At 40.2% G+C, this 143,094-nt stretch overlaps 6 protein-coding genes and 2 non-coding genes across 8 annotated transcripts in view; 5 read left to right on the forward strand and 3 right to left on the reverse strand.

Moving 5' to 3' along the window:
• The first annotated feature begins 18,655 nt into the window (after positions 1-18,655).
• Positions 18,656-25,842, forward strand: serpinb1 (serpin peptidase inhibitor, clade B (ovalbumin), member 1). Its single transcript, XM_053321859.1, has 7 exons — positions 18,656-18,843; positions 21,376-21,559; positions 22,983-23,120; positions 23,532-23,649; positions 23,741-23,883; positions 24,007-24,174; positions 25,149-25,842. The coding sequence occupies exons 2-7, from the start codon at positions 21,392-21,394 to the stop codon at positions 25,554-25,556; spliced, it is 1,143 nt and encodes a 380-aa protein (XP_053177834.1). The 5' UTR covers positions 18,656-18,843; positions 21,376-21,391; the 3' UTR covers positions 25,557-25,842.
• A 1,703-nt stretch (positions 25,843-27,545) lies between these two features.
• On the forward strand, positions 27,546-34,327 carry LOC128361407 (GDP-L-fucose synthase-like). Its single transcript, XM_053321860.1, has 10 exons — positions 27,546-27,586; positions 28,910-29,067; positions 29,160-29,274; positions 29,797-29,925; positions 30,026-30,099; positions 30,295-30,428; positions 31,267-31,398; positions 31,491-31,570; positions 31,726-31,825; positions 33,340-34,327. The coding sequence occupies exons 2-10, from the start codon at positions 28,910-28,912 to the stop codon at positions 33,393-33,395; spliced, it is 978 nt and encodes a 325-aa protein (XP_053177835.1). The 5' UTR covers positions 27,546-27,586; the 3' UTR covers positions 33,396-34,327.
• A 1,344-nt stretch (positions 34,328-35,671) lies between these two features.
• On the reverse strand, positions 35,672-42,037 carry bmb (brambleberry). Its single transcript, XM_053323049.1, has 12 exons — positions 41,750-42,037; positions 40,758-40,886; positions 40,435-40,620; positions 40,124-40,346; positions 39,548-39,664; positions 39,282-39,461; positions 38,222-38,428; positions 37,967-38,114; positions 37,012-37,073; positions 36,786-36,913; positions 36,570-36,691; positions 35,672-35,957 (listed from the first exon to the last, which is right to left on the reverse strand). Exons 1-12 carry the CDS (start codon positions 42,035-42,037, stop codon positions 35,828-35,830), a joined length of 1,920 nt encoding a protein of 639 aa, XP_053179024.1. The 3' UTR covers positions 35,672-35,827.
• A 2,480-nt stretch (positions 42,038-44,517) lies between these two features.
• Positions 44,518-52,981, forward strand: pycr3 (pyrroline-5-carboxylate reductase 3). The gene is made up of 7 exons (XM_053321861.1): positions 44,518-44,617; positions 47,618-47,711; positions 47,804-47,868; positions 49,647-49,826; positions 50,692-50,904; positions 52,182-52,274; positions 52,366-52,981. Exons 1-7 carry the CDS (start codon positions 44,588-44,590, stop codon positions 52,570-52,572), a joined length of 882 nt encoding a protein of 293 aa, XP_053177836.1. The 5' UTR covers positions 44,518-44,587; the 3' UTR covers positions 52,573-52,981.
• Positions 52,982-64,283: 11,302 nt separating this feature from the next.
• Positions 64,284-75,793, forward strand: LOC128362310 (uncharacterized). The gene is made up of 9 exons (XM_053323050.1): positions 64,284-65,686; positions 66,127-66,244; positions 66,911-66,982; positions 71,043-71,105; positions 71,574-71,661; positions 74,199-74,317; positions 74,432-74,638; positions 74,739-74,933; positions 75,680-75,793. Exons 1-9 carry the CDS (start codon positions 64,290-64,292, stop codon positions 75,716-75,718), a joined length of 2,298 nt encoding a protein of 765 aa, XP_053179025.1. The 5' UTR covers positions 64,284-64,289; the 3' UTR covers positions 75,719-75,793.
• Positions 75,794-88,021: 12,228 nt separating this feature from the next.
• On the reverse strand, positions 88,022-88,093 carry trnah-gug (transfer RNA histidin (anticodon GUG)). Its single transcript has one exon. It is a non-coding gene; the product is annotated as a tRNA-His (tRNA).
• A 1,120-nt stretch (positions 88,094-89,213) lies between these two features.
• Positions 89,214-89,285, forward strand: trnah-gug (transfer RNA histidin (anticodon GUG)). Its single transcript has one exon. It is a non-coding gene; the product is annotated as a tRNA-His (tRNA).
• Positions 89,286-106,586: 17,301 nt separating this feature from the next.
• The window catches only part of nos1apa (nitric oxide synthase 1 (neuronal) adaptor protein a), a 242,419-nt gene continuing 205,911 nt past the window's right edge, over positions 106,587-143,094 (reverse strand). The window contains exons 11-13 of the mRNA XM_053321855.1: positions 110,386-110,582; positions 109,202-109,326; positions 106,587-107,325 (exon numbers count right to left, since the gene is read on the reverse strand). Coding sequence (XP_053177830.1) covers positions 106,659-107,325; positions 109,202-109,326; positions 110,386-110,582 — 989 coding nt within the window. The 3' untranslated portion in view covers positions 106,587-106,658. The remainder of the gene's footprint in view (positions 107,326-109,201; positions 109,327-110,385; positions 110,583-143,094) is intronic.

Genomic DNA, 143,094 nt, shown 5'->3' on the forward strand with positions numbered 1-143,094 from the left:
GCTGTAGTTTCAGCGCGGTGTGTAAGCCTGCGATGCAGCCAGAGCTGTTCCTCAGCATCAGGGGCTTTCTCGGGGTTGGATTTCACCTCCACTGCTGTGCTATGGCTGAGGTGGCACCTGTCATTGCTACTTATGTTGACCCTTTTACATGTGGTGATTTATTTACGCTTGTTAGAATTTCAAATTCTATAATCATTTTTCTTTTAATTTCTTTAATTTCCTGCCAACTGGGAAGGAATGAGTTTAAGCTGTAAATGCACTAACTCATTAATTTATATTGTTAATTAAAAGGTTTAACAAAATAAAAAGAGAAAGGTAGTTGATATAAATAATCACAGTAATGACACAGTTTCACATTTATGCTAAAGACAATGAAATGTGACCAGAAAGAAAAGTCATAACATCTCTATGGGTTTGTGCAATAGTTGAACAGTTCCACATGGTATAATGGAGGTTTTCATGAGAGCATTTTAACATAGTATATCTGACAGGAATACTATGAATTAAAGGCCACATGTACCCTACAGATAAACTCGCTTAGTAATTACCCTCAATGTTTCTCATAATTTAATGAGATTTACAAAGTAGGTATTTTGTAACCTGGCTTCTTACAAAACTGATGCCTGTTTATGATTACTTCAACAAGTACACGTCACATCCAGCTCCTGTAAGTGCAATAAGTTCAGTCATTTTTATAAAGAAGTGCAATAGACAACTGCAGGTAGAGGTAAAAACTATATATATAGTATACTGTACTTAACTTGTGCTACTTAAGTACAGTTTTGAGCAGCCGATACTAGATTTGAGTATTTATGCTTTAGAAGACTTTATAGCAGTGATTATAGTTCTGTGCATTTTACTTCAATACATATCTGAGGACAGAAGTAAGGTCATTTTACAGCTAAACTCTCCAAATATTGTTTGGTAAAATTGGTCAAATGTTTGAATACCATTTAAAAATACATCTTTGTTTAAGCGTGATTAAAATGTATTTATAATCAATTTTCTCAACCTGTCAAGGAGCATATAATACATCCAAGTAATCTAAATACATAAAAATACCCACATTTTTCAGGCCTGTAGAATCAGAACTGGAGGACATTTATTTCTAAGAGGTTTTTTTTACATTTATGACCTACTTTTAAGGAGAACAGTTGTCCGACCTGACCACCACCCAGTCTGCTCTTTTAAATTTGGTGTTTTGAAGAGAGGGCCTTTCAAGAAGTCGTCTCTCATGCCTGTTTTGACGGTGTCGTCTGGTGCTAAGATATGGCTCGCAGCCCTGGAGAGCCCAGATGCTCCTGAAGGACTAGCTGACCCTTGGGTCACTCACTTTAAAAGGGCTTTATTTTGGGTGCACTGTCGTTACATGTCGAGGTCAAGGGACACGCTATCACCAGAAATGGAAAACTTCCATCAGTGAAAAACAGTTATGAGGCAGGAGCTGTCACAGGGCTTGTATCCAGGCAGAAAGACATTTAAGCTGAATAAATTACTTTCCATTGTGGCGGCTTTGTTTCCAGTTGTTGCTTTAACCACCTGTTACATAAGAGCATTGTGTACGGTATGTGGCTGTGTTTTACGTGAGCATGCGTGCTAGTAGCAAGTGTGTCACTGTCCTAGCAATGCTGTAGTTTGTGTAGGTTTACTTTACTTGGCAGCCCCCGTTAATCCCTCTCGATAAAACAGCAGAGGGGTTTCTATCTGTCTTCTCCATCATAATCCCTGTATGTAACCGATAGGAAGAACTGCATGTGCCCCATAACTCTTAAAGTAGCAATGAATCATGAAGACTCCAAGGCTTTTGTGCGTCCATGAGTGAATGTTCAGATGAGTAAAGAGCAAGAGGAAAAAAAGAGGGAGGGTTAAACCAGCCCCCACCACCCCTCTAAAATGCCAAATGTGAGAGCATGGCGATGATAGGAAACATCACTGTCGAAATTGGCTCTTGCAAACGTACCCACAGGCATTAAATATCCCCAAATCTATTAATAGGGGTGGTCTATGGGGGGTCAACACCATTAATTATGACAATAATGCTTTAGGGAGAAGACCCCATCAGGATGTTTTGGTTATTGTAGAATTATTTCTTCATGTTCAGGACTGTGGCCAAATTCTGTCTCAAAGTCTGTACATAGCTGTGGGTTTATTGTAACACGCTAATTGCGCAAGCTATAAGCCGGTGGACAATGGAGACTGTCGGAAAAAAGAGAGACACAATGAGAGACGGTAGCAACAGGTGACAACACAACACACCTCAGTGTCACTCCTCTTTACGTCCTCTTGAATGACTGGTAATAAAAAAGTATTATAAGAAGACTACTGAAGAGCAAATGTATAGATAGTAATTAGGGCTGGGTGGTATGGACAAAATAAAATCTTCCAAAAAACTAATTGTAGAGTTGACTATTGGTGATTTTTGACAAATAATCATCAGTAATGTTGCTATAATGACTAAGTGGGTAAAGGCAGATAATAGAACAGCTAGAAAATTACATAATTTTACTATAATTCAGCCTTTTAAACCAGGAAAAGACAACATATAACCCATAACCCTTACCCTAACCTAATATAGCACCAAATCACAACTAAAAGTTATATTATCTTAAGGTACTTTTCACATACAGCAGGTCTAAACCGTACTTTTAATTATGATATCCAAAAATTTAAGATCTACTCTCGTATATAGTCTCAATATCGATATAACATCAATATATGACACCTTTTCTTCATTATGTGTACAATAATGGTGGACTTGAACACTTTTTTCTCATTAGTAAAGTTAAGTTCTACAACCAAAATAGCTTAACTAATGCCAAAGTTTGTGAAATACTTAATTTTCTTAGATAACAAGAAGAAAATTGATATCAAATGCTTGGTTTCGGGACTTGTTGTGCCTAACTTAGCACAATGACTGTAAGCAAGGGGAAGCAGCTAGCCGAGCTCCATTAGAGCCGCTTTCAAACAACACCCAAGCTAGTTTGTTTAGACAGTGTATCTTGTGTATTCAACACATGTAGAAATAGAAAATGAGACACTGGTTTAACAAGCAGTTAGCTTACGCACTGGAGCTATTTCTTGATAAGCAACAGCTGTGCCCCGAGACAGATTAGCACTCTTTTGATCAAAACCCAATTGACTCTTGTTTGTGTTGGTGACTAGCTTTGTAGCTAACGAGGTACAAGATGTAAATAAGACAGTACTGTAATCATAGGAAGGGTTTTTATTTTTTTTATATTGGCATGAACTGAAAATTTCCATCTGTTTCGAGTCTTCAGCTAAGCTAGGCTAAACAAGTCTGGGAGCTACGGTGACGAACACACAAAGATTAAAAACGTCACTGTTCTCAGCTGGCTGGCTGTAAATTGGCAAATGAATGTGTTTCTATTTAAAAACATGTTGTTTGACGTAACAGGAAAGGTAACAAATTAGGATATGTTACTGTAATGTGTCGTAATTCATGTTTTTTTAATACAATGCAGAGTTAATGACGCCGACTTTGACATTATCAATGAGAAATATTCCACAAAAAAGTATTAAAAAGTATATCTAAAAGTATTAATTATGTATTTTTATCTGAAAGAGGAGGGGGTTTTCAATCTTTACTTGACGTGGCGATGAATAATGAGGCAAATAATAAAGTAAAGGTACATTTATTATCCCCTATCAACATTTTATTCGGCATATTCTGAGATGAAAATCCTGAAATAATATATTTTGGAGCTTTGTGTATCTGCTGCTAGGACAGACATTACAATCACTCTCAGCTAAGATAACGTTAAGTGGTTCGGGGAGACACAAAGTCTGCTGCATGTGTGTTCGCTTGTGTGGCGTGCACGTGTACGTGCATTCATGTATATGGTACATACGTACTCATGTATGAGTGTGTAAGTAATTCAAGGACTAGCTCTGCTGGGCTTTGTTTGTAACATGTGAGGAGGGTCCAGAAACAGCAACAGGGCAGATTAGGGGCCCTTTTTAAGTATCAGGAGAGGATAGGGGGGTCTAGTCCCAGACGGCCAGAGTGGGAGGGGCGGCCCCGAATGGACCATCTTCACCCTAGGGAGCCATCTCTCTTAGGGGCCTCTGATGTCCTGGTTTAGTAGTCGCGTGGAAAGAGCCATCAAAGCCTATAAACCATAGGAATGTGGGGGAGGTGTCTGAGTGAGTGTGTACGTAGAGCAGAATAGGCCGCAGTGTTATCATCTAAATACATTTTTCATTGGTGAAAACTTTTAAATATTGAAAACAAAATACAGTAAAATACAGTAAATAAATACAGAGACCAAGTCAGAAGAGTTTTCTTGGAGATTCAAGTGTTGATCTCTAAATTGCCTCTTCTAAAAGTCACACGTTTCAACTGCAAAGTGTCCCAAACAGAGAAAGAAAAAAGAAAAAAATAAAGAAAAATGATGAACATACTTCCAAATCCACACTCCTTCATTAGAGAGGATACTCAAGTGATCATATCCACTTTTCAAATTAATAGGTATCAAATGAAACATGTTGAGTGCCCGACACGATAATATCAAGTGATCAACAGGTTTATTTTTCTCCATCTAAACTCGGCATTCCCTCCTTTCCAGCCGTGCCAGCTCTCTGAAGCTCTCGTCACAGCCAGAGCCAAGTCATGATCAACTATCATCGCCATAGCTCTCTGGAGTGTGCACTGCAAATAGTTGGACTTGGGGTGTTGTCTTAGGAAGCGGCCAAATTGATACCGAACCCGGGAAACCCTTAAATTCTGCTATAATTGCCATTAAACAATATGAACACACAAATAAACACATGCATTTGAATACAGAAGCTCCATACCGGCTTCTGCACAATCATCACATTAAACTTTGTGAATTCTACTATTACACACACACACACACACACACACACACACACACATTGCACAATATACCCTTGCACACACTCATTTGTGTACCCCCCAAACAGATATATTCGGTGGTCACAGCCCCCTCCAATCCTTCACTTTGACAACAACTCAGCAACCTCTGCAGAAGAGTGTAACTGTAGAACTTCCACCCAATGTACTTTTCCATTTCGCCAAGAACAAAGCAGCAGAGTCCTTATTTTAGTCCGCGGGCAGATAGAGTTGCATTTCTGCTTTGCGCCAAAAACTATGTGTGAATGAGCATTGGACTCGGTAACCTATTATCAATTACATTCTACTCTCTGTTTTTATTTATTTTGTCGGGGGAAGGAGGGTATAAATATTGCACAATTTGTAGCGGGCCGGGATAAATTAGCATACAGCTACAACCCTGACAGTTTGATTTAGAGGTCTTTTTTTGGAGGATTTAATACAACACAATACCAAAAATAATGTTTCACTTTTTGCTTTTTGTCTTTAAATTATCATCATATTCTAAAAAGATGATTTTTTTTTTTTTTTTTCTAAAATATCATCTCAAAGTCCATTTAAAGATTAAACATGTAACGAGTGCCAAGTAACTTGACAAGTCGCACCTTGCACTGGACGCAACTCACACCGCCGGAAAAGGGGTGTTAGAATTCAAAACATGGTCGTGATGCTAGTATAAGATTGCATAGCATTTCTGAACAATAATACAAAATGTCAATGGAGACAGATTAAAAACTAATTAAATTAAAAGATAGTAGACATATGCACTAAGTGGTTGCACACATTGTCATACCTACTAGACTTCTTCTGCACATAATTGTCAGTAGAGGCAAAATTAGAGCATGAAGGACTCACCCTTGATAGTTGGGCACATTTGCAATCACCAAAATCTTCTTCTCCTTTCCTCCCATGTCTCTCATGGGTATGATGGAGCTCCTCTCTCCAGGTTTTCCCCTTCTTCCTTCGCTGTTTTGCTTTTTGGTTAAATTTTAGGTCCTGGTGCAGGGGGGGGTGCTCTCTTGCTCTCTTGCTCCCTTTCAACAGACCAGACAGCTACAGGACAGATCGATCCAGTGTGACTGACAGCAGATCAGGAGAGACAGCTCAATGGGAAGCTCTGGCTGTTTGTGAAACTCTGCAGTGGGAGCCACAGATGTCCAGGGATAAGCACCAGCCAGGAGGGGGGCGGGTGATAGTGAGAGAGAGCGAGGAGGGGGGGTGGGGGGTGGGGGGGTGTGTGTGAGTGTATAAGTGTGGTGGATGAGAGGACGGGTGGGGTGGAGGGGGTCGGGGGTGTGGAGGAGGGCCAGGGGGAGTCTGCTCTGGGACCCAGGGACCACAAGCAGGGACAGAGCGGAGGAAGCGTTCCAGGGAATGTGGCTTGTTATAAAGGAACGTGTGGAATGCCTGAGTGCCATGTGTCTCTGCAAGAGGAGGGATGATAGACTGAGAAAGGGCGACAGATACATTTGGAGTGGGGGGGGGGGGTAGAGGGGGGGGGGGGCAGGGGACTGAAACGAAGAGAGAGACTGGGGTTTTGAAGGTATTCGTATCTTGTTTCGTGTTTACTTTTTCGGCCATTGCTTAACAAGGATGGTCTCTTGAGACTGAATTCTCTGTGTAAAGAGAGTCTTTTAGTGTAATGGCTGTAAATGTCTATTTAGTCAATTAAAATAATACAAATAAAAATCCAAGTCACAACATTTATAGGGAAAGGGTGAGCAGAAAAAACTAAGTAAGGCATTAAAACACATAATTACACAATTTCCTAACTATAAACTGCACAATAAAACAATTCTCTGTGTCTATTTGAGTCCTTAAAATGTTAAAAACCTTCAATTTCATTTAAATCTTATTGTATGATGTATGATGAAAAGTTAGCAAACCTCATGGATCCTTGATTTATTTATTACTCCTCCCAAAAAAATAGGTAATAAAAAACATTTACTATTTTTAGTGAAGTTCATAAAATAAAACAAAGCATTATAAATAAGGGGAGTTGAAGGTTTTGGCATGCTGATATATGTATGTGAGTCCTTTGTGTTGGCCAGGGTAAGAAAAATAGCAGTAAATCAAAAAGATATATAGAGAGAGATGAATGAGCCGTGAGATTCCCGTGCCATGTGAAAGAACCCCGAGGGTCTTCTCAATTGGCTCACACTCAACACAACTATACTATATATGCTATACATGAGATAGATTAAGGGGCGTTTTCAAACCTATAGTTCATTTGCTGCTCTCCGAATCAGAAGATAAATTGGTAAACCTGGTGTAATTCCCCCGAGGTTCGGTTTCTTTGAGACAGAAAATCCAACATGAGGAAGGTCCTATCTGTCAATTATTAATAATGCTCTGTATTTCATTATGCCAGTCCGACTTTGACTCATTTTCTATATAGCTGCTAGCAATTGTTGATTTCACTCATGTGGATCAGTGAATTCAACATTCATTCATTTTGGGTCCAGTCAGACATTTTTTGGACGACTATTGAATGGATTTCAAATTTTGGTGGATGGATTGTTGTGACTTTGGTACACACATGTTCATGTTCTCCTCATAATGAACTATAATAACGTTTTATCCCTTAACATTTAATTTGCGCCACCAATGAGTCAAAATTAGAGCCCAACCAATATATTATCGACCAATACCAACCTATGACAGATACCTTCGTCGTATCTGTGAATATGTTGTCCAATATATATTTTTTAAAGTTATATATGCAGTATTTTATCTATATTTGACCATTTTTTCTTAATTTAAGTTTAATATATTATTGTTTTTTTGGTTTGCGCCATGTTTTTTTACATTCATATCTAATTCTGACTATCAACTTCCCTCAATAAATTGACTGTTGCCGAGAAATTATGCCATTTTATACAATAAAGTTTATTGTTAAACTGCAAAATATCATACCTTCATTACAAAATAATGTTTATTTATCTATATGTTCTGTAAATATATATCATTATCAGCCTATATATTGACATGGGAATTTATTTAACTCCTTAATATTGATAATGGCAAAATCAAAATTCCACTTTGTTCAACATTTTGATTCATGAAATATCTTCAAAACTAATAAAATTCCCATCAACCTCAGCTCTACTTTTTAAATTGATTAACAGAAAAGTAGCCAGTACATTTTGGATTGAGACTTCTCAAAACATACATTTCTCCTGCATCATGCATCAAACTCTCACCGGATTTTCTCATTATCGTCTGTCATATTTATCACCATCTCTTGTTGTTCTGCTGACCTTCCCATTACACAGCAGCAGTGTTTAGTCTTCCTCCCTCGTTCCTCTGTCGCCCTCCCGTCCCTCCACCTTCTCTCTATCTGTGCTAATTGGCAGCATTGGTGCCTGTTGCTGTAGGGTTTAACAGTGCTTTACATCAGCCCCAGAGTGTCGCCCCAGGCCAAATGTTTGTGTTCTACCTCGGCTATATTTAGCGTCTCCCCAATTAGATTATCTTGGGACAATAGTAGTGTTTGCCGCAGGAAATACGACAACACAAACTATTGTCACCCTGTGTGTGCCCTGTCTTTGTCACCTTGTATTCACAAGTCACAAATGAAATGTGACAAGTTAATACTTCAGTTCGCTCTATACACGACTCAATATTAATACGTTTTTGTTTGATCACGTGACAAGTCTGACAGCCAAGTGCAAGCAAGCAGGACACTCAAACCTGCCGTGCCCCCTGAACAGTCTCATAACTTCTTGTGAGATAAGATAAAATTGTTCCAGACACGAAACGAAATTGTTCAATGACTGCAACAGTTGGGAAATCTGTATCTGCAAATACTATGAACTCAATCAGACTAATAAAAAGAAAACAAGCGTGCAAATGTTCACATTGGAAAACAGCTGTCTAACCGAACCCTCACTACCAACATGTGCTTGTCCCCTAGTCTGTTTTAAACTGGGTCGTTCAAGAACCAGCATGTCTTTTACCACAAAGCCATAAAACACTTATTCATTTATAAATAGAGTAAAATACCCAAATAACATTGACAGGTGACATGGAAGTCTATGTTTTTAATGGAAATGTAAAAACAACCACGTGCCTCAAAGCGCTTATAGGGCTTTAACCAGGCGGGGAGTTCTGGTCCTCTGAAATAAGGCCAACGAGGAAGTAACTTAGAACTGCATTCTATCAAAAGGCCACCAGGGGGCAACCGTCTCTATACAAGTCAATGGAGAATTCACCAACTTCTCACTTGATTTCTAACCTCAGTAAACGTTTTCAAAATGTGTTTATGGTCTCAATCGCTAGTTTAAAGCCTTCTTCAATGCAGTATGATGTTCATTTGGGACATTTTGGCCCCCCTGATTTTATATTAGACGATAAAGCAGGGTATGCATTAGGGCGTGGCTATGTCCTGATTGAAAGGTTGATTGACCAATGTCCTCGAGATCCAGCCCTCGCAACCATAGCAACCTCCCCGCCTCATGCCCATATAAGTAGAATCCGTGTTTTTATTTTTCCCAGCATGCACCTGAAATTTTCAAGATGGTGCTGCCTAGATTCGAAACTATTGGCTTCCAAGCAGCAGTCCACAAACCAATGGGTGACGTCACGGATGTTACGTCCAATTCTTTTATACAGTCTATGGCCTTTTCATACCATTAACCATCCGACTGCACAACACCACAGCTCCTAGTACCTCCGACTCCCACTAAAAAAAATGACTGATGCTATCCTTACTATGTTAATCCCAGGAACATTTCCACACATGTATATAATCTCAGGAGTTTCTGCATATTGCACTTTTAATAAATTGCAGATTTATGTACATACTGTTCATATTCTGACTCATATTTAGTCTCTATAAGAATTCACATCCATAAATTCCCCATCAGTCATTAATGCATGTTTGTATACTGTGGGTCACATTAGGAAAAGTCTGGCTAAAAGAAATGTGTATAGGGTTTTTACAGCTCTTAAATGTAAAAAAGGGTCAAAATTGAGCCTGAATAGTATGTAAGGGTTAATGTATATAGTATTTAATTTTATTTATTTTATCACTTTCCTCCTTACGCTGCTGAATTTCTCCTAAGGGGATCAATAAAGATACATCTTATCTTAAATTTACATGTTAATGTGGCTGCAGTTAAATTAAGATTAAACCTAATTAGCAAATTTCAGCATCCTAAAATGCTAAACGGAGATGGTAAACATGATCTTTGCTGATTTTTGATGTTAACTTGCTTTTATTAGCATTTAGGTCACTGTGCCAAACATCACAGGGATGCTAGCATGTCTGTAGAGTAAATATATTTGGCCAAAGAACATTATAGATTACTTTTACTTATTCAAACACATCCAAAAACTATTTGTTGATTGTATTTCTCAAAAAATATATATATGTAAATATATGAAAAATACCTTTTCTTCTAGGGTAGAAGGTAAATTATTTAACCCTTCTGTTGTCCTCTAGTCAAGGAAGGAAAGGAGGGAGGAAGGGAGGAAGAAGGAAGGAAAGGAGGGAGGGAGAAAAGAATGAAGGGATGAAGAAGGAAGGAAAAGGAGGGAGGGAGAAAGGAAGGAAAGGAGGGAGGAAGGAAGGAAGGGAGGGAGGAAGGGAGGAAGAAGGAAGGAAAGGAGGGAGGGAGGGAGGAAGGAAGAAGGAAGGAAAGGAGGGAGGGAGGGAGAAAGGAAGGAAGGGAGGGAGAAGGAAGGAAACGAGGGAGGGAGAAAGGAATGAAGCGAGGGAGAAGGAAGGAAAGGAGGGAGGGAGAAAGAACAAAGGAAAGGAGGGAAGGAGAAAGGAAAAGAGGAAGGAAGGAAGGAAAGAAGGACAGAGACAGAGGAAAGAAGGAAGGGTGGAGGAAAGAAAGAGGGAAGGAAGGGTTCTATGGTAGAAGGTAAATTATTTATACAAAAAGTAAAAAACTAGTAATAAAACTACACAAAAAAGAGAAAAAAGACCACCATGAAAGTGAAAACTAATACAACCACCTGTGCAAAAAAGACTGCTACCTTACTAAATGTTCCCTTTTAGGATCATACGTAGATCACACAATCATCCAACACAGTTTCCCAGACAGGAGGTCATGAAACAGAAACAGTGACTGACCTGTGATGTACAGTGGGGGCAATTTTAAGAGCCGCGTTTACTGCCAGGTATTTTCAGCCGAATATGCTACATAAACTGTCTGGTATGGTTGCGGTCGAGTTTTAAAGATATATCATATCACAATTTCTGCGAGAGCGAGGCCCTATACTGACATCATCACATGAAGTGTAAATCTGACTGCACGCGAGCTGCAAAACAAAAGACGCACACACATTATAGAGGCTGATAGGTGACACACTGTACACTTGACACAGATTTTCAGGGGCCTCGTTTAATCTTACCTGGAATCTCAATCAGGAGGGGAGCAGATTCTTTGGTGATCCCTGAGAAGGTCACAGCTGCGTGGGCACACAATGAGGCCCGGCATGCCAGCTGAGCAGCCCATCGCGGTCGGCTGCAGAGGATACTTCCCTCAATGGACAGAATAGTGGGCACCGATGTTTGCCTTGACCTGAAAATTCATAGAGGATGGGGATGGTCGTCAGTACATTACAGTAGCATGCTGTCATGTCTAGAAATCTTTCGGCTTTTTTACTACCGCGCTACCAGGGATTTCAGTTTATGGCTGAACTTAACAAGCATTTTCACAGACTTTGCTAGAGTGACAGTTGCGATAAGATTGGCTGGGTGCAATAGTTGTTGGATGGTAACATATAACAGAAGTGCAGCATGTGTAACTCAAGGCTTTAAAGAGCTTTTTGAAACTATCCAAGGTGGAAGAGTTCAAGGGTCTGGGAATGAAGTTTCATACGGTGGCCGACGAGGGCAAACGCGCAGCAACGACCAAACGCATTTTTTTTTATGTGTTTGTGTGTCTTTGGTTCTGCATCATTTCTTTGTTTGCAGCATTTTTCCGTGCCAGCATTTGGTTGTTGCATGTGTTTTGTGTGCTTGTGTGTCTTTGGTTCTCCATCGTTTATGTATTTGCAGCGTTTGGCCGTTACTGTGCGTTTGCCCTTTCGGCCACCGTAGTTTCATGTTCAAATAAAGACAAAAAGTAGTTATATTTGGGGTTATTGTGAACAAGTTGAAAAACCAGGACAACACTGTCAAGCATTGTCAACAATTTCAGCATTCAACAACCATTGTATTATACGTCATAATAACCAGGCTTGCATAAATTTACTACTTTCTGCACAGCCATATTTTTCCCCAATATGTTTTGGCTTAATATGCACTGTGTTTTTCTTGGTAGCCAAAAAAAGTAAAAGAAAAAAAACAAGATATGAGGAGATGTGATTGATTGCCGAATTGTGCTGAATCACACCCGAGATGGACCATCTCTGAAATTGGGTCAAAGCCTCAAAGGTTGCAGTGGCGTGAGATGGGCTTCATCATCATACAGAGATGAGCTAGCTAACTTCTGGTTTAGCTCTTCACTAAGTTGAGTCAATAGTGCGGTTCTCCTAGATTTTCCAAATGGTATCAAACCGAACAGATCAAATTAGATTGTGAAAGGAGTCATTTTGCGATGGTTGTGACACTCAAAAAAATGTATCCCCTGTTTTATACTGCAGGAAATATACTTTTTGGGCCCCTTTCAGATTTTGTTTGGCCACAATGTCAAATTAGCTTCAAAGCCCAGCACTCTTCCTGGGCGCTTGGTAAACACTAAAAACTATAGAGGGTGCTACGTTTAAACGTCATTGTCACCTCAAGACAAGAGCATCATCAATTAAAGACACATCTTAAAGTAGGTAGCGCTGCTGTGATGGAGTTACAAATGCTTGTGGACTGACGTGCCGAGTGAAACAGTGTCAATCTGAGTCAAGCCAAGCCAGCAAGTGTATGGAAAACCATCCAAAACCATCCTAAATCCCCCATAGCATGTCGACCCCAGTTGCCCTTGGCAGAAATTACCATTTCAGGTACAAATTCTGCAGAGGCAGCATCAGATGTAATTCTGCAAAGAAGTGCATGTTATTAAAAACAAACTCTGATAAGCATGTGAGTGTTTAACGAGATGGGCCAAGATATGAGCTGGTACACAGTGTTCATGTTCTGTTGGGTCAGACTAGGCTGCATGAGTCACTAAGAACCTGTATCATAGACTAGCACCTTATTTAATTACATCTAAAGGGAGCATTTAGTCCAGACTCATGCTTTAAATTCAGGTCAGTATTATGAACGTGCAGCTCGAGGTGATATCCAATGATATGAACTATTCATCATCATACTGTGTGTTCAGCATGTAATTAGTCAGATATAGACTTTCTCCAATGCTGGCACAGCATTATAGTGAAGTGTGGCGACTGATCCACTGCATTTGTTTCAATTTGAACCTTGTGAGAAAACCCTGAATCGGTTCTCAGCTAGAAAAGGTCCATATTGGTTCAATGAGGCAGTATGGCGTGATGCAGCATTGGGGTGTTTTCAACAGTGTGTTTTCAACTTTACACCCAATAACCCGCCACGCATGAACATTCATATATTTTAAAATGCATTATAATGTAACAATGACTTGCATCCACACTAACTTTATCAGGCAATCCTCGTAGACCTGCACAGTAAAACACTTGAATAGGAAAAAAGGGCTAAATCTCTTCTTCTTTGTCCTCTTTTCAGTTGCCAAGCAACAAAATTGCACATCAGAGCCAACATCTGGCAGGACTAAGGTGTGGGACAGATGCAGCGTAGATGACTACATCATTATTCTATCGTGGCAATATTGTCTTAAAAATATCAACATTAATACAGGTAACTGACAACAGCTGTGTCTATATAGATATCTACCTTAAGTAGTCAGTAGAGTGTTTTGGAAAAGGTCCATTTTTGAGGAGAAAAGTGTAATTTAAGCCTAGAGGAAAAGATGCCCTTACAAATGTTGCTGGCTCTCTGTCAACTTGTTTTGGATTTCTTCTGCCCCCATGTGGCCAAAAGCATTATATTAATCCAATTTTAAAAGTGAGTGTAAGGCAGTGATCACTCAAACACTCTTCAACCTTCATCCACAAACTCAGGTCAAACTTACTGAGGATGACTCAGAGGTTGGGATCAAGTTTTTATTTGATGTCTCATAAACTGATGCTCAGTACAGGTAAGCTGTTAGACCACGGCTTTACATCAACATCCAGCAATGTGATGGAAAAAAACAGCTCATCACATTGCATCGGTTTACTTTCTAGCTCACATTTTTTTTCCACAACGCCGCCTTATTCAGACTAATGTTTTCCCTCTGTGGCCTCTTGTGTCATGACCGCCACAAACCAGCAGGCTTTAGGGGATACAGGCCTTTATTTGTGTTGTAATGCGGACTCCGGGAGAAAGAGATCGTTTAAGCTGTGGTCCCTGTAAGTTTATAACCGTTAAACAGTCAGTCTGGGGGCATTAGACTGTCCTCCATGTGTCTGCTGAAGGACAAAAGTAAAGTAAAGCTAATACGCTTTCATCTCACACTCGTAAATAAGTCAAAATAACAATGATGAGATTTATGAAAGGTCATGTAATCTGCCAGCAGGCCCGCCCTCTCCCTCCCTGTGTAGTTTAACATATTGTGGAGGGAAGTGTGCCACCGTCGAATTCTAGGTCAGCAAAAGGCACAGGTCTCTGATCCAAATGAAAACAAAAGGATCGCCACACCTATAAAATTCAAGATTGGAAGACTCAGGTTTTTAAAATATCCCGATGCCCTAAAAGGAGTAACAATAGGACAGCATGTATGACTTTGACTGGTGGCGCAACATAGAAGGACATTTAATACCCAAAGTTAAGTCTGACATCATGTAAAGGGACCCCTGAGTTACGTAGCCCTCCTGTTGTCCTCAGGGAAGGAAGGACAGTAGGGAGGGATGAGGAAGCAAGGAAGCAAGGAAGGAAGGAAGGAAGGAAGGAAGGAGGGAGGGAGGGACAGAGCAAGGAGGGACATGATTAAGGAGGAAGGAAGGAAGGAGGGAGGGAGGTAGGAAAAGAGGAAGGAAGTAAGGAGAGAAGGAAGGGAGGAAGGAAAGGAGGAAGCAAGGAAGGAAGGATGGAAGGAAATGAGGAAAGAAGTATGGAAGGAGGGCTAATTGAGGGAAATTGATGTTTGAAAGACGAGTTTTTAACCAATCAGGGAGAAACTAAGAAAAATATACTATGAAGTTGTATTATGGGAATGTGACTCTTGGTCCCAGAATATCAAAATTCAGCTCAAAATATAGTTTATTGATCACTGAGGGCAGAAAAAAACACTTTCAGAGAACAGCAGACGATGAGCAACTTGTCAATCTATTTCTATCATACTCATGGTGTGGTGAAAATTTGACGTCGTCTTTATAAATTGCTGTAGTTATTCTTGTACTGACGCAAATGTGTTTCCTCTTCAGGGACTGGCTGTTCTCTTCTAAATTAGGTCATTATGTGACATGTGCACTATCCACTATGAACTATAAACCACTTTATAGAGAGATAACTAATGGATGTAAGAGCATTTAATGGCTATAGCAGAATAAATATCAGCCTTATTGGGTTTGATGTGATGAAAATCTTATGGATTATAACTTTAAATGATCTTAAAGTTGATATTAAAACTGTGTCAAAGCAGTAATTAAGTAATTAAGTCCCTCCGGAAACCCTCCAGGGAGTCTATCATGATATACTAAATGTTGTGTGGATGAAAACTATTCAAACTCTTTTGAATTTAACTTCTCAAAAAGTTAGAAAAGCTTCTAAAGAAACCAACCAGGCCAGGCTGAATTATATATAAATGTACATACAGCATGAACTGATATAAAGGACATTAAATTTGATGCATTTGACAGTAAAAAGTTGCATTTTGTCTTTTAATGCTCCCTTAAGCATCATATAGTTTCAATGAAGTGTTGGCATAAGCATATACACAGAATACATCACATGCATACTGTCAAATGGAGCTTTAGATTTTATAATATTACCTATTAAGCTAGTTATTATAGTTACCATATATAGTACATAACTGTAAGCTGAGTAATGTTCGTTTCATCTCTGCCGCTACCACAGTTCTAACATTGCACATGCGCTTGATTCACGTGAGGTTTGACATTGCCTCCGACTGCGTCAAGGCTGTCTCTTTTTCCCCCGGTACAGTTTCCCCTCATAAATGGCATGGTCGACGAGTATGTGAAGGGATCAGAGTTTTGTGATGATGGGCCAGTGTGTTGACAGCACACAAAGATGCTGTAGCTAATGGAAATGCCAATGTCAAATTCAAGAACAGAACACCTCACAGCGGGAGGCGTTGAGGCTGGCATGTGAGCGTCTCACTCACTCAGCGGGGAGAGGGTGTAGAACAAGCTGGGCAGCATTAAAGTGGAGGCCTGTTGTTAAAGACAGCTTATTTTTAAGCAGTAGACATGTTTTGCCTTTGTTTAAAATCATCCAAACAAAATACAACAAGGGGTAAGTATGATTTATATAGACATAACTCCAAAAGGTTGACTTGATGAAAAAGCAGGGACACACATGAACAGAAAATAGAGTCACAGATAGCAGAGCAGGTGGATCTGACTACAGAGGCCGAAGGCAAAACCAGAGCTGGAGGAAAAATATCAAACTGAAAATCAAAACTAAGAATATAAACAAGCAAAACCAAATGATTAAAAGTGCTGAAAAACAAAAGTTTAACACCGGAAATCAGGAGAACACACACAATATTATTCCAATTACTGCAAAAAAGAGATAAAAAAACATAGATAAAAGAAGTTAATTGATTTTATTAATTTATTTCATGATTCCACAGGAAGTATGGCTTTGTGCATTTGCAGTTTAATAACAATGATACTCAGATCCATCAAGTTCAAACTCTTCAAAAATCTTCAAAATAAGGAAACACACTCCTCTCTGGCTCCATCTAGTGGAAAATAAATGTTAAATCTTCTCTGCACTTCCGGTTTCCTCTAAGATTGAAATTGAAGAATAATCATGCCATGAATTCTGCAACTATTAAAGGGGAGGTCCACCCAAGTGTATGTTCATGGGGGAATGTTAAGGTCTCTTTAAATTAAATTAAAAAGTTTGGTCTAGACTTGCTCTATGTGAAAAGTGCCTTGAGGTGAATTTTGTTGTGATTTTGGCACTAAATAAAAAAAATTTGATTTATTAATTGCAATTATTAGGTATATAAAGACTTTCTTAGCACTAATTACATATGAGATGTTCTTTTTCTTTTTTTATAAAGTTTTTTTTGTATTATTCTGTTTGCATTTTATTTTGAAAAGCAAAAGGCCATTGAAGTTCTGCTCAGGGTGCAAAAATGAAGACATAAATGTTAAACAATCAAGTGTAATAAGGAGGGGGGGGGGGGCTTTTATAATGGTACAGGATATAGTATGGCGGTTATGTAACAGGGAATCTCAGAGAGTCCAAGGGTTGCAATGAATCACAAGTGTTTATCGTGTTTCAATGGTTGTCAGGGCTGAACCGCAGTCCTCCATGACAGGTGGAGACAAGATATAATCTCTGCAATAAATCAGAGACACACCTTTCTGCACATGAACGTTTTCAAAGGAGTAACCTCTGCTCACTGGTGCTGTTAGCTGAGGCATGCAAACTTTACCGACACGCCTATAGCAAGCTTTTAATTCAGCATACAAAAAATAATGATTCACTGTATGAAATCTCACTGTCAAAAAGTCTACTTTGAGCCAGAATAAAGAAAACACATCTGCTGTAGAGAGAAAGATCTGCAACATAACGTGAAATATGCAAAGTGATACAAAAAATTAGCATTCAATAATTAATATATCACATTTTGATTACCTATAGTGTCACATTCAACAAAAACTAATGTTATAATTACATTGTGTGGGCATTTGTTCACTCTATGAGCTTTCACATTAAACTTTCTTTAGTAAAGTATTAAAATGTATTTTGTCTTAGTTTCTATCAAAATCTGTTATCAGCTTGTGTGGTATCTATTCATTTCATTCATTAATTTATTCATATATTCATTCATCAATTCATTCATTCATTTCATCACTCAGACAGAAATAGATTCAATTTTGAAATGAATACTAAGTTTTGTAACTAGTGTAACAATAAAATCTGAGATCTGGAAAGGTTTATCGTAACTATTAATTATTTATGAAAATTGTATTAAATTATGTAGAAAACCTTATATCTATTATTAATGTAGTGTAAAAGGAGTTTAAAGAGTAGTGATTTCAGGACATTTTCTGGCCATTCACATTATAAGGATACACTACTTTTCTAAATTTACAATATAACTGTTTTTAGGCAAATAAATAAATGAATAAATAAATAAAAATAAAGACCATTTCAATATGTAGATTATTCCCCACCTGGTTGCACACCTGGCAAAGACAGGGCATAATTTAGAGAGATAATATTATTTAAATAATAATAATAATAATGAAAAAAAAATATGAACATTATAATTAAATCAAATGATAGAATAATGTGTGTGTACAAATCGTACTATTCCTTAAAATAGTATAATTACACAGGCTTGGTTTAAAGGGTGGGGCTTTGCTGGAAAACTAAAAACCCTCCATCTCCACCCTTATTTCAACAAAATCTAATACTTTCATCATTATATTTTTGCAGCACCCCAGCTGTGTAAAGGTTATATAGAGGTTTTCACAGCGTTGTATTTGTTGAACATTGTCTTTCTCAGTATAATAGCATGTTTTGTCACTGCCCATTGACCTAATCGCCCAATCACGCGTCCACACACCCTCAAACACCCTGTCACTGTGTGTGAGTATAAATCAGCTGCTGTGCACTTCTCTATTTTTTTTTTTACCACAATCACAGCTCATACTCAGAAGGGGGCTTCACTGATACTCTTTTTTTTTTTGAGGATTTCCTTTGGACGATCGCTTGTTTTTCTGAGTTTCGATTTCATTGTTGAGTGCGTGCAAGCAGAGCAGAGCAGCGCGTGCGTCAGTCAGTGCGGGACAACGATCAGGTAAATATCGACGCGCACACACACGCACTATGTCATGCACATATGCATTAGGTTATACATGTTTCACAGCAGCTAGGATTGAAATGTTACATCCGTGATTTAGAGTTGGATGTTATTGTCAGGCGTGTTTGGATTCATTTCCGGGTTGACTGTCTTATTTTTATCTGAGCAACACTGAAACCTGATCAGAACAGCTGTGAAAGAAATGAAGTAGGCTACTAATACAGCAATGTAAACATACATTACAAGTTAAAGACATGCATGAAAAATCCTTAGTAATATATAAGTATAATGAGCTATTACAGTAGCTACAGTAATACTGCAGTATTATGAGTTTGATGTAAAGTACTACAGTAAACGTACACAAGTATATGAGTGATGTAGTATGCAGTATTACAGTAACAGTACTGCAGTATTATGAGTGATGTAGTATGCAGTATTACAGTCTATAAGTAAAAGTAGTGGGTTGGTCCCTCTGACTGATATATTATTATATATGACATCATTAGATTATTAATAGTGAAGCATCAGTGTTAGAGCAGCATGTTACTGTTGTAGCTGCTGGAGGTGGAGCTAGTTTATACTACTTTATATACAGTTAGCTAGTTTATACTACTTTATATACAGTTAGCTAGTTTATACTACTTTATATACAGTTAGCTAGTTTACACTACTTTATATACAGTTAGCTAGTTTATACTACTTTATATACAGTTAGCTAGTTTACACTACTTTATATACAGTTAGCTAGTTTACACTACTTTATATACAGTTAGCTAGTTTATACTACTTTATATACAGTTAGCTAGTTTACACTACTTTATATACAGTTAGCTAGTTTAGTCCAGTGGTTCCCAACCTAGGGGTGGGGCCTCCCCAAAAGGTCAGCAGATACATGTGACGGCTGGTGAGATGATTAATGGGAGAGGAAAGAAGAAAACATAAAGTTCTGATACACAAATGTGTTTTCAGTTTTTGGACTTTTTCTCTAATCTTTTGATTTTTGCTGAGATATTGGATCATTTGAACATTTATTGACATGAAAGCATGTGAGAAGTTTAGAGGGAAAAATCACTATTTGGTGGAGCTGTTAACAACTCATAGACATCTGAAATGTGACATTGACTACACATTGCTTTTTGTTGGACGCCCAAAGGCAAAAAGGTCAAAAACTACTGGTTTAAAGTCCAGATGTGAAACAGTGTGAAGTATTTCCGGGTCAGTCGGGACATCGCATTGGGAGGATTTTGATTTGAAGGTTGTAAAGTCAGTGTGTCGTAATGAATCTTTGCTCTGTGCCGCTAAAAGTTGAAGATTGATTGATGGCTGGACGTGGTTGATTTAAGCCCTATGTAAGCACACATTGTTTTACAGGTAGAACATTTTGATATGATTGACTTTTTATACAAGAATACACAAGAAAAGCTTTTTTTTTTTGGAGCTTCATAAATTGTGTTGGTGCATGGGCGGGTTATGTCTTTAATTGATAGCTGACAGTATAGATAGACAGGAAACATGGGGAGAGGGCAAAGGTGATGACATGCAACACAAGTCCAGAGCCAAAATCAAACAGCTTGTGAAGATCTAGATGAATTGATCAATGCCAGCACGTTTCAGTATCCAACAAAATCTACCTGCCAGCAACTGTAAAGCTCACAAAGTCTTGTTGGTTTCATGGTACACAAACTGAAGTTATAGTAACTATTATTGGATGGGTGCAGTGACTTCCGGGGGGGTCTCTGCTGCAACCTCTTCGTGACTGTGTCTAGTTAGTGTCACACATTATCACCTCGTAAAACCACAACCTGTTATTTTCACTCTGTGGTGTTTGTACAGAATCAACAAAGATGATGTATGACTTTGTACAGCTTAGAGGTGCTGAGGTGCAAAGACCTCAACTGGCAGAAAACCTTAAAAAAAGGGGGGTTGTGGGGGTGTTGTGAGGTAAAAGGGGTGAGGCGGGGAAGTATAGTGTGATTATAGAGTATGTTTAATGTACTGTGAGGTTTAAGGGTGTTAAAGGTATGAAATGTGAAAGTTGGTTTTATCATTTGTGTTTATGAGGAGTCAGATTTGCTGAATTTGCCGTTTGTTTCTTATAAATACATGTAGAATTAACCTTTGTGTCGTCCTCCCGGGTCAAATTGACCCCGTCTGTTTTGACTGTTCCTTCTTTCCCCCCTCCCTACTACCTTTCTTCCTCCCTCCTTTCCTTCCTTCCTTCATTCAGTCTGTCCTTCCTCCCTTCCTTCCTTCTTCCTCCCTTCCTTCCTTCCCTCTTTCCTTCCGTCTTTCCTCCCTCCCTCCTCCCTTCCTTCCTTCCTTCCCTCTTTCCTCCCTCCCTCCTTTCCTTCCTTCTTCCTCCCTTCCTTCCTCATTGCCTTCCTTCCTTCCCTCTTTCCTCCCTCCCTCCTTTCTTCCCTTCCTTCCTCCTTTCTCCCTTCCTTCCTCCTTTCCTTCCTCCTTTCCTTCCTTCCTTGACTTGAGGACAACAGGAGGGTTAAACACTAATTTGGCTTTTGCTCATTACAGGAAATCTTTACCAACCATGGCCGCCATCAGCAGCTCAAACACATGTTTTGCCTTGGAGCTGTATCGCACTCTGAGCCAATCAAAACCCAACGGGAACATCTTCATCTCGCCGCTGAGCATCAGCTCGGCTCTGGCAATGGTCTACCTGGGAGCTAAAGGAGAAACAGCTGCTCAGATGGCAAAGGTATGTAAGTCACACACCGCCTCTATCAGGTGATATGTTCTGTGTGGCTTTTAACCCACTAATAAAAAAGATAAACATTACGAAATGCAGTAGCCTGTCTCTATAAAACCCCTTGTAATTGTTCAAGTATAGTGCTCATGTTCTTTGCTATAGGTGGCTATAGACTACTGGTTTAGGTGTGTATATGAGCACACACAGACAGGCGTGCCTTGTCAGACTGGATGACTAAGTGTAATGTCACTTGTACTTTGACTCCAATAAATGCCTCTGAAACAAGGCATGTATTGTTCGCTAAAAAGCAGAAGTTTGTGAGAACTTGCACAGAGCTGCAGTTTCATTTCGATAAACCCAAATCCAGAGTTACTCCTTGTTCTTCTTTATTGTATTCAGATTACTTCCGTCTTTATTATCATGTTGTGCCAGCTTTAGCCTAATGGGAAATTTGAAGGGGTTGATGATGAATGTATTAATGAATGAAAAACATGACATTAAACAGGAATATAGAAATACACTCTGTGGTCAAACCATATGGGATTGTTGAACATCTCATTGTCAAAAAACATGGGCATTAATCTGCAGCACCTGCTCTTCTGGGAAGGCTTTCCACCAGTTTTTTAGAGCCTGGCTACGGGGATTTGCTCAAATCCAGACCGATGTTGGGTGACAAGGCCTGGCTCGCTGTCGGCATTCCAGTTCATCTCAATGGTGTTCAATTGGGTTTAGGTCAGGGCTCTTTGCAGACCAGTTAAGTTCTTCCACACCAGACTGGGGAAAACCATTTCTTTGTTGGCTTTGTGCAAGGGGGGGATGTTAATGGTTACCCAACTGTGGCCACAAAGTATGCTGTAACATTCTTTGTAACTAAAGAGACTCAGCCCAAATGTGAAAAGTGGCTCTACACCCAAATATACACAAGAGTTTGCAGACCAGATTGTGCACATACCTTTAGCCATATAAGGTGTGTAGAGGAGGCACATACATCAACGACAAGACAACCAGTAAACAAACTGAAGCCATGTGATACAAGTAAATACATGCCATGTGTAAAGCAGGTACATGTAAAGCACATACAGGAGCACATGGTCAATTAAAAAGCTGTTAAAGCACAATTAAAAGTGTTAAATTGGAAATTAAATTAAGGTAAAATGTAAAACAGGAGAATAAAAAGTTAGAGTGCAGTGTAAGAAAGAAATACACAGCATCGGGTTGTGACAACAGTATACATCACATATAATCTGCTTGTATCATAAACAAACTGGACAGATTAATTTAAAATATGCTGCCACTGTTTGTCCAATAACCAGATTCTTAAAGTTTCTTCCTTTTGGCTTCATTTTCACCACGTGCATGACCTTGGTTATCTGTTGTGGAGTAAATGTTTTGATCCCAGAGTAAAGTCTTCTGCTTAATATTTTCCACACAGGGCCTCTCGTTGAGCCCAGGCGAAGGCGTCCACGCAGACTTCCAGACACTCAACGCTGCCATCAACTCACCATCGGCATCGTACATCTTAAAACTAGCCAACCGTCTTTATGGAGAAAATACAGGCAACTTCCTCACAGTGAGTTATCAGTTGTTATGCATGATTTTACACTGATTGGATGAGCAATTGTTTTGGGGCGGCTGTGGCTCAGGAGGTATAGCGGTCGTCCTCCAAGTGGAAGATTGGTGGTTTGATTCCCGGCTCCTCCAGTCCACATGTCGATGTGTCATTGGGCAAGACACTTAACCCCAAATTGCTCCCGTTGCTGTGCCAATGGTGTATGAATGTGAATGAATGGTTAAATTCCCCCTGATGAGCAGGTTGGTACCCTGCGTGGTAGCCCCTGCCATCAGTGTATGAATGGGTGTGAATGGGTGAATGACATGTCATGTAAAGCGCTTTGAGTGGTCACAAAGACTAGAAAGGCTCTATATAAGTACAGTCCATTTTATAAGACAGAGTTGATAAGATTTTAACCGCTTTCCGCAGCAATTCCTCGACGCCACACAGAAGTACTACCAGGCAGACCTGAGGACTGTTGATTTCATTGGGGCTCCAGAGGCGTGCAGAGCGGAGATCAACACCTGGGTGGAGGAGCAGACAGAAAGTGAGAGTTTGATTCACTTTAAAAAAAAAAAACATCATTACAACAACCCAAAACTTGTTCACAATCATCATCTGTTTTTGTGTCCTTTCAGATAAGATTAAAGATCTTCTGAAGCCAGGAACGGTCAGCTCTATGACAAGGTTGGCTCTCGTCAATGCCATCTATTTCAAGGGAAACTGGAAGAACCGCTTTGATGCCGCACAGACCAAAGAGATGCCTTTTAAAGTCAACCAGGTGAAAACCAAGCCGAAATCTGCAGAGACATGAAGTTACAATACAGAAAAAACACAGTTTGAACCAACCAGATGTGGAGTTAAAAAAAACCCAATGCTCTGTGCTTCTTCTTATGTATGTCAGAATGAAACCAAGCCGGTCCAGATGATGTACCAGATGAAGAAGTTCCCCTTCAACTACATCCTTGAGCATAGTCTGCAGATCCTGGAGCTGCCGTACATGGAGGAGGAGCTCAGCATGTTCATCCTGCTGCCAGATGAGACCGATGACGGCTCTGACCCTCTGCTGACGGTACGCAACCTAAAAACAGCTGCATGAAGAGAGGATCCTGTTTCTGGCTTAATTTGGTTCATGTGGTAATGGAAGCTGTGCCGTAGGAGCTTTTGAATCGGCACAGCAAAGCATTCAACTGATTAAAAAAGGAGTAATACCTCTATATTAGTACAGAGACTAATCTAGATTTGATAAGTCGATCGACAATAGTTTCGATAATCAATTAGTTGTCATTCATCCAGCAAACAATTTACATTTCTCTCTTTCTCTAATGTAATCGACCCATGCCAAAGGGTTTGGCATACCCCCCTGATGTTCAAAAAAAAAATCACTTTGGAGCTAAAAATCACTCTCTTAATGTTGCCACATGCCTCGCCATCTATCCCAGACCCTAACCCTAACATTAACCCCAACCCAGACCCTAACCCCAGCCCCAGCCCCTAACTCTAATCCTAACCCTAACCCCAGCCCCAACCCAGACCCTAACCCCAGCCCCTAACTCTAACTCTAACCCTAACCCAGACCCTAACCCCCAAACCCCAAACCCCTTCTCTCTCTCTCTCTCTCTCTCTCTCTCTCTCTCTCTCTCTCCTTTTTTTAACAGGGCTGTAAACAGACTTCCACTGTCTATATATTTTCATTTTTTGACTATACAACAAAAAAAACAAGAAAAAAGAGCTATTTTATTCTCTTTTATTATATCGACTTAGCAAATTAATCAAACAAGTAATTGACAGACAATAGACAATGAAAATAATCAGTAGTTTTATCCTTGATCTGGATATATAAATGTTAAGGACTTGACATTTTTGTAATAGAAACCTAACAACCACAGGTATTAAAACATAATTTATGCAGAACAAAGTCAATGAAACAACACCAACTTAATCAGTGATTGTAGGATTCAGTAAGAACCTCTAAAATTAATGTTTGTAACCTTTTTCAAGTTGCCAATATGAGCTAGAAATGTAATAAAATGTGTTTTCTTCCAGCTGGAGAAGGAGTTAACGCAGGAGAAACTGGACGAATGGACCAACAGGGAAAACATGGACGTCCACTCAGAAGTCTTTGTTCATCTTCCCAAGTTCAAGCTGGAGGAAGACTACGAGCTGAACGAGCCTCTGGCTAAAATGGGCATCGCTGATGTGTTTTGCCCGGGAAAGGCCGACCTGACCGGCATGAACGGCGATGGAGGACTCTTCCTGTCTACTGTGGCTCACAAGGCCTTCGTGGAGGTGAACGAGGAAGGCACGGAGGCGGCTGCGGCCACGGCTGGCATGATAGCGTTATGTATGTTGAGGGAGGAACACTTCACAGCAGATCACCCCTTCCTCTTCTTCATCAGGCATAACAAGACCAAGTCCATACTCTTCTTTGGCAGGTTCTCCTCTCCTCAGTAGAAAGAACCAGCTCAAGAAGATTTTGGGCCAATTCAAATAAAATCAGCAAAATCCTTAATATGACGGCTTAATGCGTTTAGACTGTCGTTTGCTAATTGAAGAACTGCTATTTTTTTGTCTGCTTTTGCACTGAAATCATAGATATAACCATTCATACACTTATTGAAGAGTACTTTTGATTGCATTAATGTGTTAATATTAATGGGTTACTAGCTTGGTATTGATAATGAATTAATCTTCTGTAATCACTATTAATAGTATATTAATGTATTGTAAGTAAAACAAATAAAACAAATGGATTTTACTGTGAATCTGATGTTAAAATGGAAACAATCAGCTGGATTTTATGTTTTTATCAAAACAGTTTACATAAGAACAGTTTATCCATTATTTCAGATATTCACAATTAAGTTTGTAGATTATTAAGATGAACCAGGACATTGTTTTTTGTTTTTTTAAAATAAGTTGCTGTTGATCTCAGCAGATAAAACAACACATATCCGCAAGATTGGATAAGAAAATAAGTTTAATATTATTTTTTTTGTGTTTTTGTAATGTTATTTTTGATGATAAAAGTAACAGAGCATTGTAGGAATGTATTCATGAGGTATTTGTTGTACAGGAATTTTTTTCATTGCATAAGTCCTAAAGGGTGTGCAAAGACTATTTAGAAACAGGGTTACTGTAACCCTGTGGGAGTCAACCAAAACTAACACAGACAGCATTCCATCTAAAATAAATGACAGGACAGAGCTGAAAACACAAACTTCAGTAATGGCAACCGAGAGCGGGCCAAGCATAAACAGAGGTAGTTTTGCACATCCTGTTTTGCCCATCCTGTTAACTCTTATTGACCCTGGTGTGATATCTGCTCCAAGTTTGGTGAAAAGTGAAAGCATGAGATTCTGTGTCTGCATCTTTCCTTTTATCCACTGGAGGGCGCTAAAGGGACTAACAGTACTGTCATACAAAATCTAAAGTAGTGCAGAATAGTCACAATCTATTAAAAAAGGTGATAATTGAATTAGTTCATACCTGAATTTGGACCAAATAAAAAAGATCAAGCTATTTCTAAGGTTTTTTTTTTTTTTTTAAGTTTAAATATTAAGTACAGTTTCAAACCAATTCTTAAGTCCCCCTCCACTCATAAAATGTGTTTTTCTTCTAGTTCCTACGGTGTGATGTTTGAGCTCCACTGGGCAGAGTTTCACACTAGAGGGCAGTTCACACAATGATCTGCTGGAAGTGGAAAGTGTCTCTGTGCTCACTGAAAACCAGATTTTAAGGGTCAGACCTATGAGCAGGGTCATCACAGCTAGCTTTAGAAACCAATCCAAGTCTGATGTGGAAAATTAAAGCCTCCAGTGCACAAACACTGAGAAACGATGTTGCGGTAAAACCATATCAGACACATAAAGTTGAGTAGTTAATTATACATCTTATAGCATATCTGTGGAGGATCTTTACTTTTCAGGAATGACCTCAGTGTTTTGCCCTGAGTTATGTATCAGACAAAAATCCACACATAACATCTTTAGAATTGTAAAAGAAGAATAAAAAGATAAAACATAAATTGTGCTTTACAGTGTTTCACATGAAAGTTACAGTTTTTGTTCCTCTTCTGGTATTTTTGCATCAGTCAGAGGGACCAAAGGAGACTATTCTTATTTTTAACATTATTATTGCTATTACTATCACTATTATTATTGCATGTCCACATGTCACAGGGAGATTGCAGCAGCACCAATTTCAACCCTTCAGTGTTATTCTTTTTTATCCTGCAATGTGCTTCACAAAAAAATCGTAAATTTGCGATTTTATAATGTCAGAGAATGTCAGAGGGTTTTTTTTTTATCTCAATTTGCGATTTTAATCTTAGAAATTCCGATTTTTTTTCTCGAAATATTATTTAGAAAATATTAAATACGTTTTATTTTGAAGGTAGAAACGGAAATGGACTTTCATGAATTAACTAACTTGACGACCGGTCGGCTAAACTCTTTCCTGTCGTGCTTGGTTACAACTAACAGGTAAGACTACTTTACTTGTCATATTAGCACAGAGTTTTTGACTATAGCAGAGTAATGCTAAGCGCTTATATACCTCATATATTATTCACACAAAGCTACTGGTCTTTAGCTTTTAGCCACATCACCAAACAGGAGGCTGAAACGGATGAATGTGACGACGAGTAGGCTGCAAAGAAATACAAAATAAAGACTTTTATTTTTTTAATCTAAGGTTTCAGCCGTCTCCATGGTAACCAGACGCTATCCTCCAGTCGGCTTGTGTAATTACATAATTACATCATCCAATTAAATAAGGACCTTGCATTTGTTATTTAAAGTTACAGACCAAAAATATCAAACCAGGAAGTTCAGTGGTAAAAACTACAATCAAAATGGCGAAAAGACTAGCCAATCACATTGCACGACAGAATGTGACGTGGTCTCTATAGGTTGCTATGGTATCCGCGACATGACAAAATACTTCAGGTTAAAAATAGATTTTAAAGAAGAGACATTTATGTGAGTTGTAGAGTTTGGTATGAATGTTAAGACCTATTGTACATTTATTTTGGTATTCAGTACATTTGTGAAGAATATTTTGGCAAAACCTTTGTATTTTTATTGTTTTAAATGTTGATGAAAGTTTTATGTTACTTTGGAAGAATGTATTGTTTGGTTTCGTGGAAAATAACACACAGAAAAATTCTCATTTGTACATGATAGATACTATTATTATTATTAGTAGTAGTAGTATTATTACAATGGCCAAAGTCCATATACATAAATTTACAGGTCAGAAACCAGGTTGTATTGCGTCTAGCAGTGAGATCAAACAATACATTAATTCACTTCAATCCTCTCTAAAACCAAAGGCAATTAAAACTGTAACACATTGTGCTATGTTAAAAATCTTTATATAGATAACCCTGAGTGTTCACTTGTAGTTATAATATATATATATATATATATATATATATATATATATATATATATATAAATATAAATATATTTTTTACACGTACATTTACTTTTCTTTGTATTTTGTAAGTTGTGTACACATAAACAGTTTTTTTTCCTTTTTTTTGCTTAAAATAAAGAAGAGTTGCTCGACATAAGTGACATATTTTCAAGGGAAAAAAAGTGACACATAGGATTTTTCTTTCACCTTGTACACCTGGATACTTTTGTTATGTTGCAGACTCTGTCATATTTTGTTCATTGTCATATTAAATTCATTTGACAGATGTCGCCATGGAGATTGTAGTTTTCACTTAACTTCCGTGTGCTATAAGATCGAACAATGATTTATCTCGTCTCTTTTTCTCTGTCTGTGTGTTTGTCCAGATGAACTGTCAGGAGGATCACACCGGCCCGATGAGGGTGCTGGTGACAGGAGGGTCCGGCCTGGTTGGGAGGGCCATACAGCATGTGGTCAAAGAGGAAGGAGGAGGCAAGGAGGGCGAAGAGTGGATATTCCTTTCGTCCAAAGATGCCAACCTCATGTGAGCCTCCATGTTCAGCAGCTAACAGACTTTTTGGTACTTTAAACACTCTCTGCACTCTAACCGTATGTGTTTGTGTGGCCTCTCTTCAGGAATATGGAGGAGACGCGGGCGGTGTTTAAGAAACATCGACCCACTCATGTCATCCACCTGGCTGCTATGGTCGGAGGGCTTTTCAAGAACATGAAGTTTAACCTGGACTTTTGGGTATAAAGGAAGCTGCACGTCCAATATTTGAAAAAGTTGTTTTTAGTGGATGGACAGAAATGTAATCGTCAACTTTTTTCTTTCCTTTTATTCATTTTTTTTTTTTTTTTGACGGCAGATTGCAAAACATACATCAAACAAATAGTATAATCTTCTTCTGCCATCCATACATTTTCAAGATTTATGAACTTTATACAGTGTGGGAGAGATTAAGTGTGTGGTTAATAATAGATTGAGTCATTTTTAAAGGAACAATGCCAAACATTTACTGGTTTCAGCCTCTCAGTAAACTTAGATTTTAGACTGTAGATTGGACAAAATGAGACATTTGATGACATAATCTTGGGCTCTAAGAAATTATTAGAGGCATTTTTCACTTTAATCAATAATGAAAATAATTGTTACTTTCAGCCTTACTGGACAGTAGACTTTGTTTGATAACAGGATCTTTATTAAGTTTTCTGACAATGATTTTCAGATTGTGTGACTGTGAGATACTGATGATGTGTCTCTCCCCTTCAGAGGAACAACATCTACATCAATGACAACGTGCTGCAGGCGTCACATGAAGTCGGCGTGGTCAAGGTTGTTTCCTGTCTATCCACCTGCATCTTTCCAGATAAAACCACCTATCCCATCGATGAGACGATGGTAAGAGGCGTTTCTCTGTGTGTGTGTGTGTGTGCTGCATATTCTGGTCTGTATCATGTTTGAAAGCAGTGACTGACCTTTCTTTACCTCTCTGCACCAGATCCATAACGGACCACCTCATGAGTCAAACTTCGGCTACGCCTATGCAAAGAGAATGATTGACGTTCACAACAGGTTTGTAATCAGAAAACACTTATTGTAATTCAACTTTTAGGTTTATGGTTTGAATCTTTGTTTGCTTTTGTTTGTCTATTAGGTGAATATGTGGAAAAGTGTGTTATTTGAATGTAGCTTGTTTTAAAACCAAGCCAAACTTACTCACTCTTATGCTTTAGACTAGTCCTAATAAAGTGTGTTAATGTTACACAGGGCGTATTTCCAGCAGCACGGACGCTGCTACACAGCTGTTATCCCCACTAATGTGTTTGGTCCCCATGACAACTTCAGCATCGAGGACGGTCACGTGCTGCCAGGCCTCATCCACAAAGCTTACACTGCTCAAAGTAAGTCACATTTTAACACACAAGCACTTTCTCTCCTACTGTGATATATAAATAAAAGGTTTTGGTTGATACCACAGACTGTATAAAAGAAATGGACGTAACATCCATGACGTCACCCATTGGTTTGTGGACTGCTGCTCGGAAGCCAATAGTTTCGAATCTAGGCAGCGCCATCTTGAAAATTTCAGATGCATGCTGGGAAAAATAAAACCACGGATTCTACTTATATGGGCATGAGGCGGGGCCATGGGCGGAGCGGGGAGGTTGCTATGGTTGCGAGGGCTGGATCTCGAGGACATTGGGCAATCAACTTGTCAATCAGGACGTAGCCACGCCCTAATGCATACCCTGCTTTATCGTCAAATATAAAATCAGGGAGGCCAAAATGTCCCAAATGAACATCATACTGCATTGAAGAAGGCTTTAAACTAGCGATTGAGACCATAAACACATTTTGAAAATGTTTACTGAGGTTAGAAATCAAGTGAGAAGTTGGTGAATTCTCCATTGACTTGTATAGAGACGGAAGTCCTTTTGACACCAAAACGGTCGCCCCCTGGTGGCCTTTTGATAGAATGCAGTTCTAAGTTACTTTCGCGTTGGCTTCATTTCAGAGGACCAGAACTCCCCGCCTGGTCATACTGAGGCTGTAAATACACATAACTTTCATACACCAATATTCTTATATAAGGCTTTCACAAATTTTGGTTTGAATCTTCTCGATGGTTTCTCTAAAAGCAAGCACACTTCAAAAAATATAAAAAAGAAAGGATACATGGATTCATTTAAACAAAAAAAACCTCTTGTGTGTGTATGTGCATGTTTCTTTGTCGGTCAGAGGAGGGGAAACCTTTGGTGGTCTGGGGCTCCGGTACTCCCAGAAGACAGTTCATTTACTCTTTGGACCTGGCTCGTCTCTTCCTGTGGGTCCTGAGGGAGTATCCAGAGGTTGATCCGATCATCCTCTCTGGTCAGTCCTCACACACATCATGTATTATTAGTAAAAACTGATATTTGTTGCAAAGTAAAGTCTAATTATTGTGTTGTGTCTGTCGGTTCCAGTCGGAGAGGAAGATGAAGTGTCCATCAAAGAAGCAGCAGAAGCCGTTGTAGAAGGACTGGGCTTTAAAGGAGAAGTGGTGGTATCCTTTTATTAACGGAGGTCATCACAGCTGTTCACTCTGTCACATTATATTATCCTTCGTGTCGTCCTCCCGGGTCAAATTGACCCTGTCTGTTTTGACTAATATTGTCGTCTGATCAGTTGTATGTGATTTCCTTGACCTTCACGCTGTAGTATGATACCAGTAAAGCAGACGGCCAGTTCAAGAAGACGGCCAGTAATGCAAAGCTGCACCAGTATCTACCAGACTTCACCTTCACACCGTTTAAACAAGGTAGGACTCACTTATTGAGCTAGTTAAGTGTGTGTATGTGTCTTTATGTGTGTAATAATTGTGTTCAGTTACATTTTATCATTTTATCTTATTCAAATCCAGTATATTATCCACTTATCAATCAGTATCTGGTTTATCTTTCAACATTTTCAAGTAACTAAAGTCTATAACAACTAAAATTTAACAGGTGTCACCGGAGAAATCAGCTCTTTCATTTCTCTAAAAAACAGTCACAACTCTTTGAAACAACCAAAAAATACACTCTGGTGTTAGAGAGTGATCTTGTCACTTACAAACATACAATAATTTACCAGAGAATAGCCAAACATTTGATTTTTAGCAGTTCAGAATTAATGTTAATTAGCTACAAGCTGAACTAATCTGTTGTTGGTGATATTTATCATTTTAACCAGTCTGCTTAAAATGAGAAGCTACATGTATGTTCTCCTACTGCTCTAATGAAAAAGTGCGTGGAAATATTAAAGGTTTATGTAGTAGTAGTAGCTTTATTGTCATTATATTGAGATAACACTCCCTGAGGCATAAGAATATTTAAGTAAAATAAAAACAATTTAAGAGATGAATAAAGGGTAGATAAAGGGATAACCTATAAGAGCAATAAAGCGTGAAATATGCAACATAAAAAGGTATAAACAGTAGAAATGCTTGAGTTGAGTGTGTGTGTGTGTGTGTGTGTGTGTGTGTGTGTGTGTGTGTGTGTGTGTGTGTGTGTGTGTGTGTGTGTGTGTGTGTGTGTGTGTGTGTGTGTGTGTGAGTAGGATGAGAGGTTCAAGCCATGTTTATTAGTTCAACAGTTTGGGGGAAGAAGCTGTTGGAGCCATAATATAATTTTTTGTTTCTTCTTTTATTTTTGTTTCTTTATTATACTGAGGACCATATGTGTGTATATGACGTTTTTGGAAATGCATAGGTAACCCCAGGTAATGAGCACGGTGTGTGAAGGGGAGGGCAAACAGTTTTTGACCGTGTCAGTGTGGCAGCATGACGTCTCTTTTCCTTGTTGAATGAATGACTGTGACGAAGGAAACTGATCAATGGAAAACTTACCTGTGATGTCATATGGACTCAAAAGTTATACCTGTGTTCAGGTGAGAAAAATAATTGAATGAAAATAAATGGGTCACCGCACTCAAAGATAGACACCGTATTGGACATGGTTATTTATTGTTGCCCACCTGAACAAGTTCTCCCCGTTCACCCCTCAGAGGTCAAATGTAATCTAGATTGAAAGACTCTACAAAGCTGTTTTTCAGTCTTGTAGTGTGTGACTGAACTGTCCTGTATAGTTGGAAGGGTTGGTATCCAGGATGATGTTTTAAAGGTCCTGCCCTGACAGCGAGCTTTGTAAATATCCCCGGTTACAGGAAGCCAGGTCCCAGTGAGGTATCGTGCCGACTTCAGACGTCATCAGTGTCACATTTCATAATGGCTGTCATCAATCTGTCTTCACTCATTCTTCTTCTTCTTCTTCTTCTTCTTCTGCTCCCTTACAGCTTTGAAGGAAACCTGCAATTGGTTTGTCGCCAACTACGACACGGCTCGCAAGTGAAAACTCAAAACCCAAAAAACAAGCGGGAACAAAGTCTGTCGACACAAACGACCCGTTGTGTTGACAGAGGAGAAGAAAAGAGAGAGTTGGCAGAAATGGATACAGCAGCAGGAGGAGGAGGAGGAGGAGGAAGAAGAAGAAGAAGAAGAAAAGGTGGCAGGAGGTCTAAACTGAATGAAGTCTGTCAGCATGAGTCTATCCGTCACTCCCGTCTGTGCACTCAGTGAGCTGGACTGAATATCTCACTTATATGAATCATGTTGTAGACTTTTCTCTTTGGGTACAATACTATTAATAACTGTTAGTATTGTTTTCTACCACCTGTATGTAGGATTTTCAAATTTTTATTCACTATGGTAGTGTTGATCATTTTGGTTGTTAACTGACTGCTTCAATCTGGGAATACAAGGTCTGGTATATTTCTTTTTTTTTAGTGATATTCTGTGTAGTATTGATTATTTACAGCTGCTCATAATTTCATTACTGGGTTATCTTCCATTCTTTTTAAAGGTTTGGAGAAAAACTAGCACGAATATAATTGCAGTAGAGAATCAGTGAGATGAAACGAGTGCACGTAAATTAAGATAAATAACATAAAGAACCATTTAGTTTATTTCAGGAGGGGCGTCCCACCAACCACTCCAAGCCAAATGCTGAGTATAGTTCATTATATAGACATCACAGCCTTATTAAAATCCAAATGGTTTGTTTAAAGGCAGCTTCTGAATATGGGTTGTGTGTATTTCTCCATGGGATTTGAGCGTTTTGCTACTTTCACAGTATTTATAAAAAAGCTAGACCTAAAACAGAAATAAAAATCTCCCTTTTGACAATGTGGGACCTTTTTTAAATAACCTGGCGTAGATTCATTTAATTTAATAAACAAGTTACTTTTTTTTACTGAAATTTATCGGCATATAAATAAATGTTTCCTACCTTTTAATATGTTAAACTAATCTTTTCAGGCTTATGTGACATGCTGAGGTTTCTGATTACATGAAGATATTTTAGGCTTTCATTATCACCACATATAATAAAGTTTATTTATGTAGCACTTAATAAAACAAGCAATTAACAAAGAACAGACAGAGGATAGAATATAATGCCAAATAAATACACACACACATATACACCAGTAAACACAAATATAAGTCTTATCATAAAAGTGACCTTTCTTAACTTAGAGGATATTGAATATGAAAGTCTGATTCTCGGACATGTAATTCTACAACCAGTGGTACCCTGATAATAAAAGCTTGTTCTCCTTTAATCCTTAAAAGCTTGAGTTAGGAGCAGGTTAGATGTTCCTGCCCGAGGATCTCAAACTGCATGCTGGTTAATAAAAGGAAGAGTATTTCTGAGATGTAGTTTTGGGGCCAGAGTTAAATGCTTTAACCCTCCTGTTGTCCTCGGGTCAAGGAAGGACAGGAGGAAGGGAGGAAATAAGGAAGGAAGGAAGGAAAAGAGTATGGAGGGATGGAAGAAAAGAGGAAGGAAGGAGTAAGGAGGGATGGAGGACAAGAGGAAGGAGAGAAGGAAGGAATGAATGAGGAAGGGAGGAAAAGAGGAAGGAAGGAGAGAAGGAAAGAGGAAGGAAGGAGGGATGGAGGAAAAGAGGAAGGAGGGAAGGAGAGAAGGAAAGGAGGAATGAATGAATGAATGAGGAAGGGAGGAAAAGAGGAAGGAAAGGAGTAAGGAGGGATGGAGGACAAGAGGAAGGAAAGGAGGAAGGAATGAATGAGGAAGGGAGGAAAAGAGGAAGGAAGGAGAGATGGAGGAAAATAGGAAGGAGGGAAGGAAAGAATGAATGAGGAAGGGAGGAAAAGAGGAAGGAAGGAAAGGAGTAAGGAGGGATGGAGGAAAAGGAAGGAGTGAAGGAAAGGAGGAAGGAAGGAGCAAAGAAAGAGGGAAGGAGGGGAAGAACGAAAGAAGAATTAAAGAAAGAGGGAGGGAAGAAGGAACAGTCAAAAGAGAGTTAAACATATTGAGGAAAAACCAACTGGCAGCCAATGTGAGATATTAAAAGAGTAGCAGTGGTAATAAGCCGTCTTTTCTAGGTCTGTAAATCTAGCTGCTGCCTTTTGGACAATTTGGAGTCTAAAATGTATTTCTGATTCATGATGTCACTTAAAAGGCCACTACATTAATCTAATCTAACAACCAATTTTAAGGATTCCTGCTAGTTTTCTGTTTAAATACACAAACAAACAGATTCACGGATAAAGAAATAATTTATTAACATAAAAATTAACAGTTAAAATGTCATTAAAAAATATATAAAACCATTTAAAAACCATGCTTATTGTAGTGCATCTCTTAGCAAACTCATCTTCAAGCAGAGAAAGCAGAACTGACAATAACGACACAATAACAGCAAACAGTAAAACCTCAGCCAAAGAAAGTTTGAGCTAATAGAGGAGAAGTTTTGCATTTCAGGAGTGAACGTAAGACGCGTGGCCCCCCTCGTGGACTCGGCAGTACTCTTGTCCCGGTACGGCTCTCTTCTTACAAGCCTTCCCCGTCTTGGTGATGCCGTTGCAAAGCTGACGACCCGACAGAGAGCTGTGAAGAAGCAGTAAAACCAAGAAAGAAAGTTATGAAATGCTTCACGTGTTTAAAAGCACTTTGGTGTAGATTAATGGCGCTTTTCCACTACACAGTTCCAGCACTTCTCGGCTCGACCTTTTCCATTACAAAAAGGTACCTACTCAACGTGGGCGGGGTCGTCATAGCAACGGCTCCGCGATACTGCCGTGACTTTGTTTTATACGCGACACAAACACATAAACAATGGAGGACATGGAGGCGATGGTGTACTTGCTGCTGTATGTGGCTTTCTGTCACACACAAAGCAAGAGAAGAGAAACGTATGGCTGTAACACTGTTGCCGGTATTTAAAAATGGCTGGGTTTGATTCTTGTGTGGGACGGCTCATGACTCTTCCAGTGACAACTCTTCTGACCAATCAGTGGCCGGCAGTCTGTTGACGTCACATTTAGTATCGGCTCGGCTCGCTTGGAACCTCAGCAGAGCAGGTACTAAAAAAGTACCAGGTACCAGGTACTGTCCCTAGTGGAAACGCAAAAAAAACCTGAGTCGAGTCGAGTCGTGCTGGAACTGTGTAGTGGAAAAGCGCCAATAGTGTTCAAAGGGCCATAAGTGTAAAACACAGACCTGTTGCTGATCAGTGACGGAGTCGGACTTGCACTTCTTGAGTCATTCCCGAAATCATGCGAGTCGTTCACTGTATCAAAAACAAATCCCAGGTTCCTCGAAGGTATATCATCAATTAGACCCTAAAAAATGAGAATAGAAGCTCATTATCAGTTATTAAGTGCTTAAAAAAGAGCTTTAGTTATATCTTTAGTGACATTTACTCGATGTGCTCACCGCTGACAGAACTGCATGTGGTCGAAATCTGGGAGTGGACTGATTCGGTGTACCAATGATAGGAATAAACCTGGACTCTGGTATTGGTTTCCTGTGAGAGGGAGACACGACTGCGATGCCAACATCACCTGTATACAAGAAAAATGAGAACATGAATGACTGAATTTAGTAAAAAACGAAAGTATAACTTCACTATTTCATTGTAATGATAATATATAATTCACACCTGATAGGAAGCTGTCCTGATTCAACACGTCGTCTTTCTCAATGAAGTCGTCCTTTTCTTCTCTGAGGACAAAACAGAATGAAGACAAATTATATTTTAAAAAAGTGACTAAAAAGCATTTTAGAGACTCCATGCTTCCCTGTAAAGCTGTATAACTGTTTTAATAGCAAGTTTTCAGAAGTTTTTGATGTGGATCTGCATTAAAATACACAACCAAGGGCCAATTATAAGGATTATTTATGAGGAAAATAGTAAAATAAAAAGTATGTCTGATCCCAAGTTTCAACCATAGACTGTATAAAAGAAATGGACGTAACATCCGTGACGTCACCCATTGGTTTGTGGACTGCTGCTCGGAAGCCAATAGTTTCGAATCTGGGCAGCGCCATCTTGAAAATTTCAGGTGCATGCTGGGAAAAATAAAAACATGGATTCTTCTTATATGGGCATGAGGCGGGGCCATTGACGGAGCAATGAGGTTGCTATGGTTGCGAGGGCTGGATTTCAAGGACATTGGTCAATCAACCTGTCAATCACGACATAGCCACGCCCTAATGCATACCCTGCTTTATCGTCACATATAAAATCAGGGAGGCCAAAATGTCCCAAATGAACATCATACTGCATTGAAGAAGGCTTTAAACTAGTGATTGAGACCATAAACACATTTTGAAAACGTTTACTGAGGTTAGAAATCAAGTGAGAAGTTGGTGAATTCTCCATTGACTTGTATAGAGACGGCAAAACGGTCGCCCCCTGGTGGCCTTTTGATAGAATGCAGTTCTAAGTTACTTTCGCATTGGCTTCATTTCAGAGGACCAGAACTCCCCGCCTGGTTTTCAACAAAATTAAGTTTCTTGGCACCAAATTTTCTGCCACATCAACTATTGAAATTCTTTGATCCTGTTTAAGTGTCTGCAGCATCTTCTGTACATGACAACATCTGCAGACTCACTTCTGTGGAGTCGACGATGGCGGATATGTTGGGCTGGATGAAACCGGCTTCTGTGGCTCCACAATTTCACAGGAGGGCAGTAACAGCGGGGCCATCGGCTTCCCTCTGATCTGGAAGGTGGCCAACACCTGATTCATAAACCAGTGAGCTGTGGACATCATGAGGGGGAGAAAAAAAAAAAAAAAAAGAACAAAACCATGAGAGCTGATCATATGAGACATTGTATTTGTCTTATAAGCAGTTTCAGGTCTGTACCCAGAGACAGAGTGAGGAGCAGCAGGCTGAGGCTGGTGAGATCTAGCGCCGGCTGCTGGTTGATTTCAGCTACTGCGTTCAGAGGCACGGTGAGCAGCAGCATCGCACGAGAGAAACCAGGACACCGCAGGAACGTCAGCAGGACGGCACACACTACGAAATAACCAGTATGTGCAATACACGACCACATGGCTGTCAGGCTCAAACCTGTAATCAACAAAAAAGCACAAAGAGAAACTTGTTAAGTGAGGCTGAAACATGAGGTTTATGGTTTTCTGGTAGATTCACGAGGATGATATTATCTGATCATCATAACATCGAGAACTGATCAACTTTCATCTCATTTAGAAGATGAGACTCTTGTTAATGTTTTTTTTTTTTTTTTTAAACCACATCACACTGAACTTATGTTTAATTAAGTTCTTTCCACAGTTTTAAAAGGGTTACATTTTTTGCACAAGCACAATTTGTAGCTCATACATTTATTTTTTTTTAACTTCTCAAAAGCTTCTAATTTTTAAATTTAATATGTAGATGTGTATTTGTAGCTTATACATTTTTTTCAAAACTTCAAGACTCAAAAAAAGTAAAAAAAAAAAAAAACCTTCCCGTCATCCTCCCAGGTCAAATTGACCCCGTCTGTTTTGACTGTTCCTTCCTTCCTCCCTCCCTCCCTTTCCTCCCCCCTCCCTTTCCTCCCCCTCCCTCTCTTCCTTTCTCCCTCCCTCCTTTCCTCTGTCCTTCCTTCTTTCCTTTCCTCCCTCCATTTTCCTCACTTTTTCTTTCCTCCCCCTACCTTCCTTTCTCCCTCCCTCTCTCCCTCCCTCCTACCTTCATTCCTCCCTTCCTCCTTCTCCCTTGACTCGAGGACAACAGGAGGGTTAAACAGCAATCTGATTCATCAACATCAGATAATCAGACTTATCTCACATTTTATGGTTAAAAAAAGACAAAGAAATTGTCAATTTAAAAAAAATGTAATATATAGATATGCATGTAATTATTTTGAAGGAGAAACATCATGGTATAAATATATGAATAAACTTTGTGTAAGTCTGACCTGCCCAGCCAAGGTAACCCTGGATCACGTGGAGTCTGTCCTCTATCCGGTTCTGCATGTTATCGATGTAATGCAGCATGACTCCCAGCGTGCTGTTCATACGCTCCAGTTTGTTCATCAGGTCGGTGTAGTACTGGGAGGTCTGGTCCTGGTACTGCAGAAACTCTGACATACTGTGGTCTGATAACGCACAGGAGAAAGATGATGAGCTACACATGTAATAATGGTTTGATGAGTTTTAAATCATGATATTATTTCTCATTTACCGATTTTTTGGTAGATGTCCTGAGCTTGGTGTCGGACGTCTGCGAGGTCTTTAACGATCGCTTTGTGGTTGTCCTGAACCTCCAAACCCTGCACCTGCAGATTGTCACTGACATTCTCTGAAGAAGGAAAAACAAGAAGTGATCAATATTTCACACTTAATGGACTGTAGAAACATTTAAAGTCTTTCCAATAATTTATCAGAACTCATATTTCCTCATGTAAACACCTCCATAAAAAGAAGTTAAGTTTTTGAGTTTGTTGTGGTCATAAACGTTTGACTCCGTGCTGCCCCCTGGTGGATGTATTGGTTAACATCCATGCCAATGTAAAAGGACGCATGGAAGTATGTGAGCAGTTACGGTAACATCATTTGAAGAGGACGGATACATTTTCGTACGTACGTTGAGCATAAATGGGCCTTAAGAGTCATCTCACTCTCTCTCTGTTGGCTTTCTAATGAATGCAACAACAGCTTTAAACATGCACAAAGGCAAGATGCAGATGTTTTATGTCAACTAACACCAAAATGGAGCAAAAGGCTGAATCTTTTTAACAAGGTGCAAGAAAGCTCTCACCCATTCTCCTTGTGATGCCGTGAATGAGCTGGGCTACCAACTCCTGTCCCGAGGCGATGAGAGCTTTCTCCTGTCCCAGACGCTCCAGGTTATCCTTCAGTGAACTCTCCATGTGCTCCTGGCCCTCGTGCAGCTTCCCCTGCTGGGCCTGCAGGGCGCTATGGCCCTGAAGCACCTTATCCAGCGAGGCCGCGGTCATTTCCCTCAGCTCCAACTGGCCCTCCTGTTATTAAAATAATGCAGTCAAAGCAAAATCTGAGCCTGGTTTAAAAATCACATATTGTGCACATGAAAAAGGAAAATGCAACTACCTTCAGCTCTTTCATTGAATCGAGCTGGCTGGTCGCCGTGGAGATGAGAGCATTGACGGTGTGCTCGGCCCTGCGTCTGAAGAGCTGCTGGCGAGTGGCGTAGCACACGGAGCGTGCTCTGTTGCTCACTATGTGGTATGCATTCCACGTGTCTGAATCCATGTCCGCCGTGCACTCTTTTAAACTCTGAAACATCAAAATGAGGCAAAAAAAAAAAAGCTCCATGAAAGGCTAAAATCCCACATTATTTAAAAAAAGCAATTATTGTGATCTACTTTTCTTATCAGTCTCCTTTTATTATCCCCCCGTCCCCCAAGCTTTACCATTTCCTCCGTGCAGGGGTACGTCCTGCGCCCCTCGATCTCTGCCTGGCAGTTAAACAGAACAACTCCGAGCTTGGCGAGCTGCTCCTCTGAGAGGCTTTCACAGCTCGCCTTCAGTCTGGCAACCACCTACGAAACGAGCACAATGCTTTATTCAGACGTGATTGAAAAACCAGTGAAAGTGTACAACTACTGCTGCTGCTGCTACTATGACCCGACAAGTGAGGACAACTGCTGCAGATAAAAGCTGTGAGGAATGCTACAGGGTCCGATTTGATAGAAAAACTGTACAGCAGCATCTCTAAATCTGTTTGGGATTGTAACTGCAGATGTTTAGCCCCAAAAAAACTCATGAAAGGTCTCAAGTTATGTTGTGATTTGAGGTTTGAGGCTGTTGCAAACAATTTATATACACTTGTGACCTTAACCTTCGTGTTGTCCTCCCGGGTCAAATTGACCCCGTCTGTTTTGATTGTTCCTTCGGTCTTCCCTTCCCTCCTTTCCTTTCCTTCCTTCCTCCTACCCTTTCCTCCCTTCCTTCCTTTCTCTCTCTGTTTCCCTTCCTTCCTTCCTCTCTCTGTGTTTCCCTTCCTTCCTTCCTCCCTCCCTTCCTTCCTTCCTCTCTCTGTTTCACTTCCTTCCTTCCTCATTTCCTTCCTTCCTCCCTCCCTTCCTGACCTTCCTTCCTTCTTACCTTTCCTTCCTCCCTCCCTTCCTCTTTACTTTCCTCCCTTCCTCCCTCATTTCCTTCCTTCCTTCCTTTCCCTCTCCCTCCTTCCTTTCCCTCTCCCTCCTTTCCTAACCTTCCTCATTTCCTTTCCTCCCTTCCTCCCCCTCCTTCCTTCCTTCTTTCCTGACCGTCCTTCCTCCCTCCCTTCTTTCCTCCCTCCCTCCCTTCCTCCCTCCCGTCAAGGACAACAGGAGGGTTAAGTGAAGTTCTGAGTTCAACAGTGAGAAACCCTAAATGTAAAGCTAATTTAAAGTCTATTTACCCCATGATGACAGCTGTCTAAAGGACTGAGCTGCAGCTGTTTTGCCTCAGCTAAAAACTTCTCATCAGCCGTGGTTATTTCAAACTGAGCATCCTTAGAGAGAACTCCTGGAGATACAGGAGCTGCTGCAGGTGAAGGAGGTGCTGCTTTAGGAGGATCGTTAGTCTGCTTCAGCCACTCAAACAACCCGCTGACTGCAGGGAACTGGCAAACAAGAAGGAGCAGGATCAACAGGAAATACAGGTGGTGGTGGTGGTGGTGGTGGTGGTGGAGCAGGAGGCGGCCCATGTCTGGAAAAGAGCACAAAAAATTCACATCCTGTTAGAGCCACAACTAATCAGTTTGTCAATTAGTGAAAAACAGAAAGTTAATCTACAGCTATTTTGATCATTGATTAACCATTTATCATTTTTAAAGCAAAAATGCAACACATTTGATGGTTCAAGCTACTCAAATGTGACATTTCTGCTGTTTTTCTTTGTCCTACATTTAATATATTTGGGTTAAGGACTGCTGGACTGATCAAACAAGACATTTTCCCACTATTTTGTGATGTTGCATAAACCAGACAATGACTCAAAACAAAAAAAGTCAAATTAATCAATGTTAAATATTATTATGTGAGGGCCAGAAAAGAAGTAAAATACAATACAACCTTTCCTAGTACTTTGATTGACACTTGCCACATATGTGTTAGGGCTTACTTTTAAACTCTGAATTAGTGGTTGCATCTAGTCAATCAATATCTGACCTATTATTATCATCATCATCATCATCATCAACTTCCACTGCCAAAATTCAGCGTTCACTGTCTTGCATGCATTAAATGAAATTGCAGAAAAATCAGCTTTAAATTGCAGAAAAATGTGTTTGTATATTTAAAGATTGTCACTGGATGGCGACATACACTTAGCAGATATGAATGAATGAATGAATGAAGACCATCACCACTCTGAGGCTTTGCCCAGGCATGTCTGTGATCTGCTGCAGTGAGGACCCTGAACGCACCATTTACGCACTACTGAAAAACATACTTTTAACGCCTTTAATGTAGAAAAATGCATGAGAAACATTCAAATCAGTAGTTTTCTCCTAGTTTAATGTGAAGCACCCTCCTCATAGCGTGCAAGATCATGGGAAAACCCCTTTTGCAAATTAAACTCAGCTGATTTCAAAACATTCAAACGACTCAGCGACAACTTTTAACAGAAATATATAACAGTAAAACACTTTGCAATGATTGATCCCTGCATGCTCTGCACAGCTGATTAAATGCAAAACTACACCATATGTTTGTACCTGTTGTTTAAGTGTGCAGGATGGAGGAAAACACGCTCATCTCGGTCGCTCCACACACAGCTGATGGGAATGACGGATTTTTTTGTCCACCACCTCTCTGCACTATATGACGAAGCTGCAGCCAATGGAAGAGCTCGCATTCTTTAAAGGGGTGGACGCAGGGTGTGTTCGCTTCTTTATCCGAGATAGCACGGAATGGTGCGGTGTTTAACAAACGTGCATGGTTGAGAGGGTTGCTTTGGAAATGCAATTGGTTACAGATGACTTAGTTAGTCTATTTAAAATGTAATAAGTCACTATTTCAATTGCTTAATCAAAGTACTTTTCTAATTTTCTTACCAATGTTTTCAGCTGTTAGGGTAAGTGAAACCATTATGCACCAAAGTTCAGGTGTTTTTCATGCATACTGACATGATTTATAAGGGAGATCATTTCTTATAAAGCAAGATTTATCTCTCATGTGAAAATGTATTCATAAGATATTTTATGAAAAAAGTCAGAAGCAGAGAAGAAGAAGAGTTACTCTGGCAACCAGGAATATTTATAAGAAGTATTTTATCCCAAGTGCAATTAATACTTTAAACACTTCCAAATGAATAATATACAATACGCACACAGGAACTGATATACACTTATGTTTTTTATACCTTACATATTTGATGTATTTATGTATTTAAAGAATGATTTTATGGATTATATGTTTTTTATGTAATTTCTGTCTACTGTATGTCTGTTATTGGTGAGCAAAAGACCATGGTAGACAATACATTGTTATTCTATTCTATAATTTATTTACAAAATATATAAAAAATATTGTTTTCAAATAATTAGAAACAACAATTTGTAATCAGTAACATGTTAAATGTTCAAAACAATTAAGAAAAAAAAAAACCCAACTCCTGAGCAAAATCTTAAAATCTTCTTCTCTTATCAGAACATCTTATATATATATATATATATATATATATATATATATATATATATATATATATATATATATATATATATATATATATATATATATTGTATTTATTTCCTTTTAGTCTGAAGGCTTTTTATGGATTCATGCTATTTGTCTGTTATGGGATAGTGGTGTGAAGCTACTTTTTCACTACTTTTTGTGTCTTATGTGCCTGTACATCCAACATGCTTACCCACTGAGAAATACTTTCCCTTCAGACACAATAAAGTGTATATGTATCTATCTAAGGTCTGACTTCAGATGTAACCTCCTTTGTCAACATTTTCATAAAGTAACTGTAATTTAACTACACTTTTTTGTTCTCAGTAACTGTAACAGATTACAGTTTCATTTATTGAGTAGTTAAATGAGTTACTCTCCATCACTGGTCGCTATAGTGGGATGCTGATGTTGGCACCCCGCCCGGCCCGGCTGCAGCAGCGGTGCAACGACAGACATATATCAAACCAACCTATAGTCACGCTTTGCACACAGCTGGTTGGTTTCCTGCATGCTCAGTGTGGGAGTCGCTGACCTGTCATTGCTGTTTAAAATTGAACAACTTTGCAACTTTTACCATGGAAATCATCCAATCTGAAAAACAGCAGGTGAATAAATCTCCTTTAGAGTAGAAAACGACAACATTTAAACCCCGGTTTTATTCACAGGCGTCGCCCGGGAAACATGCGTGTGTCACTCCGCGGTACTTTATGGTTGTCCTCCCTCCTCCCTCAGTCCACAAGAAGCATGTGCGTTGTGTTTCTAATCTAATCTGTCCTGGATTATTTTTCTAGCTAGAAGGCAGCAGAGGCAGCGGCTACATTTCTGCCATTATTCTGCTTTTAAATGGCAAGGGGTTTAGATATTTAACTGGCGCCGCTTTCTACGTGTTGTACGCTGAATACGGGTGCGTTCGAAGTAGTCGTCGTAACCTTAGCAACCCCGTCGAGCTAACATTCGCTAGCCTCCTGTTGCTAGCCTCCCGTTGCTAGGTAGCCACGACAATGGACGACTCCGGCATAAAGAAGCAAAACTGGGACGTGAAGGAGACGGAGCTGTTTCTAGAAATCCTCAAGGAGCTGGACATGAAGAAATGTCTGGACGGCAGGAAAGTGAGGAATAACAAACTGTTTAAAGTGGCGCATAGGAGGATGACAGCTGCCGGCTATCACAGATCTGTGGATCAATTAAAGTTTCGATGGAAACTTCTCAAAAGTGCGTATTATAAGTGCAAGAGGGAGCCAGACTCACCGGCACCCATTAAAATACAAGGTTGGTGGCGCTATGAAAACACAATGATCGCTATCATGGAGTCCAGACGTCCTATGGTAGGAGCTGGGGTCAACTCTGACAGGACTGATGAAGTGACAGAAGAGTCAGATGGAGATGGAGATGCGTCCATGCTGCTGCACTGGCCCACTCAGCCCTGCACGGACAATACGACCCAGAACCTGGATTTAATTGTAGGGATGATTAATAATAATAATAAGCGTGGATACAGTACAGTTGGGCATTAGTAGTAGTAGTAGTGGTGGTGGTGGTGGTGGTGGTGGTTTCATTTCGTCCTTGTTGTTGTGCAGATGCATGCATTCATTCACCCAGTTGCCAGTTTATAGGGTGCACCTATAGCTGAAATTAAAGGATGGGGGTCTCTTTAAAAAGAAAAAAAAAGTGTCTTAAAGGACCAGTGTGAGGGATTTAATGATATCTAGTGTTGAGGGTACAGAGTAGCAGCCAATAACGTTATCATTTTGCCCATTTTTAATGTAATAAGCCGATAATAACATTTCAGGGAACAGTGGTAATATAAAAATAAAACACATATGCGAATGAGGTAGAAACCCATTATGAGTTTATCTTAAAACCTCACCTATAAGAGATAAAACACAATAACAATGCACTGGCCCACCCACCCTGCACGGACAATACCACCCAGAACCTGGGTTTAATTGTAGGGGTGATAATAATAAGCGTGGATACAGTACAGTTGGGCATTAGTAGTAGTGGATTAAGGTAATGTGGGACACTTTTTGCAATTCTGACTTGTTTACCGTATCTACATATGAATCCAATGCATTATACCAATGACTAATAACATTATATAATCCCTTAAATGTTTCCATAAGTAGTAGTGGTAGTGGTGGTGGTTTCATTTCGTCCATGTTGTTGTGCAGATGCATGCATTCATTGGCCAACTGTGTGCCTTGTTGTGCCCTTTTCTCCAACACCCAGTTGCCAGTTTAATGGGTGCACCTATAGCTAAAGGATGGGGATCTCAAATGGGGGAAAAAAACAGCAAATCTTTGGTATTTAGTGTTAGAAATTCTTAGATTATCACCAAAATTGTTTGTGATTGACTTTCTGTCCATTGACTGGCACAGACTCCTTATTATATTCTTTTTTTATACAATAAAAGCATATTTAAAAAATCTGATATGATCCCTTGTTTTAGGCGTCATCTAAAGAGGAATCTGAGTGTCTTTCTCTGGCTTTTACTAGGTTAAGGATGCAGATGTTTAAGCAGCTGTAGTTATTCAGGGGATGGGGGAAGAAATCTGATTACCGACCAACTGTCACCCGGGGTTTTAACATGTTATTTGATTTCTTGCCTTAATCTGATTCCTCAGAGTAATCAGGTTTTCTACTGCGTGTCGATATCACAATATGCTCTTCTGTTGCCATGTGTGGTGATGATTGGTGGTGTTTCATCAGCAACAATATTCCTACATGGTTTCTTATCATATATTAATGATAAAAGATCCCACAACAGTGTTTTTTTTTACTAGAATTATTTATTTTCTTTTTGATTTTGTTCAGTTTATTTGATGTGGACAATGCAGCTATTGCTAGTTTCCAACTCCAGTCTCTAGTTAGGCTTTTAGTAACACAAAGAAATAAATTAAAAACATTTAAAGTCCTGGTATATTAAAAATGCCTCAACCAACCTTTTTAACATTTTAATTAAAAACCTTAATATCTTGAGTTAAGATCAGATATTCCTTTAATTAGTCCCACGTTGGAGAAAATTACATTATTGCAGGAAGTGGATAGGAAAAATTGGAAAGTGTCAATAAAAACACAGAAAAAGAAATGAGTCATTACACACATAATAGTAGTACAAAATATAGTAAAATAATAGTAACATTATATACAATAGTTAATTTTATTTTGTATTATACACCAATACTACAATTTGATGTGAATACTACATTTGATTTAACTGTAATTTTAAATGAAATTGTACTGTGTATACATAGACAGGACTTTCATATCGTTTCCATTATCAAGATTATTTTTATTTCATTTGTGTATCATTTTTTTATTTTACACTTGAGCTCTATTTTACATTTACAAACTGAAATCACTTCAATGCAGTGAGTAAATGTAAAAGTTTTCCTGAGGGTTACAATCTTTGTGGGATGCTTTCATCTTCAGTTACAGAAAATATTGTGATTTATTTTATATTGTATATCATGAATTTGTGACCATTGTTACTGTTGGAAATGTGTCATGGTTGGTTGGTTGTCTTGTGATTCACGCCTCTAGTTTTTAAGTGAATGTAAAACGCTGACGTGACATCTAATCTATATTTTATTTCCCTCTTTCAGATCAAAATGGACCCTGAGATGGACTCGCAGCTGAAGATCGGGTTCATCGGTGCGGGGAACATGGCGTTCGGCATTGCAAAGGGCATCTTGGCCGGTGAGTCAGCAATGAGTTGTTGAAACAGTGTGCGGAAGTTTTAAGTGAAGAGTGAAGGAGTTAATGACGATTATTGTATGTCTTCATTACAGGAAATGTTCTGCCTTTAAACTTGAAAGTGAGCGCACCCTCTTCAAGGAACCTGGGACGCTTTCAGGTACTTTAAATACCTTTTTATTTTTCTGTCGGTAATCACTAAGAACGATTGGTTTGCAGGGCAGTTACAGTATGAATACACTGTGTAAGATCCAATGTAAAGCTGACCTCCCTCTAGTGTGATAGAGACCTGCAGGTGTCAAGTTTGGAAAAAAATAAGTGAGCATATAATATAGAAATTTGGTAATTCTTGCACAGTAATTAGGAATTCATGTTAATTGAACATAATGTTAAACAATCTGTCATCCAGTAAAATGCATTAAGCTTGTTAGAGTTAACACAGCATTGTCCTTAACTGGCTAAAAAACTAATTATCTCAGTTTGACATAATAATAACTTTACTTTTATACACTTTAATACAATAATAACTTTAATTGCATAGCACCTTTCATACAAGAAATGCAGCTGAAAGTGTTTTACAACAAATTAATTTACATTCACCAAGTGCTTAAAGGGACTAAAAGGAACATAAAACAAAATAAAATTAATATAAGATGGAAAATAAAAATAATAATCATTTTAAAATGGTAAAAAAAAGTGGAACAATTCTTCATCAACCCAAATTACAACTTCAACCAAAGATCATCTCTATTATATATCTGATTATATATCTTTGTTTCCACTGTATATATCTATAAAATATCAGAAAGCAGTTAAACAAAATGCCCATCACCACTTGAGACATCTTGCAATAGCTTATTTTACCAGATCAATGCTCAAAAATCCAAAGATATTTAGTTTAAAATGACATAAAACAAAGAAAAGCTGCAAATCATCACAAAAGTAAAAGTAGTAAAAAAAAGTAGTTATTCTAAATCTAACATCAAAATAGTTGCTGATAAAGTTTTTTAGTCATTTCAGCTCTACCGCCTGACAACTCTCACTGTGTTTTCTTGCACTAAATTACTCAGTATGTGCCGAGCAAGCAGTCGAATCTGCCAAGTATGTAAACACAGCTGCTAGCAGTGTTTGTCCTTCACTGACCAGAAAAGCTACAACAACCTTTTTAGATTCACTTCATGCTTTTTAGAAGTTAATTAGAAAGCTAAATGACCACAGAATGCACCTTTAACACCTGCCAGGCTCTTTAATTACCCCCTTTGTAAAGTTATACTGTATTAATTATAGCTGCCTCCCTCCTTTCCTTACTTCTTCCTCCTGTCCTTCCTTCTTCCTTCCTTCCTTTCTTCCTTCTTCCTTTCTCCCTTCCTTCTTTCCTTACTTCTTCCTCCATTCCTTCCTTCCTTCCTTCATTCCTTCTTCCTTTCTCCCTTCCTTCCGCCCTACCTTCCTTTCTTCCTCCCTTCTTCCTTCCTTCTTCCTTCCTTCCATCCACCCTCCCTCCTTTCCTTACTTCTTCCTCCATTCCTTCCTTCCTCCCTCCCTCATTTCCTTCCTTCCTTCCTTCCTCCCTGCCTTCCTTCTTCCCTCCCTCCTTTCCTTCCTTCTTCCTTTCTCCCTTCCTTCCTTCATTCCTTCTTCCTTTCTCCCTTCCTTCCATTCCTTCCTTCCTTCCTTCATTCCTTCTTCCTTTCTCCCTTCCTTCCTTCCTTCCTCCCTCCTTTCCTTCCTTCTTCCTTCCTTCCTTCCTGCCTGCCTTCCTTCCTTCCTTCCGTCCTTCCTTCCTTCTTCCTTCCTTCCTTCCTTCCTCCCTCCTTTCCTTCCTTCATCCTCCTGCCTGTAGACGTTGACTCATTGTGTGTGTGTGTGTGTGTGTGTGTGTGTGTGTGTGTGTGTGTGTGTGTGTGTGTCAGTAACATCTCTTCCTCTTGTTTTCAGGAGCTGGGGATTTCCGTCACTCACTCCAACAGCGAGGTGGTCGGTAGTTCAGATGTGGTCTTCGTGGCGGTCAAACCTCACCTGGTTCCACCGGTTCTCAACGAGATCTCACAACTCGTCACCGACAGACACATCATCGTGTCCGTCGCAGCCGGAGTAACGCTGGGAACGTTAGAAGAGGTGAGCGCCCCAAAGTCCACATCTAACGGCTTTAACCTCCCTGTTGTCCTCCCGGGTGAAATTGACCCCGTCTGTTCCTTCCTTCCTTCCTTCCTTCTCTCTTTCTTTCCTTTCCTTCCTCCCTTCCTTCCTTATTTCCTTTCCTCCCTACCTTCCTTCCTCCTTTCCTTCTTTCTTCCCTCGTCCCTTCCTTCTTCCATCCACCCTCCCTCCTTTCCTTACTTCTTCCTCCATTCCTTCCTTCCTCCCTTCCTTCCTTATTTCCTTTCCTCCCTATCTTCCTTCCTCCTTTCCTTCTTTCTTCCCTCGTCCCTTCCTTCCTTCCATCCACCCTCCCTCCTTTCCTTACTTCTTCCTCCATTCCTGCCTTCCTCCCTCCCTCATTTCCTTCCTTCCTTCTTCCTTCCTCTCTTCCTTCCTTCCATCCACCCTCCCTCCTTTCCTTACTTCTTCCTCCATTCCTTCCTTCCTCCCTCCCTCATTTCATTCATTCTTTATTCCTTCCTTCCTTCCTCTCTTCCTTCCTTCCATCCACCCTCCCTCCTTTCCTTCCTTCCTCCCTCCCTCATTTCCTTCATTCTTTATTCCTTCCTTCCTTCCTCTCTTCCTTCCTTCCATCCACCCTCCCTCCTGTCCTTACTTCTTCCTCCATTCCATCCTTCCTTCCTCCCTCCCTCATTTCCTTCCTTCCTCCCTCCCTCCTTTCCTTCCTTCTTCCTCCCTTCCTTCCTTCTTCCCTTCCTTCCTTCCTCCCTCCCTCCTTTCCTTCCTTCTTCCTCCCTCCCTTCCTTGACTCGAGGACAACAGGAGGGTTAAAACCAAGTGCCGATTCACTAACGTTGACTTTTAATCTTTTACTTTCTAGCTCCTTCCAGAGAACTCAGTCGTCATCCGGATGATGCCAAACCTGCCGTGTTTAGTTCAGGAAGGAGCTCTCCTGTTTGCGCGGGGATCACGTGCCAAACACGAGGACGGGGCGCTGCTGCGGTCTTTGTTGCACCGCTGTGGTTTAGTAGAGGAGGGACCCGAATCCTGGATCGACATCCACACCGGACTGAGCGGGAGCGGAGTTGCTTTTGTGAGTTTCTCAGGAGAAGTTCGGATGTTCCTCTCAATGCTTGTAGACTAAAGAAGATGACGAGACACAATTGATGATGAGATTGAAACCAGGATTTTAATTCTCAAGATTTGATCTGTGAAACTATTAATTCCAACAAATGAAACTATTTAACTTTTAATTGACCGTAAAAGTGTTCAGTCACCACAAATCACACAATATATAACATTTCTGAATGTGTTTTGAAAGCTTCATTTTATTCCCTTCCAAGCAGCCAGGTCTGTGTCTTGAATTCATTTTACTAAAGTATGAAAATCAACTTGCTTAGACATGAAACTCTCTCTAGATTTCATAATCTTGCTTCAGGGAACAAAAACATCTGCTCTTAAAATGGCAATACAAAAAAACCATCTGCTTTTCATGAGCCTACCACACAATATTACTGCAGCTGTATCCAGGAGTAAAGGCAGATATGATTGATTAGGTTGCTCCGTCTTAAACTTATGAATCCATTCATAGAGTTTAAATTTGTATTTCTACTATTTAGTGAGACTTGCAAAAAAAAAAAATTCAACATTCAAACATTTCAAACTCAAATGTACAAGGTTATACCAAACACTGAAAAGCCAGAGATCATTGCCCTGGCTATTGTTCCTTTATGTGTCCAAGCAAGAAACACGTCTGCAGGTAGAGTTCAATGCTCTTCTTCAGACTAGCCTGAATAGTCTGTCCTTTACTTCTTTACTTCCTTCATTCTTTCTTTCCTTCCTTCTTTCCTTCTTTACTTCCTTCTTTACTTCTTTCCTTCCTTACTTCCTTCTTTATGTCCTTCTTTACTTCCTTCTTTACTTCCTTCTTTCTTTCCTTCTTTACTCCTTTCTTTACTTCTTTCCTTCCTCCTTTACTTCTTTACGTCCTTCTTTACTTCTTTACTTCCTTCTTTACTTCTTTCCTTCCTTCTTTACTTCTTTCCTTCCTTCTTTCCTTCCTTCTTTACTTCCTTCTTTACTCCTTTCTTTACTTCTTTCCTTCCTTCTTTACTTCTTTACTTCCTTCTTTCCTTCCTTCTTTACTCCTTCTTTACTTCCTTCTTTCCTTCCTTCTTTACCCACATCACATAGCAGCTAATCTGTAGAAATGATAATATTTTTAATATTTATTCCCAGTGATTGAGAAACAGTTGACTCTGGGGTAATGTGAAGTCATCAACCCTCAAAAACTTCTACTAAAATAAATGTATTGTAATAAATGGACTTTCTTCACCTTTTGATTGTGATGCATGTGTTTCCTGTCTGCAGGTGTATCTGTTTGCGGAGGCGCTGGCAGAAGGAGCCGTTAAAATGGGCATGCCGAGCGCTCTGGCCCACAGCATCGCATCTCAGACTGTTCTGGTCAGTTTTGGTGTTTTTTTTAAATTCATTTCATTCATTTTTTTTTATTTTTATATGTAAACACATTATTTAAACGTACCATCTGTCGCAGGGTGCCGGCCGATTGTTACGAGACTCCGGGAAGCATCCGGCTCAGCTCCGCTCCGAGGTCTGCACCCCAGGAGGAACAACCATCTACGGGCTTCACACGCTGGAGCAAGGAGGCTTGAGAGCGTCGACCATGAGCGCCGTAGAGACCGCCACCGAGAGAGCCAGAGAGCTCGGCCGGAAGTCGGCGGCAGCGGGATCCAAGAAATGACGGCTGCTAGTTGCCTTTTTAATTAACTGCTCGACAAACTTTAATTTAAGAAAAGACGACGGCAAACAGACTCAATGTCATCATGGTACAAAAAGACTAAACATGACCAGTGATTCTTTTTATTTCTCCTCCCCCACCCCGCCCCCCACCCCCCATCACCCATCCCTCCAAACAAGTGCAGTTTATACTTCTTCTGTTTCATGTTTCTGACCAGAAAGATTTAATGTGAGCGAAAATGTTGATATCAGCTTAATCTGACTTGCATGTGAATGTACTCTACATGCACACTAATATTAAAGCAGTAATGCAACGCACATAAACCCCGAGGTACATTAACCCTCCTGTTGTGCTCACGGGTCAAATTGACCCTATCTCTTTTAACTGTTCCTTCCTTCTTTCCTTCCTTCCTTTTTTCCTCTCCTTACTTCCTACCTCTTTTCCTCCTTCCTTCCTTCGTTACTTCCTTCCTTCCTCATTTCCTTTTTTCTCACTTCCTCTTTCCTCCCTTCCTCATTTCCTTCCTTCCTTTCTTCCTCTTTTCCTCCCTCCCTTCCGTCCTTCTTTCCTCCTTCCTTCCTTCCTCATTTCCTTTTTTCTCATTTCCTCTTTCCTCCCTCCCTTCCTTCCTTCCTCATTTCCTTCCTTCCTTCCTTCCTCCCTCTTTTCCTCCCTTCCTTCCTTCTTTCTTTCCTCCTTTCCTCCCTTCCTTCGTTCCTTCCTCATTTCCTTCTTTCCCCACTTCGTTCCTTCCTCTTTCCTCCCTTCCTTCCAAATTGTGTTCATTCCTTCCTACCTTCCTTCCTTCCTTCCTTGACCTGAGCACAACAGGAGGGTTAAAGTAACCATCTCGAAGATCTCCATTTTGTTCTCTGTGGCGACACCTGTGGTGAAATGTGGTAATTGCAGGTGTGTGTTTTTTTGGGATCTTACGTCTTACAGATCCGAACCGTGCCAGCTGTGTGACGTCAATCTGTAGTCATCGATCTTTGTTAGTTTGGGGTCACATTTAATCACAACGCTAGCGGAGACTTGAAACAACGATACACAGCTTCAACACACATGAGTGATATGAAGAGCGAGTGTGTTGCGTTTGCTGCAGTATGCCAGAAATACCTGGAGGTCGTACTGTGGATGCCAATAATGTAATCATTTTGCCAGTTCTGTAATAAAGTAAATAAATGCAGTAAATGAATGTAATAAAGCTGATAATTTAATAACTTAACATTATCCATCCATCCATCCATCCATCCATCGTCTGCAGCTTATAGCCGGGTCCGGGTCGCAGTGGCATTAGGTTGAGCAACGTAACCCAAACATCTTTCTCCTCAGCAACGTTCGTTCATTCCCGAGGCGTTCCCAGGCCAGGAGATATATATATATATATATATAATCTCCCCGACCATATTTACCCCTTTTCCACCGAGCTGGAGCCAGTGCTGGTTCGGAGCTAGTGCTAGAGCCAGTGCTCAGTTGGTGCTAATCCAAGCACCTCTTATGAACCTGTTGCTTTTCCACTGGCAAGGTGCCACGCGATTACGTCACTGTATAACGTAGCCAGCGCGCGCCTTTGAAGCACTTCCATGATTCACCAGTGAGAGGCAGCAACATGGCGCAAGGCATCTAGCCTAACCCTAACCACCCGGAAACGAAGAAGAAGAAGACGACAGCTCTGGCAAAAAAATGATAGAAATAGTACTTTTAATCAACAAATCTTTAACCCTCTGTAAATGCCATGCTAGTCAGCTAATGAACATTAACCCCGCTAATCTGCTAATAAACGTTAGCCCCGCTAGCCGGCTAATAAACGTTAGCCCCACCCCTAGTCCGCTGACGTAATCGGTTCTTGCTTTAGACCAGCAAAGAGTTGGTGCTCGCTCTGGCTCCCATTCTGAGGCTCGGGGCTGGAGCTTTAGCGGTGGAAAAGCAAAGAACCAGTGCTTAGTCAGGCTCTGGCTCCGAACCAGCACCAGCTCCAGCTCGGTGGAAAAGGGGTAATTGTGGGTCTACCCCAGGTTCTCCTCCTAGTCGGACGTGCCTGGAACACCTCTAAAGTCTAAAGGGAGGCGTCCTATCCTGACCAGATGCCCGAATCACCTGGCTGGCTCCTTTCGATGTGAAGGAGTAGCGGTTCTGCTCCTTGCCCCTGTAGGAGTAGAGCCGAAAAAACACCTTTACAAAAGTAATAACTGGAGCCAATAATGTAGTAATATACTAATATCACCTTAAACAGGCAACATGCACCAGGAGATACATATATACATTTACATTTATACCTTAATAAAGGCAACGTAACTCCAAAATAAAATCCAAAATATCCAAAATATTTTTAAAATTATTTGTGTAAATGTTTATTTAGGCATCCCAAGATGAGATAACTAGTAACATCAAAGTAAATAAAAGAAATATCTCATTTTCCACTCCTGCCTGTTTTAAGGTTAAGTTTCATTTATTGGATATAAAGCTTCACACCTCCATGGCACTTAGTCTTACTACGGTCTCAGCTGTTATTACATTATTGCTGCTACACTTCCTTCTTTACTTCCTTCTTTACTTCCTTCTTAAAATCATTAAAAGGACATTTAACACGTCAGGCTTGCATTACTCATTCATAACTCCCCCCTCTTCCTCCTTTAATAATAATAATAATACTAAGTTTAATTTATATAGCGCCTTTCAAAAACCCAAGGAGGCTTTACAGAGGAAAAAATAAATAAAAAATAGAAATAAATAAATAAATAAATAATCAAATAAATTAAATAATTAATTAAAAAAATTAAAACTAAAATAGAATAAAATAAATAAAGGGATAACAAAAAATAAAATAAATAAAAATTAAAAAATGTAAAATTAAATAAAATATATAAATAAAAAAATACATAAAAAATCAATAAATCAATCAATCAAACAAAACAGATCAAAACAAGACTATGCAGAGGAGGATGAAAAGAGAAATGTTCCTTTCCCTTCCCCCACCCATTATAGATCACATAGTCACCAGTTTTTGCCCATTTCTCCCCCCACTTCCTCCTGTAATAATAATAATAATAACAATAATAATAATAATAATAAGTTTAATTTATATAGCACCTTTCACAAACCCAAGGATGCTTTACAGAGGAAAAAGAAAGAAACACATAAATGGATAAATAAATAAACAATAAAAATAAATAAATAAATAACCAAAAAAATAAAATACAATAAATAAAATAAATACAAAATAAATAAAATAAAAATAAATATAAAATAAAATAAAATAAAAATAAATATAAAATAAATAAAATAAAAATAAATATAAAATAAAATAAAAATAAAAATAAAAATAAAAATAAAAATAAAAATAAAAATAAAATAAAAATAATAAATCAAACAAAACAGATCAAAACAAGACTATGCAGAGGAGGATGAAAAGAGAAATGTTCCTTTTCCCTTCCCCCACCCATTATAGATCACACAGTCACAGTTTTTGCTCCTTTATTCCTCCTCCTCCTCCTCCTCTTTCTCTCCTCCCTCCCTCTCTCCTCTTCTTCCTCCTTCCCTGTTGTGTCACTCTCTGCAGCCGAAACACGCGTTGTCTGCACCGGCCTGCTCTCTCCTCAAGCTCCCCTAACCCTCCACAAAAACGACAAAAAACAGCAGTAAGTAACACTATTAATGAATGACAGCCTCTGGTTTCGAACAAGGGGGTTATTATAGGTTAGGAGACATTTTAAGGGATTTAATGAATGGATATTTAGTAGGTTTTTTACAGCTGATGCTAACATGCTAGCATGCTAGGCTAGCTGGGAGAGAGGCGGCTTGCTGCGTGCGTTCTACCCGGAAAAGGTGCATGCTGCCCCGGGTAGACACCGGCTGTAGCCGCCTGGTCATCTCTCCACTATCCACTGTCATTTTAATCTTTATAAAAGCATTAAAAACAAAACCCTGTTAATTCAACATGTTTTTTAAACAAACCCATAATTGCTTTAGTGCGTCCTTTTTTGTAAATGCTAAATCAGGGCTTTATTTCATTATGCTTCATCATGATGAAATGAAAGATGGCTAATGGAAAAGGTTAAACAGGGCACACCTTTTTTGATTTTCCTTTTACTACTTGTATATCTTGTATTACAGGTTTCCTTTTTTATATATTCATGATTTAACACACGTGTCACTAAAGCTATCAATCAGTGCTTTTTAGTCTGTCAATGATTTCCAGATGTTTAAAGTCCTTATCTTGACTGGTTTGTTGCTTTTAAAAGGTTATTTTTATATATTTTAAAACAAATAGGAATAAAAAAGCTTATTATTTCAATGGTATTCTCTATGCTGAAGTACCTTTGAGCAAATCACTGCACCCCACCCTTCCTGTACTGCAGGGGTCTGTAATTATGTTAAATCATAGGCTAGTTTCTTTATTAAGGGGGGCTGATGTTGTACAAGCATTATATATTTGTGTGTTTATAGGTTAGTTTCATGGTTGTATCTGAAGTAGGACATGGTGTAATGTCTATTATATCGATATCCAGATGTGAGACTAGATATTTATGAGAGATTTTGGATATTGTGGTATCATGATGTGGCATGTAGGGCTAATCCAAATACCCTTAAAGTGATACAGGTACTAATTGAGTGCAATAGAAGCATTAAATTGCATAAAATGCCACCTTTTTTACACAAATGCATATTAAAAGTCTTTTAAATGATTCATAATTAACGCTTTCATTGATTGGCTGTGATCAAGTCCATGCACATAGTTATATTTTCTAGCTCTGGGTGCAAAAAGGATTGATTACAGGTATCATTTAAAGGTATTGAGTACCGATACTCAGCCTATAGTGGCATGAATTGTGTCTTTTCCAGGTTTTAAATGTTGCTTTACAGTAAAATAATGTATTTTATGTAAACTTACCACACTGTTCTAGCTGTTGTGTTTTATTTGCTTTTACCCTCTTAGTCATTATATCCACATAACTGATTATTACTTATCCAAATCGCTCCGTCTCATTGTGTAAATATTTTGTAAAGGCACAAGTCGTCATCCTTTTTTTAAAATATCGTTATCGAGGTATCATGATACTTGATTTTGTCCATATTGCCCCAGCTCTAATCTGATTATAATCCCCCCCGACAGACTCTTAAACATGAACATACCATCTGTGTTACTTAATGAGAAGTGATTGTTCATATCTTAACAGCCACTTAATAGACTAACATTGCTTTTTTTTTTTTTTTTTTTTGGCTAGTGAGTTTTAAAGCAAATCTACCCTCACATGCATATTTTAGCAGCATTTGGCTGGTGGCTGGTGGCTGGTGCTCATTTTGAGTCTTGGATACATTTCAAGACTCATTATTATCTTTTCCACACATTAAAAAACGAGAGAACTGCTTCATTTATAGTTGAAGAAAAGTGCTGTTACGGACTAATCTGAGTACTTTTATTCATCCTAAAGGGAAATTTAAAGTGTTGAAGCTACTTGACATGAAAGAAAATACAAAAAGAATGAAGTGGGTAGCTAAATTATATACAGAAACTAAATAAACCACCTCAAATATAGAAGTTTTAAATAGAAAAACTAAAAATATAATAGATTAGAGATATAACCATAGACTGTAATTACTTATAACTTATAATGATGTGAAAGATGTGATGTAATGTTTTAAAAGGAAGAAAAAAAAAAGTCCATTAACCCTTAAACAGGCCTTACTAGTTATGTCATTTGCACCTACAGGAAGGAAGGAAAGGAGGGAGAAAGGAGGGAAGGAAGGAAGGAAAGGAGGGAGGAAGGGAGGAAGGAAAGGAGGGAGGAAGGAAGGAAGAAAGGAAGGACAGATGAAGGAAGGAAGGAAGGAAGGAAAGGAGGGAGAAAGGGAGGAAGGAAAGGAGGGAGGGAGGGAGGGAGGGAGGGAGGAAGGAAGGAAAGGAGGGAGGAAGGAAGGAAGGAAGGAAAGGAGGGAGGAAGGAAGGAAGGAAAGGAGGGAGGACAGATGAAGGAAGGAAGAAAGGAAGGACAGATGAAGGAAGGAAGGAAGGAAGGACAGAGGAAGGACCCGGGAGGATGACAGGAAGGTTAAGAGTGTGTATCTCCTGGTGCACGTTGTCTGTTTAAGGGTTAAGTGGCCAAATATTTCTGTTTTGAAGGCCTGGATTTGGCCCACGAGCCTCCGTTTCCGTGCCAACGCTGCATTTCATCTGACCCTTAAATTAACCTCCTTGTGAAGCAAGAAAAACTGTCACAGGAGCATCGCTGTGATTAAACATTATTAGGAAAGTAAAAGGTGTTTAATTACATCAGCTGGCAGGATTCTCTTCTTTCCTCCGTTCCTTCCTCTTTCTTTAATTGTTCCTTCATTCCTCCCCTCCTTCCCTCTTTCTTTGCTCCCTCACCACCTTCCATCCTTCCTTCCTTCCTTTCCCTCCTCCCTTCCTTCTCTCCTTACTTTCTCTCCATCCCTCCTTACTCATTTCCTTTCTTCCTTCATTCTTCCCTCCTTCCCTCTTTCTTTGCTCCCTCCTCCTTCCACACTTCTTTCCTCACTACCTTCCATCCTTCCTTCCTTCCTTCCTTTCCCTCCTCCCTTCCTTCTCTCCTTACTTCCTTCCTTTCCCTCCATTCCTCCTTACTCCTTTCCTTTCTTCCTTCCTTCCTTCCTTCGCTCCTTACTTCCTTCCATTCCCTCCCTCCCTCCTTACTCCTTTCCTTTCTTCCTTCTTTCTTTCTTTCCTTCCTTCCTCCTTTCAATCCTTCCTTCCTTCCTCCTTTCCTTCGTCCCTTCCTTCTCTCCTTACTTCCTTGTTTCCTTCCTTCCTCGCTTCCTTCCTTCCTCCCTTCCTTACTCCTTTCAATCCTTCCTTCGACCCTTCCTTCTCTCCTTACTTCCTTGTTTCCTTCCTTCCTCGCTTCCTTGCTTCTTCCCCTCCTTACTCCTTTCAATCCTTTCTTCCTTCCTCCTTTCCTTCGACCCTTCCTTCTCTCCTTACTTCCTTGCTTCCTTCCTTCCTTCGCTCCTTACTTTCTTCCTTTCCCTCCCTCCTTCCTTCTTTCCTTCCTTCCTCCCTCCCCTCCTTACTCCTTTCAATCCTTCCTTCCTCCTTTCCTTCATCCCTTCCTTCTCTCCTTACTTCCTCGCTTCCTTCCTTCCTCGCTTCCTTCCTTCCTTCCTTCTCTCCTTACTTCCTTCCTTCCTTCCTCCTGTCCTTCCTTGACCCGAGGACAACTGGAGGGTTAAACGTAATGAAGGCTGTGATTTTTTACAGTTTAACAAAAAACTTCACTGTATAAAATGACTTAGAAATGAATAATTAGATTTAACTATGAATAAAAAAAAAAAAAAAAACATGCAGAACAAATAGTGTGCATATATTAAACTTGAATTAAGAAAAAAGGGTCAAAGATATTTATATAAAATGCTGCTTATATAAAATATATTGGACACCATATTCACTAATAACGATATACCTGTGACAGATCAATATCGACTCTACACTATATTGTAGTTTATTTATATTAATGTTACTATGGTGATAAACTCTGATCAGTATCATGAGAAAAATGAATATTTAAAGGGCAAAAATCTGGAATATTTTTCTTCCTCATTATGAGATTAATCAATGAAATGGCTCTTCTTTTATTTCCTGTGCAACTAAAGCCTAACCTAGCTTATTCCTCTCTTCCATTGAGCTCCATTTTTATCCCAAAAAACATGAATGAGCCACATCAGGACACTGTGGGTAACATGTCGCCTCGTTACTATGAACAGAGCCATTGTAGTGTTTTTTATTTTTAACTCACTGAAGCACCAAATGGGAATTAACCTGCAGGCGAAAAATAGTTTCTGACACCAAAAAACCCAAAAACGCTATGATCTCTTTTTTTTTTTTTTTTTGGAGATAAAACACCAGCTGTCAACAGAGCTGCTAAAAGTCGGGTGGATCCTAAAGCCTCTTAAAAAGCATCCACTCTGTCTCTCTATGTTAGCTGGGGATAGATGGTGTCTTAAATGTGGAAAGAAATGAGAGTATCCTCCTCCTCCTAAAGACCCTAAAATATACAGATTAACCCTCCTGTTGTCCTCGAGTCAAGGAAGGGAGGAAGGAAGGAAGGAAGAAGGGAGGAAGGTAGGAGGGAGAAGAGAGAAGGAAGGAAGGAAGAGAGGAAGGAAAGGAAAAGGAGGAAGGACAGAAGGACAGAAGGAAGGGAGTGAGGAAGGAAGGTAGGAGTGAGGGACAGAAGGACAGAAGGAAGGGAGAGAGGAAGGAAGGTAGGAGTGAGGGAGAAAAGAAAAGAAGGAAGGGAGGAAGGAAAGGAAAAGAGGAAGATGGAAGGAAAAGAAGGAAGGAGGGAGAAAGATGGAAGGTGGGAGAAAGATGGAAGGAAAAGATGGAAGGTGGGAGAAAGATGGAAGGAAAAGAAGGAAGGAGGGAGAAAGATGGAAGGAAAAGAAGGAAGGAGGGAGAAAGATGGAAGGAAGGAAGGAAGGAAAGAGGGAGGGATGAAGGAAGGAGGGAGAAAGATGGAAGGAAGGAAGGAAGGAAGGAGGGAGAAAGATGGAAGGAAGGAAGGAAGGAAGGAGGGAGAAAGATGGAAGGGAGGTAGGAAGAAGAGGGAAGGAGGGAGGGAGGAAGGAAGGAAAAGAGGAAGATGGAAAGAAAGGAAGGGAAAGGAAGGAAGGTAGGAGTGAGGGAGAAAGGAAAAGAGGAATGAAGGAGGGAGAAATATGGAAGGAAGGAAAGAAGGAAAGAGGGAGGGAGAAGAGGGAAGGGAAGAAGGAGGGAGGGAGGAAGGAAGGAAAAGAGGAAGATGGAAGGAAAGGAAGAGAAAGGAAGGAAGGTAGGAGTGAGGGAGAAAGGAAAAGAGGAAAGAGTGAGGGAGAAAGGAAAAGAGGAAAGAAGGAGGGAGAAATATGGAAGGAAAGGAGGGAGGGAGGAAGGAAGGAAAAGAGGGAAGGGAAGAAGAAGAAGGAGGGAGGGAGGGACGAAGGAAAGAAGGAAGGTAGGAGGGAGGGAGAAAGGAAAAGAGGAAGGAAGGAGGGAAGGAAAGATGGAGGAAGGAAGGAACGTCACTGCTGATTAGAGTTGAAGTTTTTTATTGAGCTGCTGAAACAGAAAACATCCAGATTCTGTTAACGGAGGCAAATAAAGTGTCTTTTTTTCCATTTGATGGAGGAGAGAAAAGCAGACGGGAGACGGAGTGGAAAGAAAAAAAAAAAAAAGCTTTCAGATGCATCCAAGTTGCGGCTTCATGATGTTCTTACATAATTTTACAGCCTTTAGGAAATAATAGTGACATTATAATATTCTCTGTATTCATCCTCATCCAACGTCGGTAGAGGGTTTTATTTTAACACTCGGCTTCTTTTCTCTCATTCTGCATTCAGAATTTGGCAAGTGAGTACCGTTGATGATGATGATGATGATGATGATGATGATGATGATGATGAAGACATAATGTTTGAGCTTTGCTGCTTTGTGTATCTGTTTGGTTTTATGTTTGCAAGGTGGTGATTGTTAAATTTTCTGTTGTTGCTTTTTTCTTTTTTTTTTTTTTTTAATGGCTTGCGGTTTAACTGGATGCAAAGAACGTGTTGAAGCGTTTTTGACTTTTACACTCAGTTTTGAGTTTCGCGCCTTTTACCGAGGAAGGTGAGTTTTTTTTTTAAGAGCTTTTGAAATATGAGTTTTTACTTTTGACGGCAGGAAATGACTTCCCAATATAGAGCCTGAAATCCATTTCTATGGTCAATATTACCGATTACCACATGAAGGGAACACATTTCCTGCACTGAAACTGAATACTGTCGTGCTTGCTTGATGTGTGAATGATTTAACAAAGCAAAACCTTTTTAATATCTATTAACCCTTTATAGGGTACTCATTGAAAGGAAGGGAGGAAGGAAGGGAGGAAGGATGGGAGGAAGGAAGGAAGGATGGAAGGAAGGATGGGAGGAAGGAAGGATGGAAGGAAGGATGGAAGGAAGGAGGGAGGAAGGAAGGAAAGGAAGGAAGGGGGAAGAAAGAAAGAGAGAAGGAGGGAGGGAGGAAGAACAGATGGAAGGAAGGAAAGGAAGAAGAAAGGGGGGTGGAGGAAGGAAAGAAGGAAGGGAGGAAGGAAGGGAAGAAAGAAGGAAGGAAGGAAGGAAGGAAGGAAGGATATTTTGGGATATTTACAGAAGTTACCAAATATAATTATTTGCCCAATAAAGGGTTAAACTAATACGTTTGCTTGCATGAGTATACGAGCTTGTTTTCTTCTATCTCTTCATATTCAGCCTTCGACTCCTCGCACTCTTCTCTTTCTATGCATGCTTATGTTCAGATCTGTCCAGTCTTGTGATTCTTTTTTATTTTGAGGTTTGAAATGGAAAAACTTTTAATAATCATTCACAACACAGAATTGAAATGAACCCTTCTGTTGTCCTCAAGTCAAGGAAGGCAGGAAGGGAGGGAGGAAGGAAGGAGGGAAGTAAGGAAAGAGGGAGGGAGGGAGGAAGGAAAGAGAGAAGAAGGAAAGAAAGAGAGAAGGAAGGAAGGAGGGAGGAAGGAAGGGAAGGAGAGAGGGAGGGAGGAAGGAAGGAAAGGAGAGAGGAAAGAAGGAAAGAAGGAAAGGAAGGGAGGAAGGAAGGAAGGAAGAAGGAAATGAAGGAGGGAGGAAGGTGGGAGGGAGGAAGGAAAGAAAGAAAGAAAGAAAGACAGAAGGGAGGAAAGAGAAGAAGGAAATGAAGGAGGAAGGTAGGAGGGCGGGAGGAAAAGAGGAAGGAAGGAAGGAAAAGAGGAAGGAAGGAAGGAAGGAAGGAGGGAAGTAAGGAAAGAAAGAAGGAGGGAGGGAGGGAGGAAGGAAAGGGAAAAGAAGGAAAGAAAGAGAGAAGGAAGGAGGGAGGAAAGAAGTAACGGTCAAAACAGACGGGGTCAATTTGACCCGGGAAGACGACACAAAGGTTAATTTAATTCATATCCTGGTTAAAGACAGAAGGGAGGAAAGAGAGAAGAAGGAAAGAAAGAGAGAAGGAGGGAGGAAGTAAGGAAGGAAGGAAGGGAGGGAGGAGAGAAGGAACAGTCAAAACAGACGGGGGTCAATTTGGTTAATTTCTGCACGTTGTGAAGCCGTTTATAATCAGACTGCTGCCAGTATGTTGTAAATAATCCAGGAAAAGAAAGGTATATGATTGTCTAAATGTTCTTTATATTACTCTCTTACAAAATAAATTAACTACACATACTGTTCTTACTGTAAGTGCTGTGTCCAAGATAAAAGTACTTCCTGGATCGTAAATATTATAGTAGGATTTAACGCTTCCTTGCCAAAAATGTGATTACAAGCAATTATAGAAACTGAGCTGGCTATCGTTTAACCCTTACATCCTGTTCAGGGTCAGATTTGACTCATTTTTACATTTGAGAGCTGTAAAAACACTCACATTTCCTTTAACCTGTCTTTTCCCTAATGTGACCCACAGTGTACAAAAATGGAAATAAGATGCATCCTTTTTTAATTTTTGTGCAGCTGATACACATTTTTTAGAAACGTGCTTCTTCCAGTTCTCTGCATGCTGCTTCTGTTGCCTGTATTCTGCACGCATGCGTCTAACTACTAATCATGAATCTGTGCTACTGAGTCTAGTAGATCAATCCTTCTGTGTCTCTAAGCCTTTCCTGCCTCTCTCTAACTAATCCACAAGCTTGTACCTCTTATTCTCTTTTTTATTTTTTTTTATTTTATTCCTCCCACGGAAACGGATCAAAGATGATGTCCGCTGCGGATCAGTTGGAGCGCGATCAGCCGCCCAGCCGTTGTCAGGTGGACTGCTCAGCCAACGTAGCGGCAGGGTGTAGAAACAAGGCCAACTCAGGCCAGAGGAACGGAGAGACTGCGTCATCCTCTCCGGAGAGCGGGAGCTTGAACGGAGACGCAAAGCGAACCGGGAAAAGCCGCCGCCGCAGGAAACGCTCGTCCAACCCTGAGAGCCGACCCGAGGGGAAGGTTGAGAGCAAAGTCAAGAGTGAGGAGAAGCCGAATAAAGCTACGACGGGCCAGAGCCAAGCGTCTGACCCCCGAGCCGCTCTGATCGGCCTGCAGTCCGAGTGCGCCAACGTTTGGTTTGAGCGAAGCGTCTACGAGCGAGCGGAGAGTCTCTACCAGAGCCGGCTGGCGAGCTCCTCCAACTCCAATGTGACCGCCAAGACCAACGGGTCACCTCCGTCTGCTGGGAAACACTCCAACTCTACGGCATCCACTGCCGCCACCCAGGCTCAACCCTGTCACCACGGCAACCAGGTGGCCTGCCATCACGTGGTACAAGACGTGTGGGTGAACAAGGCGACCTTCGACCAAGCCGAGCACCGTTTTGGCGAAGAGTCGGCGCAGCTGTCCGTCCCAAACTCTCTGGATCTCCCGACCGCGTCCAACCGCTCCAACACACCGAGGACCCCAGATGAAGGGTACCAATCTCTCGCCCCGACTCCCGCAACTCCCGCGACCCCCGTCACCCAGCAGGCAGCGGTCACGCCGACTAATCGGCAGTCGATTAACGGACTGCCCCGCATCCCGGTGGGGCTTCTCAGAGGGGTTTGGTTAGAGAAGCCGCTGTACGACCGAGCCGAAGCAGCCTTCTACCAAAATCTCTACGGCAACAACTCGTCCTCCAAGAGATCCAGCTGCGCCTCCGCCTCCAGAAGTAGCGACCCGCCTCAAAGCCTTGTAGAAGAAGAAGAGGAGGAGGAGGAAGAGGCGGCGGAGGGGGGAAAAGGAGCAGGCGCGCAGGGTAAAGCAGCGGACGTCTTCCACGCTCTGCACCCGATCCAGGAGGAAGAGGAGGGGGAGCCAGCGGGGGCGGCAGCAGCAGCGGCGGCAGCGATGGAGACCCCCGAGAAAAAAGGCGGCGCATCGGGGTCGGGACTCTGCTACTTCCTCCACCCGGACAGCGAGCGGGTGTGGCTGGACAAGTGGCGGTACGATGCTGCGGAGAGCCGTTTCCACGGTTACAGTGGGAGCGAAGCCCCGGCGGCGAAGGGGAAGGCGAAGGGTCGGAGGCCGGAAGCGGACGCCTCATCTGTTGCCTCCGCCGCCCCACTGAGGGACAAGTATGACCAAAAGCCGGAGAACGGAGCCGCTTCAGTTCCTCTTTCATCCTTTTTTTTTTTTTTTTTTTTAATATATCATTGTGTATTTTATCCCCTTTTTTTATGATTTAATTAAACGTGTGAAAGATCTCCGCACCTTCTTCCACCTTTTTTAATTTGTTTTCATTCATTTTGGTTCATTTCTTATTTTCTTGTGATTTTTATTTTTAATTTTCCTGAATGATTGTTTGGTTCGATCATTGTTGCGTTTTGTCAAATTTCATTTTTTTTGTATGGTTGTGTTGGGTTTGGTCTGTTTGTAAAATAACATAAAATAAGCCATTTTTAAGATTTTACAGCTAATATATCAAACAATGTGAATATATGTCCGACTTTAAGTATCATTATTTTAAATAGTTTTTAATAATACAACTTTTCTTTTTCTTTCTTTCTCCCTGACCTCCCGTCTCCTTGTTCATACATCCCTCTCTTGTCCTTCCTGTTTGCTCTCTCCTCTGTAGAAAGATGAGCACCCTCGACTTTCTAGCCCAGGAGAAGATCTGGTTTGATAAACCACGTTACGACGAGGCCGAGAGACGCTTCTACGAGCGAATGAACGGCACCACAGAATCAACGCAGGTACGATCACATGCTGAAATTAGGCTTCAAAGTTGTGTAAAAAGCAGCCTTTTTCTGAAACCCCGCCCCCTACCAAGTGTCACCTGTCAATCAAAGTCACCACCTCTACCAGGAACATGGAGAGCTTTCTGCTGCTAACTCGGTGGCTAGCTCGGTGGCCAACTCGGCTAACTGTAGTAGTAGTAGTAGTAGTAGTGTGCGTTGACCTCTACAGCAGCAGGGGCGGGTTTATGCTAATCACTAAATCCTGAACACAGAAATCTTGAAACACAGTTTGTGAAGCCTAGCTCCACAATTCAAATCTAAATGGTTGAAATGCTTTTTACACCTTTTTTAGGAATACATTTATGACCTATTTAATGTGTTTAGAAGAAAATGTCTGAATTCACTTTACACGGTCTTTAAGGTCATGTTTTGAATTTAATCAAGTGATCCGTGAGGTGCATAAAACTGGGTGGAAAAAATATTTATATAATGTAGCTACAAGCTATTTTTAATCTTCCTCAAACTGTCTATAGATTAAAGGATGAATCAGCGCTGACCTCTGATATATAGAAAGTCAAAAGGCAACAGGACCTGCTTTAGATTCATGAAACAAAATCTGAGCAGACTCCGCTCCCTTTTGATGTATCTTCAAACATTCACCTCATGTTCATCTTCTTTCAGGATGTCGGATCCAACTCCATCCTGCAAGACATTGCTCGGGCTCGGGAGAACATCCAGAAGTCTCTAGCAGGAGTAAGTATCATTAAATGTATCATAGCTGCATTTTTATATCACATATTTCCCACTGCTACTAAAGTACAGGAAGCTAATGAGCGTTCAAGATCACATTCACTTTTAAAAAGTCCATAATATGAATGAAGGTTATAATCTCTCCACATTCATGAAGCTGGTGCCAAAAAAATGAAGGTAACACCTACGCATGGGCCGGTATGAGATTCTGGTGGTATGATAACCATAAGAAAAAATATCACAGTTTCACGGTATGGCGTTATTGAGATTACAGCTCTAAAATGTTCCTAAAAGGAAGAAAAATAAAGACAGACATGTTCATTTAACCTGAATATAAACTGTAATGACAGTGTGAGGGGTCGTGATACTCTACGCTGCAGCTGCACCACCTGAGGGATTTCTGACCTGCACTTCCTGTCTTTGACCAGCACTTCCTGTCTTTAACCAGACTAAAAACAGCTCATACTTTAGTGACGGTATGACAGAAAATATGGCGGTTTCGGTTATCGTGGCTTTTTCAAATCACGGTATACCTTGAACACGGTTATCATCCCATGCCCAGCTATGTGCATGTGATAGATAGAGGAATGCACAGTGCAGTATGTAATGTGCTATGTGCTAGGGCTGGGCAATATATCTATATTATATCGATATCGTGATATGAGACTAGATATCGTCTTAGAATTTGCATATCGTAATATCGTGATATAGCATAGGTATTTTTTCCTGGTGTTCTAGCTGGCGGTTTCGGTTATCGTGGCTTTTTCAAATCGCGGTATACCTTTTAAACACGGTTATCATCCCATGCCTAGTAACACCAATTGTACACATGTGGTGATGTTAATGAGAGACTGAATCTGCTCATTGTTGCTGTGAAATAACACAATCAGACTCTTCTCACACCTTAAATATAGAATCAGTTACTAATGATTGTAACTCTGCTCATGTTTGTCTTGGCCCATTTATGCCCTTTATATCTGAAACCTTGAATTAAAGGCACAGTTTCATGATGATTAATGCATGAAAGTAATTTATTATGCACCACTGAACTGTATCAGACTACTTAAAACACAAGACTTCACTAAAATGTGAATATAGTGTGTAATCTAGTCTCATGTTGTGTTGACTCCTCTTGTTTCGGTACTCTGAGGCCAGTAAACTGTTTAGTGCAACGTGTCACTGTGACTGTTTTTCTTTTTTTTTTTTTTTTCTCACTCTGACCTTTCATAGCGGCTGCAGATAAGAACATTTGTGTAGTGGATGTTAACACCTGTGGCTCAGTGTAGTGAACATGTGATCTGCTCATGTTTTTAAAGGATAAAGCTGGAGTAATACTGTGTTTGTCTCACAGTGTGTTCACATATTCACACTTAGTAGTATTATTAGTTTTTACTCATGTTGGCAGTTTTATCCAAAGTAAAAGTGAGGTGAGAGGTGAGAAGCCATTTAGTATAAAGCTTGCTTGCAGAGGCTTAGTGCCAAGCAAAGAGAAACGAAACCTATGAAGTAAAAACTGTAGTGTGTGTGTGTGTGTGTGTGTGTGTGTGTGTGTGTGTGTGTGTGTGTGTGTGTGTGTGTGTGTGTGTGTGTGTGTGTGTGTGTGTGTGTTGCATTGAGGCAACAGTTCCTAGTTCCTCTTTTTATATGAGTTTATAGAGAAGCTGGAGTGATTGACTCGTTCACACTACGTCAGGGGACATTTGCATAAAATTGAATCTTCCTCAACTTCCTTTTGAATCTCTGTATAGACTCAATCATACATGCAGTCTATTAAATGAGATGTGTAGGAAACATTTTTAGAGCAGGGATCGATAATCAGGGAAATCTGTTTAGCTGATATCCCACCTCCCAAAGATATAAGGGTTGTTTCCACTGCAGGAACTTTGGGGTAATTTTAGGGTAATATTCCTTTTATGAGGCTTGAGTTTGACTCGGGGCTAATTGGGGTTTACCGTACTCAAAGCAGGATGTGATGTCAACAGAGAGCGCCAAAATAAGAGCCTATAAATTGTTGCAGAATGATTACGTCACCTCTAGAGTCTGCTCGGTCCTATCAAAGGCTGAGAGGAAAGTTACCCAGAAACTTCTTTTAACCTTCCTGTCGTCCTCCCGGGTCAAATTGACCCCGTCTGTTTTGACTGTTCCTTCCTTCCTTCCTTTCTTCCTTCCTTCCTTCCACCCTCTGTCCTTCTTTCCTTCCTTCTTCCTACAATCCATCCTTCCAGCTTTCCTTCTTTCTTCCTCCCTTCCATCCATCCTTCCTTCCGTCCTTTCTCCCTTCCATCCATCCTTCCTTCCTTCCTTCTTCCTCCCTTCCATCCTTCCTTCCTTCCTTCTTCCTCCCTTCCATCCTTCCTTCCTCCCTTCCATCCTTCCTTCCTTCCTTCCTTCCATCCCTCCTTCCTCCCTCCTCTTCTTCTTTCCTTCCTCATTTCCTCCTCCCATTCTTTCTTCGTTCCTCCCTTCCTTCCTCCAATCCATCCTTCCTTCCTTCCTTCCTTCCACCCTCTGTCCTTCTTTCCTTCCTTCTTCCTCCATTCCATCCTTCCTCCTTTCCTTCCTTCCTCCCTTCCTTCCTTCGTCATTTCCTCCTTTCCTTCTTTCTTCCTTCCTTCCTTCCTTCCTCCTTTCCTTCCTCCCTTCCTTGACTGGAGGACAGTAGGGTTAATGGATCAATGCTGGTAATCTTTGACTTGTTTATGGATGCGTTTCTAGAACTTTTACAGGTGATTTATGTCGTAAACTTGTTAAATATTAAACATTATAAAGAATATTGGCACCAGACAAAAAACGCTCCTCACCCGACAAGTTACTGACAATAAAATGAGACATTTCCTGCTGCGTTGCCCCAACTCCTTCTTCTTCTTCTGTTGAGTTTTATAGCATTACTCCATCTATTCTAACATTTCCATATCATGTGTTAAAAGATGTAAGATGGAAATGTTCCTGAATGTAGCTGCATGTGTGAAAAAAGAGGCTTCCAGCTCAGCGAGGGAAGGGAGGGGGAGGAGGGGGGTTAGGGGGCAGCAGCACTGTGTTGCAAAGCCAGGTCTCATTTATAATGAATAGCAGCCGTCACTGTTCACCAATGTGAAGACCTTCCTAACACACGTTATTCAGCTCCAAGCACACTAGCTGCTACTACAGATGTGACTGTTTAAAACCAGCTGATCTCACAGTGGCTTTTATTACTTTTTGAACAATAGAGCTCTGTGGCCCGATAGAGGAATAACATCTATTTAGCCTTTTTGTGGGACTGGTTGATATAAAAAATGATCATTTTAAACAGCTTCATCTTTTAAAAGTGATTAATGCTGTCTTGTTGCTGATATGTTAAAATAATGAGCTTTCTATACAGATTTTTGTTAAATTGAAAATGAATGAAGCTCTTTGGCACAAATGAAAAAGATATCTTTGACTACATGGATGATTTGGTTGTTGGTTTTTGGCCTTTTTGAGGAATTTGTATGAATATTAAGACAGATTTCATCGTTTAGTCGCTTTATGAATGATCTCCTGTTCCTGATAGGTTAAAATATTTAGTTTTGCATGCAGATTTTCTTTCTTTTTAAAGTAGCAGTTGGACTCTTCCTCTACCTTCCTCTACCTTCCTCTTAGTTTGCAAACATCTGCTCTCACTGATCTCTTCCATAACATTTCCTTCTCGTCGCCCTGTTTGCTTTCTACTCTTCACTCCTCTGTAACACTACTTTCAGTCTTGTTCCTCCTTCCTTTCCCCCTCCCCTGCTTTTCCTTTTTTCATGGCTGAAATCCCCCCCTCTTCCTCGTCCCCCTCTTCCTCCTCCACCTCTTCCTCCTCCTCCCCTTCCTCCTCTTCTACCTCTTCCTCCTTCCTCCTCTTCCACCTCTTCTTCCTCCTCCTCCACTTCCTCCTTCTCCTCCTCCCCTTCCTCTTCCTCCTCCTCCCCTCCTCTACCTCCACCTCCTCTTCCTCCTCCTTGTCCTCGTCGTTCTCCACCTCCTCCTCCCCTTCCTCCTCTTCCACCTCTTCCCCCTCCTCCTCCTCTTCCTCCCCCTCCTCCTCCTCCTCCTCCCCTCTCAGCTGAAGACTACACTGTGTAACAGAAGGTCTGATCAGCGTTCCCTGAGCCAACAATCCCAGTTCGTAAGTTCCTCCCCGCCTTGTGTGTCACTAGAAAACAACCACGCTCAACCCTTTTTTTTTCTTTTTTCCACGCGTGTGTGTGTGCAGTGTTTCAGAAGCAGATCTCACACAACTTGCTGCTTTATCACCCTTTTATTGTTTTAATATTTCCCTCTGGGTGCGTTTACGGCTCCTGAGCCACAGCCTGGCTGTCGAAAGGGCTTTGCTTTTTTTTTAACAGGCCTGAGTTTGATGAAGAGACTAATTATCTGGTTTGAACATTAGATTTCCTTCTTTTCTCTGAGCTGTGCTGACTGGTTTTCCTCTCTCTCTCTCTCTCCCTCTGTGTGTGTGTGTGTGTGTGTGTGTGTGTGTGTGTGTGTGTGTGTGTGTGTGTGTGTGTGTGTGTGTGTGTGTGTGTGTGTGTGTGTGTGTGTGTGTGTGTGTGTGTGTGTGTGTGTGTGTCTCTCTGTGTGTGTGTTTTTACAGAGCACCACCAGCAGCAGCCCAGCTGATCAAGGAGAAATCATCTCTCGCATCAAGAGCCTGGAGCTGGAGAACAACAGCTTAAACAAAGGTTGGTTTGTTTTTAAGGTTATTTTTGTCATTTTGTGGATATTATTATTATTAGAACTGCAGCAGGATGTCGTGATTACATGACAACACCCCCCCCCCCCCAAAAAAAAAAACAAACCTTCAATTATAAGTAATTTGTCAAATAATAATATTTGTTGATTATAGCTTCCTCAATTTTAAGGCTTTGCAGTTTTCATAATGTATAAACTGAATATATTTAGTATTTTATCACTTATATTATAAGTAGGCAATTGTAAGATATCATATGTATCTGCTTTAGTCATTTTTTGGCTGTTGAATTAGATATTATGTACAGTTAATGAAAACATTTGTTGCATGAATATAGCCATTATTAAATTGCTTTGTTTTTCTTATATAAAATGTAAGATCAGGACTTTCTAGAGCAGGGCTGTCAAACATGCGGCCCGTGGGCCAGAAACGGCCCGCCAAGGAGTCCAATCCGGTCCACTTTCCTTCCTGTCTTCTTTTCCTTCTATCTTTCCAACCACCCTTTCTTCCTTCCATCTATCCTTACTGTCTTCTCTCCTCTTCCTTCCATCTTTCCTCCCTCCCTTCCTTCGATCCTCCCTTTCTTCCTCCCTTGCTTCCTTCAATCTCTCCTTCCTTCCTTCCATCTTTCCTTACCGTCTTCTCTCCTCTTCCTTCCTCCCTTCCTTCGATCTTCTCTTCCTTCCTTCCATCTGTCTTCCTTCCTTCCTCCCTTCTTTCCATCTTTTTAATGGACCGGCCCACATAAGTTGGGCTCCTGTATGTGGCCCTTGAATGAAGATGAATTTGACACCTCTGTTCTAGAGATTGGGCCTTGCTGTCTTCTGATCATTTTCCAGTCTTTATATGTCTTGAAAAATTGTTGATTTACTTGGAAAGAAAACATTTGATTTTAAATGATATGATAAAGAAAGAAGCAAGTGTGTTTTTACTAGATGGAAATTACAGGATTAATCAATTAAATGTTGTATAACTTTCTGGTAATCAACTACACCAATCATATAATAGAGTAATTGTAATTCAGTAGTAAATATACATATCATCTCAGTGTCTCCTTTATTAACCATATTGTCCCAAATATATATAAGACATCCTCGACCCCGTTATTTAGCTCTAGGCTCCTGTTAGGAAAGTTTCATTATTCATCCAAAGAGCGAGCAGTCAGTCAGTCAGTCGTCATCCTTGAAGCTTTTTTTCCCCTCGTAAAAGTGAAATAACCTTTAAAGCAGAACATAACTGTAGCATCTCATCTCTCCGTCTCTTACTCTCTCTCTCTCCTGTCAGGCAGCCCGAGCGGTTAAAAATGATTTTCTACAGCAGATACGATTTCTCAGACTGTATATTTAATCTCCTCGTCATCTGTGACGGCAGTAAAGACGTTTTTAAAGACATAAAAACATTATGAACTTGTTTTCATTCATCATGATTTCATTTCTTTATCCTTGACATGACAGAGAAACGTTAAAAGGAGCCGTCAGAAACTCTGTCAGGTTTCACTGAGCTAACCAACACTTGAAGAAGCTTTCTAGCCAAGCAGCATTAACGCTACAAACAACCCATAATGCATCACTTTATATGGGACAGATATAGGAGTTGACAAGATATAGTTTTTTTTTGGGTGGTTCAGATACGTATAATTTAATTTTACTGCATTGTATGAATACTGCAAACCAAAGTATTTGAAGTGCAGCTAAGTGCTTAGTTCATGGCTGTATAGTATTAGTAGTGATTTATTTATGCCTTTTTATTAACAATTATCCAAAAATAATGCACATATAAATAAATGAATAAAAGCAGTAAGGCATTAAATCAAAAGGGAAACAGAAAACATTACATTGATTTTAATATTAAATTAATTTAGTTGCATTTCACTGAGTAACACTGCCTCAACTGAAATGTCTTTTACAAGTTTCACTCTTTATCTCAATTGTTATAAACTCAGCTGTTCAGAAAAATAAATAAGTGAGTTTAACTAGAATTCAGATTAGATTTGGTGCTTTTGAGAACCTCCCTCTCCTCCTCTCTAGCTCTACCCTTGTTATGAGAGCTGCTGTTTCAGTACTTAATGTTTAAAATGTGTTTTTTTTTTTTATGCTTCTTCTTCAGTGGTGGAGGACTTATCTTTACAAGTTTCACTCTGTATCACAATTGTTATAAACTCACTCAGATTCAGTCGGCAGCTGGTTGAAGTCAGTGTTCAGAAAAAATGACTTAAACCAGAATTTAGATTAGATTTGGAAAATTTTAAGAAAAGTCCAAATTCTTTGATTCCAGCTTCTCGAATATAATTTTTTCTTGTATCAAACTGAATATCTTTGAAAAGTCTACATTACTTCCTCCTTGTGATGAGAGCAGATTGTTTGCACATGGCTGTCCATAGGTAGCCTTGGTTGCTAAGGTGGTTGTTAAGGTGGTTCCTGAGGTGGTTGCTAAGGACCCCTCTCCTCCTCTCTAGCTCCACCCCTGCTATGAGAGCTGGTGTTTCAGTACTTAATGTTTAAAATGTTTTTTTTTATGCTTCTTCTTCAGTGGTGGAGGACTTGAGGGCCGCACTATCCAAACTGGAATGTCGAGTAGCAGTTTTGGAGAAATCACCCGCAACTGTAACTCCTGCAGCTGCTCCGGCTCCTGCAGTCCCCTACACAAACGTACGTCTCCTCACACGTTTATCAGTTTGAATAGCTTTAAATTCAGCTTCAAAAGATTAGATTATAAAAAAAGAAGAGCGGAGTATAAGGAGTGATTGTGTCTACTCTGTTCAGGGCACTACCGTCCAGCAGAAAACCAGCAAACCAGTTGACGACGATGAGGAGGAGGATGATGATGACGATATTGACCTGTTCGGCAGCGACGAAGACGACGAAGAGGCAGATAAACTCAAAGAGCAGAGGTTGAAAGAGTACGCAGAGAAGAAAGCCAAGAAGCCCGGCCTCATCGCCAAGTCCTCGATCTTACTGGATGTCAAACCTGTAAGTCGGTAACCAAGAAAGAAATTCAAACTGACCGTGTCCGCTGTTCAACTTGTGTTTCATCAACTCTCCTTCTTTTTACATTTTTTTTTTTTTTTAGTGGGATGATGAGACGGACATGGCGAAGCTTGAGGAGTGTGTGCGCTCGGTGCAGGCTGACGGTCTCTTATGGGGGACGTCCAAACTGGTTCCCGTGGGTTACGGCATCAAGAAGCTCCAGATCGCCTGCGTGGTGGAAGACGACAAGGTGGGAACGGACCTGCTGGAGGAGGAGATCACCAAGTTTGAAGACTACGTGAGTAACCTTTAGGCTCTCTCTCTCTCTCTGTCTCTGTCTCTGTCTCTCTCTCTCTCTCTCTAAGAGCACTTTGCTGCCATGTAGTGGCCTAAATGAGTCATTAACCCTCCTGTTGTCCTCGAGTCAAGGAAGTAAGGAAAGGAAAGGAGGAAGGAAAGGAAAGGAGGGAGGAAGGAAAGAAAGGGAGGGAGAAAGGAAAGGAGGGAGGGAGGAAAGGAAAGAAGGGAGGGAGGGAGGAAAGGATAGAAGGAAGGGAGGAAAGGAAAGAAGGGAGGGAGGAAGGAGGGAAAGAAGAAAGGGAAGGAGGAAAGAAAGGGAGGGAGGGAGGAAGATAGGGGAGGGAGGAAGGAAGGAGGGAAAGAAGAAAGGGGGGAGGAGGGAGGGAGGAAGGAAGGAAGGAGGGAAAGAAGAAAGGAAAGGAAGGAAGAAAGGGAGGGAGGGAAGGAAGGAAGGAAGGAGGAAAGGAAAGAAGGGAGGGAGGAAGGAAAGGACGGAGGAAATAAGAAAGGAGGGAGGAAGGAAGGAAAGAAGGACAGAGTGAAGAAGGTAGGGGGGAGGAAAGAAAGATGGCTCAATTTGACCCGGGAGGACGACACGAAGGTTAAGGAATATTATAGAAAGAGAAATCCCCCTTTTTAATATGTACACTTAAGTTTTTTAGGTGTTACACTCTTTACATTTTAAAATCTATTATTCCTGTCATATTAAAACTTTTCCTTTTTTTGTTTTTGTTTCTATTTCAGATCCAGAGTGTGGATGTAGCAGCGTTCAATAAGATCTGATCCCAGTACGTCTCGTCCTGTCTGTCGTCACGCCTCGTTTCTCTGCTGATTGTGTCAACGGTTAATAATAATGATGATGATAATAAAAACACTCTTGCACTTAAGTTTCTGTCTCATGAGTATTAATGATTGAAGGCAAATGGGAAGGGAAACTGATGGGGGCATTATTTAGTGATCCAGGTCATGTGAGGTCCAGTTACTTATTTAGCTCTTGAGGTATAAAGAATAATTTTGAATTTGTCTGAATTATAAGATAAATTAAACTATATTTAAAGAAATGAAACGGCAACATCTGTCAAGGCAGCACAGGTACCCCCCCCCCCCCAAAAAAACAACCCAAAATCATATCTGTTTATATTTCATTTATCCGATTTAAATCAAGAAGTATGAAGCTGCAGAAAAAAATATAATAACTACAATCACATGTCAGTGCTGATTATGTTTTCCTTTCTCTACTCATGTTCTAGGTAATTTCAAAATAAAAGCGCTCTGCTTTTCAAAATAATATTAATAATGATGATAAACTCATTCATTTTTTTTTTTTGTGTATCCAAAAACACACACACAGTTAATTGAGGTGGACTCTAGTCAGGACCGGAGCTATTTAACTACATTTACTGACCTGATAACATCCAGGTGTTTTTTAATGGTAGGTTTGAATCCGAGCCAGACCTCAGGGTGCGGAGGCTGGTTGAAGTTGATGCTGACTCAGTGCAGAAGGTGAACTCCTCTCAAAGTCTTGGTGTAGAGGTCTGTTGAGTTTTGATCCATGGAGAGAATAAAAAAACATCCAGGGAGTCATTAAAGATGCAATATGCAGAATTTAGTAGCATCCAGTGAAACAGACTTGGCAGAAATATAATATAATACTATAAATATGTTTTAATTCGTGTATAATCACCTGAAAATAAAAATTAATTATTTGTTACTTTATCATTACTCCTCTATATCTACTTGGGGAGCTTCTGTCTCATGAATATTAATGAACGAGGGAAACTGATGGGGGCAGATTCAGTGATCCAGGTCCTGAAAGGTCCAGTTCACCCAAATAAAACTGTTCCTTATTTAGCTCTTAAGGTATAAAATGATATTATTTTGGTTTAATTTGTCTGGATTCAAAGATATTTTCAAAAAGTAATAAATGAAACTACATTTAACGTCTCTAAACCACATTAAGTTGCAGAAAGTTGTCTGACCTGATAATGTTGAGGTGTTTTGATGGCCGTCAGATGATGGTGAGCCACACTTTAAGGAACGGAAGCTGGTTGAAGGCTAGTACTGACTCAGTGCAGGTGGTGGGCCCCTCTGGGAGTCACTGTGTGGAAGTGGAGCAGTCCATCATTGTGGTCCAGGAACACCACGATCCTGCAGGACACCGAACACAGAGAGGAATCATCACCAACCTGTTTCTGTGGATTTATTAACCTTTACTTTACCTCAAAAGACCATTGAGGAGAAATCTTCATTTACAATGGTGTTGAGAAGCATTAACAGCAACACACAAAACAATATTAGGTAAAAGAAAGAAAGGAAAGAAAAGAAAATATTAGGGAAAAATGATATAAAAGAGTAAAACTTTACTCAACATTCTTGTGCAATATTCTCAAGCACTTTATTCAGCTGTTTCTTACTCAGCTGTATTTAATATCGTATTGTGTAGTATTGTATTTTATTTCCCCTCTGGTCATTTGTCGCCCGCTCTGATGTTGTTGTGTGGGAGCGAATGTTGTTGTTTAATGTCTGTTTATAATAATAATAAAATAATAATAACTTTATTTTGTATAGCGCCTTTCATAAAACCCAAGGTCGCTTCACAATAACAAGAAACACAAACAAAAACACACATTTAGCCAGAAAAAGCCTGCAGGAACAAGTGCCTTTTCAACAGAGATTTAAAATTGTCCAGAGTTGGTGCCTGGCGAATGTCCTGAGGGAGCGAATTCCACAGTGTAGGTAGCTGCCACACTGAAAGCCCTGCTCCCAAAGGTTTGCCTTCTGGTGCGGGGGATGGACAGGAGGCCCAAGTCGACGGAGCGTAGGTCCCGTGAAGGGTGGTAGATATGGAGAAGGTCCGTTAGGTACTGGGGTGCAACGGCATGAAGAGATTTATAGGTGAGGAGAAGAAGTTTAAAAGTGATGCAGAACTTTGGAAGCCAGTGCAGCTGTTTGAGTGTGGGGGTGATGTGCTGCCAGGGTTTTGTTCCAGTGAGAACCCTGGCAGCTGAGTTTTGGACGTGTTGGAGCCTGTCCAGCGTTTTATTGGGGACCCCATACAAGATGGCATTGCAATAGTCCAGACGTGAGGTGATGAATGCATGTATGAGAGTCTCGGCAACTGAGTCAGAGAGTGAAGGACGGAGTCTTGAAATGTTCCTTAGGTGGAAGAAGGCGGATTTGGTGACAGATTTAATGTGTGTGTTATGTGAGGTTGGGCTCGAAGAAACTGAATTACCCCTCGGGGATAAATAAAGCTGAATCTGAATCTGAATCTGAATCTAAAACCACTATAAACAGCAGCTGACAAAAGAACCTCACCTCAAGGTTCATTTAGTAGTTTGAGCTTTTAAAATGTTGCTTTGTGTGCATTATAATTTATGATAAAACACACTAATTGATTATTTATCACACAAATGTTAAATGATAAGTGAGTTTATTTTATTCTGGGTTAGTGTGCCACTCTAAGATGTACTGATTTTAATTGTCCACTAGATGGCGATGTTACTATTCACCTGGTAATGTAACCGGTCTGACTAGTAAATGTATTCTCAGGATAAACAGCAGATAGAAAAAGACAAAGTAAAGAAGTTACACTGGATGAAGATGAAGTGGTGAAGTGTGCTCCGACTGCAGGGGCGGACCAACACGCAGGAAAGCAGCAAAGTTCTTTTAGGACTTAAAACTGAACACACACATCCTATCAAAATAAAATAAAATAAAATAAATATATACATTAAGATGCCTCCACAAAAGTATGACACAGGACTCAGGACTCATTCTCTAGATGACATGGTATGTTCAAAATGAAATATGGATTTACGAGGTTTCAGTCCAACAATCAGTATAAAATAAAAGTTTTTTAGAAAGTTAAAAGTCTCATGATTGACTGTTTTATATTGTCGATTTGACGGCTGGTAGCCAAGCGATGATTGGTTATCAGGCCACAATGCACTGTGGGTAAGTTGTATCAATGAGTGTGTGGAGAAAATGATCAACTAGTGGATAATAGAAATCGCCGGGGGTAACCAAAAGCCCAGCAGGGGGGGCTGAAAGAAAGAAAGAAAGAAAGAAAGCAAAAGAAGCAGCCACAATGAAAAAAAAGTCCTGCTAATAAGTTGATTTATCAAAAAAAGCTAAAACTAAAGAAGGTTGGAATATAAATTAATTATTTTTGAGGGTTTTTCTTTGAGCTATGGTACCTAGAGGCCTCTAGTGTTACTAATCCAGCCTCTAATCGTGACCATATTGCATATTATTGTCCATGTTCAGGACCTGACTGTGTCCTCAGACCAGCATTTCATATAATATACTACATATAAAATATTCTTATTTGGAATATCCTTATAACTTTATATTCTACACTAATTACACATGTAGATATTTCAGTAGGTAGGTAACTTTATACAGCGGCCCGTTGAGCTTGATTTTATATATTCTATTTATTTTACTGTCATTTTCTTTTACTATTTTCAATTATTACCATTTTAGTTTCCATCTTATATTACACTAATGTCTGTTTTTCTTTTTTTAAACAATGTTTTATGTTCCTTTCAGGTTGCATTTCTTGTATAAAAAGGTGCTATACAATTAATTATTATCATTAAATGTTAACTCCAGCGAGCTATCGTGGTTAGCAGGTAGAGTATTTTACTAATGCTAATTATCACTAAATATAAAGTATTGCTGAGGCTGATGAGAATACTGGTAGTTTTTGACCTGATGATGGAGCTAAAGCTAAATGTAAAGTCAGGGGATCACCAAACTTATTTTAATTCATCTTGAGGGGAACGTGAATGTCTGCAGTAAATTTCATACCAATCCATCCAATAGTTGTTGAAATATTCTACTTAAAACCACACATAGTGGGGTTAAATGAAGAATAATAAGAGTATTAAAGTCAGGAGGGAACATCACCTGGGAAATATCTGCAACAAACTTTGTGTCGATCCATCTCGTAAACATTGAAATATTTTATCGGATAACTAAAAACTGGCTGAAAGGAAAAGTCTGGATATCTCCACAGTCTTCTAGTGTTTATCCTCTGGTGACCAAAAGGAGAGAAGTACAAACTTTAATGGCAATCCATCAAATATTTGTGGAGATATATTTCAGTCTGTAGCAAAAAAGTAATGAATTGACCAACAACGAGACCGGTATCACAGTCCCAAGAGGCAAAGTCTGCAAACCACAAAATATAGATATCAACTAAAAACCCCAAAGAAAACAAGACAAATACAAAATGTGCACTGAAGCTACTCCTAAGTTTAGAAGCCTAGTTAAAATTACTTTTTAAAGGACAAGTTCACAGTTTTTCCAGTTCTCTTAACCCTCCTGTTGTCCTCAAGTCAAGGAAGGAAGGGAGGGAAGAAGGAAGGATGAAAGGGAGGAAAGAAGGATGGAACGGAGGAAGGAGGAAGGAAAGGAAAGGAGGAAAGGAAAGAGAAGGAAGGAAGAAAGGAAGGGGGGAGGGAGGGAGGGAGGCAGACAGGGAAGGAGGAAGGGAAGAAAGAAGGACATAGGAAAGAAGGAAGGAAAGGAAAGGAAGGGAGGAAAGATTAAAGGAAGGAAGGAAAGGAAAGGAAGGGAGGAAAGATTAAAGGAAGGAAGGAAGGAAGGAAGGAAAGAACAGTCAAAACAGAAAGGGTCAATTTGACCGGGAGGACGACACAAAGGTTAAAATAGATGAATAAATAAATTACAATAGAAGAGTTTAAATATATATATCATCAGGATAAAGGTTGGGAACTATTGACTTAAAGGATAGTTTCACAGTTTCACAAATGTCCTAAAACTTGAAACTTGAAACAAATGAGCTTCAGCTGTCTGAGTTCGTCAAATAAAGTGAAAACCTTCCACATTTAAAAGTCTTTTTTAGAGCAAAGTTCCTTCTTTGGATTTAAACTTTCTCAGACTTAATGAAACTAAGACAGAGTTCATCTTGGTTTAGTTTCTTTTAACCCTCCTGTGTTGTCCTCAGGTCAAAGATGGACAGAAGGAAGGACAGGAGGAAGGAGGAAAAGAGGAAGGAAGGAAGGAAGGAAAAGGAGTAAGGAGGGAGGGAGGGAGGAAAGGAGGAAGGAAGGAAGGAAAGAAGGAAGGAAGGAAGGAAGGACGGAAGCAAGGGAGGAAGGAAGGAAGGAAAAAGAGTAAGGAGGGAGGGAGGGAGGAAAGGAGGAAGGAGGGAAGGAAAGAAGGAAGGAAGGAAGGAAGCAAGGGAGGAAGGAAAGGAGGAAGGAAGGATGAAATTTGACCCGGGAGGACGACAGGAGATAAGATCAATCAATGAATGGAGGAAGGAAAGGAGTAAGGACAAAAAGAGGAAGGAATTTAGGAGAGAAGGAAGGGAGGAAGAAAGGAAGGAAAGGAGGAAGGAAGCAAGGAAGAATGGAAGGAGGAAGGAGCAAAGAAAGAAGGGAGGAGGGGAAGAAGGAAGGAAAAATTAAAGAAAGAGGGAAGAAGGAAGGAAAGAAGGAACAGTCAAAAGAGAGACGGGTTCAATTTGATCCGGGAGGACGACAGGAGGGTTAATAGTTCTGTTGTTAAAAACAGGAAGGAAAGGAGGAAGGAAGGGAGGAAGGAAGGAAAGAAGGAAGGAAGGAGTGAGGAATTTAGGAGAGAAGGAAGGAAGGAAGGAAGGAAGGAAGGAAGGAAGGAAGGAGTGAGGAATTTAGGAGAGAAGGAAGGAAGGAAGGAAGGAGTGAGGAATTTAGGAGAGAAGGAAGGGAGGAAGGAAGGAAAGGAGGAAGGAAGGAGTGAGGAATTTAGGAGAGAAGGAAGGAAGGAAGGAAGGAAGGAAGGAAGGAAAGAAAGAAGTAAGGACAAAAAGAGGAAGGAATTTAGGAGAGAAGGAAGGAAGGAAGGAAGGAAGGAAGGAGTGAGGAATTTAGGAGAGAAGGAAGGAAGGAAGGAAGGAAGGAAGGAAGGAAGGAAGGAAGGAAGGAAGGAAGGAGTGAGGAATTTAGGAGAGAAGGAAGGGAGGAAGGAAGGAAAGAAGGAAGGAAGGAGTGAGGAATTTAGGAGAGAAGGAAGGAAGGAAGGAAGGAAGGAAGGAAGGAAGGAAAGAAAGAAGTAAGGACAAAAAGAGGAAGGAATTTAGGAGAGAAGGAAGGGAGGAAGAAAGGAAAGGAATTTAGGAGAGAAGGAAGGGAGGAAGGAAAGGAAGGAAGGAAGCAAGGAAGGATGAAATTTGACCCGGGAGGACGACAGGAGGGTTAATAGTTCTGTTGTTAAAAACAGGAAGGAAAGGAGGAAGGAAGGGAGGAAGGAAGGAAAGAAGGAAGGAAGGAGTGAGGAATTTAGGAGAGAAGGAAGGAAGGAAGGAAGGTAGGAAGGAAAGAAAGAAGTAAGGACAAAAAGAGGAAGGAATTTAGGAGAGAAGGAAGGGAGGAAGAAAGGAAAGGAATTTAGGAGAGAAGGAAGAGAGGAAGGAAAGGAGGAAGGAAGTAAGCAAGGAAGGATGAAATTTGACCCGGGAGGACGACAGGAGGGTTAATAGTTCTGTTGTTAAAAACAGGAAGGAAAGGAGGAAGGAAGGGAGGAAGGAAGGAAAGAAGGAAGGAAGGAGTGAGGAATTTAGGAGAGAAGGAAGGAAGGAAGGAAGGTAGGTAGGAAGGAAGGAAGGAAAGAAAGAAAGAAGTAAGGACAAAAAGAGGAAGGAATTTAGGAGAGAAGGAAGGGAGGAAGAAAGGAAAGAAAGGAGGAAGGAAGCAAGGAAGAATGGAAGGAGGAGGGAGCAAAGAAAGAAGGGAGGAGGGGAAGAAGGAAGGAAAGAAGGAACAGTCAAAAGAGAGACGGGGTCAATTTGACCCGGGAGGACGACAGGAGGGTTAATAGTTCTGTTGCTAAAAACAGGAAGGAAAGGAGGAAGGAAGGGAGGAAGGAAGGAAAGAAGGAAGGAAGGAGTGAGGAATTTAGGAGAGAAGGAAGGAAGGAAGGAAGGTAGGAAGGAAGGAAGGAAGGAAAGAAAGAAGTAAGGACATAAAGAGGAAGGAATTTAGGAGAGGAGGAAGGGAGGAAGAAAGGAAAGGAATTTAGGAGAGAAGGAAGGGAGGAAGGAAAGGAAGGAAGGAAGGAAGGAAGGAAGGAAGGAAGGATGAAATTTGACCCAGGAGGACGACAGGAGGGTTAATAGTTCTGTTGTTAAAAACAGGAAGGAAAGGAGGAAGGAAGGGAGGAAGGAAGGAAAGAAGGAAGGAAGGAGTGAGGAATTTAGGAGAGAAGGAAGGAAGGAAGGAAGGAAGGAAGGAAGGAAGGAAGGAAAGAAAGAAGTAAGGACAAAAAGAGGAAGGAATTTAGGAGAGAAGGAAGGGAGGAAGAAAGGAAAGGAATTTAGGAGAGAAGGAAGGGAGGAAGGAAAGGAAGGAAAGGAGGAAGGAAGGATGAAATTTGACCCGGGAGGACGACAGGAGATAAGATCAATCAATGAATGAAACTTTCTTTATAATAGTAGTAGTATTTCATTCAGGTTAATGTAGTTCAAAGTGCTTCACAGTTAATTGACAAGCTGCAACAGCATGAAGAGGAATAAAAAGCTTCTATGTTCTCTAAATGCAGCGGCTCGTCTTTTAACTAGTAAAAGAACGAGGGATCATATAACTCGAGGTATCGGCCTCCCTCCTCCTCCTCCTCCTCCTCCTCCTCCGCTGCTGCTGCTGCTGGCTTCCTGTGAGGCTCAGGATTGATTTTTAAGACTTTTATTGCTTGTTTTTAAGGGTTTTAAAAGGTTTTGGCTCCACCTTATTTGAGCTTTTATATTCTCATACTCGAAAAGCGAAAAGCACTGAGGTCTTCCACTCAGATGCTCCGGGATGTATCGGCTCGTAAAAATGAGGCGACCGAGCCTTTTCTGCCTCGGCTGGAGAAGAAGTTTATCTGTTCACATAAGAAGTGCAGAAAACTTTGAAGTCGCTGCTAAAATTAAACTGACTCTCTTCTCATCGGCCTTCACTTGAGTTACTTTACACACCTTGATTTCTCTTTCTCACAGTCCAATTATGTTTAACCCTCCTGTCGTCCTCCCGGGTCAAATTGACCCCATCTCTTTTGACTGTTCTTTCTTTCCTTCCTTCCTTCCTTCCTCTTTCTTTAAGTTTTCCTTCGTTCTTCCCCTCCTTCCTCCATACTCCTTTCCTTCCTTCCTCCTTACTCCCTTCCTTCCTTCCTTCCTTCCTCCCTCCCTCCTTCCTCCCTTCCTTCCTTCCTCCTTTCCTCCCTCCCTCCTTTCCTTACTCCTTTCCTTCTTCCATCCCTCTTTTCCTCCCTCCTTCCTTTCCTTCTTCCATCCCTCTTTTCCTCCTTCCTTCCTCCATCCATCTTTTCCTCCTTACTCCTTTCCTTCTTTCCTCCCACTTTTCCTCCTTTCCTTCCTTCCTTCCTCCCTCCATCCTTACTCCTTTCCTATCTTCCTCCTTTCCTTATCTCCTTCCTTCCTCCCTCCCTTCTTACTCCTTTCCTTATCTCCTTCCTTCCTTCCTCCCTCTTTTCCTCCTTTCCTTCCTTCCTTCCTTCCTTCCTTACTCCTTCATTCCTTTCTTCCTCCTGTGGACAACAGGAGGGTTAAAATAAATAAATAAACTTTTAATACAACCCTTAAATTAAGTTGTTTTTTGTCATATAAATGATTTAAATGCTGACTCATCTATATTTAACACATAAAAAAAATATATTACACCCCTTAAAATCAAGGGATTCCCCCTCGGTTGGGAATCACTGCTTTAAGTTATGTGAGTGTTTTGGCTGCTGAAAAGGAGTTCAAAGGTTGCTATGTGTGTTTGGGTGTGTGTTTGAACATCTGTGGAGTAATAAAGAGTAAATATTAGTGCTGCGTGTTAGTTTGTGTGTCTTAAAAATAACAGGTCAGGTCTTCGTTCTGCTGCGTTTAACATATCTTGTGTTTGACTTTATGAACTGAACTGTTCTATTGTTTGTGTGTGTGAAAGGAGGAAGGAAGGAAGGAAGGAAGGAAGGAAGGGAGGAAGGAAGGAAGGAAGGAAGGAAGGTAAGGAAGAAGGAAGGGAGGAAAGAAGGAAAGAAGGAAGGAAGGAAAGGAGGAAGGAAGGGAGGAAGGAAGGAAAGAAGGAAGGAAGGAAGGAAGGAAGAAAGGAAAGGAGTAAGGAATTTAGGAGAGAAGGAAAGGAAGGAGGAAGGAAGGAAGGAAGGAAGGAAGGAAGGAAAGGAGGAAGGAAGGAAAGGAGGAAGGAAGGGAGGAAGGAAGGAAAGAAGGAAGGAAGGGAGGAAGGAAGGAAGGAAAGGAGTAAGGAATTTAGGAGAGAAGGAAAGGAGGAAGGAAGGAAGGAAGGAAGCAAGGAAGGAAGGAAAGAAGTAAGGACGAAAAGAGGAAGGAATTTAGGAGAGAAGGAAGGGAGGAAGAAAGGAAGGAAAGGAGGAAGGAAGTGTGTGTGTGTGTGTGTCGGCACTTTTATTATTTTTACTCTATTCCCTAAGGGACCTCTGTATGCTCGAGATGTAAAAACCCAAAAAGAAGAACATTTTAATCTAATTCAGATCTTTTTTTTTGTCAAAGCAAGTCACACAAAAAAACACTTTTATTTATTGTCCCTCCTGTGGGAAGTTAAAGCTCCAAAAAAAAAAAAAAAAAGTTGATTTGCATTGGAAACAAATAAAACTGTTCTACCTCACTGACACACTTTTCTCTTCCCTCAAGAAAAACAAGCTTTTAAAAAAAAAAACTCAATACTTCATTTAATGGCTTGTTAAAAATCTGTTTTTTGGGGAGTGACCTGGGAGCTGAATAGTTACCGTAGAAACCACAGGACTCCTACGGACCCTTAACAAGTCTTATATTAGATTTTCAGTATTTATAAAGGTCGTTAAATGTCTTAAACCAGAGGTGTCAAACTCATTTTCATTCAAGGGCCACATACAGACCAATTTCATCTCATGTGGGCCGGATCATTAAAAAGATGGAGGGAAGGAAGGAAGGAAATAAGGAAATAAGAAGGGAAGGAAGGAAAGACAGGCAAAAGGAAGGAGGGAAGAAAGGTAGGAAGGACAGATGGAAGGAAAGAAGAAAGGGAAGAAGGACAGATGGAAGGAAGGAAGGAAGGACAGAAGGAAGAAAGGGAGGAAGGACAGATGGAAGGAAGGAAGGACAGATGGAAGGAAGGAAGGAAGGAAGGAAGGACAGATGGATGAAAGGAAGGAGGACAGAAGGAAGGAAGGACAGAAGGAAATAGGAAGGTAGGAAGGACAGATGGAAGGAAAGAAGAAAGGGAGGAAGGACAGATGGAAGGAAGGACAGAAGGAAGAAAGGGAGGAAGGACAGATGGAAGGAAAGAAGGGAGGAAGGACAGATGGAAGGAAGGAAGGAATGAAGGACAGATGGATGAAAGGAAGGAGGACAGAAGGAAGGAAGGACAGAAGGAAATAGGAAGGTAGGAAGGACAGATGGAAGGAAGGAAAAGAACACAGGAAGGAAAGTGGGCCAGATCGCGCCCCTCGGCGGGCCGGTTCTGGCCCACGGGCCGCATGTTTGACACCCCTGTCTTAAACCAACCATTCCTGCCAAAATTGACCCGCTTTGGTTTGACTGTTTCAGAGCATAAGGTATAAATTATCACTAAATTCTGTCTTAGACCTTTTAATAAGCCAACTTTACTCCCAACTTTTATACCACATATTATTTCAGACATTAAGCTCAATAAGCCTCATTTAAATGAAACTATACTTCATATTTTTTAGTTAACGCCTGTTGTCCTGCCTTAAAATGAACCTGAGGGCAACAGGAGGATTAAAAAGTCTTGTTTTTAATTATGGTAAGTCTTCAGTTTGGAGGTAATGCCTGGTTGCATAAGAACTAATAATAATAATAATACAGTGTTGTCAAAATTAACAATTCCAAGTAAATTATAATTAAAAATGTCATTATTTAATTAAAATGCTGCTTCTGCTTTTTTAGTTTTTAAACACAGCCTAACAGTGGGACACAGTTCATTGCATTTGCCATTAATTTGATGACATTATGTTATTTTACCTTTATTAGAGATACAAAAACATCCTTGTTAGTATCTATATTTATTGAACACACTGTTGTTTATTAAGTTACTGTTACGTTTAAGCCTCTCAGACTTGTTATTGTATGAATGGACCATTATATGACGCAATAACCAAGTCCTCCACTTTCACTTTCACTCTTTCAGGATGTAGGTATTAAATAAAGTCCACTAATGATCCTACCAGTCCTAAGGGGACAGCTCGCTGTGATCGTATAGTGGTTAGTACTCTGCGTTGTGGTCGCAGCAACCCCGGTTCGAATCCGGGTCATGGCAGGTTTTTTTTATGGGATTACTTTGGCTCCTGCACACAGTTATAAAGACGTGTTTGATTATTCACTACAGGCTTTGAAGAAAGAGTTGCTACCTGATAATCACAACAGAGCGTTATCTAGCAATCTAATTCAATCCAATACAACAACTCTGATATAAAGTCTACTTTTATGAAGTTTATACATTTTCAGTTTTTGCTTACATTGTCAAAAAGGTGATAATTCTGCTTTATGTTTATTATTGGGGTCATAGTGGGTAATGGTGGTGTATGAGGGGCCATGATATTGAATGGTGTTCCTAATATTTTGTCCACACCATTAATATACATGAAAGGGACAAAATATAAGCAACACAAGTCAATATAATGAACCCTAATGCACCACCGCTACTTAGTATGACCTCAATAATAAACATAAAGCAGACCTCAATCATCACCTTTTTGAAAATGAAGCAAAAATTGAAAATGTATAAACTTCATAAATATATAATTTATATCAGAGTTGTTGTATTGGATTGAATTATATTGCACAGGTGTAGCTAATAAAGAGGCTGGTGACTGTAGAAGCACTACTGTATATGTGGTGCAATATAATGTACACACTGTTTCCCTATTGGAGCAAAAGTAAGAAAAAAGTTTCCTTGTTCACTTGGATGATGCTACTGTAGGATATTTAATCAGCTTGTGACAACCTGCTCTAATGCTCTGTTGTGATTATCAGGTAGCAACTCTTTCTTCAAAGCCTGTAGTGAATAATCAAACACTTCTTTACAACTGTGTGCAGGAGCCTTAAAAAAAAAACCCTGCCGTGACCCGGATTCGAACCGGGGTTGCTGCGACCACAACGCAGAGTACTAACCACTATACGATCACAGCGAGCTGTCCCCTTAGGACCAGTAGGACAATAAGTGGACTTTATTTAATACCTACATCCTGAAAGCGTGAAAGTGAAAGTGAAGGTATTTGTTATTGCGTCATATAATGGTCCATTCATCCAACTAGAACAATGCAGCATGTTTACTTGCCATAAGACACACGCTCATAGATTAAAGCAGTGAGAACAATGTATATTTGTATATGAAGCCACCCCCCCCCCCCCCCTTACACACTGATGAGGAGATAAAGTGAAGCATAGAAATGTATGTGACTACATATATAAGGTAAAGAGTAAAGAAGAAACCAAAAGGAGAACTTGCCATACAAAGGTTTAGGGATTGTTGACAGAAGATAGGTTCATATAGAATTTATATAATACATGCAAAAGGGTTCATTTGAAAGTATGAGTACCTGTAGCTGCAGGTGTCTCCAATGATCTCTTCAGTCTCATTTACTGAGGTCATGAGTATTAATAATTGAAGGGAAATGGACAGATTTAGTGAGGTATAATAGAATAATTGTGGTTTACTTTGTGTGAATTGTAGTCAGGACCTGAGCTATTTAACTACATTTACTAACCTGATAACGTCCAGGTGTTTTTAATGGTAGATTTGATTTCAAGCCGGACCTCAGGGTGCAGAGGCTGGTTGAAGTCGGTGCTGACCCAGTGCAGAAGGTGGACTCCTCTAAAAGTCTTGGTGTAGAGGCAGAGTAGTCCTTCATTGTGGTTCAACAAACACCCTGATCCTGCAGGACACCGAGCACACCAACTTGTTTCTGTGGATGAAAGCAAGCAGGAGGTGCTGTATTTGATTATTTGATTTGGAGATAAATATATAATGAAAAAAAATGACATATACATTTATTGGAGATACAAAAACATCCCTGTTAATATTTATATTTATTTAAATTTATATTGATATCTAAAAATCTGCACACTGTCTCCCTCACTGTTGTTTATTAAGTTACTGTTACATTTAAGCCTCTCAGACTTGTTATTGTATGAATGGACCATTATATGACGCAATAACAAATTCCTCCTCTTTCACTTTCACTCTTTCAGGATGTAGGTATTAAATAAAGTCCACTAATTACCCTACCAGTCCTAAGGGGACAGCTCGCTGTGATCGTATAGTGGTTAGTACTCTGCGTTGTGGTCGCAGCAACCCTGGTTCGAATCCGGGTCACGGCAGGTTTTTTTTATGGGATTACTTTGGCTCCTGCACACAGTTATAAAGAAGTGTTTGATTATTCACTACAGGCTTTGAACAACAAGGCTATCTAATTCACACAGCGATCTGTCCCCTTAGGACTGATAAGACAATTAGTGGACTTTATTTAATACCTACATCCTGAAAGAGTGAAAGAGAAAGCGGAGGAATTTGTTATTGTGTCATATAATGGTCCATTCATCTGATAACATGTTAACTATATAAAAGTAGCTCATATTAATGGTGATAAGCCTGATTGTCATGTCCTCTCATTGGATGATTGAGTCAGCCTTTGTATGTATCTTTATATTAAAGTTTAGAAATGCTGCATGATGAAGATCTGAGAGGCTTAAACGTAACTAACTTAATAAACAACAGTGAGGGAGACAGTGTTCAGAGGCTTTTGTTTAAATGTTTAGATATCAATATACATTTAAATAAATATAAATATTAACAGGGACTGGTGTTCCTAATATTTATATATATATATATTAATGGATTGGCCAAAATATTAGGAACACCATTCAATATAATGCACCCTAATACACCACGATCACCCACTATGACCTCAATAATAAACATAAAGTAAAATGATCACCTTCCTGACAATGTTAACAAAAACTGAAAATACAAACTTCATAAATGTTTAATTTATAGTAGAGCTGTTGTATTCAGGGTATCTGCATATTTTTAAAGTGCAAATTTAATCACTTTTAAGAAATGAAGCTTGTGGTAGGTCTATATTTGGATAGAAATGATAAAAATCAGTTTAGAAACTAGTATGTGTGATATATTAATGCACAGAGAAAGCAAGAATGCATCACTTCTCTTTATCAAATAAAACATTCAATTGAATAGGAAATATGTATCCTAGTGGACATACAACTCATAAAAACCAAAAACATACAAAATATTTAAAAAAATACACACATGAGATAACTAGGATTTTATTTCATCCCCTGCCTGTTTAAGGGTTAAAAAGGACTTAAAAACACATTAAATTTGACTGTAAGTGGGCAGCAGCTCTGCAACCACATAAAACATAAAATCCCTGGGTGAAGATCACACCCATTTTTGGCTTTTACTGGACAGTGGGCAGCAAAGAAACAAACAGTTTTCACAGTAAAGCCCTTGTGGTGTGTTTTCATTGCTCAGACTCACTTATGTTGCCTCAGTTAAAACAGCCGGTCTGTCCGTCTCTGCGTCCCACCACTCCCATCACTTTTTAGAGAGGGCTTCCTTTTGACAGCTTCCTCCCCCATAAAAGGAGGCTCCTGTCTGGGCTTTGAGGGACTGCGCGGCCTCCTGGATGACAGATGGATGGGTGATGTAAAAGGAAGAGGAAGAGGAAGAGGAGAAGGAAGAGGAGGAGGAGGAGGATGCTGTGAAGTAGATGTGTCCTGTCTTGTCTTTTTTTGGTCAGTCATGAAAAAAGAAAACAGAAATTTAAAAGTTGGGCAGGAGGAAACATTTGGGCTGTGAGAGACGGGAGCAATTACTGTCTGAGACGTCATCCACCCCGAGAGAGGGAGAGAAAGGGAGGGAAAGAGAGAGAGAGGGAGAGAGAGAGGAAGAAACAGACAGACAGAAAGAGAGGAGGGAGGGAGAGAGAGAAAGACAGAAATAGAGAGAGACAGACAGACAGACAGGCAGAAAGAGAGAGAGAGACAGAAAGAGAAAAAGAGTGCAAGAGAGAGAAGAGAGAGAGAGAGAGAGAGAGAGAGAGAGAGAGAGAGAGAGAGAGAGAGAGAGAGAGAGAGGCAGAAAGAGAGAGACAGACAGACAGAAAGAGAGAAAGAGAGAGGCAGACAAAAAGAGTGCAAGAGAGAGGAAGAGAGAGAGAAAGAGACAGACAGACAGAAAGACAGAGAGAGAGAGAGAGAGAGAGAGAGAGAGAGAGAGAGAGAGAGAGACAGACAGACAGACAGACAGAGAAAAGAGTGAAAGAGGGAAAGAGACAGACAGACAGACAGACAGAAAGAGAGAAAGACAGAGTGCAAGAGAGAGAGAAATAGAGAGAGAGCGAGTGAGAGAGAGAGAAAGAGTGGGGAGCAGCAAGAAGGAGAAGAATAAAGGAAAGGAAGGAAAACCAAAGGGACTCCTGTACTTCCCCTGTATCCGAGCAGAAGGAGATGAAAGGCAGCAACACACACATAAAAAACCCCATATATATATATATATATATATATAAAGATAGATATATGGGGGTTTTTAAGTAATACTGTCTGTAACTTTCTTTCTGTGGCTTTTTCTTTTCAAGGAGGACATGCGTAAGGAGCTGCTTCCTCAAATAATAACTAAAGAAATAAGAACACCAGTGACCTCTTTCCTGTGATAATCAGTGTTGGAGAATAACTTATTTAATTACAAAAGGAGGGTTTTTCCTATTTTTTAAATATTTATTGCTGTTTTTAATTCTTTGAAATCAATATATATTTTTATATTTTATAAACAAATCATGACCTGGGCTTATTTGGAGCACACATGGGCTTACAGTAAATGGTGTCACGGTACCAATTAAGCCCACTTTTGACTTTTATCATAATATCTTCATTTTATATTCCAAAATCTACATGAACTAATGAACACATTTTATCGACTGATATCGACTGATAAATATACAACTCAAAAATACAAGTGGACCATCGTACTTTTATATGTGCTAAACAAGGTAAAATTAACTCATTCTTTGGTCCATTTCAGTGAGGATTAGCATCCGTTAATGCAGCATCAAAAAAACAGCATGGTTGCTATGGTTACCCCTCACTTTATTTAACCTTATGCACTGATTTTTAGCGCCGTGGCTGATTATTTTTACCTGTTTTCTGTTGATTTTAATGAACACCTGTCGACCAAGTGGAGCGGCTCATCAGTGTTTGTCCTCCGGTGGTGTTTCAGAATCGAAGGGGATTACAGCGGGGTTGCGTTTGATAACTGAAGGGCAAAAAAATTGGGAGTTTTAGCTATTGCCAAATTAATGTTTTTCATGTTTGTGTGCTTTCATGCTGTGAGAAGAGACGAGGAGTCAGTTCAGGGAGGTTTTTTCAGAGAGGAAAAAAGGTATGAAAGGAAGGAAAAAAGGGATGATGTTAATTTCCCCAACATTGTTAGTTGTTGAAATTAAATGAAATTTTTAAGTATGTGTCTACTTCCAAAGTGTTGAGTGACAGTATAAAAAAGAAAGTCCAGCCCAGCATCACCAAAATAAAACAGTTCAATAAATTGCCAGGGTTACAATAGTTAACTAAAACGAAAACTAGCTGTGAAAAAAAAATTTCTTTAAAGACAGTGTAAAGTGAATTCAGACATTTTCTTCTAAACACATTAAATAGGTCATAAATGTATTTCTAAAAAAGGTGTAAAAAGCATTTCAACCATTTAGATTTGAATTGTGGAGCTAGGCTTCACAAACTGTGTTTCAACATTTCTATGTTCAGGATTTAGTGATTAGCATAAACCCGCCCCTGCCGCTGTAGAGGTAGAAATACATTCAGCGCAGTACTACTACAGTCTACAGTTAGCTGAGTTAGCCACCGAGCTAGCTGCTGAGCTATCAGCCGAGTTAGCCGCCGAGCTAGCAGCCGAGTTAGCCGCCGAGCTAGCAGCCGAGTTAGCCGCCGAGCTACCAGCCGAGTTACCAGCCGAGTTAGCAGCAGAAAGCTCTTACATAGTGTCTATGTTTCTGGTAGAGGTGGTGACTTTGATTGACAGGTCACACTTGGTAGGGGGCGGGGTTTGGGAGCAGAGAAAGAGGCTGATTTTTACACAACTTTGAAGCTTAATTTCATATATTTGGCGATTTTTTTAATCATTCAAATTTGGCAGGGTGGTTAACAACACACTTTTCTGTGGTATGGCAAACTCAGAACACATATTTATTCTTACTTTTTAAAAAGAAAACTGAATAAACACTACTATGAACAATGTAAAACCAACTTTAAAAAAAAACAAAAATAAAAACTAATAAAACATTTCATAACTATAATAACCCCAGGTGTAACACTTGTATGCCATGTTTGCTGTTATCAACTTGCAGCAGCAGTTTTAATGACCAGATTTTGTAGTTTGGCTGTGTGGGTGAAGCCGGTTTTTGGAGCTTTGTGAGTCTAGATTAGGACAGTCCTCTCAGGTTGTCTCACTCTCACACTCACACACACACACACACACACACACACTCACACACACACACACACACAAACGCAGAGCTGTAATCATTCCCCGTGCTGATCAATAAACCTGATAAGAACTCCATCCCGCCAGCTGGCAGTGACTAATGCTTCTCCTGAGGGTCAGAGAGAGAGAGAGAGAGACAGAGAGAAAGAGTGAGAGAGAGAGAGAGAGAGACAGAGAGAAAGAGTGAGAGAGAGAGAGAGAGACAGAGAGAGAGAGAGAGAGAGAGAGAGAGAGAGAGAGACAGAGAGAAAGAGAGGAAGAGAGAGATGACCAACCATCTGTATCTATCAGACAGAAATCATAAAAACAAAAGTGAAATGTGCCAGTTGGACTTTCTGTTGCTATTTCCACATTTATAACATCGGCTTCATCAGTCTATTTTATACTGTTAATAATCTTTTTAGGCTTTTCCACCTTAAATAAGAGTCAATACTCAAATTTAAAGCTATACAATAAAGCTGACGTAGACAAATTTGGCCCTATAGGCCTACAGCAAAAGCACTTTTATAGTTTACATCAAAACTTTAACATCATTTTTCCACAAATCTACAAGTAACAAAATAAACACAAAGCTCCTGTAAATCCTGATAATTGTCATATATCCTAGTTGGAGCTAATCCTGCCCCCCGACACCAGCAGAGGCATTAAAACTCATGCTATCATGCTGAAATTAAGTCCAATAAACCTTCCAGAAATGAAAGTTTAATATGTCAATTAAAACAATTTTTGGCTAGTGGAAAAGAAATGCTGTGTTGATGCAATTTTTTTAGATACAATCTTTAACAGTGTTGTAAATCTGTTTTTATACTTAAATAGTTTGGTTCAGAGTTAAAAACGTCAGGTTCATAATTTAAGTCTGTTTTTAAGCAGCAGTCATGTGTCCATAGCTGTAATCATTCCTGCTGTTCATACTGATTATTAAAAGATCTTCAAATGCGCTTTCAATGGAAGTGATGGAGGACAAAATCCACAGTATGTCCACACAGTTATTTAAAAGTAGCTTATATTCAGCCTCAGCAGTCTCAATTCATGTCAACACATTTACAGTCTTTTTAGCATCAAATAGTTTTCCCCTGTTGAACTGCGGTGGAAGAATAATAAGAAAAAGAGGGGCATCCTAAACCTGTCCTTAAAATCTCTCAACAACTTTTGTCTGGACTGTTGTGAAATGTTCTAGACAGAGAGAGAATAAACTCTGATGACTTTGGTGATCTCTGTATATAACTTTCCCTACACTTAACTTTATGACCAAAATACCTGCAGAAATAATCCCATTAGCCTCAGTTGTACTTTGTGTTTAGTGTTAATTAGAAAGTCACTAAATATTTTCCCCTGAGCCTCCCTGAGTGACTGCAGGAAAAAGCACGACCCTCGCTCCTCTTTACATAACCATAATTTTATTTTTATCATCACACCAAGTGTATGTAGTATTAGAGAATAAAAGCAAGCAACGGCTGGCCTTTTCCTGCCACTATGTTTAATCTTTACATACTGTTCAAATTCTACACCCTCACAATATGTATGTATAAAAAGAGTCTAAACCAGATTTTGAACCACAGATCTGTTCAGAAAGCATCAATTACTCATGTGAGTGATCAGAGAGCAGAGAGAGTGTATTTTTTTTGTTTTACACCACTCATTTTTGGAGGAAAAACATCTACTATCGCACAATATCATGTCCTATTTAACCTAAGACATAAAAATATAACATAGCAATAATGACTGAAATGTTATTTTATTCAAAGTGAAAATGACAAGAACTTTATGGAAGTGTGGGGTTTATTGTATAACCATTAGAGCCATCAGTCTTCACTTCATCATAAAAGGAAATCCTCATAACCACTATCTTATTAAAACTATGAACTATTCATTTAATTAAAAGACTCCTTAAAATCCATATTGGCCCCAATAATCCTGTATTGGTCGAGCACTAGTAGTCTAAATAAGGGTAAAATATGACCCCGAACAGCCTCAATGGACAAAAAGGACCTGTATAAAATTTCTAAATATTTTAATTTTTGTGCATTTTGGCCCACTTTAGGAAAAGTCATCCAATTTCAGGGTAAAAGAAAATGACATTTGGGGTGTTTTTTTTATTGTTTACAGCTGTCAAATGTCAAAATTGGTCAAATTTGACTAATAGCAGTGACTCTTAAAGTTTACCCTGTTGGGCTCTGACTGCTGCAAAACTTCATTTACAGACAAGTTCAGCTATTAAAATAAGATGTTAGCTTAGTCCAACTTTTGTGAGGAGCAAACAGCATGATTTCTTAAGCAAAATGCTAATCCTCTTTATAACCACCCAAACTGTGTGCACTTCAGCAGGATTAAGGTGCATGACAGCAGCCCTCCTATCACTAAAATCTCACACTGTTTAATTAGACTACACGTTATAAGATTTTAAAAACATACCTTTTTGATGATCTTTAAGGAAAATTAGCCAAGTTAAAAACGAAATCCTGGAGTTGGAAAAAAGCCTTTGTTTTCTGCACAAAAATAGCTCAGGTGTTTGTCTTCCTTTTGCCAATTAACTCCAACATTTCATTAAAAAGTTAATCTTGAATAAAGGGCATGGATAATGGTCGCTTAGCAACGGTTACTCCCGGTGTTATGGTTGAACTGGTGACAGTGTTAACTGGTGACTTTCTCCTCAAAACCTTTAATTGTAGTTTTTAATTATTTAAAAATACACAATCATCTGTTTAATATCTAATCAATCATGTTAGTTAAATTGTGTCCTGTTGGACTCCTTCACCTCTCGTAATGTATGTAATGTGAGAAGGTCACCAGTTCAACCGTAACACCTGCTGGTTTGACCGTTGTTGGGTCCGCTTCATTTGCGCCTGCGCATCAGTAAACATGTAACGGCGAAGGCGGGAAAACTGTTGAATGGAGTCTAACAGTGGACAGGAGCTTGTTTTATGTTAAACTGAGCGACATTCATCAATGATGCTGAAATTTGGCGATGGGCGGATCTGCCGGCTACCATAACAAAAAGGTGTGTAAACTCTGCCCACTCAACGCGCTACAGGTGTCCAGCGGACAGAACCAGAAACATTTGACTGAACCTCCCAAGAGCTAAACAAAGCCCGCCCATTTAGAATGGCAGGCATAGTTGTGATTGGTCAATTCTACTGTCATTTGAAATTCCTCTATAAATTATAGCTGGATAACCAATCACAGAGCTGGAAGCAGCATTTTCTACCTAGCAACTGTGAAGTACAAACATTCTGATTGGCTGAGAAAATTGGTTTATTTTATTTAACCCTTCACGTTCTAACGCAAATTAGAAAAATAGATTAGATGGTTTGCAGTATCTCACAGAAGTGAGTACACCCCTCACTTTTTTGCAAATATTTTATTATATCTTTTCATGGGACAACACTATAGAAATGAAACTTTGATATAAGTGTACAGCTTGTATAGCTTATAGATTTACTGTTAAATTGTATCAAAGTTTCATTTCTATAGTGTTGTCCCATGAAAAGATATAATAAAATATTTGCAAAAATGTGAGGGGTGTACTCACTTCTGTGAGATACTGTATTTCATCAGGAACATTTTGTGAGTCCCTTCGCCATACAATAGTGAAACACTTAATTTGAAAAGAAAAATAGTAGTAGTAAAAGTATTTAAAATATTGAAATAATAAACAAAATCTATCCATTTAAAGTTGAATAAATACATTTTAGTATGAAAACAGGCCCAACTAAGATGGCATGTTAGTATTGTCACTGACTGTGTTTGCAAGCATTTAGCTCACTGACCCTCAATGGTCTTATAGAGCTGCTGACATGCCTGTAACTTCTTTTTAGTCTTGATAAATGGCAAAAAAAAAGAAAAAATGGAGGATTAAAAGTAATAATCTTGTAGCTACAAAATACACAGACACAAAGGTCACAGTTTGTGTATCTCTCCAACATCTTCTAGTCTTGACTTCTTCACTTGTACTGCTGCATGCCCAGCTCAAATGATGGCATTTAAGAATCAATCATTACTCTGATATTCAAGTCTTTTTTTTCTCCTGTTTGACATTCACCTCCTTAATCTGGTGAATCACTGCGTTGCACCTCAGTGAGCAGATTACTAATCCTCTGCTCGTCAGCAGCGAGGAAGGCTGATGTGACAATGAAGGCTAACTCCTCAAATAATAAAAGGGATTAAATATACATTGCATAGATATCACCGTCTCAGCAAAGCCCTCGTACTTGGTATGGGGGGGGAGGGGGGTATTTCTTTCCATAATCACAAAGATCATCTAATTATTCATTTTCACTCGGCTCTCAAGAGCTCATCTACATCAGCTTCACTCTCTCTGAAGGCAGCCTGTCTGATTACTGTGATAATTTCCTCTTCACATCTCTCTCTCTCTCTCTCTGTGCTCGGTACACATACAAATAACACTGCACAACTTAAATATCAAGGTATTGTGGAGCAACATTAAGTGTATACTGCATCTGTTCTGCACTGCGACAAAAACCCCACGACTCAAACTTGAATAACAGTTAAATAACTTTTATAGCAGTAATTAACTTGAACTTGACACAGTGTACTTGTGCTGTAGTTTTCCTCATTACTCTGTGTCACGCCCCCGACAACAACATGCTGTACACTCATCAGCTGAGCGTTGCTGAGGTTTAGTTTAGTTGAAATATATTCAGGAGAAACTATTCAAGTTGTCCAAGTAAAGTGAAGTTTGGAGACACAGTTAAAAACAATGCATCGCTTCCAGATGTGTTTTAACTCTTAAACAGGTAGGAATGGAAAATGAGATGAGAAAAATAAAATCCTAGTTATCTCATATGCACCTAAGTACAACTTTTCCGTAAATATAGTTTTAAAATATCTTGTATCTTTTGGATTTTTCATGAGTTGTATCTCCTTTAAGATATATTGGTCATAATGGTAAAAACAACTGAATGCTTTATTTGATAAAGAGAAGTGATCCCAGATAGCAAAATTCTTTTGGCCCATATCTGGCCCACACCTGACATGTTCATCCGGCCCACATACAGCATGGAATGATGGCACTTGGGCAGTCCGCTCATGTTTGCCAAAAGTGGGCCATAACCAAGCCATCACAATGCCAGATGTCAACCAAAAACACACCAAATAAACCAGTTCGGCCAAGACTGGCCCAAATATGTTTCAACAAAGGTGGGCCAAGTATGTTTCCTTATATGTGGGCCTCTTTAGGCTCACATCCGGATTAGTCATTGCCATACTTGCCATATTTCGGCCAAAGATGGGCCATATTCGTTTTGTGATATTTGGCCCAAATGTAGCATTTACTACATGGGCCAGTTTAGGTTCACGTCTGTTTTGTCCGGGCCAGAAGAATGCCTACAGTGCCGGATCATTGCCTCAAGTGGCCCACATTCGCATGCTATCTGGGATACATTATTGCTTTCTATGGTCATTAATATCACACAGTTTAAGCATTTTTATCAAAGTATAGATGTACTTCAAGCTTCATTTCTATCAATCTAGTCCTACCAATTCAAGACACATACAACTGAACAACCACTTTAACCCAATCATGCTCCTAACAGGATGTTAAAGAGTCTGTATCTCCTGGTGCACGTTGCCTGTTTATAGGTTAAGATATTAAAAAACAACAAAAAAAGTTAATTGACCTCATTAAGAACTTTTAAAATGACATCTCCTGCTTCTCCCTCATTGAAAAACACAGAATCTATGAACATGCTCAACTACTCCGACTTCACCACAAAGGCCAAAGTTTCCTTGTTACATTAATGTAAGATGCTCAATGGACCACAGTTGGCTCCAAACTAGTTGTGATTCACCCCTTTAACTCAAACTTTTGTCTTCCTGCTGATGAAAGTTTGGAAAACAAACATCTGCACAGAGGAGCTTAAACATCCGGTTGAAAATGGCCTTGCAGATGTTTTTAAGAGGATGGAAGTGCATTCAATTTGTTAGATCTCAAGAACAAGGTGCAATACTTTTTTTTTGAGAAACACTATAAGCCCTATAATTTAGCTGCTAGTGGGAGTGATTGTTTAATTGTGTACTCAACAAACATGATAGGATATTCAGTCTTCACATGTACTATTACTGTTTATCTTCTTACCAATGTCCATTTTCTGCACAGTCCATCACTTTTCACATAACACTCAATAAATATAGGCCAATATAATGGATGTGGATGTCCAGATGTCCAGTTCCTGTCCTGCTACTATTATTTTCAATGCCTTTTTATTTCCCCTTATCTCTCTCTCTCTCTCTCTCAACCCAAACTGGTCAAGGTAGATGGATAGAGCCCTGTTCTGCCTGAGGTTTCTTTCCTTTATAAGATGTTTTCCATCACTGCTGTCACCAAGCGCTTGCTCATGTGGGAATGTTGGGTCTCTTTGAGTTTGATTAAAGGGTACAGTCCAGACCTGCTCCATGTGTAAAATGCCTTGAGATGACTTTTGTTGATAGATTGATTGATAGATTGAACATAGTCAAAAACCATTTGCCTCCTTTTTTTTTCTTCTTCTTCTTCCTCTCTTCACAATAACCTGTGACCAGCCAGGCCTTTTACTATGTACCCCCCCTAGTGTTTGGGAGGAACATTACATTCAACCCAAATCAAATATGTGGCTCCTACAACACAATAACAATACAATAACAACTTTCATTTACAAGAAAAGTCCACTAGGCGCCTTTAAGCCAAGTGTTGTTTCTGATGTAACATTTTAATCGTATGCCAAACCATTAGAGAAAATGAACATCACATATAAGATCTGTTGAATTTGAGCGACTGGTTGAAAGTTAGAAACTTAGAAATCCTCTTCCTCCTAATTACTGACATGAAGATTAATGAATTTCTCATTTCATGTTGTTTGGCTGTATAGAAGCATGCAGCCTGCTGACTGCCAACCGCCAACCGCCCCCCACCACCCAAAACTCACTGATTCATTATGCATGGAGGCCTAGATTCCTATGTAGAGAATGAATAAATGCATCATGTTTAAATTATTAAACTGTGACAAGACCTGCATACCTACAGCTGATTGGTTGTTTATGCACAACCATGTAGAAGTTAGGTAAGCAAACCAACTCGTAACTCAATCTTGGGACGTCCTGGACATCCTGACGGGGTTTGTTTTTTTAAAACTCATCTCGACGCAGCACAACAAACAAGAGGCCGGCGACACATGGAGACGCCAAGAGGAAGACCAAGATTTCCATGAATTAGGAAAAACACTGATTAATTAAACATCAGAGAGGCTTCGGCTCCTGAATTCCTGCCACCGCCGCCTCTCCGTGTTTGGGAGGAAGACACACAAGAGTTGGTCTATATGCTGAAGATTGACATAGATTCAGAAAAAAAATAAATCACTGCTAAAACTGACAAGGGCATCAGCTCCATCATAACAGGAAGTTTCTTGGCAGAGCTGAGTGGGAGGCTGGAAAGAAGACATAAAAAAGATATGTTCAGAATAAATGAAGAGAAGAGAGGAAAGGCTCATATTAGTGTTTAAAAAGTCACACGACACAACACAGGAAGGTCATGATTAGGTCTATTTCCAGATTTTTTTTTTTTTAAAGATTACAGTCATTACAGGAATTATCACATCCTCACTTTAAAAAAAAAGAAAAAAAAAGACATTAGGAAAATAAAACTTGAAAATCAAAATCATTGAATCAGATTTTTGTAGCATATTTTCATTACATTACATAGAAAATTTAAAGTATTCATTTCATTCGTAACATCTCTTGAACATAAAAATTAAAAATCAATAAAAAAAAAAGTTTCAGGTTTGCTTCTCGCAGTCCATTTGTGCCTTGTTTTTAAAAATCCTTCATACACATCAGCATTTAGCTTCCTTCAGTCATCAAAACTGCAGATATTACATCAACCAGCTTTATAAAGACAAAAAAACCCAACAAAACTCAACAACATGAAAAATAAAAAAGCAAGATCATTTTTTTCTTTTTAAAAAAAATCAAATTCAGATGTAGCTAAATAAAACAGATTGCCATAACTAGATAGAGTCTATGTCTAAATATTAAAATAAATCACTTTCCTTCATTTCTTAAGAGCAAGAACCAATTTGCATATTCACAGATATTGTAAAAAAAAAAAGAAAAAAAGTGATATTTTCATAAAATGTACACCACCGTTCCTTCATTAGAAAGTACAAAAAGAATACCTACTTTAGTGTTTGTTTTTTTAATAAAGTAAAAATAATGACTGTTTGTGTTTTCTGCTCTTTTTTTTTCTTCTTCTTTTCAAAAACAGCCTCCAGCAGCCACTCAGTGTCTTATTGCATTTTGATTAAATACAAGCAGCTGCGGACTGATTGTGTGTGTGTGTGTGTATGTGTGTGTGTGTGTGTGTGTGTGTGTGTCTAGTTTTGTTCAGTCAGGTCAAAACTTCTCTTATACCTGGTCTCATCCAGGTGTGGCAGTTACATCTGTGCTGAGTGACAGAAAAAGGCTCGTCACCTGTAAAAACTCACCTAAAAGTCATCCTCACATATATTTTTCTCCATTTGAAGACAGATTGATGTCAAATGTCAAAGTCAAAACTCTCCTCAGTAAAAAATAAACCAAAAAAAAAAAGTTCAAACATTCAAAACATTAAAAATAAAAGAGCTTTGTGAAGGATTGATTGAAACTGTCCAAACTGTTAACCCTCCTGTTGTGCTCAGGTCAAGGAAGGAAGGAAGGAAGGAAGGAACAAAATGAGGAAGGAACGAAGGAAGGGAGGAAAGAGAAAGGAAGGAAGTGGGCAAAGAAGGAAATGAGGAAGGAACGAAGGAAGGGAGGAAAGGAGGAAATAAGGAAGGAAGGAAGGGAGGAAAAGAGGGAGGAAGGAAGGAAATGAGGAAGGAAGGAAGGAAGGAAGAAGGAAGGAAGGGAGGAAAAGAGGAAGGAAGTAAGGAGAGGAAAGAAGGAATGAGGAAGGAAGGAAAGAACAGTCAAAAGAGATAGGGTCAATTTGACCCGGGAGCACAACAGGAGGGTTAAAGTCAAGATGTCTCTCACTGTCACTGAAAGTCTCTATCTCTACCTCTGGTTGCTTTAGCACATTCATCTTCATTTGATACCTGATGTTCAATGCATTTTTTATTATTATAAAAGGGTCAGTTCACCTAAATCCCAGAGTATCGAGCCATGCAGATAGTTTTTAGCTCTCTACCAATCTTAAAGACACTTTCCAGCAACGTCCTTCCTAATCTAAAATAACCCACACAGACATCTGATAAACTACTTAATGCTGAAGGTAATTTAAAGTAGTCACAGTAAAAGGCTGAGATATGCTCGATAAGAACTAGCTTGTACTGTACGTGTTGTCAGACCTCGTTGAAGGTAAAAGTGTTCAGCCTTCAGTCAGAGAGAGAAGTGGGAGATACTGTACTAGGAAGACATGATCATTTAAAATATGGGGATAACAGCAGCGTGCATTTTTCAGATAATCTCTCCTCTTGACATTCAGGATGTTGCACTTGTTGAATAATAAAAAAAAGGAGCCTAAGTGAGACATTCAAACCCTGCTTATTTACTTAGGTTCACACTGTCTGTCATAGATGCTGTTTGACAAGTATACTGGCACTTTAATGTCTGTGTGGAGTAACTGGGATGTTAAACACTGCAACACACACAAAGAAACATTCAAGATCTCAAATCTCCAGCACACACACACTCTGAGCTCTCTGAGGGGTTTTTAATTTGGGTTAAAGGTAAACATATGTCTTTTTTTTTTAACTTTTGAGTGAACTGACCCTTTAATAGTTTGGCTCTTGTTGTGAAATCCGCTGCTCAGCTTTAAAATAAACGGAGAGAGAGAGGGGGGGGGGGGGGGGGGGTGTTTGGAGACACTTGTGCTATAGTGTGTAAGACGGAGACACGGAGACAGAGATGGACTGAGATAAAGATAAAGTGAGACAAAGCTTCTTTTCTCTTTAACAGCTCCACATTCCTCTCATTCTGCTGGGCTCGACCAGACCAGACCAGACCAGACCAGACCAGACCAGAGCACACCAGACCACAACAACTACAGCTGGATCTGTGTCCGTTTCGGTTTTTTGTGTCTTCTGGGAAATTTCTGCTGGTTTCTGAGGTCAGGAAATCCCTACAAGGACGGACACAGCGGTCACTTATAGAGGCTACTTCAGGACCTCGAAGGGAAAAAAAAGGTCATGATGTCTTGTGCTAAAACAACCAGGGCAGCTCGATCCGGCTCCTTCTACTCTTCTTCTACATCAGTATGGGTGTTTTTTTTTTTCTTCCTTCCTATTAATATCATCTCATCAACACTCCTGACTCACTGCTTTAAATCTGAAAAGTCAGAAAACTTCCAAGACAAAGGATGTGAATTACTAAAATATTAGACGTTAGATGTTTTAAATGCTTTGACTTTGGTTTTCACTTTTTCATTAGCAGATGAAGTAGAAATAAAAGAGAGAAATAAAGTCTCTTCTGCATGAATTATTACTTCTTATTTCACTCAAAACAGATTGCTTAGAAAAAAAAAAAAACAATATGACAAAAGCAACCTGTCTTGACTGAGCTGCTAATTTATGTCTTTGGTCTGTCACTTAATGATACGCTCGATAAAATACACTTCTTTCATCTCTCTCTCTCTGTCTCTCTCTCTCTCTGTCTCTCTCTCTGTCTCTCTCTCTCTCTCTCTCTCTCTCTCTCTCTCTCCCTCTCTCTCTCTCTCCCTCTCCCTCTCTCTCTCTCGACAGCTCATTATCTCACCTTTATTTTTCTCAAAAAGCAACTTTTCACAAGCCTGCCCTCCACATGCCGCCCGTTAATCCATCTGTCCATCCATCCAGGCTCTACGTCAGGTTTTTTTTTTGCGGGTGGGTGGGTGGGTGGGTGTGGGGGGGGGGGTAAATAATAAGGATTCACTTTCAGTTCAGCCACTTCAGGAAAATGATTTTTGTCAGCAGCAAACATCTGGAAGCAACTCTTTAACTAGCTTAGATGTCATGTAAATTACCTGAATGCTGTCCTAAATCCTGCTTTTATTTGTATTTGCTAATTAAAGGTGTTTTTTGTTAAGGTTGTCAAGATACTAGAATTTTAGATTTTGACAAATATTAAAATAAAAATACTCATAACTCTTTTTTTTCCCCCTTATCTCCCCTATTCTCTCATCTGTGTAGCCTTAGATTGAAAATATGATTGTAGATTGTGATAGATTTTTACATTTGGCTTCGCTTCGGTAGTATCGAGTATCTTATGATGTGTGATTAATTGGTAAAGTTTTGTTGTTTTATATTTCACTGAAAAATACAAAAAACATTTTCTAGGATGACTAGAGAGAAAGAAACATCTGCTTTTCAGATGGATTTTATGGCTCTGCACTGTGTCTTGCTGCCGGAGGCCACCGCTTAATACTAGAAAGGGTTTTCAGCTGGAGACAGGGGGAAATGCTAAATAGCTGCTGTTTATGCTGGACTCCTAAAGTTTACCAAAAAACTACTTCAACACCTGGAAACACCTGGATTTTGCACAATTTATATTTCATCATTTAGTGTTTTAGTACTCAAAATAAATAACCATGACATCCTAGATTTCTTTTTTTAACCCTCCTGTTGTCCTCTAGTCAAGGAAGGAAGGGAGGAAGGAAGGGAGGAAAGGAAGGAAGGGAGGAAAGGAGGGAGGAAGGAAGAAGGAAGGAAAGGAAGGGAGGAAAGGAGGGAAGAAGGAAGGGAGGGAGGGAGGAAGGAAGAAGGGAGGAAAGGAAAGAAGGAAGGGAGGAAAGGAAGGAAGGGAGGAAAGGAGGGAAGAAGGAAGGAAGGGATGGAGGAAGGAGGGAAGAAGGAAGGAAAAGAGGGAGGAAGGAAGGGAGGAAAGGAGGGAGGGAAGAAGGAAGGGAGGAAAGGAGGGAGGGAAGAAGGAAGGAAGGGATGGAGGAAGGAGGGAAGAAGGAAGGAAGGGAGGGAGGAAGGGAGGGAGGAAGGAAGGATGGTAAGAAAGGAGGGAGGAAGGAGGGAAGAAGGAAGGAAAAGAGGGAGGAAGGAGGGAAGAAGGGAGGAAGGAAAAGAGGGAGGAAGGAAGGGAGGAAAGGAGGGAGGGAAGAAGACATTTACTACCGGCTGAACTGAGAGTGAACCTCACCCCACCCCCCAATCATGCCCCCCCCCCCCCAATCCCCAACCCCCAACCTCCAAAACCTTCACCATCTTTAACACATCCACATTCGTTCGGTATCTCTCTCACTCTCACTCGCTTCCTTCTGATTCCTCTTCTCCTTCCGAGTCGTCTACATTCAGCTTTTACGTGACTACACTGATGAAGACGTCTAATCTAACTACGCTGAAGCAACATTAGCTGCAGTGGCTTTATTGCAGCAGCTACACTAAACTCATGATCAACAAAATGTCCCTTTAAATGGATCATACATGTTGTCAATTGATCACAAATAATAGAGTAAATTCATACTGATACTGTAATGATATGAGCCAGATATATATATAGATGTGTATATATATAGAAAAAGATTTTTTTTTTTAATGTAAAGTAATAATAATTTGTGTTTTTTGCGCTTCCCAGTGATTCATTAACAGGATTTCATTACATTCAGTGTTGCATTATCTGGTAGTTATTGCATTACTAAAGCAGACATTTCATAAAAACTAAAACATGTAAATAAACTATAATAATAATAATAATAATAATAATAAAATTATGATTCTCGATAGCGGTGAGTTCTCTGGTTAAAATGTTAAAAAAAATTTGATGCACCAATCTTTCCCAACTTTTCACAACACTTTCAACCCATCATCTTCCTTCTTTCTTTCTTTTCTCGCTGCTTATCGATCATCCGGTGCTGGTCAGCTTTGCTTTGATATCATTAGAAAAAGGAGTTGGTGATGCCCGACTGACCCTGAATCAGTCATGTTTTTTTTTGGAGGGTCAGATTTTTTTTTTTTATCACCATGATCGTCCATAAACTCGTCCACACATCTAAGAAGCTGCTAAAAAGTTTAAAAAACAACAACATCTGGCCCCCCTGCCCTGGTTTCTGGTTTCTGAAAGCACTTGTTCCCTTTTCCTAAAGTAAAGCCTGGAGCAGGGCGAGTTAGATATTTAAAAGTGGAGGTGAATATTTGATCCGCGGTGCTTTTTTTTTTTTTTTTTTCTTTGTGGAAATCAAATAAAAAAATTCCAATCTTTTTTAATCATACTGAAGCGTTTCCTGCTTGTTACTCAAATGACAGCAGGTCCGGGTGGTGCTCTGCGTCTTCAGCGCTCACCCCGTTGCCTTTTGGGGCTCCGTTCCCCAGCAGGACTTCCTCGCCCAGGCTGATGCGACAGGGAGTTTTCCCTGAGCGGGGGGTGGAGGCCAACCTGGAGTCTGGCCCCGGCGCTTTCTGCCAGACGTCGCAGGGTTTGGCTCTGGGCTCCAGCTGTGGTGGATCCTTGTTGATGAGGTCTGGCACAGAGAGCTGGAGCTGATGCTGAGGTTCCTCTGAGCTTCCTTCTGTGTGTTTATCTTTCACATCTTCTTCTTCTTCTTCTCCTCCGCCAATCACTCCGTCTACCTTCCCGTTGCTCCCCGTCTGCTCTGATTCAGCGGTGACTTTCTTCTCCGTGGTGATATCTGTCAACCTGTTATCCAGCTCGTCTTCCTCCCTGTCGCCCGGCTGCTGCTGCTCCTCGACGCTCCTCGGCTCCTCCTTGACGATGAGAGGAGTCTTGTCAGGGGAGGAGAGGAAGGTGGAAGTGTCTGCTGTAGGGTCCGGAGAGGAGACCACCGGGTCAGAGGAGATCATCATGTCCTGGGTGGTTTTCAACGCCCGGGGGAGACGCTTCTTTCCCGACGGGGGAGGCGGGTCTAGGCGAGGGAAGGAGTCGAAGGAGGAGATGTGACTGGAAGAGAGGATGAGGAAGGTGGAAAGAAGAGAAACTTTATTTATATAGAACCTTTCAGACAGGCTAGCGCAGTTAGAAGAGATTTACAATTAGTTGATAATGAGATAAAACAAGTGACAATATAAAGAAAATGAATTTAAAAAAACTAAGAAGAAATTAAAAGATAAAAACTGAGACTGATGCACTCAATAGAAAATAAGAATGATAAAAAAAATGTTTAGAAAACGTAAATAAAAAATAAGTAAATAAATAAAAATGTCATAAATAAGTAAAATAAGATAGAAAAGACAAAAGGTTTATTAAAAGTCAGAGTGAAAACTTGGTTAAAATAGATTAAAAAGACCAAAAAAAAATCTATGATAATATATTTTTTGGCACACAAAATTAAAAAAATTAATAATAATGTTGTTTATGTCTGTGTTTATATCTAATTTATTACAAATTTTCACAAATGAAGAACAACATATAAACCTAAATATACTGAGTTGGTATTTCCCAATTAAACCAACTTTTATTTCCATGTTTGTGGTGCAAATTTGAATGCAAAAACATCACATATGGATGAGGTGGCAACACATGTGAGAGGGTTCATACCTGCACCTGTCCACCAATTAATAAGTGTTGAGTGATGGAGCATGTGTGCAGAGGAGAGGACAGATGGAGGGGAGAAGAAATATACTAAAAATATCTACTTTTAAGACTTATGAATACTCTAATGGCTCCTTTGTGTTCCCAAACACATGCTCATAGCTCAAGCTGTTACTCACAATGGCAGAAAATCACCATGGTAACGACATCCAAGGGTGGTAAGAGACAACTTATTATTACCGCTGTGCGATCTTTTAACTGTGGCGGACAGTGATGCACACTATTACATTTTAGTTCAACAAGCACGGCGGAGGATATTAAGATGCTATAAGACACAAAGCATTTATAGATAACCTCATCGATAATTAAAATACAAGAATAAAACTTGGATGAATGAGGTAATGCTTCTTTTATATACAGTTCTAGTCTAGACGCCTCATCTCTGCATGGAGGTTTTCAACAGCGAGAATCAGTCAGTCATTACATTTAAAGACTTTCGGGCTGGTGATCCGGCAAAAGCTTCACAGATCATAGCTGGCAAATTAAAGTAAATGTATCCACAGTCCAGTAAATGGAGACAAATGGGAGCTGAGCTGCTGAAAAATGACTTTTGCTTGACTGATTTTTGGTTGGAGAGACAACAGATCAATGCGTCTGGAACAAATCCTCCAAACACAGACGCACATAAACAACCCTGAAAGTATGAGCGGGTCTTTATTTGTGTGTGTGTGTGTACGTGTGTGTGTGTGTGTGTTTGTAAGCAAGTAATAAATAGACAGTTAGAAGCTTATTTCCATTTTGACTGAATAAGAGGCTGAAATAAGTCTAGACAGAAAATCTGTCTCATTCAATTTCAGGTGTCTCACCAGTGCGTCTCTGCTGTGTCATTATTAATTTAAAAAGCACATTTCACAGGCAGAAAAACTTAAATTATTCACCTTTTTCTGACCCAGTGGCTAATTTACAGTGACTGGCACTTCTTTCACAGGTCACTTTTTATTTTTTTACCCACAATTAGATCATGTCTTTTAGGTGGATTTATCATTAAGTGGAATTAAGATGAATTAGTAAGAGAGGTCAAATGAAAACTAAACACACTGAGAGACAAACCAGCTAATTTTGAGTCACAAGTAATTAATTTGGGAGATTAAATGAGTCACGTAGCTAACTTTAAACTGTGTATATAGAAGTAATTTCCACATGAATACAGAAGAAATATGTCTGTGTGTGTGTGTGTGTGTGTGTGTGTGTGTGTGTGTGTGTGTGTGTGTGTGTGTGTGTATACCTGTTTGCAGTAGTCTGGTTGATTTGATCCATGCAGCTCCACACGGCACCGACATTTTTGTTGACCTCGGTGACTCCGATGTCTCCGAGGTGGTTGGGCTCCTTTCTTCTCAGCAGGTCATTGACCTAAAAGGGGAAGGAAAGAAGGAAGATGAAAGAATAGAAATACTTTCAAGTCAGTTACATAATTAAACTTTAACACAGTCCTGCACCTGCCCAAACCTTCATACAAGGGCTGATCATGTTTTTTTGTGTCCATGTGGTTCAGTCAAATGTAAAGGGGTTAAAATATGAAAATAAACGTATGAATTACTTGCACACATTCTTTTTTTGTGGACCCAGCATCAAATTTCTGCTTTTAATCCATTTTGAGAGAATATATTAGAGGATTATGGTAAAAATGTCTAAGTGGTGTAACCATAAAAACTTTGTACCAAATAATTCAACTTGCTTAAAAACAGTAAATTCTCAATAAAACACCATATCAACTAGTTTGGCATGATCTTACATTATAACTTTTATATTAAATGGTAAATGGATTGTACTTATATAGCGCCTTTAGTCTTTACGACCACTCAAAGCGCTTTACATTACATCTCATTCACCCATTCACACACATTCATACACTGATGGCAGGGGCTACCACGCAGGGTGCCAATCTGCATATCAGGAGGAAGTTAACCATTCATTCTCATTCATACACCGTTGGCGCAGCAACAGGAGCAATTTGGGGTTAAGTGTCTTGCCCAAGGACACACCGCCAATCTTCCAATCGGAGCAACCGCTCTACCTCCTGAGCCACAGCCGCCCCATTAAATAAAGGCAATGGAATACAATTGTTTTAAATGAAGTAATTATTAGTATAAGTCCACTTAACTACACTGTAGGTGGATAACATATTTAATATCTATCATTCTTTTGTGGTTACACCATTTGACATTTTCAGGAGCATTCAGTCTTATTTTTGGTTAAAATGGTGCAAATGTCATTTCTAATGATATAAAACCAACACAAATACAAAATGTACATTTAAACAAACCTGATGCTTCTTTTAAAACTATTTTTTAAAGATATTTTTGAATTGCTCATCTTGCCAACCTTTATTTGTCACTGACCCACAACTCATATAGGTCAAATGTTAAAAGGATATACTTTATACTGGATTTCTGCTTGTGTGATGCTAACCTTTGCCCCGACAGCTTTGCCGAGGTTAATGGCGTTTTTCAGCCTCTGCTGGCCTCCGGAGGACGGAGAGTCGATAGAGTTTGTGCTCAGGTTGGGGTTCGGTGACGCTGGGGTTCGTCGGGTTGAGGACTGGCCTGTCCTGGAGGTCTGAGGACTTTGCTGCTGAGCAGTGGAGTTCTCAAACATACTTTGATCAACTGGGAGAAAAGAGAAAAGAGAGGAGAGAGGAGAAAGAGAGAGAGAATTGGATGAATGCACTGCGGGATGTGGACAAAAAGTATCTTTTAACAGCAGATATTGAAAAAGCTGCAGACTTTGCTTCAAGCATAAAAACAATACAAATGGGATGTTTACTCTGGGAATGAGATGCACATCCTCCATTTTTGAGGTAAAATGAAGGGACTACTCCATTGTTTTGTGTATTCAGCATGTTGCTAAATACACTACTTCTGCGTGATATTATACCACCTCATTACAGAACTCAGGCTTTACTGGAAAAAGCGTATTCAGCAAAAACGATTGTTTGGATCACACTATGCATATGGAGTAACAGCGGAGAAGAGGATAAAGCTGCAGGAGTAGTTTGAAAGGTGTCTTTGAACTTTTATGTAGTAATACATCTTAACTGCTGTGAATCGAATCCAAGCTGATTACAGCTCGGATTCACAGCGGTCCCTCTCCGAAAAGAAGCAAGCTGCTAACTTTTCAGAGCTTGAAGGATGGAGGATTCCTTTAAGTAAAAGTAAAAATGTCCTCCTGTTTCACTCTGCAGTTTTGCATCAGCGGGGGAAGATTAATGGGTTTCATGAGAATTCATACAGTACAACAAAGCAGAGCAGTACAGTAACATTGCATGTAATAAGCAGGCGATAATGCTTTAAAACAAAATATAAAGCAATGGTCATGATACATGCGTATAAATAGCAATAACACCAATGACAATGAAACAGGAATGGAGCAGGAGGCAGGATCAGAAACAACAACACATACAGTAAAGGGAAGCTCAGGTTTGTTTTCAATCCACTTAAGATGGAAGATCTTACCTCATGGGGGGAGAAACGTTTCTCGGAAAGCATTTAATAAAACACAGAAGTATCACATTTCAGATCATTTCACCTCTAAAGTAGTAGATCACTGAGCTGATTTGCTCAGTCACAATAAATGCTGCTGAATCATGATCTATGAGAGGGGGGTCTAGCCAGAGTAGAGCACAGCCTGGAGCTGCATATGCATATCTGAAAGATGCATTGTCTTGGCCAGATAAATGGAGAGAAAATATCGCCACTCGGAATCAGACGGAGCGTCAAAATCAAGCAGAGCGGGTGACCTTGACTTTACTTTGCAGGCACAAACATTTTATTTACCGTCTGGATCAAAACAGATCTGCAAAACCACACGAGCAAGAGGCCAGAGGAAATGTGATCTGATATTATGACTCAACATGATACAGAGGACGCTTAGAATAACTTCAAGGAGATGGAGAGAGAAACACGAGAAGAAGAGAACAAAGAGAAAGGACGGAGACACATTTATTTTATAGCATGAAGGCAATTATTTATAGACGTCGTCCGATTGGTAATCACTGCAGGAGAGATGTAATAAATGTAAAATGACTCAGTAGAAATGTGTCTGTGTGTGGAGTTTGTAGGAACAGACATAAGCAGATAGTCAGATTTAGGTCTGTTCTGACCTTTAATTGACATTTAAAGCCACCGTGTGCAGACTGTAGCATGAAAAGACACTAGCGGACAGGCTAAAGGCCCATTTATGCTCAACGTTAAATACAGATCTGGATACAGACGGAGCCTTCTGTCTGTGCTCTGAGTTCATTTCGTCCGTATTTCTGCACGTTTCCATAAAGCTTACGGATACGGACCAAACGGAGCAGTACCACCGGAAACCATGTGGGGGCAGTGTTGCTGTCACTACTTGATACGTAGCTCTAGTGAGACACGAAGAAGAAATAACAATGGAGGAACTTTTTGAGGAAAGGTTTTGCGAGTTGGTTAGAAACTTTAAACATATGGTTTTTGTCTTTTATGCAAGAGGAACATTATCAATATCTCCTCCACAGTCGCCATGTTTGTTTTTGAGTTTGTTGTTTTCATAAACTTTTGACTCTGTGCTGCCCCCTGGTGGATGTATTGATTATCATCCATGCTAACGTAAAGGACGCATGGAAGTATGTGAGCAGTGACGGTAACCACGGAGACAGAAACTACCTGGTGAAGTTATTTATTAGGTGAAACATTTGCCAAACATTTGATGCTTCCAGCTTCTCAAATGTGAGGATTTTTGTGCTGCTCTTTCTCTCGTCTCGCCTTGTGCTTCAGTTAATTCTTTGGGTTTTGGTCTGTTGGTCAGAAACTTGCAAATTAAAGTTAAGTCATTTAGTTGGGTTGTGGGAAATTGCAATTGGCATTATGGTGTTTAACAGACCAAATCAACCAATCAAATAATTGAAACCTTATTTTTTTTTTGTTTTGCTGCTCACATAAATTTAACCTAAATCTATGAGCATTTCTTTCTACACCACTTAGAAGTTTGTAGGTAAGCTAAAACAGCGTTTCATTGTAACGTCTGATTGTTGGTGTGATTCTGATTTGTGTTTGCAGTGTTAAAATGGTGAAACTTCAAAAAGGCACTTAATTTACAGCAAGCAACTGGGCCACATGTCCCTCCCACTTTAACTCCTAATGGAGAGGTAATGGATGGGCTTTGTAATGCAGTAAACCCCCTTGGAGTGATTCCTGAAGGGAACTAGAAAGGAGGAGAAGTTTGTAAGCAATATGTCTGACATTGTGCTCTGTAAAATGTATGTATACTTATAAAAATTTAATGTTTTGCTGCTTTTCTTTCCACTCCACCGTCTTCTAGAGACTCATGCTGGTGATGTGATTTATAGCCACTGTCTATGAACATTTCTCTGCAGGACCGTCTCGGAGCCTATACTGAAACTTATTGCTATTAGAGCTCCGCCATATTCTAAACAAATGCAAATTTTGTGTGGGTCTGTGTGGGAAAGGCTGTGAAATATGGGGCTGCACACAAAAGAAAACAATGGTATTTATCCTTATTCACAGGACCAAACAAATAAGCGACAGGGTGCATGAATGTCATCCTGCAATTAAAAGCTTTTTGTCCATCATGTGTCGCTTTTAGATACCGCCATGGACGACTGACTTCTTTAAAGGTTACCAAGAAACAAGGTTAATTTTTTAAAAGGAATTGACTGTTCAAATGAAACAGCAAATGTCTTTCCTCTCTCTCTCTCTCTGAGGTCATAGCTCATGTGTAGACAGCCTTAACTGTGTTTTCAGACAGAATGCAAAGTCATGCAATTACAATACAAAGTCAATGCAGAGATACGATTAGACGCTAATTCTGCTGGGTGGGGAAAACAAGGACGAGACTGTGTGAGTTGTTTCGGCTGGAGTGGAAAGGTGACACTCTCACGGACACGGTCAGTGCATCTATTTGATAGCTAACTTACAGCTAATGTACAGTTGATATTTTTAGGAAAGTGCCTGTCTGACATTGGATTGGGGGCCTGTGTCTGACAGTTTTCATAACTTTTTGAAAACCGCCAATCTGACATTCACACCTCTCTTACACTGTGATGGTCAGAGGTTAGAAAGTGAGCAGGGCTAAAACTTTCTCTCTCTTTCAAACTCTCTTTTCTTCATTCCTTATGACTATTTCTATCACTGTTCAATAGTAAATGGACTGTACTTATATAGCACCTATGTAACGGAAACTGACACAAGGATACGACTGTGTGAGAGGTTTCAACTCGAGTGGAAAGCTGATACTAAGACACACTCTCACGGACATAGCCTATGCATGTATTGCTAGCTATGTTACAGGGAAAAGGAAAGTGCTTTTTGGATGTTGGATTAGGGGGAATTTGCAACCCGACATTCACACCCGCCTCACACGGTGATGGTCAGAGGTAAGAAAGTGAACAAGGCTAAAACTCATCTTCTGGAGCGCCTTGGTAGCTGAGTGGTTACCGTGCATGCTAGATAAAGGCAGCATCCCTTCATTTCCGGCAAGGGACCTTTCCTGCACCTCATCCCCACCTCTCTCTCTCTTCCTGTTTCCTGTCGGCTTCTCTGCCATCCACTATCAAATACAATGAAATCTTAAAAACTCATCTTTCAAACTTTTTTCATTCTTTACAACCATTTCTGTTACTGTTCGAATGGTAAATGGACTCTACTTATATCCCGCTTTTCTCATCTTCTGAGCACTCAAACAACTTTTACACTACAATTCACATTCAACCACTCACACACACATTTATATGCTGATGCTCCAGCCATCAGAAGCAACTTTGGGTTCAATATCTTGCCCAAGGACACACGGTCATGTAGACCGGAGGAGCCAGGAATCCAACAACCGATCTTTCGATTAGTGGACGATCTGCTCTACCTCCTGAGACACAGCCGCCCACTCAACTGAACCACTGAGCTTAATGCTGGATGTACAATGATAAAGTGTTTTGAGGCCTTTTGGAATGACTGTCAATACTTTAGACTCCTAATGAGCTTCTTCTCCTTTTCGGGCATATATCGGATAGGAGGGATCACTGGGAAATTAGATGGTAAGGTAGGTAAATAACTGATAAACGTCCCCCATACGTAAAAAGCTCCAAAAAAATCAACTCTTAAGAAACTGATAACAGGAAATGAAAGGCTGGTGGATGAGAAAATGTTCAGTCATGTTGCCTTTGAAATTACACACAGTACAATTACATTTGCATACTCCATTCAATTTGTTCTTTTTCTTCCTTCTCAATGTCTCTCTCTCTCTCTCTCTCTCACTCTTTCTCTCTCTTTTTCTCTTGTGGTTTTAAAGTGACCGTCAGACTCAGAGAAGTCTTCTAGTTAGTTGGCAGCCATTGTGTGCAAAACTCCTCAGTCTGCCTCTGTGCCTGCTGTACATTCGTTTTTCTCTCTCCTCTCTCTCTCTCTCTCTCTCTCCCAGTGGGGTTGAATCATAAATAATGGCTCTGCTACTCCTCTATAGCGCTATTTCAATATCCACAAATTGAAAGATCTAATGTTAGTGGGTCCTGTTTCCTCCCGACAGGACGCTCATTCATTGCTGCTTAACAGACGGTCTGTTCAATTTGTCACTTCCTCTGCTGAGATTTCCCACCAGCGTCTGTATCTCACAACTGAGAATTTCATTCCCGGCAAACAGCAAATCTATGTCCTTCCAATTAGCGGAGATGGGACACTCTTCTGTGCAGACGCTCCGCTGTGATTTAGGCTGATGAAGGTGGGGTTTTTTTTGTGTGTGACTTGCCTGGTGATGCATTCAAATTAGAGATGCAATTGTTAAATCATTGCACGCTGCAATCTCAGTGGCAGCAAGGCAAGTTTTTCAATGAAGACTGTTCTACACCATCATCACACATTAAGTTTTTAACACAGATATCAATGTGAATAGAAGGTTGTTTAAACTTCTATGGCCGTGTTCACACTGCAAGCCAAGATCCGATTTTTAGCCCATCTAGATTGGAACCAGATGCTCTTATGAAGTCTGAACAGTCATAAATCACATGAGATCCGATTGTTGCAAACCAGATTGAAACCACCTTTGGGAGGAAGTTTCAAATCTCATTTGGACAGATGTGTCTGAGTCTGAACAGCTCCAAACACTCACATCAGATTTGACTGTCCATGATGTCTCTCTACGCCGCTACGTTACGTCACTCTATGCGACACCAGACCCGCGCTTATTTGAGTTGTTGTTGCTAGGTGATATCACTGGAGGACCAAACCATATTCTTAATATTTGGGGAGATGGCTCGGTTGAAGCGTAGCTCAAGGGTTTGTTGTTGCTGTCGCAATTATATGACATAACACAATATACACTAGATGACGTCTCCGCTCTGACAATGTTGCCACGGCAACCTGTCAGATTGGTCATTAATGTGGCCCAGTCTGAACAGAACCAAATCCGATTTGGACACTTGCTAAAAACAGTGTGGACAGTCAGGCCTAAAAATCAGATTTGAGAAGGAATCAGATTTGAATCAGATTTGCCTGCAGTGTGAACGCAGCCTAAAAAAGCACTGAGTCACAGTCGCCTACTATATACTAAACTCTCCTAGGGCTGCAACTAACAATCAATTAATCTACTGATTATTTTCTCATTTAATTGATGAATTGTTTGCTCTGGAAAGTGTCAGAAAATAGTGAAAAATGACCATGAGAGTTAACGGTGACCTCCTGAGATGTCCTGTTACTTCCAAATATATTCAGTTTACAGTGATGCATGGTATAGAAAGCATGAAATCCTCACATGTGCAAGGTTGGAACCAATTTTTTGCATTTTTTTGCCTTAAAAACGACCTAAATGATGATTTGATGATAAAAACAGTAAAAGATTCATATGACTAATCAACTTCTTGTTAGAGCTCTACATCTACCTATGTTTTAACGATGCAGTAAGTTTGAAAAATGACAAAATGAGACACAATTTGAATATAAATATGCAAACTAAACTCACAGCTTTGGAGATTTGAGGTGATAATGAAGTGATAAAAACATGTCAATCATCAAACTGGATATGTCGGGGGGGGTGTCCAGCTTAATTTCTCATATGCGATACAAGATAAAACACATTAAGTTTGAGTGTAATAACTGCTAGAATTATATTTGTAATATAAATGTTCAGACAGAGGCGACGCGTAGGTGCTGTGGGAATAATCATCTCCAAAAAAGTTGTAATCAGAGTTAATATAAAATCCGATGGGAATTTGACTCTGGAGAACTCCTGAAGCCTGTTTGTTTAGTTTCAGCAGATTACTTTCTGTGTGTGTGTGTGTGTGTGTGTGTGTGTGTGTGTGTGTGTGTGTGTGTGTGTGTGTGTGTGTGTTATTTTTGTATTTAATTGCAAACACGCCTGAAGGATTTCATCTGTAATAATTGTCGCTTATTAACGCTGAAATGAGGATTTCTTTTCTTTCATCCTCCAGGAGCAGCTGCGGATTAACGGCATTATTCAAACAACAAACCAGATTAGAAACAGATACAGAAACACAATCTTCACGCTGTTTTCGGTTGTGTACAGTAATACCCCCCCCCCCCACACACACACACACACACAAACTTCAGCTATTTCATGACGAGTAATCAGTCACAGAGAGTGGGATGAGGCAGAAAGCAGAAAAAAGGGACATTTAGTTGAGCATAAAATAAAAGTGGTCAACAAAACTAAAGTAAAGGCTTTCACTCCCACTTATGTAAGAGCACCAGACAGCGAGAATCAACTGAAGTAATAATGCAATCTTCTGCAACGCTAACAAACTCAGAAAGTCTGCCCTTAAAGTAAAAACTCTTATTAATCCCACTGTGTAATCCTAGTCTAGCCTCGAGGGAGTAAAAAAAAAAAAAAAAGTGAGTCCAGAGAAAAAGAATAAAGACTCAAAACTGGTTTTAATTGCATTCATTTTACACCCAAGTGTGAATGAGCAATCAGTGAGAGTCTGTGTTTTAAAGATTTGAGAGTAATGTCTAATGAAATGTCTACATCAGGGGTGTCAAACATGCGGCCCGTGGGCCAGAACCGGCCCCGCCGAGGGGTCCACTTCGGCCCACTTTCCTCCCTGTCTTTTTTTCCTTCCTTCCTTCCTTTTTTCCATCTGTCCTTCCTTCCTTCCATCTGTCCTTCCTTTCTTCCATCTGTCCTCCCTGTCTTTTTTTCCTTCCTTCCTTCCTTCCTTCCATCTGTCCTTCCTTCCTTCCACCTGTCCTTCCTTCCTTCTATCTGTCCTTCCATCCTTCCATCTGTCCTTCCTGTCTTCTTTTCCTTCCTTCCTTCCTTTCTTCCATCTGTCCTTCCTTCCTTCCACCTGTCCTTCCTTCCTTCTATCTGTCCTTCCTGTCTTATTTTCCTTCCTTTCTTCCATCTGTCCTTCCTTCCTTCCACCTGTCCTTCCTTCCTTCTATCTGTCCTTCCATCCTTCCATCTGTCCTCCCTGTCTTTTTTTCCTTCCTTCCTTCCTTTCTTTTTTTTATTTCACCAGTCTCACTCCGCACTTTGACTCCAGCTGTGCCTCAGGGCTGTTTTCAGTGTTTTGACAGCGGGTCAAATTCAAGCCAAGTCTTTGTTGATCAAACTGCAAATCTAAAATGTACAGCTAGTCTCTCAGGTGTTTGGATGCTGACCCGTTATCCTGACACCATATAAACATTTTCTTTTAGAGCTCTATCAACAGATCAACAGTGTTTTTACATTCAGATGCAGAGGCGTCATAAATACATTTTTCAGGCTTTTCAGGCTTTTCCTGCTTTTATGAGCTCAAAATGTTAGATCTTTAGAAATACGTTGCCACCATAGACTGTATAGAAAGAAAGAAATGGACGTAACATCCGTGACGTCACCCATTGGTTTGTGGACTGCTGCTCGGAAGCCAATAGTATCGAATCTGGGCAGCGCCATCTTGAAAATTTCAGGTGCATGCTGGGAAAAATAAAAACACGGATTCTACTTATATGGACATGAGGCGGAGCCATGGGAGGAGCGGGGAGGTTGCGATATGTTGTAGATCCAGCTCTCGGGGACATTGGACAATCAACCTGTCAATCACGACGTAGCCACGCCCTAATGCATACCCTGCTTTATCGTCAAATATAAAATCAGGGAGGTTCAATTTCACAAATGAACATGAAGGCTTTAAACTAGCGATTGAGACCATAAACACATTTTGAAAACGTTTACTGAGGTTAGAAATCAAGTGAGAAGTTGGTGAATTCTCCATTGACTTGTATAGAGACGGTCGCCCCCTGGTGGCCTTTTGATAGAATGCAGTTCTAAGTTACTTCCACGTTGGCCTCATTTCAGAGGACCGGAGCTCCCCGCCTGGTTGCTACACTGATAAAAACAATATTATTTATTATATGTGAGAGGCTACTTTAGATTAATGTAAATTCATGATAATTTGTGACGGCTCCAAGGCCTCTGGGATCCGAGTAGTGGCTCATTATAGGAGAGATAGCCAACATCTGAATTGGTGTGAATGAATAAATAGAGGTCTGAGCATTTGTGTTATATTACTATGTATGGAAAGTGCTATACATATAAAGTCTGATTGATTAAATGATTGATTGATAATATTTTTTAATTGACAGTGAATGAATGAATAATAAATGTAAACACTGTATTTGATTTGTTAGTATGTACTTTGAACACTTTTTCCCTTTTTACACCAGTTTGTTGAATACTGCTCAACTCATCTATAATCAATAGAGTCTGATATTACATGAGTTTGACTGGAAACACTGAAAATTAACTACATTATACAGTACAATTTTTTCTGATATCGTGTATAAAATAATGAATATTTACATTTTACACTTATTTCTTAATCTTCAGGAATAACTAATAGCGGTAATATTACATAGCTGTGTGAGCTGCGTCCGCCCTTTAGATGAGTCAGACATGTTTCTCTCAGTTTCAAGAGGCAAACACTGTTATTTAAGTGTTAAATCAACCATTAGCTGCTGCTTTAATAACCCCCACAACATGTTTCCACTGAAGGCTAATTTTTTCTACATATATTCCTCTATCGTAATAAGTAATAATGATTAATCATGATGTAATTTTGATTATAGCTTTCATTATGCGGAGCTGGTAATTGGCCAGCTCAGCTTCCTCTCACCCTCTCAGGGAGCACGTGTGCGACTGCGGCACCAGCGTGAGGTTGTAATTAGCTCGGCTCCGCTTTAGCATCGCCGATCAAAGTGCCAAACCCTGAGCTTTGTTCTTAGCTGAGGGTAACCCACTTCTGTCACTGAGACGAGGGGGAACACACACTGAGCCGTGTACACACACCCACGCACACACACACACACACACACGCCCACACGCACACACACACACACACACACTTCTCTCCACTGAACCGTAGTGTATAGATAAGTCTCTTTTAAAATAGTTTCTAAGATTTTCTTTAATAAAAAATAGCTGAATATAACCTGACTTTCAGATGAATTGGACTAGACTAATTATTTTTGTTTTGTTTTTTTACTTTCTTTATTTTTCTCATTGTCAACAAATCTCATGTCCAGATTTTAATCAAGAATAATTTGATCCACTTACAAGTATTGTGTGTGTATCCAGAGTCTGATATATCTTATTCCTCTGTGCTTTACACCTCCATTGTTATCCATAAAAACATGTTACTTGTAAGTAGATCAATAATCCCTTGGAAAGGAGGGAAGGAAGGGAGGAACAAGGAAGGAAGGAAGGGAGGAATGGAGGAAGAAGGAAGGAAAGGAGGGAGGGAGTAAGGAGGGAGGGAAGGAAAGGAGAGAGGAAGGGAGAAAGAAGGAAGGAAAGGAGGGAGGAAGGGAGAAAGAAGGAAGGAAACGGGGGAGGAAGAAGGAAGGAAAGGAGGGAAAAAGAAGGAAGGAAGGAGGAAGGAAGGAAGGAAGGAAGGAAGGAAGGAAGGGAGGAATGGAGGAAGAAGGAAGGAAAGGAGGGAGGGAGTAAGGAGGGAGGAAGGGAGAAAGAAGAAAGGAAAGGAGAAAGAAAGGGAGGAAGAAGGAAGGAAAGGAGAAAGGAAGGGAGGAAGAAGGAAGGAAAGGAGGGAGGGAGTAAGGAGGGAGGGAAGGAAGGAAGGAAAGGAGGAAAGGAAGGCAGGAAGGAGCGAAGGAAAGAAGGACATAAGGAAGGAAGGGAGGAGGGAAGGAAAGAAGGACATAAGGAAAGGGAAGGAAAGAAAGAAGGAAGGAAAGAAGGACAGAAGGAAGGAAGGAAGGAAGGAAGGAAGGAAGGAAAGAAGGAAGGAAGGAAGGAAAGAAGGACAGAAGGAAGGAAAGAAGGAAGGAAGGAACAGTCAATCCTGCATGTTGATCAGAAAGGCAGAGGGTGTGATGATGTTCTGGTGCAACGGTTCGGGGCAGAGCTGCGTCAGCACGAGACGCCGAGACGAGAGGAGTGGTGGACTTGAAAGGACGAGTGACCTGAATCACAAAAACACACTAATCCTCAGGCCAGACAGGGTCATTATCACTGATGTATTAAATTAGAAGTCCTCACTTGGCGACATTAAGACGTGAGAGAGAGGGAGAGGGAGTGAGAGAGAGAGAGAGAGAGAAAGGGAGAGAGAGAGAAAGAGAGTGAGAGAGAGAGAGAGAGACAGAGAGAGAGAGAGAGAGAGAGAGAAAGAAAGAAAGAGAAAGCGAGAAAGGGAGAGAGAGAGAGAGAGATGGGGGGGGAGAGAGAGAGAGAGAGGGAGAGAAAGGGAGAGAGAGAGAGAGAGAAAGCGAGAAAGGGAGAGAGAGAGAGAGAGATGGGGGGAGAGAGAGAGAGAGGGAGAGAAAGGGAGAGACAGAGTCCAATCATGACTGAGGTTTGAAATCAGGGCAGAAAAACAATGTATTCTCTCTCTCTCTCTACCTCTCTACCTCTCCCCCTCTCTCTCTCCCTCTCTCCTCTCTCTCTCTCTCTCTCTCTCTCTCTCTCTCTCTCTCTCTCTCTCTCTCTCAGACACAGACGACAGGTAGAGCCGCTCATCAATTTTTTACCTGCGTTCATTATAACATGAATGATTCAAGTGGGCGGGCTCAGGAAGGAGTCTGGCTCATGCTGATAAAATAACACATTTTTATGGGAGGGGGTGCGGGGGGGGGGGGGGGTGGGGGGGGGGGGGGGGCTATACAGGATTAATGGCAGAAGTTTCTGATTCATCAGACCAAACTCTGACTGACACTTTTTGACTTTCTCATCATCACCGTCTGCTTTCAGCCGCTCTCTCAGTCTGGGTTTCATTTCCAGTCTTACGGAAGATTAAATGTAACATTCATGAGTTTCAGTTTACAGCAGGAAACATCAAAATCCTCATACTGACAATATTATAATATACTTTTTTTTGGTATTTCAGACATTGAGATGAGATAATATATATAGTATATATTGTATTATAAGATATTTATTTTAAGACAGCTGCTCTCAAACTTCAGATTTTAAAGCTTTATTATCTCATGTTTTTTTTTATGATTCTTGTTATATTCATTCCCTGCTTATTGCTTAACCTTCCGGTCGTCCTCCTGGGTCAAATTGACCCCGTCTGTTTTGACAGTTCCCTCCTTCCTACCTTCCTTCCCTCCTTCCTACCTTCCTTCCTTCCCTCATCCCTTCTTTCCTTAATTCCTCTTTTCCTTCCTCCCTCCTTCCTTTCCTTCCTTCCCTCCTCCCATCCTTCTTTCCTCTGTCCTTCTTTCCTTCCTTCCTCTTTTCCTTTCTCCCTTCCATCCTTCCCTCCTTCCTACCTCCTTTCCTTCCTCCTTCCTTCCCTCCTCCCATCCTTCTTTCCTCTGTCCTTCTTTCCTTCCTTCCTCTTTTCCTTTCTCCCTTCCATCCTTCCCTCCTCCCTCCCTCCTTCCCTTCCTTCCTTCCTTCCTTGACTCGAGGACAAAAGGAGGGTTAATTGTGTTGTATGTTTCTTGCTCTCAGCTTTCTGATAAAAAATACTAAAACATTTGAAGGCTTTACTAGTATGTGGGCATTTAAATAAGTTAGCAGTGTTGGTATGGGAATACAAGAATGCAAACATGCATGTCTCAATGTTAAGTGAGGCAAACAACTGAAAACACATAAATGAAATTGTTGTTTCTTATACAGATGATACTGTATTAATGTTTTAAGGCATTTTAAACAAGTTCTGATACTTTTAATTATTTACATTAGCATTCCCTCATGCACCAACTTTATGGTTAAAGTTATAATCCAAGATTTTCATTTATTTATTGTTCTAAAGCATTAAATTTATTACTACTTTTGTTCCAGTCACAAGTAAATCCCTTTATGTAGAGATGCTGTGTTTGCCTTGATACAAGTATATTCATAAAGTTAGTTTTTTTAAAGGTTTTACGTCTTGTGTTTTTTTACTTCTTTCCTTCCTTCCTTCCTTCCTCCCTCCTTTCCTTCCTTCCTTCCTCCCTCCTTCCTTCCTTCTTCTTCCCTCCCTCCTTTCCTTCCTTCCTTCCTCCCTCCTTTCCTTCCTCCTTCCTTCCTCCCTTCTTCCTTCCTTCTTCTTCCCTCCCTCCTTTCCTTCCTTCTTCCTCCCTCCCTCCCTCCTTCCTTCTTCCTCCCTCCCTCCTTTCCTTCCTTCCTTCTTCCTCCTTTCCTTCATTCCTTCCCTCCTCCCATCCTTCTTTCCCTTTCTCCCTCCCTTTTTTAATGTTTTAATGCATCTTGGGACCATGTAGGAAATAAATATTTAACTTACACATGTTATCCCTTGGACCTTTGTAATGTAATCCATAAATAAACCTTATAGTAACATCGACATGAAATGAAAACATGACTTGTTCGTCTTTTGTTGTACTTTTGATGGAGTAACAGTTCAACATCTACTACATCAAAGTGAACTGATATCTTAATGATTATAACTTTAAGTATCTGGAAAGTTTAAGGGGGAAGAAATGGTTGGAGAAAGATTGTGGTCACAGAGATATAAGTCATTATTCACTCTCTTGTCAGGAGAATATAAGAGTTTCTCACATTATTATACCTTTTTCTTTTCTGCTTGTTTGATAGAAAAAGAAAAAGAAATCAATTAACAGCCGTTTGAATAAATCTGATAAATCTTAAAATGGAGACATCATATATTGATATATTTGTTATTGTCGATGTTCAGCTTTTTTAATTAGATGTGTTATCTTGTAGCACTCTCTCCGTCTAATCTACAGCCTATTCTCCAACCAAATTTCCTCTGGGACATTAGTTCAATTTAATCTAATCTAATCAGCTTGATTTGTTGTTTTTCCCGCTCTCAGTAGAGCGTAAGGAGGAACAGGACGGACAGCACAGCACAGCACTAAACTCTCAACCCTTGACTGAGGCTCTATCTACAAAGCTGACCTCTCCCCTCATCCTCCTCCTCTCCCTCCTCCTCCTCTTCCTCCTCCTCCTCCCAAACAGGGCCTAGCAAATTGTACACAGAGCAGAGCAGCAAACTTCGAATTCCATCCCCAAAAACATCAGTCCTCCAGCATCTATCATGTCATGACAGCCTGAGCCTCCCAGCCTGACCCTGAGTCCCTCCGGGGGGAAAACAGAAGCCTCATTAAGAAATCTGACCTGTCTTCTCCTCCTTCTCCTTCTTTTTTCTGGCTTTTTCACTCGTTTACCTGAAGTATCCTCCTCACACAAAACCATTTTACACCTCAGGATATTGTTCTATTGGGAGAAGAAGTATTTAGGCTACATGGTATAAACACTTTAAAGGTAAATTAGTATGAATGGAACTCAGAAAAAATGCCTCTGACTGTGCAAATACTTTAATTTCTAATTAGCATCTAAAGGTTCTGAAATGCTGTTTAGTGTGTGGAATCAGCTAATTAGCTACCTAGCTGCTAATTGACGTTACTGGTGCACTTTTCTACGATGAATGGCCCGCTGAGGGGTGCAATCCGGCCCACTTGGCATCCTGTGTTCTTTTCCTTCCTTCCATCTGTCCTCCCTACCTTCATTTTTTCCTTTCTTCATTTCTTCCTTTGTCCTTCCTTATATCTGTCCTTCCTCCCTTCCTTCCTTCCCCCCTCCCTTCCTTCTGTCTGTCTGTCCGTCCTTCACTCTCTGTCTTTCCTACCTTTCTTCCCTCCTTCCTCTCTTCCTTCTTTCCTTCCCTCCTTCCTCTCTTCCTCTCTTCCCTTCCCTCTTTCCTTCCTTCCTTCCCTCTATCTTTTTAATGATCTGGCCCACATCAAATGTTTTTTTTTTCATTACCGACCATATTTAAAGGACTTTAACCAGTTAGTATTGAATATTTTATATACTTTAAGATTGTATTTAAACATTGGCCATCTTAAATCTTGTTTTCATTTGAGAGCAAGGGCTTTAAGTATTAAAGAATACATAAAAACCTAAAATAAAAAAGAGGTTATATTTGTCTCCCAACTTTCATTTGCTCATTTGAAAAAAATGAATACTTTTCCAAACTAGTTGTGTAATGGAATACGTGTGAGCTGCAGAAAATTTAGTGTCACATTGGAGATAAATTAAGTTATATTTATCCCTTTTTTTTGCTGATCTGAAAAATTATCCAATACATGACTGAGAACCATGATACCATCCTCACCCTTAACCCTTAACATGCACATTTACTGCAGTGCTTCCTCCAATTAGCCCACATAGAAGCTGTTTTTATTACTTTGTCCAGCTCCCAAACAGGTTGAAAAAAAAAATCCACTGCCAGGTTCACTTCAACAGTTTAATGTAGTGCTTCAAGTATTTCCTTATCTTCTTGTAACCTTGCAGATACCTGAGATGCCCTCCCTCCCTCCCTCCCTCCCCCTGTTTATAAAAATGTGATTTAATTAAAATGCTGGTCTGTACATACTGCAGCCATTCTTGTAGCTGACGAGTCTCACTCAATGACGTAAACACGGACGTTACTACTATTGTGTCGCCTGAATGTAAAAACGGAGGATTACTTAGATAAAGAAAGAGCAGAGCGTGGATGGCAGGAAAGGACACGGGAAGAAAAGACGCGGAGGAGAAAGGAAATCAATGGAGGCAGTGATTGCAGGATGTTATGCTAATCTAAGCTACAAAGATGAATGCGTCAATGTATGCTACAGACTCATCATCATGACGTTAGGTCCTTATTGGGTGGAAACATGAAACTTTTAGGATATTAAAGGGTACGACCAAATAAAAGTCAACAATCCCCCCAGGCCATGTAGTAACAGAGCTGTTGACTGATGATTATTGTTTTCTGATTGTTACCAAAATGCTTGAAAAGTTGGGTATAATTTAATAAAACTAAGGACAACAACAGGCATGCCAGCAGTGAGTCAGGTACTTTTGACCAGATGATGGTGCTAAATGGCTCACCACAGAGATTGTAATTCATCCTGAGGGGAACATGAATGCCTGTACCAGATTAAATGACAACCCATCCAATATTTGATGGGAAATTTAACTTAAAACCCCCTAACGAACTTCATGGTGAAGCAAGTCTGTAAGATTCATCATCTGGGAGTCATGAATGTTTGTGCCAATCCATCTGATAGATTTTGAGATATTTTACAGGATAAGTAAGAACTTTAAGAAGGAAAGAAAGGAGTAAGGAGGGATGAAGGAAGGAAGGAACGAACGAAGGAACGAAAGGAGTAAGGACTAAAAGAGGAAGGAATTTAGGAGAGAAAGAAGGAAGGGAGGAAGGGAGGAAGGAAGGAAGGAAGGAAGGAAAGAAAGGAGTAAGGAGGGAGGAAGGAAGGAAGGAAGGAAAGGAGTAAGACTAAAAGAGGAAGGAATTTAGGAGAGAAGGAAGGAAGGGAGGAAGGGAGGAAGGAAGGAAAGGAGGAAAAGAGGAAGGAAAGAAGGAGAGAAAGAAGGGAGGAAGGAAAAGAGGAAGGAAGGAAGGAAGGAAGGGAGGAAGAAAGGAAGGAAGGAAGGAAAGAAAGGAGTAAGGAGGGAGGAAGGACGGAAAGGAGGAAAAGAGGAAGGAAGGAGAGAAGGAAGGAAGGAAGGAAGGAAGGAAAGGAGTAAGGACTAAAAGAGGAAGGAATTTAGGAGAGAAGGAAGGGGGGAAGGAAAAGACGAAGGAAGGAAGGAAGGAGGAGGGAGCAAAGAAAGAGGGAAGGAAGGAAAGAAGGAACAGTCAAAAGAGACGGGGTCAATTTGACCCGGGAGGACGACACGAGGGTTAAGCTACAATACCAGCACGGCTAAATATCAAAGTGCTTCAAGAGAAAAATCCTCCCTACAAGAAAATCATGATGCATTTTGCAATTTTGAGTCTTTCTATGTGGTGTTGCATTTTCTGCCTGCAATCTGTCTGATATTATCTCTACACATTTCCAGTACAGCAAATGTCAGTCGACTGAGTTTCTACTGACGGCTGCCTCAACAGACCACCATGCAGCCACATCACATGTCACACATGTCTAATTAAAGGGAGCAAATTGAAGTTTGTTTCTCAGCTTTGGGAAACCCTGCTCTCTTTTACTTACAACACTATTCCGGTAATATCACGCATGTCTTCTCCACGTGCATGTCAAACCCGCAGCCGCATTGGATTCAGTTCACTCCGCTTGCTTGGCACTTGTTCATAAGCATTCTGGGAAATGGCTGACCAAAGTAGGAGCAGTCGAAGCAGTGAATCACAAAACGTCATCGCAAAATAATGTTTGAGATACATAAAACATAAAACACCGTGTAGGAGTCATAAATCTCTCCTGTTGTCCTCGAGTCAAGGAAGGAAGGATGGAAGGGAGGAAGAAGGAAGGAAGGAGGGAAGGAAGAAGGAAGGAAAGGAAGGAAGGACAGAGGAAAGAAGGAAGGAAGGAAGGTAGGGGGGAGGGAGGGAGGGAGAAAGGTAAAGAGGAAGGGAGGAAGAAAGGAAAGAAGGACAGAGGAAAGAAGGAAGGGAGGAAGGTAGGGAGAGAAAAGAAAGAGAGAAGGAGGGAGGGAAGGGAAGGGAAGAAGGAGGGAGGGAGGAAGGCAGGCAGGACAGAGGAAGGACAGAGGAAAGAAGGAAGGAAGGAAGGAGGGAAGGAAAGAAGGAGGGAAGGAAGGAAGGAGGGAAGGAAAGAAGGAGGGAGGGAGGGAGGAAGGAAGGACAGAAGGAAGGAGGAAAGAGAGAGGAAGGAAAGAAAGAGTGAAGGAAGGAGGAAGGAAGGACAGACAGAAGGAAGGAAGGAAGGAAGGAAGGAAGGAAGGAAGGAAGGAAGAGTCAAAACAGACGGGGTCAATTTGACCTGGGAGGATCTAAACAAGGAAAGGAAAAAAAGAAATAGGAGACAGAAATAAACAGGAATGGCATAGAGAGAGAGAGAGAGAGAGAGAGAGAGAGAGAGAGAGAGAGAGAGAGAGAGAGAGAGAGAGAGAGAGAGAGAGAGAGAGAGAGAGAGAGAGAGAGAGAGAGAGACCAGACTAGAGAGAAGGATTTCAGGTTGTATCCAGACATGTTTGGTTGCCTTCAGTCTCCTCCGTATCAAAGTCATCAGATCAATAATTCATTCGGCCATTTTGCCACATCAGTGTGTGTCTGACCCAACGGCTCCTCGGGGAGTACCAGAGTGTGTAAGAGACAAATGTAGAGTGAAGCCATGAATGAAGGAGGAAGGGAAAACGAGGCGGCAGGAAAATAACGCATCAGTTACTCTGAGTTGTACTTTCGGCCTTTTTTTCTCTTTTGACTGATTTTGTTTGTTTGTGTCTGAGTATTTCTGGCTTCTAGTTTCCATCCATGGAAGGATATTTGGAAAAAAGTTGGAAGCACCATGTTGCCTAAAAACATAATTGGACACCCTTTTTGCTGAAACCATGAAAAACAGCCACAGACCAAACATAAATATACAAAAAGTGTGTGGACAGTTGTGTGTCCGCATATTTATGGCCATACAGTAGTGAGAGAGTTCAGAGAGGGCTTCATAAGGAAGACAAAATGTGCTTTCTCTTTGTGTGTGTTCAACAATATTTGGCAATCTGAGTTCATCCTCGGTGATAAAAAGTGAACAAGGAGACACCTCTACATGTCTCACAACGTCTTGACTATTTTGACTACTTTGACTTTTAATATGACACATCAAACGCTAAAAAAAAGTTTAAATATTACCGACTAAAAAAAAAACAAAAAAAGCGATCAAAGGTGTCTCCTGGCGTTCCCCGCTTCAGTTTCCGCTCGCCTCGGTGGGAGATGTTCTCTTTGAGGTTGATGCTGACTTTCACCTCCGTTTTAAATTCAGCGTGCGTGCCTGTTACATTTGTCAGCTTGCTTTTGTCAGCCAAGTGTGTGAAGAAATACAAAAGGAAGCTGCAGACAAAAAAAAAAAGGGGGAGGGGAGGGGGAGAGAAATGGGGGAAGACAAGACAGACGGGCTGACAGACAGATGCGGCTGCTGCTGAGACGAGGCCTTCAAGCTGCGCTGTGTGATTCAAGATCAGTTTGCTCTTTTAGCCGTTTACATCTGGAGCTCCACATGTTCCAGATTATGTACCAAACCCAAGCCTCTGCTCAGCGTGGCCTCTAGCATTATGGGCACATCAAAGCAGATTGCCACCAAATCCAGATGTCGATGCGCAGCAGAAATCTAGTCAGAACAAGCGAGAGAGGCTTTGCTCAAGTCCCCGCTGCCTCCGAAATGTGCATGCGTATTTGTGCGAATGATGAAGCGAACGCCTCCGAAAAAAGCAAGTCTAATCTGACTGTGCAGTAGCTGCCAAGAGGTTAGAGAAGTGAGTGGAAGGTCGCCAGTTTCCAATCCATGAACCCAGTGGGTACGTGCGGTCGGAGATTGTGATTGTAATGCTGAAGAGGGAAGAAGCAGCCAGTAGTAGAAACGACTACGGCTGCACACAAAACTTAAGAAAAGTACCAAAGTGCTGCAAATAAATGTAATTTACTCTAAATTATTTTGGATTAAACTAAATTAATACTATGACATTCCAAGAGACAATTTATTTAAGATATTACTTCTTTTGTCCAACTGTCTGAAGCTCAACGATATGCAACTTATGATGATATAAAACAGAGAAAAGCAGCAAATTGTCATATTTTGGAAAGCTGCAACCATTAGAAGGGAAGGAAAGGAGGAAAGAAGGAAGGAAAGAAGGGAGGACAAGAGGGATGAAGGAAGGAAGGAGGAAAAGAGGGAGGAAGGAAGGAAGGAGGAAAAGAGGAAGGAAGTGAGAAAAAAGGAAATGAGGAAGGAAGGAAGTAATGAAGGAAGGAAGGAGGAAAAGAGGAAGGAAGTAAGGAGAGGAAAGAAGGAATGAGGAAGGAAGGAAGAAAGGAAGGAAGGAAGGAAGGAAGGAGAGAAGGAAGGAAGGAAGGAGAGAAGGAAGGAAGGAACAGTCAAAAGAGATGGGAGGGAGGACGACAGGAGGGTTAAATAAACATCAGCATTAAACCACGTTGTTGTATTGACCATAAATGACCATAAAATAGTGATTGTGAATGGCTTTTTTAAAATGATGAATCAATAAGAGCCAGAATATGAACAGTATGTAAAGGGTTTAGAGTCTCCAGTCTAAAGAGACAAGTTTGATCCATTCTTAGTGTGAATCTTGTCTTTTTTGGTAGCGTCCTGCTCGGCTCTGATTATTATTAACGCTGAGGTCAGGGGATTAATCGCTGGGCTTTTAAAGTCCTATATCCCCCCCCCCCACCCTGCTCTTCTGGTGAGACATGGTCATTACTTGGGAACGCTGTACTCGATTTGTCGTGTGTGTTTGCGTGTCTGTGTCAGCACTACGTAACATGAAGAAAACAACCTCCGTTAACTCCTCGAAAGGCAGAGAGTGGGCTTAATTAGTTTGTGTATGTGTGTGTGTGTGTGTGTGTGTGTGTGTGTGTGTGTGTGTGTATGTGTGTGTGTGTGTGTGTGTGTGTCATTCTCAGAAACAGGACTGACACACTTTTCTTACTTTTTGTACAATATTTGGTTGGTTTCTACAGCTTGAAAGAACCGGCCCGCCAAGCCGTCCAATCCGGTCCACTTTCCTTCCTCCCCTCCTGTCATCTGTCCTTCTTTCCTTCCTCCCTTTCTTCCTTCCTTCCCTCCTACCTTTCCTTCCTAATCCCTTTTCCTTCCTTCCTCCCTTCCTTTCTTTTGTCTTTCCTTCCTTCCTTCCTTTCTTACTTCTTTCCTTCGTTGTTTCCTTCTCTTCCTTCCTTCCTCCTTCCTTTCCTTGTCTTCTTTTCCTTTCTTGCTTTCCTTCCTTCCTAATCCCTTTTCCTTCTTTCCTTCCTTCCTTTCTTTCCTTCCTATCACTTTTCCCTTCTTTCCTTCGACATTTCAGCTGTATTTTATATACTTTGACTCATATTTTAAGGTAAACTGAAAAGTACAGCACAGCCAGAAACACCTGAACACAACACCCATAACAGTATGTTGAGTTTTTCATGCATACACATTAGATATTTTTCACTTTTTGATGGACTTTATTTGGTTTCTACAGCCTGTTCCTTTCATTTCAGCTGTATTTTATATACCTTGACTAATATTTTCAGGTAACCTTGGCTAAACTGAGAAGTACAGCACAGCCAGAAACACTTGAACACAACACCCATAACAGTATATTGAGCTATTTTTCACTTTTTGTATGGAGTTTATTTAGTTTCTACAGCCTGTTCCTTTCATTTCAGCTGTATTTTATATATTTAGAATCTCACTGACTAATATTTTCAGGTAACCTTGGCACAACTGAGAAGTACAGCACAGCCAGAAACACTTGAACACAACACCCATAACAGTATGTTGAGCTATTTTTCACTTTTTGTATAGAAATCTCACACTGACTACTAATTTCAAGTAACCTTGGGTAAAGTAAGTAGAAGAAAAGTAGACGACAAAAGCCTGTGAGCACCTGAACATAACACCCATACAGTACACTGAGTTTTCGAACCTCTCTTTCCAAAATCAAGGACATCGATCTGTTGTTATAAAAACAACAACCTCCACTCTTCTGGTTTCACACTTTCCACAAAGATCTTGAAACCTGGCTGTAGGGTTTTTTTTTTGCTCCCAATTAGCTTGGAGAGCACGAGTGAGGTCACGCACCACTGTTGGTCAATAACGCTGAGTTTGCAGTTTAGTGGCAAGCAGGTCCATTAACTTCTGGTCATTTGACAAATGTTGTAATGTTGTAATGGCTGCACTCCAGTACTTTAGATTCAAAATGAAACAACTCACTAAGAGATTAAAGTCATGACTGTCAGCTTTACTTTCATGATGTTTAAAAGGCCTTTTACATTTTGTCCCGAGGGCAAAATGCATTGAATAACTTCCAATAAACTTAAATATGATCACTGTATTTTATTCTTTTCAGTCGCCAATAGGTGGACTGAGCGTTTCTATTTTCAGGGGCGCAGCTTCTCCAGCTATTACGGTAAAAGAGAGACTCGTCTGACAATAAGATGCACACGGAGAAAAGAGTTAATATGTGTTGAGATGTTTGGTTATTATTAAGTTATTAGATGTGAAATTAAGTTAATGGTTTAAATTAAGTTTCTAAAACTAAGCACTTTATTTAAGAAGCACAATCAAAAGCTTTCTGTAATGCACTTTATTTTGAAATGCCATCTTTATTTTATATAAGAAAATAGAATGTATCTTATTCTTTTTTTTTATTCTTATTTTATTATTTATTTGAATCTCAGAAGCTCAACATAAATACTAATAAATTAATTCTACTGTATTTATTCTACTACAATGCTACTTCAAGGTACTTAAAAACAACACGGACATTATGATGTTCTCGACCTTCACTTGAAGAAATTGTCATAAATTCGACCTCAGTGAATATTAATTACACTTTATTTTGAAATGTCATCTTTATTCTTTTTTTAATTCTTATTTTATTAATTGTATTATTTATTTATATGAATCCCAGAAGCTCAACGTAAATACTACTAAATGAATCCTACTGTATTTATTTGACAGTCTACAGTCTTCCCACTAGACACAGATGATGATGTCACTACAATGCTACTTCAAGGTACTTAAAAACAACACGGACATTACGATGTTTTCACAAATTGAACCTCAGTGAACTTTAATTAACCTTCATATTGTCCTCCCGGGTCAAATTGACCCTGTCTGTTTTGACTGTTCCTTCTTTCCTCCCTTCCTCCTCCTCCTTCCTTCCTTCCTTTCTTCCTTCCTCCCTCCCTCCTTCCTTCTTCCCTCCTTTCCTTCCTTGTTCTTCCTTCCTTCCTTCATTCCTCCCTCCCTCCCTCCTTTCCTTCTTTCCTTCCTTCTTCCTCCCTTCCATCCTTCTTCCTTCCTCCCTTCCATGCTTCCTTCCTCCCTCCCTTCTCTCCTTCCTTCTTCCTTGACTCGAGGACACAGGAGGGTTAAATACCCCTGCTCTAAAATCAACCTGCAGATGCTTTTTACTTTCCTGCTATCATACTTGTACCGCAGGAAGCATCACTTTTGCCTCCAGTAGTAAAACACATGATTTAAAAATCAGGCAACACAAGAGCTTTGTCTCATTTTTGCCTTTTAAAACTTCTGGGTTGCTTTGATTTCATGTATAAGGATCACTGTCCTGCTGCACTACACTGTCTAAAAATTGGGGCTCTGTGTATAAAAGAGGCGACAAGTCCTGAAGTGTTAACCATTACAGACATATAAAACCTTCAAACACTAAAATAGCTGTCAGCACAAACTCTTTGCCCTTTCAAATGTACCGAGCACAGAGCCAAAATAATGAGGAATGTGTCACTCCCCTGCTTCTTCCAGACCGAACAGAGCTCCACAGTAAGGTTGGTGTGTGTTACGGCTCTAGGTCTGAGCTGTGGATTGGTAGTATCTACGTGTGTGTTTAAGTGTGTCCCTGAAGGTGACAGACTGAGCTTGTAAAGAAGTGTATCGATCCACGCTGCTCCCCGGCTGTCCCAGTAGTTAACCCCAGTTTCAAGCAACACATGCCGGTGACGGGGAAATCGATACAAGTCACCAAACCCTGCTCTGCTTGGTCGGATTGGTTGGCAACGTGGCCTTCAGAAGGCAACGCCAGGCCTCAACAGATGATTAATTAATGCTGAGAGGAGGGAGGAAGGTAGAGAAGGGAAAGGAGGAAACTGCAGGGAGGGTGAAAGAGAGTAACTGAGACAAAGGTAAAGATTTAAGATCAATGTAGCAACCAGGCGGGGAGTTCTGGTCCTCTGAAATGAGGCCAACGTGGAAGTAACTTAGAACTGCATTCTAGCAAAAGGCCACCAGGGGGCGACCGTCTCTATACAAGTCAATGGAGAATTCAGCAACTTCTCACTTGATTTCTAACCTCAGTAAACGTTTTCAAAATGTGTTTATGGTCTCAATCGCTAGTTTAAAGCCTTCTTCAATGCAGTATGATGTTCATTTGGGACATTTTGGCCTCCCTGATTTTATATGTGACGATAAAGCAGGGTATGCATTAGGGCGTGGCTACGTCCTGATTGACAGGTTGATTGACCAATGTCCTCGAGATCCAGCCCTCGCAACCTATCGCAACCTCCCCGCTCAGCCCATGGCTCCGCCTCATGCCCATAGAAGTAGAATCCATGTTTTTATTTTTCCCAGCATGCACCTGAAATTTTCAAGATGGCGCTGCCCAGATTCGAAACTATTGGCTTCCGAGCAGCAGTCCACAAACCAATGGGTGACGGATGTTACGTCCATTTCTTTTATACAGTCTATGGTTTAAACTCAGCAAGCTGAACATTAACACTTCAGCAGTTTAAAAGCATAGTGTCAGAGCACATACCACTGAGTTCAATTTAATTATTCATCACACAATCTGAAGATCAATTATAAGACAAATCATACAGGTTTCACTCGACAGGTGCCTCAAGTAGGGACACTTACATCATTTGTTAAAAAAATGATGCTGTCTGGAGAGGCTCTAATTTGTTGATGGGAGCCAATTTAAGGCTTCAGTGCACACACACCAAGGCGTTGAGTTGTCTGAAGTCATTTAACATGCATCAAATGCTTCTTATACCCTCATACAAGTGCTTCAGATACAGTCGACAGAATGCACTGATCTGGGGAGCGAATGTGATAAATCTGCTGCTTTAAGTAGAAAGTCGACATCAATACGTTTTTTGTTTGGATTTTTTCTGGGGGCACTTTTTTTGGCTCTATTACTGCACATATCAACATTAAGAGAGGTGATAGTGAGAGAGAGATGCAACAAAAGCTGTTCAGCTGGTTCAAACCGGTCTCTTAAACCCTGAGCAACGAGGGGGTTTGTTTTTGATTTCTCTCAATAAATAGGAGACATATTATTTAAGCTTGTTGTAAGTGTACTGTCTGGTTGCACAGACAGTACAAAATAAATGAATAAATGAATGGATGGATGGATGGATGAATGAATGAATGAATTAATAAATAAATTAAATGGTGACACAGGTAATTGGGTTGTTTTTTGTGAGGAAATCAGACAAACAGGACATATAATTACTGTAAATTCTTGCTGAAACTTCTACAATGATTAGGTGAGTTTTAAGGCCCCATATTACCAAAAATTAACATTGTAAAAAATATTGATAATTTCTTTTTTTTGTTTTTTATATTTTGTCTTTATTCAATAGTTAAAACCTGTTAGGAATATAAACTGTGGTCATTACAGTTATATAGGATGTATATTTACCACCAGGCAAACAGGAAGCCAATATACTGAAACTTTTAATGGAAATGCAGGCAGACTCTTAATCCGTGTCCTTGCTAAGAAAAAACTGTGGTATCAGGAGCTTTGTAAACTAGAGGCTTAACAGTTACATTATACATTACATAAACTGTGTTCAGGTCTTAGTGTCTGGTGCTGTAGTAGCTCATTTCATTTTGCAGAATGGATAAACAACTTTCGGAAACCTGCTTCTGCTTTTCCGCAAAGAGACAGAAAGATTGATGAACCCAAAATGAGTAAAACCCATTAAGTTTCCAAGGTTACGGTGGCCATCTTGCTTGCTTGCTATTGCAAATATGTCTACTTAAGTGTCTGCCATGGATGCTGAAAGCCCATTACGGTGTCGGCCAATTGCAGCAGCTGTTAGCTGACACCAGAATATGGTGGACGACCACGACTGACCTCTTACATTCACACACTGAGACAACACAATACACACACTCACACACACACACACACACACACACACATATAGACTTTCTCCTTCTTTTTGCCAGATTTCGACTCAATCCCCACAAATTCATTAGCGACTGAATCAATAACTAGTTAAGGAATGTGAGAGTGAGTTCAAACTTTCAAACTTTACTAGACCTGCCACAAAAATATACACACAAACAACTAAGAGGAAAAAGAAAAAAAGAAACCAATCTCTCCTCTACGCCTTGCATTTGATTCATGACAAACCCCCGGAGCGGACAGATGATATTAGTCAACATTTTTCAGAAAAGCTGCCTACTCCCTTCACACGGGGATTACTGACCTCCAGCATCTCTGTCAAGGTAAAAGGCTGAGGGCTGTACTTTTTTTTCTTTTTTTTCCTCCTCCCGCAACCACACAAGCACACAACATGAATCACTAATAGATAAATCAGCAACAAGAGACTGGAGCTAGAATTACAGTACGTCTGGTATTTTGAAGTGGTCCTAAGGAGAGCCGGGGGTCAAGAGATGACGGGTAGAAAAAGGTTAAGGCCGAGCACATGTGAGAGAAATATATAAAGATAGAGAACTATTTATCCCAGAGGCAAGGAAAGAGAGACAGAGCAGGTTGTTAGGAGCAGAAAAACATGAGGAATAAAGGTCGGAAACAGTTTGTGCCTGTGTGCTTACTTTTAGTATTTCTATATATTTATGATAACGTCTTTACTGAAATGTTTTGGCTTCATTAATCTTGGCTACGAGAAGATGACAAGTTTCTTCTACTGGAAATGTGTTGGAGGTCAAATTCTGGTATTAAGGACTCCTGCATGTTAGTCATTAACCTCAACCTGGTGGCTTTTGTTGTTTGGGAAGACCTCAGTTTGCAGTGATGACTGAGATAATTATTAAATAAAATGTCTTTCAGTCAGGTTAAGAATTGACGCCAAACGATCTTTCCTCCATCTTGCCCCACACATCAATCTTGTAATGTCAATTGTGGTTTAGTCAAATTTAAAGGGGTTAAAATAAATGTCTGAATAACTTGCACACATTCTTTTTTTGTGGACTCAGCATAAAAATTCTGCTTTAAGAGAATATATTAGAGGATTATGGTAAAAATGTCTAAGTGGTGTAACCATAAAAACTTTGTACCAAATAATTGAACGTTGCTTAAAAACAGTAAATAGTCAATAAAACACCATATCAACTAGTTTGGCATGATCATACATTATAACTTTTATATTAAATAAAGCTAATGGAATACTATTGTTCTAAATATTACATTTAATCTGGGTAACCATGGAGATCAGGAACCATTTATATTTCTATTTATTTAAGTAATTATTAGTATAAGTCCACTTAAATACACTGTAGGTGGATACAATATTGAATATATATCATTATTTTGTGGTTACACCATTTGACATTTTCAGGAGCATTCAGTGTAAATGTAATTTCAAATGACATAAAACCAACAAAAACACAAAAAGTACATTTTAACAAACCTAATGCTGCTTTTAAGACTATTTTTTAACATATTTTTGAATTACTCATCTTGCCAACCCTTATTTGTTACTGACCTACACACCTTTAAATCGGTCATTTCTGACGGTAACAGTTACGGAGAAAACAACCCTGTTGCAACACTCTGCCCTCTGTGTGCAAGGAAAGCAACAGAAACACAAAGATTTACACCGTGACCAATGAAAATTCTGGTAGGTGTCCATTAATTTCTTGCAAGGGGACAGTAAAACTGTCTCATACCGTATATAAATATAAGACAGGTGGTACAAACAGTTAAAAAATGTAATAAATATCTTTTTTTCCCTCCGAAACATTTCAGACGTATTTCCTGCAGTGTGTTGAGATGTGTGTGGCTGGAAGACTTCTTTATGAGCTCCAACTATCATCTAAATCACGAAGACGAATGAGTGTTGTAACATTTGGCCACTTGTCTTTGTCAGAAACCGTAAAAAACTTTCTCTGCTCTACTTTGGTCCACATGATCACTTCTGTGGGTCAAGGTCAGAAGAAGAAGAAGCGAGGGGTAGAAATAACTATAATTACATTAATTTAATGATATCGTCGTCACATTCTCATTCTCCGAGTGCCTTCTCTCTCCACACTCATCCAGGTCTCCGAGCCTGCAGGTAACCTCTTTCCACACCGGCCAAAAAAAATGTGATCGAGCCCCGATACCAAAGTAATTTCTTTCATGACAGTGTAATACATTCTGTGATTAAATGCAATTATTGAATCATAAGCTGGGGGGTCACCTTTGTGAATTATTCCAACATCAGTGTGGAGATGTGTTCAGCTGGCCATTTATTGCACCAAGTCTGAATAGATTTTTTTGACTGATTTTTAAGGGCTCTTTCATTACATTTTATATCAGCGCATCACACTTTGACCTGAATTGCATCAGCTTCTGAAACCCAATTTGATAGTTATTAATATTTTGAAAAGTTTTGAGCTCCTTTTCTTATCTTCTGTATTGATGTTTGGGCTATCCATCACACATGTCATTTGAAAGTTTTTGTGCTGATTTCAAAATAATAGAAGAAAGACAGAAAAAAGCTATGATAGGAAAAAAGAGAGGAGGTAAAAGGGGGGAGAATATGCGTGTATTGTAACAGACATCCTTCATTTAGTTATTTCCTGTTGTCTGGGTCAAACGAGGACGTCAGGGAAACTGACGTCCACGCAATTACGTCACTGTATAATAATGTAGCCAGCGCGCACCTTTGAAGCACTTCCATGATTCACCAGTGAGAGGCAGCAACATGGCGCAAGGCATCTAGCCTGCCGGAAACGAAGAAGAAGAAGAAGAAGAAGAAGAAGAAGAAGAAGAAGAAGACGGCAGCTCTGGCAAAAACATGATTAAAATAGTACTTTTAATCAACAATCTTTAACCCTCTGTAAATGCCATGCTAGCCAGCTAATGAACGTTAACCCTGCTAGCCAGCTAATAAACGTTAGCCCCGCTAGCCAGCTAATAAATGTTAGCCCCGCTAATCGGCTAATAAACGTTAGCCCTGCCCCCAGTCCACTGACGTAATCGGTTCTTGCTTTAGACCAGCAAAGAGTTGGTGCTTGCTCTGGCTACCGTTCTGAGGCTCGGGACTGGAGCTTTGGCGGTTGAAAAGCAAAGAACCGGTGCTTAGTCAGGCTCTGGCTCCGAACCAGCACCAGCACCAGCTCCAGCTCGGTGGTAAATGTAGGGTCTGGTACATTTTAAGTATTTCCGATGTACTTATGGGATATGTGGTACACAGCATTATTTTCAATTATTGTGCCTGAGTAGACTTCATGTACCAGACTGTGTAGGCGTGTGCAGACTGGGTTTGTTTGACACCTTATTCACTGTTCAGTTGGTTTTGTTGCATTTGTTAAAACAACCAAGCAGCCACAGTATATAAAACAACACATGTGCAGGGCTTTCACTTAAAAATAAAGGACCTCAAAAATATGGAAAATGTAATAACTATCACAATTTGAGGTCTAAATTAACAAGTAAAAATTTCCAGTTAAAGCTTGGGTTAGGGGTCTTTGCTTAATAACCAAGACCCAGCCGGACCCACATTATTTTCAGTCTAAATGGGTCAGGCTAGTGTCCTAATCTGCTGCCACATGTCTCCCCCATCTGTGTGTCATTATGTTTGATTATCAAGTGGATCTGAGTAGACTTGCTATTAACTGTCATCACATGAAGCGTCATTATCACTGCAGGAGGAAATTCAGTTTTTTAAAGAGAAAGAAGAAGAAGGAGAGTGTGAACTTTTAAAAAGGACATGTATTTCTGTTCCTTTTTTGACTCATGGCTGCTCCTTAATTGGTGGATCATCATGTTTCTGTCTGTGTTTTGCCTGTTTGTGTCTGTTTGAGTTCACCACTTTAAGGATTGAGTCAATTATCCTCAGGTCTATTTCAAACTAATGTCTGGCTGCTCTCGGGTCTCTTTCAAATTGGGTCTGTTGTTGTGAGAGAAACGGTGGGTTCGAGCAGGTTCGGAGTCAATTTGAGTCCACTTGTGTAGACCTCTACCTGCAACTAAGATTGGATCGATGGCCCCTTGTTTGTGTTGAAACTGTTTTAAAAACTGCTGGCATGGACACACTTTACCGAGTAACACTAAAACAAACACACACTGACCATTTCATCTATTTGACTGATGCAGTTTCTCAAATATAAATATGATTATTTGATTTTCACAAGTACAACCGTGAGCATCTCCTTTCATTTGTCACGGCCTAAGAGCCGAGTCATGACGAATTAGGGGCTCGTCCGTTCCGGTTTTTCATGAGTAATAAAATAATTCACTCTAGAGCATAGTGCTTATTTCAATGTGTGGCTGTCTTCTTGTTTCATTTTCCTCCTTGCAGGCAGGCAAGAAAGATAAACTTGTGAATGGAATTGCTTCATAGATGACGTTTGGTTGACAGGAGGTGTTTCTATCTTTAAGGTTTAGTACAGAGGTGTCAAACTCATTTTCATTCAAGGGCCACATACAGACCAATTAGATCTCATGTGGGCCGGATTATTAAAAAGAAGGAAGGAAGGAAGGAAGGAAAGACAGATGGAAGGAAGGAAGAGAAGGAAGTAAAGAGACAGAAGGAAGGAAAGAAGGAAGGACAGAAGGAGGAAAGGGAGGAAGGACAGGTGGAAGGAAGGAAGGAAGGAAGGAAGGAAGGAAGAAAAGAGACAAAAGGAAGGACAGAAGGAGGAAAGGGAGGAAGGACAGGTGGAAGGAAGGAAGGAAGGGAGGAAGGACGGAAAGAAGGAAGGACAGAAGGAGGAAAGGGAGGAAGGACAGGTGGAAGGAAGGAAGGAAGGAAGGAAGAAAAGAGACAAAAGGAAGGAGGGAAGAAAGGTAGGAAGGACAGACAGAAGGAAGGAAAGAAGGAAGGACAGAAGGAGGAAAGGGAGGAAGGACAAGTGGAAGGAAGGAAGGAAGGAAGGAAGGAAGGAAGGACAGAAGGAGGAAAGGGAGGAAGGACAGGTGGAAGGAAGGAAGGAAGGGAGGAAGGACGGAAAGAAGGAAGGACAGAAGGAGGAAAGGGAGGAAGGACAGGTGGAAGGAAGGAAGGAAGGAAGGAAGAAAAGAGACAAAAGGAAGGAGGGAAGAAAGGTAGGAAGGACAGACAGAAGGAAGGAAGGAAGGAAGGACAGAAGGAGGAAAGGGAGGAAGGACAGGTGGAAGGAAGGAAGGGAGGAAGGACGGAAAGAAGGAAGGACAGAAGGAAGAAAGGGAGGAAGGACAGGTGGAAGGAAGGAAGGAAGGGAGGAAGGACAGAAGGAAGAAAGGGAGGAAGGACAAGTGGAAGGAAGGAAGGAAGGAAGAAAGGAAGGAAGGACAGAAGGAAGGAAGGGAGGAAGGACAAGTGGAAGGAAGGAAGGAAGGAAGGAAGAAAGGAAGAAAAGGAGGAAGGACAGACAGACGGAATGTTTGACACCCCTGGTTTAGTAGTTGTTGAGTGTGAAAGTACAGGCTTTGATTTGTCTTTAAGCATTTTAGTGGGACTACACGATTGTTTTAAGCTGTCTTATATTTGTATAATACACACACACACACACACACACACACACACACACACACACACACACACACACACACACACACACACACAGACACACACACAGTTTTCATGTTAGTTCACATAACTTGGCTCACATTTCCAGACTAACTTCAGAGAAATAACATCTCAGTTTGAATCTGTTATCCTTTCAAACAAACACCTTCTGAAGCCAGTGCTTAACTGGGCGTTAGTTTACTGGACTCTCCCTAGATTGGTTTGATCCTATCAGACTAAAGCTCTTTGCAAAAGATAGAAAACACAATGAAAATTGGCTTGAATTTCCTCTAAATCTCTCCAGCATCTATCTTTGCCAAATATCAGACTCTCGGACTGTGTGCATTGATTGGACTGTTGTGCTGTTCCAATAAACTGAGGCTCCAAATACATGGAAAGAAAACTCTGTGGCTTTTCCTGGTGAAACAAAAAATGAATACTTTAATAGTGAATGTGCCCGGAGGCCGTACACAGAGCTGGGTTTTAACAAACGAAACCACTTCTGGCTGTCATCTGCGAAGCCACTGTTCTGGCAAGAGAGAGGGAAGAGTTTTTTTTTTTTTGTTTTTTTTGTTTACGAGATGAATAAAAAGAAACAAACAGTGTTCCTCGAGGTCCAACTAATCCTGGCTTTACATAAATTAAAAAGCGAGGAAATGTGCGGACAAGTGAGAAGAGTGCAAACATGCTCTGACTACCAAGTCAACAGAAAATTGTGAAGGGGGACAAAAAAAGAGGGCTGCCTGCAGAAGTCAATGACAGAACAATTCATCAGTTCATTTTCGTGGAATGACGTAGAAAACAAGGTTTGCACATACACGTATTTTGTCTAAAAATAGTCTTTTGATTAAATATGAGCTCTCCGAAAGTTCCTCTGCCGATTCGACTCAAGAGTCACTCTGTACTCCCAACTTGTGGTGTCACAGGTATCAGTCACTCCAGCGAGGACAAGAGCTCATCAGTCTGTCTCGTCCCAAAACTCTATCAGTTTGTTCCTGTCGGCTCGACTGACAGTAACACGACCGCTCCTGACAGATTGAAAGCTCGCCCCTGAACTAACCAAACTAAAAAAGGAGATACTGTATATGTACATCGTTTCAAACAAGAGTAGTTTGCTAGCTCGTGATTTGATTTCACGTCGTGTCCTCCTGACATCTCTATCATGAAGACGAGGGCTCACGCTAACTGACTGACATTTTGGAAAGTTCGGTCCGTTGAGAAAGGAAAAAAAAAAAAAAAAAAGGCTCCCTGATTGTGTTACAGAGCTCACCCGAATCCTGTTTGAAATTCAGCAACTGTGAGCTTAGAGGAGATTTCAAAGAGTGTGTAAGCAGAGGCTGTGTGATATATGGATAACAGGTCTGAGCGTGTAATCGAGAAGAAGAGAGGCAAAAAAGGAGTAAAGGAGGAAACAAGAGCAACAGATTTGAAGGGATAAGAGTATATGCACGGATAGACACATAGATTACTGATTAGAGTCAAAACATTTGTCTCGACTTGTTTTAGGAGTGTGAACGAAAGACGGTATTTTAAGGTGATACTAATATTTTCTTTTTAACTGGTTATGA

This window comes from Scomber japonicus, chromosome 7 (genome assembly GCF_027409825.1).
Source record: "Scomber japonicus isolate fScoJap1 chromosome 7, fScoJap1.pri, whole genome shotgun sequence".
Lineage (NCBI taxonomy): Eukaryota > Metazoa > Chordata > Actinopteri > Scombriformes > Scombridae > Scomber > Scomber japonicus.

What these genes read in the sequence shown, in the direction of transcription:
- serpinb1 (XM_053321859.1), top strand. Translation starts at nt 21,392, where the DNA reads ATGGCCGCCATCAGCAGCTCAAACACATGTTTTGCCTTGGAGCTGTAT. An exon ending in GGTGGAGGAGCAGACAGAAA is followed by an intron (nt 23,650 to 23,740) that starts GTGAGAGTTTGA and finishes GTGTCCTTTCAG; the next exon opens with ATAAGATTAAAGATCTTCTG. An exon ending in TGCCTTTTAAAGTCAACCAG is followed by an intron (nt 23,884 to 24,006) that starts GTGAAAACCAAG and finishes TATGTATGTCAG; the next exon opens with AATGAAACCAAGCCGGTCCA.
- LOC128361407 (XM_053321860.1), top strand. Translation starts at nt 28,910, where the DNA reads ATGAACTGTCAGGAGGATCACACCGGCCCGATGAGGGTGCTGGTGACA. An exon ending in ATCCCATCGATGAGACGATG is followed by an intron (nt 29,926 to 30,025) that starts GTAAGAGGCGTT and finishes TCTCTGCACCAG; the next exon opens with ATCCATAACGGACCACCTCA. An exon ending in ATGATTGACGTTCACAACAG is followed by an intron (nt 30,100 to 30,294) that starts GTTTGTAATCAG and finishes AATGTTACACAG; the next exon opens with GGCGTATTTCCAGCAGCACG.
- bmb (XM_053323049.1), bottom strand. Translation starts at nt 42,037, where the DNA reads ATGGGCCGCCTCCTGCTCCACCACCACCACCACCACCACCACCACCTG. An exon ending in GGACATCTACCAAAAAATCG is followed by an intron (nt 39,462 to 39,547) that starts GTAAATGAGAAA and finishes GTGCGTTATCAG; the next exon opens with ACCACAGTATGTCAGAGTTT. An exon ending in CCATCGTCGACTCCACAGAA is followed by an intron (nt 37,074 to 37,966) that starts GTGAGTCTGCAG and finishes TTTTGTCCTCAG; the next exon opens with AGAAGAAAAGGACGACTTCA.
- pycr3 (XM_053321861.1), top strand. Translation starts at nt 44,588, where the DNA reads ATGGAAATCATCCAATCTGAAAAACAGCAG. An exon ending in TCCAATCTGAAAAACAGCAG is followed by an intron (nt 44,618 to 47,617) that starts GTGAATAAATCT and finishes TCCCTCTTTCAG; the next exon opens with ATCAAAATGGACCCTGAGAT. An exon ending in TGCAAAGGGCATCTTGGCCG is followed by an intron (nt 47,712 to 47,803) that starts GTGAGTCAGCAA and finishes TCTTCATTACAG; the next exon opens with GAAATGTTCTGCCTTTAAAC.
- LOC128362310 (XM_053323050.1), top strand. Translation starts at nt 64,290, where the DNA reads ATGATGTCCGCTGCGGATCAGTTGGAGCGCGATCAGCCGCCCAGCCGT. An exon ending in CTGCAGTCCCCTACACAAAC is followed by an intron (nt 74,318 to 74,431) that starts GTACGTCTCCTC and finishes TACTCTGTTCAG; the next exon opens with GGCACTACCGTCCAGCAGAA. An exon ending in TCTTACTGGATGTCAAACCT is followed by an intron (nt 74,639 to 74,738) that starts GTAAGTCGGTAA and finishes TTTTTTTTTTAG; the next exon opens with TGGGATGATGAGACGGACAT.